Source organism: Oncorhynchus kisutch, linkage group LG27 (genome assembly GCF_002021735.2).
Source record: "Oncorhynchus kisutch isolate 150728-3 linkage group LG27, Okis_V2, whole genome shotgun sequence".
In the NCBI taxonomy this organism is placed as follows: domain Eukaryota; kingdom Metazoa; phylum Chordata; class Actinopteri; order Salmoniformes; family Salmonidae; genus Oncorhynchus; species Oncorhynchus kisutch.
This window is the reverse complement of record NC_034200.2, coordinates 40,660,832-40,786,170: the sequence shown is the minus strand read 5'-3', so window position 1 is coordinate 40,786,170 and position 125,339 is coordinate 40,660,832. Positions and strand designations below refer to the sequence as shown.

Below are 125,339 nucleotides of genomic sequence, written 5' to 3'. Positions count from 1 at the left end.
CACTGGGCACCTGGTGACCGTGTGCATTGCGCACAGAACTCGCTAGTGATGGGATGGGACAAGAACATCCCTGCCAGCCAAACTTTGTGCTCCGCATCCATGGGTCTCCCGGTCGCGGCCAGCTGCAACAGAGTCTGGACTCGAACCCAGATCTCTAGCGCCACTCAGGAGGCCCTGTGTGTAGATTGATGAGGAAAATTATTGATTTAATCCATTTTAGAATAAAACTGTAACGTAACAAAATGTGAAATGAACTGCAATTCACAAGTGATATAATATTGACACCCATCAGGCTATTCTTAATCTAATATTGTCTTTAAATATACTAAATAATATATGTGTGAAATTTGTTTTGGTTTCAGAATGGACCCATTATCATGCACCTGTCTCAGAACAGGGGCAGTGTGAAAAAATACATGTCATCTATGCCCTTAAATAGTGAATGGAGGACGTTTTTCTCTTGGTTCCTTTTCATGCCAGCCAGGTAGGCTATACTCTTGTTGTAAAGAGAAGCAATGTGTTTAATATTAGGGAAGTTGAGAAATAAATATAGCAGGCCTAGCCTATAGAAAGCTGATGGGATCCTCCTCTTTTTAATAGAGGCCATCAAAACTCTGTTTTCTCACGCAATTGCACAGCCTATAGAAATGTTGAGCAACATCTGCTCTCATCAAGTGTTTGATTAGATTTTACATTACATTTGCATTGATGTCAGAGAGATTACAGGGACTGTAGAGTGCTGAGTACCAGGCAGTTAGCCAGTTTGGTAGGCTACTAATGACCAGCAGCAGCATCAGAGCTTGGAGAAGACAAACTACCGTGACTAAACGGTCGTCATGTGGAATTTGACTGCCATCATGACTCGAGACCGCCGGTGTGGAGGTAATAAGGCCACCGTAACAGCCCTAGGTTACCCCTCTTACTACCATCATATAGGTGGGGTGCCCAAACATCCTATGGGAAACGGTGGTGAAGTGTCGGATGCTATTTGAGAAACAAGAATAAGCGCAAAACGATATGTGTGATATATCAGCACTTCAAGTGCAGTAGCTGTAAAATTAAACTCTGTCTGAACTTTGGATGGCAGCAGGAAATACATGTTGTCCTCTCAGCTCTGATTGGATAATGCAGGCCAATTGAATTGGAATTTAGGCTACAGTATATCCTGATTTGACAGTTGTTGACATGTAATTGACCCTGAACTCTGTGAGCAACTACTGTGACCTAGAGAAATATTTGACCTTTATGCACTATAATAATTTTTTTGTAAACACTTACACACACACACACACACCATTCCTCCATGTTTGACCTCTCCTTACATTTATTTAACTAGGCAAGTCCGTTAAGAACAAATTCTTATTTTACAATGGCGGCCTACCCCGGCCAAACCCTTCCCTAACCCGGACGACTCTGGGCCGATTGTGCGCCACCCTATGGGACTCCCGATCACGGCCGGTTGTGATATAGTCAGGGATCAAACCAGGGTCTCTAGCACTGAGATGCAGTGCCTTAGGCCTCCGCTGCGCCACCCGGGAAACCAAATGTTGCTTTAACAGATTTGTCAGAGAGGTTGTCCTATTTAGTGAAGGTATTGGTCTCTGGCCATTGGGAATACTGTAAATAGTTGGAAAGAGACTGAGTGGGGCATTCCTCCGACAGGCTTCAGCCTTACTCTACTCCGGATTACCCAACAGTTTACCCATGCTGCAGGCAGAGGGTTCTGCACTGCCGCTCTGTCACGAAGATGGACATAACCCTGGTAAAGTTAACTGAAATAGCTATCAACAAATTACCCATAATCCATAATTCAAGTAAAGTGAATTACTGTAACTGTATCAACAAACTACCTAGAAATATAATAACCAAAAAACAAGAAATTAAGAAATATCAGAATGAGCAATGTCAGAGTCCGGAATATACTGTAAGCGGACAGTTTATTAGGTACACCCATCTATTATCGGGTCAGATCCCCCCCCATTTGCCTCCAAAACAACCTGAATTATTCAGGGCATGGATTCTACAATGCGTCGGAAACATTTGTTTCTCAATTTGGGGATTTTCAAGGGACCTAATGTGTGAAAGGAAAACATTCCCCACACCAGTACACCACCGCCACCAGCCTGTCGACACAATGCGTCCACGCACAGGCCAAATCCTGACTCTGTCATCAGAATGACGCAACAGGAAACCCAGATTCGTCAGACATATCAATAAAACATATCAATGTTTTTCCTCTCCTCAATTGTCCAGAGTTTGTCTTCTTCTTCTTGTTATTTCGCTGATAGGAGTGGAACCCGGTGAGGTCGTCTGCTGCAAATAGCCAATCCATAACAAGGACCGACGAGTTGTGCGTTCTGTGATGCCGTTCTGCACACCACACCACACACCAATCGAGGGGAAAAAATGAACGGAGCAAAGTACAGAGAGATGCTTGATGAAAACCTGCTTCTGAGCTCTCAGGACCTCAGACTGGGGCGAAGGTTCACCTTCCAACAGGACAACAACCCTAAGCACAAAGCCAAGACAGCGCAGGAGTGGCTTCGGGACAAGTCTCTGAATGTCTTTGAGTGGCTCAGCCAGAGCCCGGACTTGAACCCGATCGAACATCTCTGGAGAGACCTGAAAATAACTGTGCAGCGACGCTCCCCATCCAACCTGACAGAGCTTGAGAAGATCTGCAGAGAGGATTGGGAGAAACTCCCCAAATATAGATGTGCCAAGCTGGTAGCGTCATACCCAAGCAGACTGTAATCACTGCCAAAGGTGCTTCAACAAAGTACTGAGTAAAGGGTCTGAATACTTCTGTAAATGTGATATGTTTTTGTCACTAAGGGGTATTGTGATGTCATTAAGGGGTATTGTGATGTCATTAAGGCATATTGTGATGTCACTAAGGGGTATTGTGATGTCATTATGGGGAATTATGTAAATGTGATACTTCATTTGATTTTTTATAAATGTTTTTGTATATTACCCCCTTTTCTCCCAAATGTCAATCTTGTCTCATCGTTGCAACTCCCCGACGGGCTCGCGTGGCGAAGGTCGAGTCATGCGTCCTCAGCGAACATGACCGGTCAAAACCTTGCTTCTTAACATCCGCCCGCCTAACCCGGAAGCCAGCCGCACAAATGCGTTCACCTCGGTCGTTTGCAGGTGCCCACAATGAGTCGCTAGAGCGCGATGAGCCAAGTAAAGCCCTCCCGGTCAAAGCCTCCCCTTACCTGGACAAAGCCTATGGCACTCCCGATCCCGAACGGTTGTGACACAGCCCGGGATCTAACTCGGGTCTGTAGTGACGCCACTAGCGCTGCGATACAGTGCCTTAGACTGCTGCGCCAATCCGGAGGCCCACGTTTTTTCATAAAAAATAAAAACATTTACAAAATAAGTCTAAAAGCCTGTTTTTGCTTTATCATCATGGGGTATTGTGATGTCATTATGGGATATTGTGATGTCATTATGGGGTATTGTGTGTAGATTGATGAGGAAAACTTTGAATCATTTTTTGAATAAGTCTGTAACTTAACAAAATGTGGAAAAGGTCAAGCAGTTTGAATACTTTCCGAATGCACTGTGTGTGTAATATATATATATATATATATATATATATATATATAGATAGATATAAAAATATGCAGTTGAAGTCTGAAGTTTACATACACCTCAGCCAAATACATTTAAACTCAGTTTTTCCCAATCCCTGACACTTAATCTGAGTAAAAATTCCCTGTTTTAGGTCAGTTAGGATCACCACTTCATTTTAAGAATGTGAAATGTCAGAATATTAGTAGAGAGAATGACTTATTTCAGTGGGTCAGAAGTTAACATACACTCAATTAGTATTTGGTAGCATTGCCTTTAAATTGTTTAACTCGGGTCAAATGTTTCGGGAAGCCTTCCACAATAAGTTGAGTGAATTTTGGCCCATTACTCCTGACAGAGCCAGTGTAACTGAGTCAGGTTTGTAGGCCTCCTTCCTCGCACACGCCTTTTCAGTTCTGCCCTCAGATTTTCTATGGGATTGAGGTCAGGGCTTTGTGATGGCCACTCCAATACCTTGATTTGTTGTCCTTAAGCCACTTTGCCACAACTTTGGAAGTATGCTTGGGGTCATTGTCCATTTGGAAGACCCATTTGCGACCTGACTGACGTCTTGAGATGTTGCTTTCATATATCCACAGAATTTTCCGTCCTCATGATGCCATCTATTTTGTGAAGTGCACCAGTCCCTCCTGCAATAAAGCACTGACACAACATGATGCTGCCACCCCCATGATTCATGGTTGGGATGGTGTTCTCCGGCTTGCAAGCTTACCCCTTTTTCCTCCAAACATAACAATAGTCATTATGACCAAACAGTTCTATTTTTGTTTCATCAGACCAGAGGACATTTCTCCAAAAAGTATGATCTTTGTCCCCATGTGCAGTTGCAAACCCTAGTCCTGCTTTTTTTATGGTGGTTTTGGAGTAGTGGCTTCTTCCTTGCTGAGCGGCCTTTCAGGTTATGTCGGTATAGGAGTCATTTTACTGTGGATATAGATGCTTTTGTACCTGTTTCCTCCAGCATCTTCACAAGGTCCTTTGCTGTTGTTCTGGGATTGATTTGCACTTTTTGAACCAAAGTACGTTCATCTCTAGGAGATAGAATGAGTCTCCTTCCTGAGCAGTATGACGGCTGCGTGGTCCCATGGTGTTTATACTTGCGTACTGTTGTTTGTTCAGATGAATGTGGTACCTTCAGGCATTTGGAAATTGCTCCCAAGGATGAACCAGACTTGTGGAGGTCTGCAATTTTTTTTCTGAGGTCTTGGCTGATTTATTTTGATTTTCCCATGATGTCAAGCAAAGAGGCACTGAGTTTGAAGGTTGGCCTTGAAGTACATCCACAGGTACACCTCCAATTTCCTCAAATGATGTCAATTAGCCTATCAGAAGCTTCTAAAACCATGACATAATTTTCTGGAATTTTCCAAGCTGTTTAAAGGCACAGTCAAATTACTGTACTTCTGACCCACTGGAAATGTGATACAGTGAATTATAAGTTAAATCATCTGTCTGTAAACAATTGTTGGAAAAATGACTTGTGTCATGCACAAAGTAGATGTCCTAACCAACTTTCCAACACTATAGTTTGTTAACAAGAAATGTGTGGAGTGATTTAAAAAAAAGTATGTTTAATGACTCCAACCAAAGTGTATGTAAACTTACGACTTCAACTGTGTATATATTACACTCAGTGGTCAGAAGTATTAGGTACACCACCCCGTTCACAAAAATATGATATATAACGGTGTGTACAGACAATATGCGCAGTAGAGTAGAAAAGATGTCTACAGCAGTATTTACGAGGAGCCATGATTAGAATACAGTATGAAATAGCTGAACAGCTGAAATAGCTCTATCAACAAAATACCCAATAGCTTAAGTGGCGTTAACTGGAATCGCTCAAATAATAAATAGCTAAGTAACTTTATCAAATCAGCTACAACAAGATTAGTTTCTAATATAGACACACCACGTGAACGCGCACTAGAATCGCGCGTTCAAATATTTGCTCCCGTGGCGTGTGCACGTTCAGTCAGCGACTGACTCGCTCAATAGTATTTCAATCTGTCAGTGACTCCCTGACAACTGTAGCTAAAATATGTCAAAGTTAGAGCAGATCCTTGTTCTCGATCCTCCGTCTGACCTCAGATTTAAAGGTAAGTGGATTTAATACCGCTTAAACAAGCCATGGATTTCTCTCGGGGATGATTTCACACACCCTGGTGTGGTTAGTTTCTAATGTTAAATGGCCAACCCGCCATTTTGATTTTTTTGGGGGAAAAAGGAGACTTAGTTACCACAGCCGTAAAGTCCAAAATTGTCTATCGTAAAAGTTCATTTAAAAACAACAAAAACAAAAATGTTCAGTTTGCTCTTAATTTTAAGGTTAGGCATAAGGTTAGGAGATGTGGTTAAGGTTATATTTTAAGAAGATACATTGGCGGTGGTTTATGACTGTGGTAACTAGTGGCGGTGGCGACGGGCCGCTGTGTGAATCACCGTACTGTAGTGACGTGGTCAACCGGTGTGGATCTTGGTTTTGCTTCTGATTTTTGTATTAAAAACTTTTTTTTTTTTTTTTACCAGTTCCCTGAGACAAAATATCCAGATAGTTAGACACCCTAGGTATTCATTAACGTTAGCGAGATGGAAACGAGTCCTGGCGGCATTGAAATGAGCTATTATTAGTTAGTTATTTTAACCAAGAACTACCATCCAAGGACAGAGGATAGCGTTAGTAAATGTGTCCTGCCTGTCAAACAGTCATTAACTAGCTAAATAACTAGCCAAGTTAACGTTAGCTAATATAACTTATCCGACAAAAAGTTGGTAAAAAAGCTGGCTACGTTTTCAGGCTCTCCTGTAACGTTAACTGTTCTAGATATTAACTGCATATAATTCGTTATTAAAATACTAGGAACTCTGGTTAGACCTGATAAACCTGATATACAGCTAACTAAAATATCATTTTTTTCAGAAAACATTATTGTGAAATGATGAACTAACACAACACTATTTCACAATAGTTAACATTAACTGGATTATTACAAATCGAAAAGCCTCAACAGTTTGCTTTTTTGGGGGGCTTATTGTATTTCACCCCCCCAAAAAATATAAATGTAATGTCATTACTATTATAATTTTGATAGTAAATCATGGGGTTAATCGCTTCCTCTTTCTCCCCTCCGACTACAACTTTCTGGCCAATGTTAGCTACCTAGCAACCGGGCTCGAGACTAACCTTTTTTTCATTACCATCCTAGAATCGTCCACTAGTGCAATTTTAAAACCTTCCCAAACTGAAGATGTACCATCCATTTATTAAAATACACTTTTCAAAAATATAAACACAACATACAAAAATGTCCAAAGATTTTACTGAGTTACAGTTCATATAAGGAAAATAGTCATTTGGAATATTTTTTTGGCTGTGGTCTATGGATTTCACATGGCAGGGAATACAGATACCGTTTTTTTTTTAAGGTAGGGACTTGCATCAGAAAACCAGTCAGTATCTGGTGTGACCACCATTTGCCTCATGCAGTGCAACATCTTCACATGCAGTTGATTGTGGCCTGCAGAGAGTTGTTAAACTCCTCTTCAATGGCGGTGTGAAGTTGCTGGATATTGGCAGGAACTGGAACACGCTGTCGATCCAGAGCATCCCAAACATGCTCAATGGGACCAGTATGAAAAATGTATGCACTCACAGACTACTGTAAGTCCCTCTGCATAAGAGCACCTGCTAAATTACTAAAATGTAAGTGTCTGGTGAGTATGCAGGTCCTGAAAGAACTGGGACATTTTCGTCTTCCAGGAATCGCATACAGATCCTTGCTACATGTGGCCGTGCATTATCATGCAGAAACGTGAGGTGACAGCGACGGATGAATGGCGTGGTTACATGTGGTCCGCGGTTGTGAGACCGATTGGACATGCTGCCAAATTCTCTAAAATGACATTGAAGGTGGCTTATGGTAGAGAAATTAACATTAAATTCTCTAGCAACAGCTCTGGTGGCCATTCCTGCAGTCAGCATGCCAATTGCACGCTCCCTCAACTTGAGACATCTGTGGCATTGTGACAACTGCACATTTTAGTGACCTTTTATTGTCCCCAGCATAAGGTGCACCTGTGTAATGATCATACTGTTTAATCATATTGATATGTCACACCTGTCAGGTGGATGGATTATCTTGGCAAAGGATAAATGCTCACTAACAGGGATGTAAAACAAATTTGTGCACAATTTCAGAGAAATGAGCTTTTTGTGCATACAGAACATTTCTGGGATATTTTATTTCAGCTCATGAAACATGGGACCAACACTTTACATGTTGCATTTTATATTGTTGTTCTGTATGTGTGTGTATATAATGAGAAATGCCATGGTGGCTGTGGTGCAATTTTAAAAGTAGCCCAAAAACCTGCATCCCATGGCCAATACATTTTCACCAGCAACATCAGTATTTTATAAAAGTGGCCCAATTGGTTGGAAATCCATGGACATGGCAATAACCTAGCTGTATATGCTGGTTTGGGTAGTAAAGAGTTGTCATGACGATGGGGCTAGCTTGCACCTGCTTCACGTTCGTTAGCCATCTTGGCTATCTAGCTACACAGCTATGTTTTGGGGGAAATTGACTGGCTTGCTAACCAAAGATAAATGATTGAATGGAAACAGTTAGTTAGTTGGAATTCCAGAGTCCACGATTATCTCACCGACTGTTGTGCAATACTCTCGAGTACTGTGCGCGGAGGACACTCCTTTATGACCTACTTAGTTAAATAGCTATTCCTTGGGGAGGAAGTTAGTCACTGCTGAGCTAAAAATGTTTCTTGTCAGGCAGGGCTGGGTGTTCCACCTGGCTACATAATTGGGTTTAGAAGTGAAACTGAATCAAGACGTGTCAACTGCTGAAATGCATTGATTGTCTTTACATTAGTTGTTGGTGCTAGCTAGCTAGCTAGCTAGCTAAAGGAGTGACTACTTGCTCTTTGGCTCCAATGCTGGTGATGTTGACAGTGTCACATCACGGTTGGTTGACAGAAGTTTCCAATGTCTACCCCCATGTCAGGTGCAGATTTTTTTTTTGTTGATGTTCTGAAAACAATATTCAGTCGCAGAAAGATAAATGGTGTTGCCAAATTAAACTCTTGTTGGTGGGTAACACATCAACAGCTGTATTGGGGGACCTGTCACAGGCACAGCTATGTAATTGTAGAGGAAATATTAGGTACATTTCATTAAAGTGGACACCTCGCTCTTTGTTATCAACCCTCAAAATAGTATCTATCTATGGGTTGTAAAGACTGATGGCTGAGGAGAGGATAGCCCGGTCGGGACATGGAAGGCTGATGGATAAGGATAGCCCGGTCGGGACATGGAAGGCTGATGGATGAGGATAGCCCGGTCGGGACATGGAAGGCTGATGGATGAGGAGAGGATGAGACTATGTGCCTCCCTAAAAGGTCTAAATAAACAGTTTTACAAGCAACGGAAAACCTTCCTGTTGGGATCCTCTAATGTATTGAGCTGTTGTAAAGTTGTGTGGCTTGCAGTAATTAGTGATTTGAAGGTGCTGAATAGACGTTTCTGGTTTTTAAAATTTATTTTTTTACATGTTTATTCAGATTTTTTTATTTTTCTAAGTACATACCGGCCTTAACTGGAGCAAAGAAAGATGGTTGGTCAGCACAACTCCATATTTGGTGTGTAAACTTATTTTGACATGAACTAAAAACAAAAATCCATATTGTGATAAGTTAGGAAACACTTTTTTTGTGGAGTTGCGTAGTTACTCTCCATTATCTTATTATTATTTATTATTTTAAACATATCAAAGAAATTGCCACACACTAATTATAATTTTAATCTGTGTAGAGCACTGACATCTACTCCTCGTAATGCATAGATACTGGGACAAGGCTAGCCATGCCCTGCCTGTGGTCCAGGGCCTTAGTACACCTTTCTGTACAACATTAATGGAGAAGAAAGGAGTACTAAGGCCCTGGACCAGAGCTAGTAGCCATGCCCTGCCTGTGGTCCAGGGCCTTAGTACGCCTTCCTGTACAACATTAATGGAGAAGGCCCTGGACAAGAGCTAGTAGCCATGCCCTGCCTGTGGTCCAGGGCCTTAGTACGCCTTCCTGTACAACATTAATGGAGAAGGCCCTGGACAAGAGCTAGTAGCCATGCCCTGCCTGTGGTCCAGGGCCTTAGTACGCCTTCCTGTACAACATTAATGGAGAAGGCCCTGGACAAGAGCTAGTAGCCATGCACTGCCTGTGGTCCAGGGCCTTAGTACACCTTCCTCTACAACATTATTGGAGAAGGCCCTGGACAAGAGCTAGTAGCCATGCCCTGCCTGTGGTCCAGGGCCTTAGTACGCCTTCCTGTGCAACATTGATGGAGAAGGCCCTGGACAAGAGCTAGTAGCCATGCCCTGCCTGTGGTCCAGGGCCTTAGTACACCTTCCTGTGCAACATTAATGGAGAAGGCCCTGGACAAGAGCTAGTAGCCATGCCCCTGGCTGATAGTGTCTTTTAGAAAATATTCACAGCCCTTGCCTTTTTCATATTTGGTTGTGTTACAGCCTGAACTCAAAATGTATTAAATTGTGATTTGTTTGGACACTGGCCTACACACAATTACTGCATCAGGTCAAAGTGGAATTATCTTTTTAGATATGTATACAAATGAATTAAAAATAAAAGCTGAGATGTCTTCAGTCAAGTGGAGCGGCAGGGTAGCCTAGTGGTTAGAGCGTTGGACTAGTAACCGGAAGGTTGCAAGTTCTAACCCCCGAGCTGACAAGGTATGAAATCTGTCGTTCTGCCCCTGAACAGGCAGTTAACCCACTGTTCCTAGGCCGTCATTGAAAATAAGAATTTGTTCTTAACTGACTTGCCTAGTTAAATAAAGGTTAAATAAAATAAAAATAGGCAAATCGGCGCCCAAAAATACTGATTTCCTATTGTTATGAAAACTTGAAATCTGCCCTATTTAATCGGGCATTCAGATTAATCGGTAAAATAATTTTAAAAAGGTATTCAACCCCCCTTTTTTTATGGCCTACATAAGTTCAGGAGTAAAAATGTGGGTGACAGAAGTTGCATGGACTCACTTTGTCTTAGTGATCGTTGAACGACTGCCTCATATGTGCGCCTCGCGCATAAAATATGCCGAGCAGTGAATTTCAAATACAGATTCGACCACAGACCAGGGAAGTTTTCCAATTCCTCGCTAATAAGGGCACCTATTGGTGGATGGGTAGAAAAAGTGAGCAGACATTGAATATCCCTTTGAGCGTGAAGTTACTAGTTGGATGGTGTATCAATACACCCAGTCACTACAAAGACACAGGCATCCTTCCTAACTCTGTTGCTGGAGAGGAAGGAAGAACTGCTCAGGGATTTCACCATGAGGCCAAAGGTGACTTTAAAACAGTTGCAGAGTTTAATGACTGTGTTAGGAGAAAATTGATGGATCAACAACATTTGTAATTTTTATAAAATACTAATGAAAACAAAGTAGCTTGCACAGAAAAATATTTCATAACATACATCCTGTTTTGCAAAGGCACTCAAGTAATTCTGCAAAAATGTGGCAATTCAGTTTTTGTCCTAAATACAAAGTATTATGTTTGGGGCAAATGAAACACATTACTGAGTACCACGCTCAATATTTTCAAGCATAGTGGTGCCTGCATCATGTTATGAGTATGCTTCTAATTGTTAAGGACTAGGGATTTTTTTTTCAGGATAAAAATGAAATGCTATAGGAAAACCTGGTTCAGTCTGCTTTCCCAACAGACACTGGGAGATGAATAACCTAAAAAAAAAGCCGCCATTGTTTTACCAAGAAGACGGTGAATGTTCCTGAGTGGCCGAGTTACAGTTTTGACTTTACATATACGATGGAAAGACCTGAAAATGTTTGTCTAGCAATGATCAACAACTAATTTGTCAGAGCTTGAAGAATTTAGAAAAGAATAATGGGCAAATGTTCTCAGCTGTTATTTCTGCCAAAGTTGCTTCTATAAATTATGGGGTGTGAATACTTATGTAAATGACATTTCTGTATTTCATTTTCAATTAATGTGCTAACATTTGTAAAAACATGTTTTCACTTTGTCATTATGAGGTGTTGTTTAATCCATTTTGAATTCTGGCACTAACACAACAAAATGAGTTGAGTGCCAATATGGCCAACCGGTGGTTTCAAAGCCTCTCAGTAGCCAATAAATGGCATCGGTAATCCAGGGTTTATATACAACATTGGTAATTGACCAGCTCCCTTTCTTCCCAGGTTCACTGAAAAGGCAAATGGGCCATGTCCAAGGAGCTGTGAGCCAGGATACAAATGTAACCTTCTCTGTAAATTCCTCAATACCAGATGAAAAAAAACAATGCAAATACCGTGTGTGTGTGTAACTAGACTGGTCGCTTCAATACCATACCGTGTGTGTGTGTAACTAGACTGGTCGCTTCAATACCATACCGTGTGTGTGTAACTAGACTGGTCGCTTCAATACCATACCGTGTGTGTGTGTAACTAGACTGGTCGCTTCAATACCATACCGTGTGTGTGTGTAACTAGACTGGTCGCTTCAATACCATACCGTGTGTGTGTGTAACTAGACTGGTCGCTTCAATACCATACCGTGTGTGTGTGTGTAACTAGACTGGTCGCTTCAATACCATACCGTGTGTGTGTGTGTGTAACTAGACTGGTCGCTTCAATACCATACCGTGTGTGTGTGTAACTAGACTGGTCGCTTCAATACCATACCGTGTGTGTGTGTGTAACTAGACTGGTCGCTTCAATACCATACCGTGTGTGTGTGTGTAACTAGACTGGTCGCTTCAATACCATACCGTGTGTGTGTGTGTAACTAGACTGGTCGCTTCAATACCATACCGTGTGTGTGTGTGTAACTAGACTGGTCGCTTCAATACCATACCGTGTGTGTGTGTGTGTGTAACTAGACTGGTCGCTTCAATACCATACCGTGTGTGTGTGTGTGTGCTGCCGCAAACTGGGATTTGAATGATCAACATTACCAAACAAAGTTTCATCACGTTGTTAAGAGTCCATGTTACCGCAGAAACTGACTCAAGCGAACGATTTCCCAGCCGTCCCGTCTCCAGTCAGCTGTTTGTTCCACACTAAACGTTACTAAACTCGGCAAAAAAAAAACGTCCTCTCACTGTCAACTGTGTTGATTTTCAGCAAACTTAACATGTGTAAATATTTGTATGAACACAAGATTCAACAACTGAGACAAACTGAACAAGTTCCACAGACATGTGACTAACAGAAATTTAATAATGTGTCCCTGAACAAAGGGGGGGTTCAAAATCAAAAGTAACAGTCAGTATCTGGTGTGGCCACCAGCTGCATTAAGTACTGCGGTGCATCTCCTCCTCACGGACTGCACCAGATTTGCCAGTTCTTGCTGTGAGATGTTACCCCACTCTTCCACCAAGGCACCTGCAAGTTCCCGGACATTTCTGGGGGGAATGGCCCTAGCCCTCACCCTCCAATCCAACGGGTCCCAGACGTGCTCGATAGGCTTGACATCCGGACTCTTCGCTGGCTGTGGAAGAACACTGACTTTCCTGTCTTGCAGGAAATCACGCACAGAACGAGCAGTATGGCTGGTGGCATTGTCATGCTGTAGGGTCATGTCAGGATGAACCTGCAGGAAGGGTACCACATGAGGGAGAAGGATGTCTTCCCTATAATGTACAGCATTGAGATTGCCTGGACTGACAACAAGCTCAGTCTGATGATGCTGTGACACACCGCTCCAGAACATGACGGACCCTCCACCTCCAAATCGATCCCGCTCCAGAGTACAGGCCTCGGTGTAACGCTCATTCCTTCGACAATAAACAGGAATCCGACCATCACCCTTGATGAGACAACCGCGACTCGTCAATGAAGAGCACTTTTTGCTAGTCCTGTCTGGTCCATCGATGGTGGGTTTGTGCCCATAGGTGACGTTGTTGCCGGTGATGTCTGGTGAGGACCTGCCTTACAACAGGCCTACAAGCCCTCAGTCCAGCCTCTCTCAGCCTATTGCGGACAGTCTGAGCACTGATGGAGGGATTGTGCGTTCCTGGTGTAACTCGGGCAGTTGTTGTTGCCATCCTGTTGCCATCCTGTACCTGTCCCGCAGGTGTGATGTTCGGATGTACCAATCCTGTGCAGGTGTTGTTACATGTGGTCTGCCACTGCGAGGACGATCAGCTGTCCGTCTTGTCTCCCTGTAGCGCTGTCTTAGGTGTCTCGCAGTATGTACATTGCAATTTATTGCCCTGGCCACATCTGCAGTCCTCATGCCTCCTTGCAGCATGCGTAAGGCACGTTCACCCCGATGAGCAGGGACCCTGGGCATCTTTCTTTTGATGTTTTTCAGAGTCAGTAGAAAGGCCTCTTTAGTGTCCTAAGTTTTCTTGAAAGACAGGATCCTGAAAAGGGGACGTTTCTTTTTTGGCTGAGTTTGTTCCTGCTCGTCGACCATCTCATTCCTAAATCAAGGGCATTAATATGGAGTTTGTCCCCTCTCCTTTGCTGCTATAAGAGCCTCCACTCTTCTGCGAAGGCTTTCCACTAGATGCAGGGACTTATTAGTGAGGTCTGGCACTGATGTTGGGTGATTAGGCCTGGCTTGCAGCTGCGTTCCACTTCATCCAAAAGGTGTTCAATGGGGTTGTGAGGTCAGGGCTCTGTGCAGGCCAGTCAAGTTCTTCCACACCGATCTCGACAAACCATTTCTGTGTGGACCTTGCTTTGTGCACAGGGGTATTGTCATGCCGAAACAGGAAAGGGCCTTCCCCAAACTGTTGCCATGCAGTTGGCAGCACAGAATCATCTAGAATGTCATTGTATGCTGTAGTGTAAACATTTCCCTTCACTGGAACTAAGGTGCCTGAAAAATGAAAAACAGCCCCAGACCGTTATTCCTACTCTATCGAACTTCAGTTGGAACTATGCATTGGGGCAAGTAGCAGTTCCCTCTCATCCTCCAATCCCAAGTGTGATTCATCCCTCCTGAGAACGCATTTCCACTGCTCCAGAGTCCAATGGTGGCGAGCTTTACACCACTCCAGCCGACGCCTGGCATTGCTCATCGTGATCCTAGGCTTGTGTGTGTTGCTCGGCCATGGAAACACCATTTCATGAAGCTCCATTCCAGACAAACCGTTCTTGTGCTGGTGTTGCTTCCAGAGGCAGTTTGGAACTTGGTAGTGAGTGTTGCAACAGATGACAGATGACTTTAACGTGCTTCAGCACTCAGCGGTCCCTTTCTGTGAGCTTGTGTGGCCTACCACTTCGCGTCTGAGCCGTTGTTCCTAGACGTTTCACAATAACAGCACTAACAGTTAACTGGGGCAGATCTAGAAGGACAGACATTTTGACTAACTGACTTTGTTGGGAAGGTTGCATCCTATAACGGTGCCACGTTGAAAGTCACTGAACTCTTCAGTAAGGCCATTCTACTGCTAATGTTTGTCTATGGAGATTGCGTGGCTGTGTGCACCTGTCAGCAACGGGTGTGGCTGAAATAGCTGAATCCACTCATTTGAACGAGTGTCCACATACTTTTGTATATAGGTTTTTATTTTTTTTACTTTGGTGACATGAATGTAACTAAATGCTGAATGTTGACAAAAAATTTCTAAAGTCAACCTGGTTAGTAACCTAGTACACAGTCTCCACACCTCTCTCTGAATTTAACCTGAAGGAGCAAGGTTTTATAACAGACATAGACCTATTATCTTGGAAGATGATGGCCCTAATGCAGCCTTGCGCCACTAAATAAAATAGGTTGAGGAAGTTCAACTCCTTTCTCTGGAATTGATTCAAGGCTGTGTTAAGCATTTCATTTAAATAAATAAAAATGTTTTTGGAGACTCTGTCTCATCGAAGTCCTGTATTCTCTTAATTCAATCTCTCTGAATTTTAACCTGAAGGAGCAAGGTTTTATAACAGACACAGACCGATTAGCTCTTGGAGGTTAGTTGAGGCTTCTCCTATGTCTGGAGGACAGCTCCTCTGACACCCAAGGCTGCTATACCAGTCTTTCTGTCAGCGTATGAAACCAGGAACACAACTTTAGTTTTAGGTGTGTGTGGGTGGGGGGGGGGGGGGTTAAATATAATTTATATAATTTTTAAAAATCTGGTCGGATAAACACTCAATGTCTTACTCGACCGCTCTGAGTTGTACGCATGGTCCTAAAGCACAACGTTGCCTCGTTTTGTTTTATCATTCCGATGATAAAACTGTGGGTGACAAAAGAAAGAAGCAATTTCAGAATGTGGGGGAGACATGTCCCCAGTGAAAGTTAGCCTTCAGTTTCCTACAGGGGCCCCGTCATGGAGAATGGCCCCTACACCTCCTGGACCTTCTAGTTTATCTGACACTATAGCTGTGTGGGGCAGAATCCCTTCAGCCTGAAAGCTGTATAGGTTAACACTGTAGGAGGCTCGTGGCCCTACCGCTCCTCTCTCTGTCCCTGGAGCCTTTAAAAAAATTAAAATAAACATTTTATTAAAATTCTTACTCCATCTCGGTGCTTTGGAAGTCTGACACATGGAATCACACAACTTAAAAAAAAATTTTTTAGCCTAAGGGATGTTAACCGTTTTTAATCTGATTTTGTGTTGCATGTAAATACAATTTAGACGCATGCTTACGGTGTGATAGTGATTATAGTGATTCACTTTTCACAAGGCGATCAGTGGCACTTGTCACTTTGGCTCAGAGGGACAAGAGCCGGTGAACTCGTGATGTTCAGGGTGCCTAAAGGCCTTTTAACTTTCCTTGCTGACTTACAGTCGGACGCTTTGTTTGTGATCATCTGCAAACTAGTGTGGCATGGTATAGCATGATGCCAACATTTTTTGAGTAATGTAGTACAGTTTTATGACACTACTGACCTTTTTCAGCCCTGCTGATCGAAAGAACCTTCTGGCTCCTGTTTTTATAAATTCAGTTGAATTGAAGCAACAGCCACTGGTATCTTTTTTTATTTTATATGACCTGGTCTAATAATATCCACTTTCATATCAGCTACAGGGTTCTGATGTATGGTATCCCAAGTGCATTTCCTCAGCTTGTCTTGGAGCGGAACATGTAATCATGGGTTGAATCACTTTCACGGTGCGATCACGTAGCCCTAGCTGCGTCTCGGACCGTGCGATCACGTAGCCCTAGCTGCGTCTCGGACCATGCGATCACGTAGCCCTAGCTGCGTCTCGGACCGCGCGATCACGTAGCCCTAGCTGCGTCTCGGACCGCGCGATCACGTAGCCCTAGCTGCGTCTCAGGCCGTGCGATCACGTAGCCCTAGCTGCGTCTCGGGCCGTGCGATCACGTAGCCCTAGCTGCGTCTCGGGCCGTGCGATCACGTAGCCCTAGCTGCGTCTCGAACCGTGCGATCACGTAGCCCTAGCTGCGTCTCGGACCGTGCGTCTGATCTAGCAGATCATAATCTGATCAAAGCTAATCACTATCAAAGCGTTATCCCAGTGTGTTTTTGGACATAAAGGACTGTAACATCCCCAGAAGCTCAGGGATTTATGAGTATTCCAACTCATAAATACAGAGGCATATGTACGTATCCCAATGTAATCAAGGTTTTTAAATTATTCTATTTGTATTTTTTTAAATTATTTTTTAAAATCTATATCTAGTATAGTTATATGCTCCCATCAACATCAATGGGGCTGCAGTGGAGCAGGTTGAGAGCTTCAAGTTCCTCGGTGTCCACGTTACTGAAGATTTGTCCAAACTAGAGGTCGACCGATTTAGATTTTTCAACACCGATACCGATTTTATTGGAGGACCAAAAAAAAGCAGATTTCTGATTGTGAATTTTTGTTTGTTTGTTTGTTTTTTATTTATTTGTAATAATTACAACAATACTGATTGGACACTTATTTTTAACTTAAATAGATTTTATTTATGTATTATATTAAGTCTCAAATAAATAATGAAACATGCTCAATTTGGTTTAAATAATGTAAAAACAGTTTTGGAGAAGAAAGTAAAAGTGCAATATGTGCCATGTAAGAAAAGCTTTTTTTAAATTCCTTGCTCAAAACTTATGAAAGCTTCTTCAATATTCCCAGTTAAGAAGTTTTAGGTTGTAGTTATTATAGGAATTATGAGGTGTCGACTATTTCTCTCTGTACCATTTGTAGTTCATATACCTTTGACTATTGGCTGTTCTAATAGGCACTATAGTATTGCCAGCCTAATCTCAGGAGTTGATAGGCTTGAAGTCATAAACAGCGCTGTGCAACAAGCATTGCGAGGAGCTGCTGACAAACGAAGTAAAGTTTGAATTAATGCTTACAAGACTGCTGCTGCCTACCACCGCTCAGTCAGACTGCTCTATCAAATCATATACTTAATTATAATATAATAAACACATGGTCATTAATATGGTCAAATCCGGAAACTATAATTTCGAAAACAAAACGTTTATTCTTTCAGTGAAATACGGATCTGTTCCTTATTTTATCAAACGGTGGCATCCATTAGTCTAAATATTGTTGTTACATTGCACAACCTTCAATGTTATGTCATAATTATGAACAATTCAGGCAAATTAGTCCTGACTCTGCGTGCAATGAACGCAAGAGAAGTGACACAATTTCCCTAGTTAATATTGCCTGCTAACATGAATTTTTTTAAACTAAGTATGCAGGTTTAAAAAATATTTCTGAAAGCTGAATTTGTCTCCCAGTGTCTGTTGGATAGCAGACTGAACCAGGTTTTCCTCTAGGATTTTGCCTGTACTTAACTCTCTTCTGTTTATTTGGCATAAAAACCTCTAGTCCTTGCCGATGACAAACATACCCATAACATGATGCAGTCACCATCATGCTTGAAAATATGAAGAAATGGTACTCTGTGATGTTGGATTTGCCCCAAACATAACGCTTTGAATTCAGGACAAAAAGTGAATTTAAAAAAATACAGTATTAGACAATTCCACAAATACAATTTTAAGAAGGCACACCTGTTAATTGAAATGCATTCCTGTTGACTACCTCATGAAGCTGGTTGAGAGAATGCCAAGAGTGTCATCAAGGTGGCTACTTTGAAGAATCTAACATCTATTTAGATTTTTTTTTTTACAACATGATTCCATATGTGTTTTTTCATAGTTTTGATGTCTTCACTGTTATTCTACAATGTAGAAAATGGTAAAAATAAAGAAAATCCCTTGAATGATTAGGTGTCCAAACTTTTGACTGGTACTGTGTGTGTGTGTGTGTGTGTGTGTGTGTGTTACCCCTTTTTCTCCCCAATTTCATGATTGGTAGTTACAGTCTTGTCTCATCGCTGCGACTCCCGTACGGACTCGGGAGAGGCGAAGGTTGAGAGCCGTGCGTCCTCTGAAACACAACCCTGCCAAGCCGCACCAATGTGTCAGAGGAAACCCCGTACACCTGGCGCCCGTGTCTGCTAGCATGCACCCGGCACACCACAAGGAGTCACTAGAGTGCGATGTGACAAGGACATCCCGGGCCGGTCAAACCCTCCCCTAACCCGGACAACGCTGGGTCAATTGTGCGCCGCCTCATGGTCTCCTGGTCGTGGCCGGCTGCGACACAGGATGGAACTCGGCTCTGTAGTGAAGGCGGATGCCCAAAACACAAAAAAGTGCTTTATTTGCCACATTGTTTTGTGATATTAGACTGAACAGAGATATTAACACAACAGGTAAAGGATCTTAGACTGAACAGAGATATTTACCTGTTGTGTTAATATCTCTGTTCAGTCTAAGATCCTTTACCTGTTGTGTTAAGGATCTTAGACTGAACAGAGATATTAACACAACTGGTAAAGTGAAGGATCCCATGTTTCAAAAAAATACAATATCCCAGAAATTGTCTGTACGCACAAAAAAAAAGCTTATTTCTCTCCAATGTTGTACATTTGTTTACACCCCTGTTAGTGAGCATTTCTCCTTTGCCAAGATAATCAGCTGTGTGGAATTTTGTTAGACTAAAACTTTTATTTTAGTTTTTTACTTAAATGTCTTGATCCCTTGGTCTGGAACAGTGTTATTTTCAAGCCAGGTCACAGCAAAAACATACCATAACACCTCTCAGCAGTGAAACCAAGTACACAACAACAACGTCCGTTCATCTCCTAATGGGCTAACTAGCTACTAATTGGTGTGATTGAGTTTTGGTTGACTTTGATGACCTTGCCTCCAGCTGTTTAGGCGACATGACAGAAAAGAACTGTACCCCATCCCTAGCCATAAAATCTGGACCATGTTAAGACTATGCTGACTGTAATTAAGGTCCTAATTTAAGACCAGCAGACCAGTTGTCACAAGATGGAGAGCAACAGTAGGCTAAGCTTCCCATATGGCACCCTATTCCCTATGTAGTGCACTACTTTAGACCAGAGCCCTATTCCCTATATAGTGCACTACTTTAGACCAGAGCCCTATTCCCTATATAGTGCACTACTTTAGACCAGAGCCCTATTCCCTATGTAGTGCACTACTTTAGAGCAGAACCCTATTCCCTATGTAGTGCACTACTATAGAGCAGGACCCATAGGGAACAGGAAGCCGTATGGGAACGTTGGCTAATAATGGTACATCTCTCCTTGGCTTTAACCTGAGTCAGTCAACCGATCTGATGTCACAAAGGCTGCGTTTTTACACAGGCAGCCCAGTTATTGGCAAAAGATCTGATCTGATTGGTCAAAAGACACAGGGGTGGTAAAAGATCTGATCTGATTGGTCAAAAGACACAGGGGTGGTAAAAGATCAGAATTGGGCTGCCTGTGTAAACATAGACCTTCCGTCTCCCTTAACCCGGAAGCACCAATGTGTCGGAGGAAACACCGTTCATTTGACGACCGAAGTCAGCAGGAGTCGCTAAAAGGAGTCGCGCAATGAGGCAAATAACCCCCCCCCCCCCCCCCCCGGGCCAATTGTGCGGCCGCCGCCCTCCCGGACACAGCCGGTAATGACACAGCCTGAGATCGAACCCCAGGCTGTAGTGATGCTTACTCTGCTACACCACTCGGGAGGACGTTACTTTTTTCCCCTCATTGTAGAATATATGTAATCCAATCTACCCACAATACCCCACAATGACAACGCTTTTTTTTTTTTTTTTTTTTCAATTGATTGGACATGATTTGGAAAGGTACACACCTGTCTATATAAGGTCCCACAGTTTACAGTGCATGTCAGAGAAAAAACCAAGCCATGGGGTTGAAGGAATTGTCCATAGAGCTCCGAGACAGGATTGTGTCGAGGCACAGATCTGGGGAAAGGTACCAAAATATTTCTGGAGCATTGAAGATCCCCAAGAACACAGTGGACTCTGTTTTTAAATAGAAGTTTGGAACCATCAAGATTCTTCCTAGAGCTGGCCACCAAACTGAACAATCAGGGGATAAGGGCCTTGGTCAGGGAGGTGACCAAGAACCTGATGGTCACTCTGACAGAGCTCCAGAGTTCCTCTCTGGAGATGGGAGAACCTTCCAGAAGGACAACCATCTCTACAGCACTTCACCAATCAGGCCTTTATGGTGGAATGGCCAGACGGAAGCCACTCCTCAGTAAAAAGGCACATGACAGCCTGCTTGGAGTTTGCCAAAAGGCACCTAAAGGACTCTGATCATGAGAAAAAAGATTCTCTGGTCTGATGAAATCAAGATTGAACTCTTTGGCCTGAATGCCAAGCGTTATATCTGGAGGATACCTGGCACCATCCCTATGGTGAAGCATGGTGGTGGCAGCATCATGCTGTGGGGATGTTTTTCAGCGACAGGGATTGGGAGACTAGTTAGGATCGAAGGGAAAGATGAACAGAGCAAAGTACAGAGGGAGATCCTTGATGCGAACCTGCTCCAGAGCGCTCAGGATCTCAGACTGGGGCGAAGGTTCACCTTCCATAAGGACACCTTCCCCAGCCAAGACAGCGCAGGAGTGTGTATATAGATAGATAGATACTGTAGATATACACATATCTACACTGTTCTAAATTGTCTGAAAAATAATACTGTTATTTTTCTTGATCTCTTTGTTTATATTAGTTATATTAGTAAGGCAGCTTTGTATCACCGCCATTGAGCTGGAGGCCTAAGAGTAACATTGTCTTAATACTGTAACTTTAATGTATTTTATAGGCTACTATATCAGTCATCAGTAAGTTAATGTCATCACACAGCATAGGAGTCATTCATGATTTGATTAATTAGCTTCAAGTGAACCATAAATAAACTATTTCGGGAAATTGCATTTGCTTTGTATCACCACCATTGAGCTGGAGGCCTAAGAGTAACATTGTCTTAATACTGTAACTTACTATATATTTTCATGTATTTTATAGGCTACTATATCAGTCATCAGTAAGTTAATGTCATCACACAGCATAGGAGTCATTCATGATTTGATTAATTAGCTTCAAGTGAACCATAAATAAACTATTTCGGGAAATTGCATTTGCTTTGTATCACCACCATTGAGCTGGAGGCCTAAGAGTAACATTGTCTTAATACTGTAACTTACTATATATTTTCATGTATTTTATAGGCTACTATATCAGTCATCAGTAAGTTAATGTCATCACACAGCATAGGAGTCATTCATGATTTGATTAATTAGCTTCAAGTGAACCATAAATGAACTATTTCGGGAAATTGCATTTGCTTTGTATCACCACCATTGAGCTGGAGGCCTAAGAGTAACATTGTCTTAATACTGTAACTTACTATATATTTTCATGTATTTTATAGGCTACTATATCAGTCATCAGTAAGTTAATGTCATCACACAGCATAGGAGTCATTCATGATTTGATTAATTAGCTTCAAGTGAACCATAAATGAACTATTTCGGGAAATTGCATTCACCAATGAATTAGACTATTTTTTTTTTTAATTTAAAAAATAATTGTTGTAATTGCTGTCATATAGGCTTACACACACACACACACACACACACACACACACACACACACAAAATATCATTACAACACTCTGCACTTATAATTTATTTTGTGATGACATTGTTCCAAACGTTCAGAAAAATGATATTGTAATCTAACAGCACCTGTTTGGCAACGTTGTGAACGCTGCTTCCTTACCTCATGGTCTCCAGTATATTCCACTACTAGTCACATGTTATTCCACACTGTTACCTCTTGATCTCCAGTATATTCCTCTACTAGTCACATGTTATTCCACACTGTTACCTCTTGATCTCCAGTATATTCCACTACTAGTCACATGTATTTACCTCTTGGTCTCCAGTATATTCCACTACTAGTCACATGTATTTTTACCTCTTGATCTCCAGTATATTCCACTACTAGTCACATGTTATTCCACACTGTTACCTCATGGTCTCCAGTATATTCCACTACTAGTCACATGTATTTTTACCTCTTGATCTCCAGTATATTCCACTACTAGTCACATGTATTTTTACCTCTTGATCTCCAGTATATTCCACTACTAGTCACATGTATTTTTACCTCTTGATCTCCAGTATATTCCACTACTAGTCACATGTATTTACCTCTTGATCTCCAGTATATTCCACTACTAGTCACATGTATTTACCTCTTGATCTCCAGTATATTCCACTACTAATCACATGTATTTACCTCTTGATCTCCAGTATATTCCACTACTAGTCACATGTATTTTTACCTCATGGTCTCCAGTATATTCCACTACTAGTCACATGTATTTTTACCTCTTGATCTCCAGTATATTCCACTACTAGTCACATGTATTTACCTCTTGATCTCCAGTATATTCCACTACTAGTCACATGTATTTACCTCATGGTCTCCAGTATATTCCACTACTAGTCACATGTATATTCCACTACTAGTCACGTGTTATTCCACACTGTTACCTCTTGATCTCCAGTATATTCCACTACTAGTCACATGTATTTTTACCTCTTGATCTCCAGTATATTCCACTACTAGTCACATGTTATTCCACACTGTTACCTCATGGTCTCCAGTATATTCCACTACTAGTCACATGTATTTTTACCTCTTGATCTCCAGTATATTCCACTACTAGTCACATGTTATTCCACACTGTTACCTCATGGTCTCCAGTATATTCCACTACTAGTCACATGTATTTTTACCTCTTGATCTCCAGTATATTCCACTACTAGTCACATGTTATTCCACACTGTTACCTCTTGATCTCCAGTATATTCCTCTACTAGTCACATGTTATTCCACACTGTTACCTCTTGATCTCCAGTATATTCCACTACTAGTCACATGTATTTACCTCTTGGTCTCCAGTATATTCCACTACTAGTCACATGTATTTTTACCTCTTGATCTCCAGTATATTCCACTACTAGTCACATGTTATTCCACACTGTTACCTCATGGTCTCCAGTATATTCCACTACTAGTCACATGTATTTTTACCTCTTGATCTCCAGTATATTCCACTACTAGTCACATGTATTTTTACCTCTTGATCTCCAGTATATTCCACTACTAGTCACATGTATTTTTACCTCTTGATCTCCAGTATATTCCACTACTAGTCACATGTATTTACCTCTTGATCTCCAGTATATTCCACTACTAGTCACATGTATTTACCTCTTGATCTCCAGTATATTCCACTACTAATCACATGTATTTACCTCTTGATCTCCAGTATATTCCACTACTAGTCACATGTATTTTTACCTCATGGTCTCCAGTATATTCCACTACTAGTCACATGTATTTTTACCTCTTGATCTCCAGTATATTCCACTACTAGTCACATGTATTTACCTCTTGATCTCCAGTATATTCCACTACTAGTCACATGTATTTACCTCATGGTCTCCAGTATATTCCACTACTAGTCACATGTATATTCCACTACTAGTCACGTGTTATTCCACACTGTTACCTCTTGATCTCCAGTATATTCCACTACTAGTCACATGTATTTTTACCTCTTGATCTCCAGTATATTCCACTACTAGTCACATGTTATTCCACACTGTTACCTCATGGTCTCCAGTATATTCCACTACTAGTCACATGTATTTTTACCTCTTGATCTCCAGTATATTCCACTACTAGTCACATGTATTTTTACCTCTTGATCTCCAGTATATTCCACTACTAGTCACATGTATTTACCTCTTGATCTCCAGTATATTCCACTACTAGTCACATGTATTTACCTCTTGATCTCCAGTATATTCCACTACTAGTCACATGTATTTACCTCTTGATCTCCAGTATATTCCACTACTAGTCACATGTATTTTTACCTCATGGTCTCCAGTATATTCCACTACTAGTCACATGTATTTTTACCTCTTGATCTCCAGTATATTCCACTACTAGTCACATGTATTTACCTCTTGATCTCCAGTATATTCCACTACTAGTCACATGTATTTACCTCATGGTCTCCAGTATATTCCACTACTAGTCACATGTATATTCCACTACTAGTCACGTGTTATTCCACACTGTTACCTCTTGATCTCCAGTATATTCCACTACTAGTCACATGTATTTTTACCTCATGGTCTCCAGTATATTCCACTACTAGTCACATGTGTTTTTACCTCATGATCTCCAGTATATTCCACTACTAGTCACATGTATTTTTACCTCATGATCTCCAGTATATTCCACTACTAGTCACATGTATTTTTACCTCATGGTCTCCAGTATATTCCACTACTAGTCACATGTATTTACCTCATGGTCTCAGTATATTCCACTACTAGTCACATACAGTGCCTTGCGAAAGTATTCGGCCCCCTTGAACTTTGCGACCTTTTGCCACATTTCAGGCTTCAAACATAAAGATATAAAACTGTATTTTTTTGTGAAGAATCAACAACAAGTGGGACACAATCATGAAATGGAATGAAATTTTTTGGATATTTCAAACTTTTTTAACAAATCAAAAACTGAAAAATTGGGCGTGCAAAATTATTCAGCCCCCTTAAGTTAATACTTTGTAGCGCCACCTTTTGCTGCGATTACAGCTGTAAGTCTCTTGGGGTATGTCTCTATCAGTTTTGCACATCGAGAGACTGACATTTTTTCCCATTCCTCCTTACAGCTCGAGCTCAGTGAGGTTGGATGGAGAGCATTTGTGAACAGCAGTTTTCAGTTCTTTCCACAGATTCACGATTGGATTCAGGTCTGGACTTTGACTTGGCCATTCTAACACCTGGATATGTTTATTTTTGAACCATTCCATTGTAGATTTTGCTTTATGTTTTGGATCATTGTCTTGTTGGAAGACAAATCTCCGTCCCAGTCTCAGGTCTTTTGCAGACTCCATCAGGTTTTCTTCCAGAATGGTCCTGTATTTGGCTCCATCCATCTTCCCATCAATTTTAGCCGTCTTCCCTGTCCCTGCTGAAGAAAAGCAGGCCCAAACCATGATGCTGCCACCACCATGTTTGACAGTGGGGATAGGGTGTTCAGGGTGATGAGCTGTGTTGCTTTTACGCCAAACATAACGTTTTGCATTGTTGCCAAAAAGTTCAATTTTGGTTTCATCTGACCAGAGCACCTTCTTCCACATGTTTGGTGTGTCTCCCAGGTGGCTTGTGGCAAACTTTAAACGACACTTTTTATGGATATCTTTAAGAAATGGCTTTCTTGCCACTCTTCCATAAAGGCCAGATTTGTGCAATATACGACTGATTGTTGTCCTATGGACAGAGTCTCCCACCTCAGCTGTAGATCTCTGCAGTTCATCCAGAGTGATCATGGGCCTCTTGGCTGCATCTCTGATCAGTCTTCTCCTTGTATGAGCTGAAAGTTTAGAGGGACGGCCAGGTCTTGGTAGATTTGCAGTGGTCTGATACTCCTTCCATTTCAATATTATCGCTTGTACAGTGCTCCTTGGGATGTTTAAAGCTTGGGAAAAAAAATTGTATCCAAATCCGGCTTTAAACTTCTTCACAACAGTATCTCGGACCTGCCTGGTGTGTTCCTTGTTCTTCATGATGCTCTCTGCGCTTTTAACGGACCTCTGAGACTATCACAGTGCAGGTGCATTTATACGGAGACTTGATTACACACAGGTGGATTGTATTTATCATCATTAGTCATTTAGGTCAACATTGGATCATTCAGAGATCCTCACTGAACTTCTGGAGAGAGTTTGCTGCACTGAAAGTAAAGGGGCTGAATAATTTTGCACGCCCAATTTTTCAGTTTTTGATTTGTTAAAAAAGTTTGAAATATCCAAAAAATGTCATTCCATTTCATGATTGTGTCCCACTTGTTGTTGATTCTTCACAAAAAAATACAGTTTTATATCTTTATGTTTGAAGCCTGAAATGTGGCAAAAGGTCGCAAAGTTCAAGGGGGCCGAATACTTTCGCAAGGCACTGTATAATTTACCTCATGGTCTCCAGTATATTCCACTACTAGTCACATGTATTTTTACCTCTTGATCTCCAGTATATTCCACTACTAGTCACATGTATTTACCTCTTGATCTCCAGTATATTCCACTACTAGTCACATGTATTTTTACCTCATGATCTCCAGTATATTCCTCTACTAGTCACATGTTATTCCACAATTTTACCACTTGATCTCCAGTATATTCCACTACTAGTCACATGTATTTACCTCTTGATCTCCAGTATATTCCACTACTAGTCACATGTATTTTTACCTCATGGTCTCAGTATATTCCACTACTAGTCACATGTATTTTTACCTCTTGATCTCCAGTATATTCCACTACTAGTCACATGTATTTACCTCATGATCTCCAGTATATTCCTCTACTAGTCACATGTATTTACCTCCTGATCAACCAGTAGCCTAAAACATTCCCCCCTTCAAGTTTATTTGCACACGTCCCCTGCATCCAATTTGCGTTTATGGTGTTTGGAGTTTATAATCGGCAATTTATTGATGTGATTATGATATGCTATAGGTCACGTGCATGAGATGCATACATGTGTTACGTAAAGAGATCAAGGGTTCAGGGCTGAGGGAATGTTTTTTTCCTAAACCCATGAGGGATTTCGGTAATGGAACTTTTAGTTCAGAAAATGACTGTAATTCTATTTGCCGCTTCAGAAACACGGGACAGTGTGATAAACACTGGTGGTGGTTGCTGCAGCAGGGAGGAGAGAGACAACCGGTGCAGGCAGACAGACTGAGCCCAGAGACAACCGGTGCAGGCAGACAGACTGAGCCCGGCCCGGCACAATCAAGTCAACTGCGGTTGGACTCCATCTAATCATTTGTCTTAAAAAAAAAATTGAATTGAATCAAACCGTGAGCTTAAAGCATCAGACAAGCTAAGTGAATATAGTTGATTCGATTTAAAACGCATTAGGATTTGTCTGAAATATGGAAAAATACATGATTTTGTGATTCATTTTCATTTCAACCAATCGATTGGGTCGACCCAAGATTATTATTTATTTTGTTGTCGGGGACAGCCCTACTGTGCATTCAAATTGCCAAGTGGGGGCCCCCCAAGTGAAAATGTTTGGGGACCTCTGCTCTAAGGTATGCAACGCCAGGACAACTGCTGATGCACTACCCTGTTTCAAAAAGGGCACCTGGTGCATTCTACTGTTACAGCTTTTAAGAGGAAGTTGAAAGCCGGACTGAGTAACTAAAATACCGTAGTTCCCACAGCTTTGTACCGCTGCTCTACACTACAGAGAATACATAACTGTAACAAATGAGGCCGAACGAATTCCAATGTTTTTGAACCTTCTCTTGCTCTCTCTCTCTTGCTCTCTCTCTCTTGCTCTCTCTCTCTCTTGCTCTCACTCGCTCTCCCTCTACCAGGTCCTTTTACAGAAGTCATCACCACCAACCTGAAGCTGAAGAACCCGTCTGATAGAAGAGTATGTTTCAAAGTGAAGACCACAGCTCCTAGGAGATACTGTGTACGGCCCAACAGTGGCATCATAGATGCAGGCGCCACCGTCACCATCTCTGGTGAGTCAAACGGGGTCACGTCCGTGGCTGGAATTACATACTATAGGAATCATTGTTAAATCATCCCATATGCAATGAACTTGTACTGTAATGGACCGTTTTCCCGAAACACAGTCCATGGTGCCAAACTGCAAAAAAAACATTATTCATTTGTTGTTATGATGTGATGGATGGAGGGTTCTGGTGAATGTTCCTGAACGGGATCTTTAACTGTGTTCTGTGCTTTTTCAAACTGTATTCTGGTGCTTTTCAAATGAAGTTATAGCATAATTCAAGCACTTGTTTTTTTGATGCTGAGATGTGTGTGTGTGTGTGTGTGTGCGACCTTTTTTCTTCAATCTATTTCAGTAATGCTCCAGCCCTTCGACTACGACCCCAACGAGAAGAGTAAACACAAATTCATGGTCCAGAGTATCTTTGCTCCTCCTAATGAGTCTGAACTCGATGCTATGGTGAGTAATCTAGTTCTTACCTCTACAGCTGCTAGAGTGGTTTCTCCCTGTTCCTGGGTCCTGTGTGGCTCAGCTGGTAGGGCACCTCTCAGCTAGTAGGGACACATCTCAGCTAGTAGGGACACATCTCAGCTGGTAGGGCACCGCTCAGCTGGTAGGGCACATCTCAGCTGGTAGGGCACCGCTCAGCTGGTAGGGCACCGCTCAGCTGGTAGGGCACCGCTCAGCTGGTAGGGCACCGCTCAGCTGGTAGGGCACCGCTCAGCTGGTAGGGGCACCGCTCAGCTGGTAGGGGCACCGCTCAGCTGGTAGGGGCACCGCTCAGCTGGTAGGGGCACCGCTCAGCTGGTAGGGGCACCGCTCAGCTGGTAGGGGCACCGCTCAGCTGGTAGGGGCACCGCTCAGCTGGTAGGGGCACCGCTCAGCTGGTAGGGGCACCGCTCAGCTGGTAGGGGCACCGCTCAGCTGGTAGGGGCACCGCTCAGCTGGTAGGGCACCGCTCAGCTGGTAGGGCACGGCTCAGCTGGTAGGGCACGGCTCAGCTGGTAGGGCACGGCTCAGCTGGTAGGGCACCGCTCAGCTGGTAGGGCACCGCTCAGCTGGTAGGGCACCGCTCAGCTGGTTGGCCATGAAGCTGGAAAACACCAGGATTGTAGGAGGCTAGTTCTCCAGGAGCAGGTTTGGAGAACCCTGTTCTAGAGGAACATACTGTGATGTTGTGCAACTTATGCCCCAGTGTATGATCTATGACATCTATGACAGCGATCCTCAACTGGTGGGTTGTTAACAACATAGTTGGCAATAGAAGTTACTTAGAAATGTGTATTATTTTCCTTTTAGATAGTGTTGATAGATTTTGAGATATGAAGACCTTTTATTATAAATGAAATGAAACCGTTCATATGGAAATCATAACCGGCACACAGATCAGTAGAAATGGTACTATAACTTGGTACTCCAAATGGAAAAGGTTGCCGACCACTGGTGAAGCCTACTGAAGGCGGCATCAGCTTCATTTGTGCCGGTGATGTCTGGTGAGGACCTGCCTTACAGCAGGCCTACAAGCCCTCAGTCCAGCCTCTCTCAGCCTATTGAGGACAGTCTGAGCACCGATGGAGGGATTGTGTGTTCCTAGTGTAACTCGGCAAGTTCTTGTTGCCATCTTGTACCTGTCCCGCAGGTGTGATGTTTGAATGTACCGATCCTGTGCAGGTGTTGTTACACGTGGTCTGCCACTGCGAGGACGATCAGCTGTCTGTCTTGTCTTCCTGTAGCGCTGTCTTAGGCGTCTCACAGTATATAATTTATTGCCAAGGCCACATCTGCAGTCCTCATGCCTCCTTGCAGCATGCCTAAGGCACGTTCACGCAGATGAACAGGGACCCTGGGCATCTTTCTTTTTGTTTTTCAGAGTCAGTAGAAAGGCCTCTTTAGTGTCGTAAGTTTTCATAACTGTGACCTTAATTGCCTACAGTCTGTAAGCTGTTAGTCTTAACGACCGTTCCACAGGTGCATGTTCACTAATTGTTTATGGTTCATTGAACAAGCATGGGGAAACTGTGTTTTAACCCTTTACAATGAAGATCTGTGAAGTTATTTGGATTTCTACTAATTATCTTTGGAAGACAGAATCCTGAAAAAGGGACGTTTCTTTTTTTGCTGAGTTGATTTCAGGCTCAGTAGTCGACACACATAGTTGATTTATTAACACACAGGATGTGTCTATATATGGAGAAATGCATGTTTTAACATTTGGACCGTCCGATTGGTCGAAAGAACAGACGACCAATCGTTATTATTATTATTTTTTTGTGGGAGAGCTCTAGAACAGAGTGGCCCGTGGTGGCGGTTGGGTTATGGTATGGGCAGGCACAAGCTACGGACAACGAACACGATTGCATTTTTATCTATGGCAATTTTAAATGTACAGAGATGCCGTGACGAGATCCTTAGGCTCGTTGTCGTGCCGTTCATCCGCTGCCAACACATGTTTCAGCATGATAATGCACTGCCCCATGTCGGAAGGATCTGTACACAATTCCTGGAAGCTGAAAATGTCCCAGTTCTTCCATGGCCTGCATACTCCACAGACATGTCACCCATTGAGCTTGTTTGGGATGCTCTGGATTGAGGTGTACGACAGCGTGTTCCAGTTCCCCGCCCCAACATCCAACAACTTCACACAGCCAATGAAGAGGAGTGGAACAACATTCCTTAGGCCACAATCAACAGCCTGATCAACTCTATGTGAAAGAGAGTTGATCAGGCTGTTGAGACAAGATACTGACTGGTTTTCTGATCCATGCCCCTACTTTTATTTGTATGTGACCAACAGATGCACATCTGTATTCCCAGTCATGTGAAATCTATAGATTAGGGCCTAATGAAGGTAGAACGTGTAGACATAATGAACCTGTATCTTTAAATAATTTAACCTCTAAACTATTTTACTGATCACATTATTTTTAATAGTTAGTAGCTGTTCTATTTAGTCGATGTGGTTGATTTTTGTGGTCTCAAACCAGTGAGCTTCACATTCTTCAAGAATATGGGCACATTTGTATTAGTTACAGTGGAAAAGGTTCAACTGTTGTTCCCTTATCATATAATCTGTACATTTACTATCAATATAGCATTAAACAGTTATCCAGATTTGCATTTTGGCAACAACCCAGCCCCAACAAAACCATATGAGATCAACAGGTGGTAGTTTCCCCTCTAGTCCAGTAGAGGGCAGCAACAGGTGTGGTAGTTTCCCCTCTAGTCCAGTAGAGGGCAGCAACAGGTGTGGTAGTTTCCCCTGTAGTCCAGTAGAGGGCAGCACAGGTGTGGCAGTTTCCCCTGTAGTCCAGTAGAGGGCAGCACAGGTGTGGCAGTTTCTCCTTTAGTCCAGTAGAGGGCAGCAACAGGTGTGGTAGTTTCCCCTCTAGTCCAGTAGAGGGCAGCAACAGGTGTGGTAGTTTCCCCTCTAGTCCACTAGAGGGCAGCAACAGGTGTGGTGGTTTCCCCTCTAGTCCACTAGAGGGCAGCAACAGGTGTGGTGGTTTCTCCTCTAGTCCACTAGAGGGCAGCAACAGGTGTGGTGGTTTCTCCTCTAGTCCACTAGAGGGCAGCAACAGGTGTGGTGGTTTCTCCTCTAGTCCACTAGAGGGCAGCAACAGGTGTGGTGGTTTCTCCTCTAGTCCACTAGAGGGCAGCAACAGGTGTGGTGGTTTCTCCTCTAGTCCACTAGAGGGCAGCAACAGGTGTGGTGGTTTCTCCTCTAGTCCACTAGAGGGCAGCAACAGGTGTGGTGGTTTCTCCTCTAGTCCAGTAGAGGGCAGCAAAGCTAACAGTTTTTAGGCTGTGAGCCCCTTGCATCTGACAAATGTAGACTATTTTCTGACTGGACATTTTGTGCTGCTTTGGTGGATTTCTCTGCATTCCTCTCTTGCGATCTGTAGGCTATATAAACATATTTGTTGAAGTAAGCTATAACAATATGGCCGTAAATCATCGTCGATAGACGATACTATCATAATATCGCCCAACCTGTGTGTGTGTGTGTGTGTGTGTGTGTGTGTGTGCGGGCACAAGTGCAGCTAATAGTAGTTTAGTCTGATGAATAACATGCATATGTATTTCTCCTCTCCTCCAGTGGAAAGATGCGAAACCCGACGACCTCATGGATTCCAAGCTGAGATGTGTATTCGACCTGCCTCCTGAAAACGGTAGAGTGGTAAGTCCTGCTGCTGGACAGAGGGAGAGAAACAGAGAGATTATCCTACGTTTCCAGACCAGACTCGACCACGTGTGTTTCTGAGCTTGTTGACCGTTTGTTGAAAGTGTTCAAACGGTCCTGGTAGATATGTAGCTAATGTTACAAGATCACATAAAGGGGGAGGCGGCCAGGTTGTAGTTAACTGCAACCAGGTTTTCATCCCATTTCACCTGATGCATTAAAAAAGGCCTTATGGAAACAGCAAACTGTCGGTTAAAAACTTCCCAATGTCAACAAAACAAAACACGCTAGACGAGGTGGGATATTTATTTATTTATATATATATTCATTTGGTGAAATAGATTATGTAACATTGGAGGTGGAAATGCACTAGTATTGGTAGAAAAACACACTTGGGATTCCTGCGACGATGTTATAGCCCACTACCACCACGACATGATGAAGCATACAGAGTTTATATTGAATGATGTGATCTTGATGCATTTTACCACTAAATATCCAGGAAGCTGTAGAACAGCAAGAACTGGCTAATCTGGCACAGTCCACGAGGAGGAGATGCACCGCAGTACTTAATGCAGCTGGTGGCCACACCAGATACTGACTGTTACTTTTGATTTTGACCCCCCCCCCCCCCCTTTGTTCAGGGACACATTATTCCATTTCTGTTAGTCACATGTCTGTGGAACTTGTTCAGTTCATGTCTCAGGTGTTGAATCTTATGTTCAGACAAATATTTACACGTTAAGTTTGCTGAAAACAAACACAGTTGACAGTAAGAGGTTGTTTTTTGCTGTTGTTGCTGAGTTTAGAAGCTGTCCTCTATCGTCAGACTGTTGTCTATAGATCATCCACCACAACCAGATCAGGCTAGTATTTAAACCACAACAGGTTCTTAGTTTTATTTATGACACAAAAACAAACACATTGTAGAGTTGAAACTGGTTTATATTTGATTCTCAAAAAAAAACTCAGGCGCACAAGGGCTGTTATGTGCACTACGGCATCACACACAGTAATTTATCTGCTAAATAGTCCGTTTTGATGGAAAAGACACGTCTGGTTGAAAGAAATATGCACTTTTCCCCCCCGTGTTGACTTTAGAATATTTGCGTGAAAACTCTCGTGGCTTTGGAAGGAAACCCAACTACATCCTCATGAGGAGTGACATTCCTTGGTAGGCAGATGTTGCTGTCAGAACTGGGTGTGTATAGCTATAGTACTGGATATCTAACAACAAAATATAATTTAAGATATAGTAACAAAAGTACTGGAGGAAGTAGTAATGGCAACATTTCATTTTTTTTTTTAAATCTAACCTTTTTTATACAAACCTTTTATTTAATTTGGCAAGTCGGTTAAGAACAAATTAATATTTACAATGATGACGCCGGCGGGCCAAATGTGTGCCGTCCAATGGGACTACCAATCACAGCTGGATGTGCTACAGCCTGGATTCGAACCAGGGACTAGTGACGCCGCTGTGCCACTCGGGAGCCCCACATTGCTGCGTGTACATTTAACATGTCCTCTGTGCTGTCTGATCAGTTTTCCCTGGAGAGAATCCCCTTCGCTTGTGTTTTCTACAGATACACATTCCATTCTGCTTAGTCATTTGTAGGTTAAAGGATTGTCATATCCATGTGTTCCAAATGGTAGCATTTCCCCCTGTGTAGGGCACTACTGTTAGCCACCTTTACCCCCTGTGTAGGGCACTACTGTTAGCCACCTTTACCCCTGTGTAGGGCACTACTGTTAGCCACCTTTACCCCCTGTGTAGGGCACTACTGTTAGCCACCTTTACCCCCTGTGTAGGGCACTACTGTTAGCCACCTTTACCCCCTGTGTAGGGCACTACTGTTCGCCACCTTTACCCCTGTGTAGGGCACTACTGTTAGCCACCTTTACCCCTGTGTAGGGCACTACTGTTAGCCACCTTTACCCCCTGTGTAGGGCACTACTGTTAGCCACCTTTACCCCCTGTGTAGGGCACTACTGTTAGCCACCTTTACCCCCTGTGTAGGGCACTACTGTTCGCCACCTTTACCCCTGTGTAGGGCACTACTGTTAGCCACCTTTACCCCTGTGTAGGGCACTACTGTTAGCCACCTTTACCCCCTGTGTAGGGCACTACTGTTAGCCACCTTTACCCCCTGTGTAGGGCACTACTGTTAGCCACCTTTACCCCCTGTGTAGGGCACTACTGTTAGCCACCTTTACCCCCTGTGTAGGGCACTACTGTTAGCCACCTTTACCCCCTGTGTAGGGCACTACTGTTAGCCACCTTTACCCCTGTGTAGGGCACTACTGTTAGCCACCTTTACCCCCTGTGTAGGGCACTACTGTTAGCCACCTTTACCCCCTGTGTAGGGCACTACTGTTAGCCACCTTTACCCCCTGTGTAGGGGCACTACTGTTAGCCACCTTTACCCCCTGTGTAGGGCACTACTGTTCGCCACCTTTACCCCTGTGTAGGGCACTACTGTTAGCCACCTTTACCCCTGTGTAGGGCACTACTGTTAGCCACCTTTACCCCCCTGTGTAGGGCACTACTGTTAGCCACCTTTACCCCCTGTGTAGGGCACTACTGTTAGCCACCTTTTTACCCCTGTGTAGCGCACTACTGTTAGCCACCTTTACCCCTGTGTAGGGCACTACTGTTAGCCACCTTTACCCCTGTGTAGGGCACTACTGTTAGCCACCTTTACCCCTGTGTAGGGCACTACTGTTAGCCACCTTTACCCCTGTGTAGGGCACTACTGTTAGCCACCTTTACCCCTGTGTAGGGCACTACTGTTAGCCACCTTTACCCCTGTGTAGGGCACTACTGTTAGCCACCTTTACCCCTGTGTAGGGCACTACTGTTAGCCACCTTTACCCCTGTGTAGGGCACTACTGTTAGCCACCTTTACCCCTGTGTAGGGCACTACTGTTAGCCACCTTTACCCCTGTGTAGGGCACTACTGTTAGCCACCTTTACCCCTGTGTAGGGCACTACTGTTAGCCACCTTTACCCCTGTGTAGGGCACTACTGTTATCTAGGGCCCATAGGGTCACGTTGAAGATGTGGCTCGTAAGAGGTCAACGCACTTCATGTATGTTGTCCTCACCCCATAGTCCTCCCTCCCTCCACCAGGTCATCAGCTCAGGGACAGGAGAAAAGGAGACCGGTCAGGAGAATAGGTCCTTCACTAGAGGAACAACGGGGTTAACCAGCCCAGTGCAGTCGGGCAGACACTCCATGTTCTCAGGAGAGCCAGGCTATGAGAGGGGGTCTCGTCCGCCTCCCCGGGCCACCCCTACCCGGGGTGGTGGGGAGTTCTGTACCCCCTTCAGCAGCAGACTGGGTCTAGGTCTACCCCCCACCCCGCCAGGCAGTGTTTGCAACAGGAGTGATCTACAGAGGTTCAGGACAGCCCACAGCTCTGAGGTTAAAGTCAGAAAGATGCCGCAGGTTTGTGAGGATGCAAACAGACAGATTTTAGCAGCACTGTCAGCAGTAGCTTTAAAAACCTACGGGCTCAATTACATCTGTTCCTGTGTACTCAGCGTGCCAGTGTGTCTCATCCCCTTCCTGTGAACTCAGCGTGCCAGAGTGTCTCATCCCCTACCTGTGTACTCAGTGTTCCAGAGTGTGTCTCATCCCCTTCCTGTGAACTCAGCGTGCTAGAGTGTCTCATCCCCTACCTGTGTACTCAGCGTTCCAGAGTGTGTCTCATCCCCTTCCTGTGTACTCAGCGTGCCAGTGTGTCTCTCATCCCCTTCCTGTGTACTCAGCGTGCCAGTGCGTCTCTCATCCCCTTCCTGTGTACTCAGCGTGCCAGAGTGTGTCTCATCCCCTTCCTGTGTACTCAGTGTTCCAGTGTGTCTCTCATCCCCTTCCTGTGTACTCAGCGTGCCAGTGTGTCTCTCATCCCCTTCCGGTGTACTCAGTGTTCGAGTGTTTGACTGATCAGGGACTAAAGCACTAATCCACTGCAGCTCAATCAAACATCCTCTACAGTGTTTAAACAGAAAACAAATAGCATTTGAACCCAGTCTAGTATGGACAATCTAACCTAACCTCCAGTCCCAGGCCAGGATATAGTAGCCTGGTCCTAACCTCCAGCCCCAGGCCAGGATATAGTAGCCTGGTCCTAACCTCCAGCCCCAGGCCAGGATATAGTAGCCTGGTCCTAACCTCCAGTCCCAGGCCAGGATATAGTAGCCTGGTCCTAACCTCCAGTCCCAGGCCAGGGTATAGTAGCCTGGTCCTAACCTCCAGTCCTCAGTCCCAGATATAGTAGCCTGGTCCTAACCTCCAGTCCCAGGCCAGGATATAGTAGCCTGGTCCTAACCTCCAGTCCTCAGTCCCAGATATAGTAGCCTGGTCCTAACCTCCAGTCCCAGGCCAGGATATAGTAGCCTGGTCCTAACCTCCAGCCCCAGGCCAGGATATAGTAGCCTGGTCCTAACCTCCAGTCCCAGGCCAGGATATAGTAGCCTGGTCCTAACCTCCAGCCCCAGGCCAGGATATAGTAGCCTGGTCCTAACCTCCAGTCCCAGGCCAGGATATAGTAGCCTGGTCCTAACCTCCAGTCCCAGGCCAGGGTATAGTAGCCTGGTCCTAACCTCCAGTCCTCAGTCCCAGATATAGTAGCCTGGTCCTAACCTCCAGTCCCAGTCCCAGATATAGTAGCCTGGTCCTAACCTCCAGTCCTCAGTCCCAGATATAGTAGCCTGGTCCTAACCTCCAGTCCCAGGCCAGGATATAGTAGCCTGGTCCTAACCTCCAGTCCCAGGCCAGGATATAGTAGCCTGGTCCTAACCTCCAGTCCCAGGCCAGGATATAGTAGCCTGGTCCTAACCTCCAGTCCCAGGCCAGGATATAGTAGCCTGGTCCTAACCTCCAATCCCAGGCCAGGATATAGTAGCCTGGTCCTAACCTCCAGTCCCAGGCCAGGATATAGTAGCCTGGTCCTAACCTCCAGTCCCAGGCCAGGATATAGTAGCCTGGTCCTAACCTCCAGTCCCAGGCCAGGATATAGTAGCCTGGTCCTAACCTCCAGCCCCAGGCCAGGATATAGTAGCCTGGTCCTAACCTCCAGTCCTCAGTCCCAGGCCAGGATATAGTAGCCTGGTCCTAACCTCCAGTCCTCAGCCCCAGGCCAGGATATAGTAGCCTGGTCCTAACCTCCAGTCCTCAGTCCCAGGCCAGGATATAGTAGCCTGGTCCTAACCTCCAGTCCCAGGCCAGGATATAGTAGCCTGGTCCTAACCTCCAGTCCCAGGCCAGGATATAGTAGCCTGGTCCTAACCTCCAGTCCCAGGCCAGGATATAGTAGCCTGGTCCTAACCTCCAGTCCCAGGCCAGGATATAGTAGCCTGGTCCTAACCTCCAGTCCCAGGCCAGGATATAGTAGCCTGGTCCTAACCTCCAGTCCTCAGTCCCAGATATAGTAGCCTGGTCCTAACCTCCAGTCCCAGGCCAGGATATAGTAGCCTGGTCCTAACCTCCAGTCCCAGGCCAGGATATAGTAGCCTGGTCCTAACCTCCAGTCCCAGGCCAGGATATAGTAGCCTGGTCCTAACCTCCAGTCCCAGGCCAGGATATAGTAGCCTGGTCCTAACCTCCAGTCCCAGGCCAGGATATAGTAGCCTGGTCCTAACCTCCAGTCCCAGGCCAGGATATAGTAGCCTGGTCCTAACCTCCAGTCCCAGGCCAGGATATAGTAGCCTGGTCCTAACCTCCAGTCCCAGGCCAGGATATAGTAGCCTGGTCCTAACCTCCAGTCCCAGGCCAGGATATAGTAGCCTGGTCCTAACCTCCAGTCCTCAGTCCCAGATATAGTAGCCTGGTCCTAACCTCCAGTCCTCAGTCCCAGGCCAGGATATAGTAGCCTGGTCCTAACCTCCAGTCCTCAGTCCCAGGCCAGGATATAGTAGCCTGGTCCTAACCTCCAGTCCTCAGTCCCAGATATAGTAGCCTGGTCCTAACCTCCAGTCCCAGGCCAGGATATAGTAGCCTGGTCCTAACCGCCAGTCCTCAGCCCCAGGCCAGGATATAGTAGCCTGGTCCTAACCTCCAGTCCCAGGCCAGGATATAGTAGCCTGGTCCTAACCTCCAGTCCTCAGTCCCAGGCCAGGATATAGTAGCCTGGTCCTAACCTCCAGTCCCAGGCCAGGATATAGTAGCCTGGTCCTAACCTCCAGTCCCAGGCCAGGATATAGTAGCCTGGTCCTAACCTCCAGTCCCAGGCCAGGATATAGTAGCCTGGTCCTAACCTCCAGTCCCAGGCCAGGATATAGTAGCCTGGTCCTAACCTCCAGTCCCAGGCCAGGATATAGTAGCCTGGTCCTAACCTCCAGCCCCAGGCCAGGATATAGTAGCCTGGTCCTAACCTCCAGTCCTCAGCCCCAGGCCAGGATATAGTAGCCTGGTCCTAACCTCCAGTCCCAGGCCAGGATATAGTAGCCTGGTCCTAACCTCCAGTCCTCAGCCCCAGATATAGTAGCCTGGTCCTAACCTCCAGTCCTCAGTCCCAGGCCAGGATATAGTAGCCTGGTCCTAACCTCCAGTCCCAGGCCAGGATATAGTAGCCTGGTCCTAACCTCCAGTCCCAGGCCAGGATATAGTAGCCTGGTCCTAACCTCCAGTCCCAGGCCAGGATATAGTAGCCTGGTCCTAACCTCCAGTCCCAGGCCAGGATATAGTAGCCTGGTCCTAACCTCCAGTCCCAGGCCAGGATATAGTAGCCTGGTCCTAACCTCCAGTCCCAGGCCAGGATATAGTAGCCTGGTCCTAACCTCCAGTCCCAGGCCAGGATATAGTAGCCTGGTCCTAACCTCCAGTCCTCAGTCCCAGGCCAGGATATAGTAGCCTGGTCCTAACCTCCAGTCCTCAGTCCCAGGCCAGGATATAGTAGCCTGGTCCTAACCTCCAGTCCCAGGCCAGGATATAGTAGCCTGGTCCTAACCTCCAGTCCCAGGCCAGGATATAGTAGCCTGGTCCTAACCTCCAGTCCCAGGCCAGGATATAGTAGCCTGGTCCTAACCTCCAGTCCCAGGCCAGGATATAGTAGCCTGGTCCTAACCTCCAGTCCCAGGCCAGGATATAGTAGCCTGGTCCTAACCTCCAGTCCCAGGCCAGGATATAGTAGCCTGGTCCTAACCTCCAGTCCCAGGCCAGGATATAGTAGCCTGGTCCTAACCTCCAGTCCCAGGCCAGGATATAGTAGCCTGGTCCTAACCTCCAGTCCCAGGCCAGGATATAGTAGCCTGGTCCTAACCTCCAGTCCCAGGCCAGGATATAGTAGCCTGGTCCTAACCGCCAGTCCTCAGCCCCAGGCCAGGATATAGTAGCCTGGTCCTAACCTCCAGTCCTCAGTCCCAGATATAGTAGCCTGGTCCTAACCTCCAGTCCTCAGTCCCAGGCCAGGATATAGTAGCCTGGTCCTAACCTCCAGTCCTCAGTCCCAGATATAGTAGCCTGGTCCTAACCTCCAGTCCTCAGTCCCAGGCCAGGATATAGTAGCCTGGTCCTAACCGCCAGTCCTCAGCCCCAGGCCAGGATATAGTAGCCTGGTCCTAACCTCCAGTCCTCAGTCCCAGGCCAGGATATAGTAGCCTGGTCCTAACCGCCAGTCCTCAGCCCCAGGCCAGGATATAGTAGCCTGGTCCTAACCTCCAGTCCTCAGTCCCAGGCCAGGATATAGTAGCCTGGTCCTAACCTCCAGTCCTCAGTCCCAGGCCAGGATATAGTAGCCTGGTCCTAACCTCCAGTCCTCAGCCCCAGGCCAGGATATAGTAGCCTGGTCCTAACCTCCAGTCCTCAGCCCCAGGCCAGGATATAGTAGCCTGGTCCTAACCTCCAGTCCTCAGCCCCAGGCCAGGATATAGTAGCCTGGTCCTAACCTCCAGTCCTCAGTCCCAGGCCAGTATATAGTAGCCTGGTCCTAATCCCAAATGAACCCCTGTCCCCTGTATGGTGTGAGTTTGACCCTATGGGCACCGACCAGATGGTAATGCGGCACCCTAAGTGGTTTCTCTCTCCGTTCTCTTCCAGAATGACGCGGAAGGGAGCACCGACGTTGCGGCGCCCGTGCAGAACTCGTCCAAGGCAGCGCCCGTGCAGAACTCTTCCAAGGACGTTCCCGTGGCGAAGACGGCGGCGAAGACGGTCAGCGCCTCGATGGACGACTCAGAGATGAAGAAACTATCAGAGGAGTGCAGGAGACTGCAGGCTGACATGGGCAAACTGACCGAGGAGAACAGACAACTCAAGGTTAGACTGTAGGTTAGGGGTTGTAGAGGAACAACAGACTGTAGGTTAGGGGTTGTAGATGAACAACAGACTGTAGGTTAGGGGTTGTAGATGAACAACAGACTGTAGGTTAGGGGTTGTAGATGAACAACAGACTGTAGGTATCTGTAGGTTAGGGGTTGTAGGTGAACAACAGACTGTAGGTATCTGTAGGTTAGGGGTTGTAGGTGACAACAGACAACTAGTTCTGTACGGAAACCTCAATGTTAGAAAAGACCTTGGTCTCTGTGTAAACAAGCAACTACAGTTGAGGGTCATAGATGAACAATCGGTACCGACCAATTTAACGGTGAGGTCTTTTGTAAAGGAGAACCAGACACAAGGTTTGGCTGTGACATTTCGTTTGTAAAAGGGACCTATTTTATTTATCTCTAGTTCTATAATGTAGTATTTGATGTGTCCTTGCCCCCCCCCCCCTTCTCTTTTGCGTTTCCAGGACGACGGTGTTAGAATGAGAAGGGCTGCCCAGCATTCCGATCACATGACATCAAATCAGACAGGCTCCTCCTCCTCCATGATGCAACACACCACCGCAGCGTCCCTGCCCTCCCTCCTCGTCGTCATAGCAGCCATCTTCATCGGCTTCTTCATGGGGAAGTTTATCTTGTAGACTGGGGTTGGCTCTGAAATGGCACCCCATTCCCTTGACCAGGGCCCTCATGCGGATGAGTCCCATAGGGCTCTGGTCAAACGGTAGTGCACTACACGGGGAATAGGGTGCCATTTGGGATGTTACGTTCTGAGAGACGCACAACGCCTGCCGTATCCCACGACAATCCCACTGCTCCGGAATCAAAAGGCCTGGATGGAACTGACTAACGAAGATGTATTTCTGTTGACTTAAACATATCAGAAGTAGTGCTGCGAGCCTCCATTTGTCTGCAGTGACCACGTCTGTCTCTCTGGTCTCTCTGTCTCTCTGGTCTCTCTGGTCTGTCTGGTCTCTCTGGTCTGTCTGGTCTCTCTGGTCTGTCTGTACAGCATCAGTACCAGGGCCCCGCTGCCTTTTTACAAAGGCTCACACATGGCTAGTACACTCACACACACACACACACCACACACCACACACCACACACACACACACACACACACACACACACACAGAGGGAAGGGAGAAAGATTGCTCCTTGTTTTTGTTCTTTGATGGCTGGACAGACAGGATTGTGGAGGGGTATGATGGTTATATCCTAAATTACACCCTATTCCCTATATAGTGCACTACTTTAGACCAGAGCCCTATGGAACCCTATTCCCTATATAGTGCACTACTTTAGACCAGAGCCCTATGGAACCCTATTCCCTATATAGTGCACTACTTTAGACCAATGCCCTAGGTACCCTGGTAAAAAGTTAGCGCACTAAAAATGGAATAGGCTGCTATTTAGGACATACAGGAAGAAGTACACTACCAATCAACATGGAGGACAGTTTACTGTGCATCCCAAACGGCACACTATCCCCTATGTAGTGCACTACTTTTGATAAGAGACGATACTAATTGAGCCCAGGTCTACAGTAGTCAGGTCCTAACCTCCAGTCCTCAGTCCCAGGACATAGTAGCCTGGTTCTAACCTCCAGTCCTCAGTCCCAGGACATAGTAGCCTGGTTCTAACCTCCAGTCCTCAGCCCCAGGATATAGTAGCCTGGTCCTAACCTCCAGTCCTCAGCCCCAGTCCAGGATATAGTAGCCTGGTCCTAACCTCCAGTCCTCAGCCCCAGGCCAGGATATAGTAGCCTGGTCCTAACCTCCAGTCCTCAGTCCCGGATATAGTAGCCTGGTCCTAACCTCCAGTCCTCAGTCCCAGGCCAGGACATAGTAGCCTGGTCCTAACCTTCAGTCCTCAGTCCCAGATATAGTAGCCTGGTCCTAACCTCCAGTCCTCAGTCCCAGGATATAGTAGCCTGGTCCTAACCTCCAGTCCTCAGCCCCAGTCCAGGATATAGTAGCCTGGTCCTAACCTCCAGTCCTCAGCCCCAGGCCAGGATATAGTAGCCTGGTCCTAACCTCCAGTCCTCAGTCCCGGATATAGTAGCCTGGTCCTAACCTCCAGTCCTCAGTCCCAGGCCAGGATATAGTAGCCTGGTCCTAACCTTCAGTCCTCAGTCCCAGATATAGTAGCCTGGTCCTAACCTCCAGTCCTCAGTCCCAGGATATAGTAGCCTGGTCCTAACCTCCAGTCCTCAATCCCAGGCCAGGATATAGTAGCCTGGTCCTAACCTCCAGACCTCAGTCCCAGGCCAGGACATAGTAGCCTGGTTCTAACCTCCAGTCCCAGGATATAGTAGCCTGGTCCTAACCTCCAGTCCTCAATCACAGGCCAGGATATAGTAGCCTGGTCCTAACCTCCAGTCCTCAGCCCCAGGCCAGGATATAGTAGCCTGGTCCTAACCTCCAGTCCTCAGCCCCAGGCCAGGATATAGTAGCCTGGTCCTAACCTCCAGTCCTCAGTCCCGGATATAGTAGCCTGGTCCTAACCTCCAGTCCTCAGTCCCAGGCCAGGACATAGTAGCCTGGTCCTAACCTTCAGTCCTCAGTCCCAGATATAGTAGCCTGGTCCTAACCTCCAGTCCTCAGTCCCAGGATATAGTAGCCTGGTCCTAACCTCCAGTCCTCAGCCCCAGGCCAGGATATAGTAGCCTGGTCCTAACCTCCAGTCCTCAGTCCCGGATATAGTAGCCTGGTCCTAACCTCCAGTCCTCAGTCCCAGGCCAGGATATAGTAGCCTGGTCCTAACCTTCAGTCCTCAGTCCCAGATATAGTAGCCTGGTCCTAACCTCCAGTCCTCAGTCCCAGGATATAGTAGCCTGGTCCTAACCTCCAGTCCTCAATCCCAGGCCAGGATATAGTAGCCTGGTCCTAACCTCCAGACCTCAGTCCCAGGCCAGGACATAGTAGCCTGGTTCTAACCTCCAGTCCCAGGATATAGTAGCCTGGTCCTAACCTCCAGTCCTCAATCACAGGCCAGGATATAGTAGCCTGGTCCTAACCTCCAGTCCTCAGCCCCAGGCCAGGATATAGTAGCCTGGTCCTAACCTCCAGTCCTCAGCCCCAGGCCAGGATATAGTAGCCTGGTCCTAACCTCCAGTCCTCAGTCCCAGGCCAGGACATAGTAGCCTGGTCCTAACCTCCAGTCCTCAGTCCCAGATATAGTAGCCTGGTCCTAACCTCCAGTCCTCAGCCCCAGGCCAGGATATAGTAGCCTGATCCTAACCTCCAGTCCTCAGCCCCAGGCCAGGATATAGTAGCCTGGTCCTAACCTCCAGTCCTCAGCCCCAGGCCAGGATATAGTAGCCTGGTCCTAACCTCCAGTCCTCAGCCCCAGGCCAGGATATAGTAGCCTGGTCCTAACCTCCAGTCCTCAGCCCCAGGCCAGGATATAGTAGCCTGGTCCTAACCTCCAGTCCTCAGCCCCAGGCCAGGATATAGTAGCCTGGTCCTAACCTCCAGTCCTCAGCCCCAGGCCAGGATATAGTAGCCTGGTCCCAGATCTGTTTGCGCTGTCTGGTTCTGATCAAACGTAGTGCCCTAGGGAGTAGGGTATAATTTGACTCCTAGAGTCGCCGTGGGCCTAAAGCAGTGGAATAAACCAAGTGTTCTCTGTCTGTGTTTAATAGTAGTTAAATGGAACGTTAAGTGTCTTTTGTAAATGTTATTTTAATCATTTTTAAGATGAAAAGGGGAGCACTACTTCTTCAATCGTCAAATACCAACCACCTTTACTACCTGTTGCATGGCATCCCGTTTCGTTTTATAGTGTGCTACTCGTGACCAGAGCACTATGGACCCTAGTCAAAAGTAGTGCACTACACAGGGACGCAGCCATAGACCATAGACTACTGCATTTGTTCTGTTTGTAATTTCTCTACTTTCTATTCCATCTGGGAAATAATAGGTGCCTCCTTCCTTCCTGTCCTACCTGTCCTTTCATACCTGTCCTTTCCTTCCTCCCTTTTCTACCTGTCCTTTCATACCTGTCCTTTCATTCCTCCCTTTCCTACCTGTCCTTTCCTTTCTCCCTTTCCTACCTGTCCTTTCCTTCCTCCCTTTCCTACCTGTCCTTTCATACCTGTCCTTTCCTTCCTCCCTTTTCTACCTGTCCTTTCATACCTGTCCTTTCATTCCTCCCTTTCCTACCTGTCCTTTCCTTTCACCCTTTCCTACCTGTCCTTTCTACCTGTCCTTTCATACCTGTCCTTTCATTCCTCCCTTTCCTACCTGTCCTTTCATTCCTCCCTTTCCTACCTGTCCTTTCATACCTGTCCTTTCATTCCTCCCTTTCCTACCTGTCCTTTCCTTCCTCCCTTTCCTACCTGTCCTTTCATACCTGTCCTTTAATTCCTCCCTTTCCTACCTGTCCTTTCCTTCCTCCCTTTCCTACCTGTCCTTTTCTACCTGTCCTTTCCTACCTGTCCTTTCCTACCTGTCCTTTCCTACCTGTCCTTTCCTACCTGTCCTTTCTACCTGTCCTTTCCTACTCCTGACAATACCAATGTAGACTTTATATTATTATTATATTCTTTTTCTCAAATCATTATAATCCTTTTTTTTTGAGTCGAATGACTTTTGAGTCGACCCTCCCATGGTTTTAAACCGAAGAAATACAACTGAAAACAATGTGGGTTTTGATAGTGTTTCGTCTTCTGTCGTAGTCTCTTAGAATATACTGTACACTCCTCATACAACACATCACCATGTAGCCAACATGTTTGTTTTGTAACGTGGAATTAACATTGTAGCGACCTTAACCCCAACACCTAGCGACTTTTATCAAGAGGTTCGGACCTCTTGACGTAACGGTTAAGGTCTTTGCTTGATAGTCGCTGGACCAGGGTTCAAGTCCCGGTCGAGGCTATGCCCTGAATTCGCTACGTTGGTGTCAGTAGTGGGACGGTGCCCGTGAGGCCACATCGGGAGAGGAGTGTACACATGAGGGACACACTCAGATATAATGTCGAGATGCGTATGTCTCCGCCCCTAACAATGGGAATAGTTGTCTGCGGAACGGCACCCTGTCAAGCTCGGGTCTATTCCTCTCTTTGGATTGGTGGATATATCTCGTTATTTGATGAGGGGTGTTGACGTCATCACTCTCTCAATGGAGAGTTAGATGCTATGCTAGCCACGTGAACATGCATAGACGCTATGCTAGCCGCATGAATATGCATAGGCACTATGCTGGCCTCGTGAACATGCATAGGCGCTATGCTGGCCTCGTGAACATGCATAGACGCTATGCTGGCCTCGTGAACATGCATAGACGCTATGCTGGCCTCGTGAACATGCATAGACGCTATGCTGGCCTCGTGAACATGCATAGACGCTATGCTGGCCTCGTGAGCATGCATAGACGCTATGCTGGCCTCGTGAGCATGCATAGACGCTATGCTGGCCTCGTGAACATGCATAGACGCTATGCTGGCCTCGTGAACATGCATAGAAAGTGTCGAATTTCAATAAAATAAAATTCTACTCAAAGTTGCCAAGATGTCACGTGTCCTACTTCTATCAGTACACTCATGAAACTTAAATTCCATCAAATAAGCCACACGTAGCAAATAAGCCATAACATTTTTGTTGACCAAATTTGACCCTCGTTGACCTCCATACAAAACTCCTAGCTTGGTGGGTGAAAAAACGCCACCTGCTGGAGGAGACAGATTTTGGGACTAGTTACCCCTCTTGCTTCACCTCTTCCTCTTAGACTCTCCAGTAGGAAGGGGATAATGTAGCAACCGTAACCCAATACCAAATCCAATTTTATGTCACATACACATGGTTAGCAGATGTTAATGCGAGTGTAGCGAAATGCTTGTGCTTCTAGTTCCGACAATGCAGTAATAACGAACAAGTAATCTAACTAACAATTCCAGAAAACTACTGTCTTATACACAGTGTAAGGGGATAAAGAATATGTACATAAGGATATATGAGTGATGGTACAGAGCAGCATAGGCAAGATACAGTAGATGATATCGAGTACAGTATAACATATGAGATGAGTATGTAAACCAAGTGGCATAGATAAAGTGGCTAGTGATACATGTATTACATAAGGATGCAGTCGATGATATAGAGTACAGTATATACGTATGCATATGAGATGAATAATGTAGGGTAAGTAACATTATATAATGTTATATACTAGCGATTATATACCTAGCGAACTCGCGTCTAGAGGTTCGGACCTCTTAGCATAGCAGGTCTATTTGTTGGCTTGATAGTGTGATGGTCCGGCTGGTAGATTAGACTGTGGGGTGATGGTCAGGCTGGTAGATTAGACTGTGGGGTGATGGTCAGGCTGATAGATTAGACTGTGGGGTGATGGTCAGGCTGGTGGATTAGACTGTGGGGTGATGGTTAGGCTGGTGGATTAGACTGTGGGGTGATGGTTAGGCTGGTGGATTAGACTGTAGGGTGATGGTCAGGCTGGTGGATTAGACTGTGGGGTGATGGTCAGGCTGGTGGATTAGACTGTAGGGTGATGGTCAGGCTGGTGGATTAGACTGTGGGGTGATGGTCAGGCTGGTGGATTAGACTGTGGGGTGATGGTTAGGCTGGTGGATTAGACTGTGGGGTGATGGTTAGGCTGGTGGATTAGACTGTAGGGTGATGGTCAGGCTGGTGGATTAGACTGTGGGGTGATGGTCAGGCTGGTGGATTAGACTGTAGGGTGATGGTCAGGCTGGTGGATTAGACTGTGGGGTGATGGTCAGGCTGGTGGATTAGACTGTGGGGTGATGGTCAGGCTGGTGGATTAGACTGTGGGGTGATGGTCAGGCTGGTGGATTAGACTGTGGGGTGATGGTCAGGCTGGTGGATTAGACTGTAGGGTGATGGTCAGGCTGGTGGATTAGACTGTGGGGTGATGGTCAGGCTGGTGGATTAGACTGTGGGGTGATGGTCAGGCTGGTGGATTAGACTGTGGGGTGATGGTCAGGCTGGTGGATTAGACTGTAGGGTGATGGTCAGGCTGGTGGATTAGACTGTAGGGTGATGGTCAGGCTGGTGGATTAGACTGTAGGGTGATGGTCAGGCTGGTGGATTAGACTGTGGGGTGATGGTCAGGCTGGTAGATTAGTGCCCCTAGTTCCATGTATCAACACGTTGTATTAAAACCAGGAACATGTGGAAAGTCCCCTACTGAGTACAGACCCATAATATTTAATACACTGTGATAAAATAGTAACAAAGCTCATGAGCAATAGAATGACAACAGTCTTAACCGACGTTGATACAGATCAAATCAAACAGGGTTTATTCAAATTAGACAAACTAATACATGTTTCAGTTTAAAACAATATATCAATAATGGCTGAATGACCATTTCTATTCAAAACATCAGAAGCGGTGAACTTTCCAGCTAAAATAATACATTTGATAAAAAATATGATATAAATGATATATATTTTTAAGATCTTCATGAATAAGAAAAAGATTACATGGACAGGGGGGGGACCTGATCCTAGATCAGCACTCATTTTATGAGGCTCAGTCAATAACTCTCACAATCAGACTATCACGTTTCAGGTAAGACTCAAATGCAGACTGTGTTGAAGTAACAATGTGTATTACAGCAGCAAGGGGAAGGAAAACAACAGGTCAGGTCAGGCAGGGGTCGGTAATCAAGAGTAGAGGCCAAGGTACAGGACTGCAGTCAGGGTCAGGTCAGGCAGGGGTCGATAATCAAGAGTAGGGGCCAAGGTACAGGACTGCAGGGTCAGGTCAGGCAGGGGTCGGTAATCAAGAGTAGTGTCAAAGGTACAGGACTGCAGGCAGGGTCAGGACAGGCAAAGGTCAAAACCAGGAGAGCGAGAAATAGAGACTGGGGAAAAGCAGTAGCTGATACAGGTTGACTTGACAAACTGGCAACCGACAGAGAACAAGTACCCAGGGGAGAATGGGTAGAGGTACCCAGGGGAGAATGGGTAGAGGTACCCAGGGGAGAATGGGTAGAGGTACCCAGGGGAGAATGGGTAGAGGTACCCAGGGGAGAATGGGTAGAGGTACCCAGGGGAGAATGGGTAGAGGTACCCAGGGGAGAATGGGTAGAGGTACCCAGGGGAGAATGGGTAGAGGTACCCAGGGGAGAATGGGTAGAGGTACCCAGGGGAGAATGGGTAGAGGTACCCAGGGGAGAATGGGTAGAGGTACCCAGGGGAGAATGGGTAGAGGTACCCAGGGGAGAATGGGTAGAGGTACCCAGGGGAGAATGGGTAGAGGTACCCAGGGGAGAATGGGTAGAGGTACCCAGGGGAGAATGGGGAGAGGTACCCAGGGGAGAATGGGGAGAGGTACCCAGGGGAGAATGGGGAGAGGTACCCAGGGGAGAATGGGGAGAGGTACCCAGGGGAGAATGGGGAGAGGTACCCAGGGGAGAATGGGCGACACCTAGAGGAGGGTTCGAGACAAGCACAAGGACAGGTGAAACAGATCAGGGCGTGACACAGACAAGATAACTTTAAATAGTAAGGTAAGTGTTCTGGGTTGTCGTGGTGATAACATGGTGTAAAGGTAGAAACCTCTCCAGCTGTAGAGGGCTTGAACTGTCCCTAGCTACCCTCTAGGCTGTAGAGGGCTTGAACTGGGCCAACTGTCCCTAGCTACCTACCCTCTAGGCTGTAGAGGGCTTGAAATGTCCCTAGCTACCTACCCTCTAGGCTGCAGAGGGCTTGAACTGGTCCAACTGTCCCTAGCTACCTACCCTCTAGGCTGTAGAGGGCTTGAACTGTCCCTAGCTACCCTCTAGGCTATAGAGGGCTTGAACTGTCCCTAGCTACCCTCTAGGCTGTAGAGGGCTTGAACTGGGCCAACTGTCCCTAGCTACCTACCCTCTAGGCTGTAGAGGGCTTGAACTGTCCCTAGCTACCCTCTAGGCTGTAGAGGGCTTCAACTGTCCCTAGCTACCCTCTAGGCTGTAGAGGGCTTGAACTGTCCCTAGCTACCCTCTAGGCTGTAGAGGGCTTGAACTGTCCCTAGCTACCCTCTAGGCTGTAGAGGGCTTGAACTGGGCCAACTGTCCCTAGCTACCTACCCTCTAGGCTGTAGAGGGCTTGAACTGTCCCTAGCTACCCTCTAGGCTGTAGAGGGCTTCAAATGTCCCTAGCTACCCTCTAGGCTGTAGAGGGCTTGAACTGTCCCTAGCTACCCTCTAGGCTGTAGAGGGCTTCAACTGTCCCTAGCTACCCTCTAGGCTGTAGAGGGCTTCAACTGGGCCAACTGTCCCTAGCTACCTACCCTCTAGGCTGTAGAGGGCTTCAACTGTCCCTAGCTACTCTCTAGGCTGTCATTGTAAATAATAATTTGTTGTTAATTAACTTGCCTAGTTAAATAAAAGGTTCAAATTAAACTTGTGCTCATAAATATAATGATATATTGCTTGTACAGGGTTGGGGAAACATATGCCAGGGCTAGTGTGTGGGTGCAGGCTTTGGCTAGAACCAATCAGTTGATTAGTACAATCAGGCTGTAACAAAATCCTGCAGGCACAGAAACACTGGCCACACCCCTGTTTGAACTTGGCCACACCCCTGTTTGAACTTGGCCACACCCCTGTTTGAACTTGGCCACACCCCTGTTTGAACTTGGTGCTGTTTACGCTTCTGACGACAAAACTCTGAAACAAAATGAGGCCATTATTACCAGTGTACACTATCAAATCTCAATGAGGCCATTATTACCAGTGTACACTATCAAATCTCAATGAGGCCATTATAAACTGTTTACAGTATCAATTCTTTAATTGTTATACATACTGTACACCCTGTGATGAAGAGGTTGTTTAAGGAGTACCCTACTTTACTTAAATAAATCAAAACCCCACCATCATTTCTAAATGTGGCATAACTGCTGACCTGTACATGAAATGTTTCTTTATGGGGTTAGAGCAACAAGTGGTGTTTAATTTGACATTTGTTCTTTTTTTGGTATCGGGTTGAGGAGTCGAAACAGTAGCATATTGGTTACGTTATATTAGTCAAGGAAGTCTCTGATAATGTAGGTGATGTCATTATCCCTAGTCCTATTGTATGGATAATGTATTTCCCTTTAACCCCTGAACCCTTTCAACTCTGAACCCTTTCACCTCTGAACCCTTTCACCTCTGAACCCTTTCACCTCTGAACCCTTTAACCTCTGAACCCTTTAACCTCTGAACCCTTTAACCTCTGAACCCTTTAACCTCTGAACCCTTTCACCTCTGAACCCTTTCAACTCTGAACCCATACATGGGAGCTCACGTTCATCTTCATTATTTTCTAACAATGAAATATAGTATATTATTGCTTTTTACATATACATGTATCTTATTTCATCTACTTGTCGTACCAATAAGAATGTGATATTTGTAATATTGCTGTAGAAAACATCTTCTGTCCGACAGATACAAGGTGGGTCTGAAATGAACACAACCAGATACACTGCTCAAAAAAAATAAAGGGAACACTTAAACACAATGTAACTCCAAGTCAATCACAGTGTGGTTTTCCACTTTTAATTTTGAGTGTGACTCCAAATCCAGAACCTCCGTGGGTTGATAAATTTGATTTCCATTGATAATTTTTGCGTGCTTTTTGTTGTCAGCACATTCAACTATGTAAAGAAAAAAGTATTTAATAAGCATATTTCATTCATTCAGATCTAGGATGTGTTATTTTAGTGTTCCCTTTATTTTTTTGAGCAGTGTGCTTCTACAGTTAAGCAATAAGGCCTGAAAGGTGTGGTGTGTGTGTGTGTGTATATATATATATATATATATATATATACACAAGGTCATATACCACAAACCTCCACTCGCCCTCCTCTCTCCCCTCGCCCCCTCACCCTCCCTCTCTCCACTCGCCCTCCACGTTGTCAACCCCCAGCTTCCACAACGTTCAAGGAGCCAAAAAGAGCTCCTTGAAAAAGTTCAAGTGCGTTTAAGTCACAGAAGCAGTCTCCTTTCCCACAGGGTAGAAGCTACAGTAGTTCGTTATCTCAGGGGTAGAATAGAATCCTCTCTCATGTTCCACAGTACACAGTACACATTCACACTAACGTCTCTCGTCAGTGTCTCTATGTAAAAAAATAGAGACTTTAGTCAGTCAGTCTGTTCCTTAACTATGGCAAAGGAACAACAGAAGTGAAACCAACGATGTGAGAACCACAGCAAAGTTCCTGCTGTTCTGGTTCCACGGTGTTCCACCATTACTCAGCCTAAGGTGTCGGTCCTCATCCTCCTCTCCCATGCCCTCTGACCTCTGACTGCTAGCGGAACACTCGACCAGGGGCATCTGGTACGAGGTCGCTCGTTTATCCGGACGGTTGGGGCTGGACCCGTCCGAGGGTCTCTGTCCGTTGTATAGGAGGTATCGTCCATGGGCATCCTGTTCCATGCGGAACAGCTCGTACTCTGTGTGTGGGAGGCGGATCCCCAACGCCACGCAGCCATTGGTCAGGGTGACGTCCTGTTCAACTCCGACCTCCCAGGAGCCCTGGGCGCCACACTCGTTACCGTTGAACACGTTGAGGAGAGAAGTGGTGGCCAGGTCCATGGGCAACACACGCATGTGGTTCACTGGAGGGGGGAGGGAGGGAGGGAGAGTTGGAGGGGGGGGTTGGAGGGGAGGGAGTTGGAGGGGGGGTTGGAGGGGAGGGAGTTGGAGGGGGGTAGGAGGGAGGGAGTTGGAGGGGGGGTGAGGAAGAGTTGGAGGGGGGGTGAGAGGAAGAGTTGGAGGGGGGGTAGGAGGGAGGGAGGAAGAGTTGGAGGGGGGGTAGGAGGGAGGGAGGAAGAGTTGGAGGGGGGGTAGGAGGGAGGGAGGAAGAGTTGGAGGGGGGGTAGGAGGGAGGGAGGAAGAGTTGGAGGGAGGGAGGAAGAGTTGGAGGGAGGGAGGAAGAGTTGGAGGGGGGGTAGGAGGGAGAGAATGCAAGAGACGAGTTCAGTGATCAATTTTTTTCTGAAATACACAGATCAACATCTCAACCACACACTTCAAAATGAACCGCAACAGGGTTTAACCTCAACCTTTGACCCTTTACCTTTGAAGACGAACTCCGTGCCTCCCATAACTCTAGTAGAGTGCGTCCCTTGGCTGTACCTCCCTCTAGCGTAGATACTGAAGGAGGGGTGTTTGCAGATGGGGTCAGAGTAGTGGTAGTAGTGGCCCTCCCAGGTCTGGTTGTTGTCATGGAAGAGGAAGTGACGGGTCAGGAAGAGGACCTCAGGACGGACCTCACAGCGCTGGCTCACCCACTGGCCAGTCAGCCCCACTGTCATGTCCACCCGCGGCGCCAGGATGGGAGGGTGGAACTCATCCGACCGGTAGATGATAAGACAGGCGACGCAGCCGGGGTCATGGTTCTGGAGGAGGAGAGAAGATTCAGAGAGGTAAAGAGACAGAGCAGCTTCTCCCTCAGGGAGACTAAAAATATTTGATATGGGTCCTCAGATCCTCCAAAAGTCCTACAGCTGCACCATTGAGAGCATCTTGACTGGCTGTATCACCGCTTGGTATGGCAACTGCAAGGCACCCGACCGCAAGGCGCTACAGAGGGTGGTGAGTACGGCCCAGTACATCACTGAGGCCGATCTCCCTGCCATCCAGGACCTCAAAACCAGGCGGTGTCGGAGGAAAGCACCAAAACATTGTCAAAGACTCCAGCCACCCAAGTCAAAGACAGTTCTCTCTGCTACCGCACGGCAAGCTACCGCACGGCAAGCTACCGCACGGCAAGCTACCGCACGGCAAGCTACCGCACGGCAAGCTACCGCACGGCAAGCGGCAAGTCTGGAACCAACGGAACCCTGAACAGCTTCTTCCCCCAAGCCATAAGCTATATAGCAAATCTAATGGCTACCTGCATTGACCCTTTACATTTTTTTTAAATATATATATTTTTTTACTCTCTTGCACTGGACTCTACCCACTGGACTCTACCCACCCACACACTGGACTCTACCCACACCCACACACTGGACTCTACCCACTGGACTCTACCCACTGGACTCTACCCACACCCACACACTGGACTCTACCCACTGGACTCTACCCACACCCACACACTGGACTCTACCCACACCCACACACTGGACTCTACCCACACCCACACACTGGACTCTACCCACACCCACACACTGGACTCTACCCACACCCACACACTGGACTCTACCCACACCCACACACTGGACTCTACCCACACCCACACACTGGACTCTACCCACACCCACACACTGGACTCTACCCACACCCACACACTGGACTCTACCCACACACTGGACTCTACCCACACCCACACACTGGACTCTACCCACACCCACACACTGGACTCTACCCACACCCACACACTGGACTCTACCCACCCACACACTGGACTCTACCCACCCACACACTGGACTCTACCCACCCACACACTGGACTCTACCCACCCACCCACACACACTGGACTCTACCCACCCACCCACACACACTGGACTCTACCCACCCACCCACACACACTGGACTCTACCCACCCACCCACACACACTGGACTCTACCCACCCACCCACACACACACTGGACTCTACCCACCCACCCACACACACACTGGACTCTACCCACCCACCCACACACACACTGGACTCTACCCACCCACCCACACACACTGGACTCTACCCACCCACCCACACACACTGGACTCTACCCACCCACCCACACACACTGGACTCTACCCACCCACCCACACACACTGGACTCCACCCACCCACACACACTGGACTCTACCCACCCACCCACACACACTGGACTCTACCCACACCCACACACTGGACTCTACCCACACCCACACACTGGACTCTACCCACACCCACACACTGGACTCTACCCACCCACACACACTGGACTCTACCCACCCACCCACACACACTGGACTCTACCCACCCACCCACACACACTGGACTCTACCCACCCACACACACTGGACTCTACCCACCCATACACACTGGACTCTACCCACCCATACACACTGGACTCTACCCACCCATACACACTGGACTCTACCCACCCACAGACACTGGACTCTACCCACCCACAGACACTGGACTCTACCCACCCACAGACACTGGACTCTACCCACCCACACACACTGGACTCTACCCACCCACACACACTGGACTCTACCCACCCACACACACTGGACTCTACCCACACAAACACACACACTGGACTCTACCCCCCACACACTGGGCTCTACCCAACACCTTCAGGCGGTTTGGAAATTGCTCCCAAGGATGAACCAGACTTGTGGAAGTCTACCATTTTTTTTCTGAGGTCTTGGCTGATTTCTTTTGATTTTCCCATGATGTCAAGCAAAGAGGCACTGAGTTTGAAGGTAGGCCTTGAAATACATCCACAGGTACACCTCCAATTGACTCAAATGATGTCAATTAGCCTATCAGAAGCTTCTAAAGCCATGATATAATTTTCTGGAATTTTCCAAGCTGTTTAAAGGCAAAGTCAACTTAGTGTTTGTAAACTTCTGACCCACTGGAATTGTGATACAGTGATAAGTGAAATAATCTGTCTGTAAACAATCGTTGGAAAAATGACTTGTGTCATGCACAAAGTAGATGTCCTAACAGACTTGCCAAAACTATAGTTTGTTAACAAGAAATTTGTGTAGTTGTTGAAAAACAAGTTTTAATGACTCCAACCTAAGTGCATGTAAACTCCCGACTTCAACTGTATACAAAGGAACAAACAGGCCCTAGAACTGAACTGGCCACCCAATACAATTGTCAACTGAAGCCAAAGTCTGTTAAGAGGTGGACAACAGACAGAGCAATACTCACCTTGGAGGTCTGGAAGAATTCCTGGTAGCTAGAAGGTCTGTAGCACATCCTCTGGGCACGCTCAGTGTGGAAGTACCACACTACAGTGTCCACACTACCACACACACACACACACACACAACGATATACAGTAAAGTACTAACCTTAGCATGTTGTAACGCAGCCTGATAGCTAGACGGCCTATAATAAATCCTCTGGGATTTCTCAGTGTGGATGTCTCCTAGAAACAGCTCCTCAACCAGGTGATCCACGTTATGATGGAGGTACTGTTTCTCCACACGCTGCAGCTGCAGGGGGAGAAGAAGAAGGAGGTGGGGGGGTTTGGGGGGGAGAAGGAGGCGGAGGGGTTGGGGGGGGTAAGAAGGAGGGGTTGGGGGGGAAGAAAGAGGAGTTGGGGGAGAAGGAGGTGGGGGGTTTGGGGGGGAGAAGGAGGTGGGGGGTTTGGGGGGGAGAAGGAGGTGGAGGGGTTGGGGGGGAAGAAGGAGAAGTTGGGGGAGAAGGAGGCAGGGGGGTTGGGGGAGAAGGAGGCGGGGGGGTTGTGGGAGAAGGAGGCGGGGGGGTTGTGGGAGAAGGAGGCGGGGGGGTTGTGGGGGAGAAGGAGGCGGGGGGGTTGTGGGGAGAAGGAGGCGGGGGGGTTGTGGGGGAGAAGGAGGCGGGGGGGTTGGGGGAGAAGGAGGCGGGGGGGTTGTGGGGGAGAAGGAGGCGGGGGGGGGTTGGGGGAGAAGGAGGCGGGGGGGTTGTGGGGGAGAAGGAGGCGGGGGGTTGGGGGGAAGAAGGAGGAGTTGGGGGAGAAGGAGGAGTTGGGGGAGAAGGAGGCGGGGGGGTTGGGGGAGAAGGAGGCGGGGGGTTGTGGGGGAGAAGGAGGCGGGGGGGGTTGGGGGGAAGAAGGAGGCGGGGGGTTGGGGGAGAAGGAGGCGGAGGAGTTGGGGGAGAAGGAGGCGGAGGAGTTGGGGGAGAAGGAGGCGGAGGGGTTGGTGGGGGAGAAGGAGGCGGAGGGGTTGGTGGGGGAGAAGGAGGCGGAGGGGTTGGTGGGGAGGGGTTGGTGGGGGAGAAGGAGGTGGTGGGGTTGGGGGGAGAAGGAGGCGGAGGGGTTGGGGGGAAGAAGGAGGAGTTGGGGAGAAGGAGGCGGAGGGGTTGGTGGGGGAGAAGGAGGCAGAGGGGTTGGTGGGGAGGGGTTGGTGGGGGAGAAGGAGGTGGTGGGGTTGGGGGGAGAAGGAGGCGGAGGGGTTGGGGGGGAGAAGGAGGCGGAGGGGTTGGGGGGGAGAAGGAGGAGTTGGGGGAGAAGGAGGCGGAGGAGTTGGGGGAGAAGGAGGCGGAGGGGTTGGTGGGGGAGAAGGAGGCGGAGGGGTTGGTGGGGAGGGGTTGGTGGGGGAGAAGGAGGTGGTGGGGTTGGGGGGGAGAAGGAGGCGGAGGGGTTGGGGGGAAGAAGGAGGAGAAGGAGGCGGAGGGGTTGGTGGGGGAGAAGGAGGCGGAGGGGTTGGTGGGGAGGGGTTGGTGGGGGAGAAGGAGGTGGTGGGGTTGGGGGGGAGAAGGAGGCGGAGGGGTTGGGGGGGGAGAAGGAGGCAGAGGGGTTGGGGGGGAGAAGGAGGGTTTAGGGGGGGAGACGGAGGGGTTGGGGGGGGAGATACTTTAGTGTCCAATTTAGAAGAATGTCCAACAGAAATGTATTATCTTCTACTTTCTCCCTTGGAAAGACATAAACAGACAGGTTGGTGTGGTCTGAGCAGAGGTGCAATGCCCCCTGGGCAGTTTCTAAGGGTCAAGTGCCTTGCTCAAGAACACAACAACTGGATATGGCATCTAGCTGCCAACCCGCTCCCAACCAGATTTAGTCTAGAGTGGGATTTGAACAGGCCACCTTCCAGTTCGGAGCCCTCCTCACTAACCTGCAACTCGTGCATGGAGAAGTTGAGCTCCCTGGAACAGTCACAGCCACCCTCCTCACTCCACAGCTCATAGTTTACATTGGGTTCCCATGGTGCTTTGCTCCTCATGGCGCCCCGACAGCTCCAGTTCAACCGCTGGCTCAGGTCCTTGGCCACCTCTGCACTGTGACACACCACCTGAGTAGTGGGATAGATACACATGTACTGTATAAACACACACACACACACACACACACACACACATGGTCATGCTGGAAGACACACCCCCCTACCTGTGTGCGGTGGATCTGGTAGTCAGCCTCTGTTCCTCCTCTGATGATCCAGGAGGCCTGTCTGAGCCTCAGCCGTCCCCGGACCACCAGGGTGTAGGTGGGGGTGGTGCAGTGGTTGTCCCTGTAGTAGAACTGGTTGGCCTGGAACGTGTTGTTGGGGAAGAACCGGTACGACCGCGTCAGGAACTCTGGGCCAGGACGTACCTCACAGCTGGCCGACGGAGAGAGAGGTGGATGGGCACAGGACTTAGAGAGAGGTGGATGGGCACAGGACTTAGAGAGAGGTGGATGGGGACAGGATTTAGAGAGAGGTGGATGGGGACAGGATTGAGAGAGAGGTGGTTGGGGACAGGATTTAGAGAGAGGTGGATGGGCACAGGATTTAGAGAGAGGTGGATGGGCACAGGATTTAGAGAGAGGTGGATGGGCACAGGATTTAGAGAGAGGTGGATGGGCACAGGATTTAGAGAGAGGTGGATGGGCACAGGATTTAGAGAGAGGTGGATGGGGACAGGATTTAGAGAGAGGTGGATGGGGACAGGATTTAGAGAGAGGTGGATGGGCACAGGATTTAGAGAGAGGTGGATGGGGACAGGATTTAGAGAGGTGGATGGGCACAGGATTTAGAGAGAGGTGGATGGGCACAGGATTTAGAGAGAGGTGGATGGGCACAGGATTTAGAGAGAGGTGGATGGGGACAGGATTTAGAGAGAGGTGGATGGGCACAGGATTTAGAGAGAGGTGGATGGGCACAGGATTTAGAGAGAGGTGGATGGGCACAGGATTTAGAGAGAGGTGGATGGGGACAGGATTTAGAGAGAGGTGGATGGGAAGAGGATTTAGAGAGAGGTGGATGGGGAGAGGACTTAAGAGTTGTGTGTCTTCCAAAGTAAACATCATACTGATTATTTCCCACGTCTGAGTTTTTCCCCCCCAGACAGAAAATGTATCTGTTGGAGACGGGAATTCAGTCAAAAGCACTCTGCACTACAGATTTCGGTTCAACTGTAAATTACCTTAAAAGTCAAAAGAAATGTGCTTGTCTACAACGCATCTTTGATTGCGTTAAGGTTGGGGGTCAGGATAAGAGTTAGGGTTAGAGTTAGGACCTATTTTTCTCTCCATATCCCTGGATTTCTACCGCAAGCTCTGGACATTTACACCTGGACCTTGCAACTAGCTAGCTGCTATCCGAGTGACTATTGGCTTACGTCGGTCCCGGAGCAAACATCAATTATCCCGGAGCTAGCCAGCTGAAGAGTTCCATCAGCCACTGCTGGGCTACAATCACCTATCCGGACACGTTTTACTGCCGACGCCGAGCCCACCGGGCCTTCACGACTGGACTGCCGACGGCCCAGCTAGCTGTCTGAATCGCCGTTACCCCAACCAACCTCACTACTCACTGGACCCTTATGATCACTCGGCTAAGCATGCCTCTCCTTAATGTCAATATGCCTTGTCCATTGCTGTTCTGGTTAGTGTTTGTCTTATTTCACTGTAGAGCCTCTAGCCCTGCTCATTATACCTTATCCAACCTTTCAGTTACACCTCACACACATGCGATGACATCACCTGGTTTCAATTATGTTTCTAGAGACAATATCTCTCTCATCATCACTCAATGCCTAGGTCTACCTCCACTGTATTCACATCCTACCATACCTTTGTCTGTACATTATACCTTGAAGCTATTTCATCGCCCCCAGAAAATCTTCTTTTATTCTCTGTTCCGGACGTCCTAGATGACCAATTCTCATAGCCTTTAGCTGTACCCTTATCCTACTCCTCCTCTGTTCCTCTGGTGATGTAGAGGTGAATCCAGGCCCTGCAGTGCCTAGCTCCACTCCTATTCCCGAGGCGCTCTCTTTTGATGACTTCTGTAACCGTAGCCTTGGTTTCATGAATGTTAACATTAGAAGCCTCCTCCCTAAGTTTGTTTTATTCACTGCTTTAGCACACTCTGCCAACCCGGATGTTCTAGCTGTGTCTGAATCCTGGCTTAGGAAGACCACCAAAAACTCTGAAATCTCCATCCCTAACTACAACATTTTCAGACACGATAGAATGGCCAAAGGCAATCTACTGTAGAGATAGCCTGCAGAGTTCTGTCCTACTATCCAGGTCTGTACCCAAACAATTTGAACTTATACTATTAAAAATCCACCTCTCTAAAAACAAATCTCTCACTGTTGCCGCCTGCTATAGACCACCCTCTGCCCCCAGCTGTGCTCTGGACACCATATGTGAACTGATTGCCCCCCATCTATCTTCAGAGCTCGTGCTGCTAGATGACCTAAACTGGAACATGCTTAACACCCCGGCCATCCTACAATCTAAGCTTGATGCCCTCAATCTCACACAAATTATCAATGAACCTACCAGGTACCACCCCAAAGCCGTAAACACGGGCACCCTCATAGATATCATCCTAACCAAGTTACCCTCTAAATACACCTCTGCTGTTTTCAACCAAGATCTCAGGGATCACTGCCTCATTGCCTGCATCCGTAATGGGCCAGCGGTCAAGCGACCTCCACTGTCAAATGCTCCCTGAAACACTTCAGCGAGCAGGGCTTTCTAATCGACCTGGCCCGGGTATCCTGGAAGGATATTGACCTCATCCCGTCAGTAGAGGATACCTTCCTCACCATCTTAAATAAGCATGCCCCATTCAAGAAATGTAGAACCAGGAACAGATATAGCCCTTGGTTCTCTCCAGACCTGACTGCCATTAACCAACACAAAAACATCCTATGGCGTTCTGCATTAGCATTGAACAGCCCCCGTGAAATGCAACTTTTCAGGGATGTTAGAAACCAATATACACAGGCAGTTAGAAAAGCCAAGGCTAGCTTTTTCAAGTAGAAATTTGCTTCCTGCAACACAAACTTAAAAAAGTTCTGGGACACTGTAAAGTCCATGGAGAATAAGAGCACCTCCTCCCAGCTGCCCACTGCACTGAGGATAGGAAACTGTCACCACCGATAAATCCACTATAATTGAGAATTTCAATAAGCATTTTTCTACGGCTGGCCATGCTTTCCACCTGGCTACCCCTACCTCGGTCAACAGCCCTGCACCCCCCACAGCAACTCGCCCAAGCCTTCCCCATTTCTCCTTCTCCCAAATCCAGTCAGCTGATGTTCTGAAAGAGCTGCACAATCTGGACCCCTAGAAATCAGACGGGCTAGACAATCTGGACCCTTTCTTTCTAAAATGATCTGACAAAATTGTTGCAACCCCTATTACTAGCCTGTTCAACCTCTCTTTCGTATCGTCTGATCGTCTGAGATTCCCAAAGATTGGAAAGCAGCTGCGGTCATCCCCCTCTTCAAAGGGGACACTCTTGACCCAAACTGCTACAGACCTATCTTGCCTTTCTAAGGTCTTCGAAAGCCAAGTCAACAGATTACCGACCATTTCGAATCCCACCGCACCTTCTCCGCTATGTAATCTGGTTTCAGAGCTGGTCATGGGTGCACCTCAGCCACGCTCAAGGTCCTAAACGATATCTTAACCGCCAATGATAAGAAACAATACTGTGCAGCCGTATTCATTGACCTGGCCAAGGCTTTTGACTCTGTCAATCACCACATCTTCATCGGCAGACTCGATAGCCTTGGTTTCTCAAATGATTGCCTCGCCTGGTTCACCAACTACTTCTCTGATAAGAGTTCAGTGTGTCAAATCAGAGGGCCTGTTGTCCGGGCCTCTGGCAGTCTCAATGGTGGTGCCACAGGGTTCAATTCTTGGGCCGACTCTCTTCTCTATATACATCAATGATGTCGCTCTTGCTGCTGGTGAGTCTCTGATCCACCTCTTGGCTGGCCCTCGCTTCATACTCGTCGCCAAACCCACTGACTACAGGTCATCTACAAGACCCTGCTAGGTAAAGTCCCCCCTTATCTCAGCTCGCTGGTCACCATAGCAGCACCCACCTGTAGCACACGCTCCAGCAGGTATATCTCTCTGGTCACCCCCAAAGCCAATTCTTCCTTTGGCCACCTCTCCTTTCAGTTCTCTGCTGCCAATGACTGGAACGAACTACAAAAATCTCTGAAACTGGAAACACTTATCTCCCTCACTAGCTGTAAGCACCAGCCGTCAGAGCAGCTCACATATTACTGCACCTGTACATAGCCCACCTATAATTTAGCCCAAACAACTACCTCTTCCCCTACTGTATTTATTTATTTATTTTGCACCCCATTATTTCTATTTCTACTTTGCACATTCTTCCACTTGTTCTCAACTTGCCTATCTGGTTAAATAAAGGTGAAAATAAAAAGTACAAATTAGGGTAAGATTTAGAATTAGATTTAGGTTTAGAATTAGGGTTGAGGCTAGGATTAGGGTTGAGGCTAGGGTTAGGTTTGGAGTTAGGATTAGAGTTAAGGCTAGGATTAGAGTTAGGGTTAGGATTAGAGTTAGGGTTGAGGCTAGGGTTGGGGTTGAGGGTTGGGGTTAGGATTAGAGTAAGGGTTAGGGTTGAGGCTAGGGTTAGAGTAAGGGTTAGGGTTGAGGCTAGGGTTAGGGTTGGAGTTAGGATTAGAGTTAGGGTTGGGGTTGAGGCTAGGGTTAGGGTTGGAGTTAGGGTTAGGGTTGGAGTTAGGGTTAGGGTTGAGCCTAGGGTTGAGGCTAGGGTTAGGGTTGAGGCTAGGGTTAGAGTTGGGGTTGGATTTAGTGTTAGGATTAGAGTTAGGGTTGAGGGTTGACGCTAGGGTTATGGTTGGAGTTAGGATTAGGATTTGAGTTAGGGTTGAGGGTTAGGGTTGGGGCTAGGTTTGGAGCCTGGTTTAGTCGTACCTGGTGGAGACCCAGTGTCCCTCTATGTTGGGGGGAATCTGGACGGTGATCCGGGCCCCGTGGTGGAGATGCTTCAACATGTGGTGACACTGAGAGTGTTTAGCAGGACGACCAAACGTCTTATCCAGGGACAGCAGGCGGTTGGAGCGGCCCTCTGAGTAGTGGAGGGACGAACCTTCAGCCCAACCTAATGGGAGTCAACAGAGACAATAGGTTACAAACCCTCAGCCAGACCTAATGGGAGGCAACAGAGACAATAGGTTACAAACCCTCAGTCCAACCTAATGGGAGGCAACAGAGACAATAGGTTACAAACCCTCAGCCCAACCTAATGGGAGTCAACAGAGACACTAAGTTACAAACCCTCAGCCCAACCTAATGGGAGACAATAGGTTACAAACCCTCAGTCCAACCTAATGGGAGACAACGTAGACAATCGGTTACAAACCCTCAGTCCAAACTAATGGGAGACAATAGGTTACAAACCCTCAGTCCAACCTAATGGGAGACAACAGAGACAATAGGTTACAAACCCTCAGTCCAACCTAATGGGAGTCAACAGAGACAGAAATCCAATGCGGTCTCCCCGTTTTCGAACCCTGCTCACAGCACTTTGACAAACCAGTCTTTATTTGTAACATGTCATTGGTGACTTCATATGGATAATGTGCTTAATACTCAGTAATTTTAAGTCCTCAGAAAATATCTTCCTTGACAACCAGTTCGAATAGGCTCTTCTTCTCCAATACAAATGATCAAGGAACCTACCAGGTACAACCCTAAATCCGTTAACATTGTCACCCTCATAGATATCATCCTGACCAACTTGCCCTGTAAATACACCTCTGCTGTCTTCAACCAGGATCTCAGCGATCACTGCCTCATTGCCTGCGTCCGAAATGGGTCAGCGGTCAAACGACCACCCCTTATAACTGTCAAACGACCTCCCCTCATCACTGTCAAACGACCTCCCCTCATCACTGTCAAACGACCTCCCCTCATCACTGTCAAACGACCACCGCTCATCACTGTCAAACGACCTCCCCTCATCACTGTCAAACGACCTCCCCTCATCACTGTCAAACGACCTCCCCTCATCACTGTCAAACAACCTCCCCTCATCACTGTCAAACGACCACCCCTCATCACTGTCAAACGACCTCCACTCATCACTGTCATACGACCTCCACTCATCACTGTCAAACGACCTCCACTCATCACGGTCAAACGACCACCCCTCATCACTGTCAAACGACCACCCCTCATCACTGTCAAACGACCACCCCTCATCACTGTCAAACGACCTCCCCTCATCACTGTCAAACGACCTCCCCTCATCACTGTCAAACGACCTCCCCTCATCACTGGCAAACGACCTCCACTCATCACTGTCAAACGACCACCCCTCATCACGGTCAAACGACCTCCACTCATCACGGTCAAACGACCTCCACTCATCACTGTCAAACGACCTCCGCTTATCACTGTCAAACGCTCCCTGAAACTCTTCAGCAAGCAGGCCTTTCTAATCGACCTGGCCCGGTGTATCCTGGAAGGATATTGATCTCATCCCGTCAGTAGAGGATACCTGGTTGTTTTTTAAAAGTGCTTTCCTCACCATCTTAAATAAGCATGCCCCATTCAAAAAATGTAGAACTAAGAACAAATATAGCCCCTGGTTCTCTCCAGACCTGACTGCCGTCGACCAGCACAAAAACATCCTGTGGCGGACTGCACTAGCATCGAATAGTCCCCGCGATATACAACTTTTCAGGGAAGTCAGGAAAGCAAAGGCTAGCTTTTTCAAACAGAAATTTGCATAATGTTTTGGGACACTGTAAAGTCCATGGAGAATAAGAGTACCTCCTCCCAGCTGCCCACTGCACTGAGGCTAGGAAATACTGTTGCCACAGATAAATCTACCATAATCAAGAAATTTCAAAAAGCATTTTTCTACGTCTGGCCATGCTTTCCACCTGGCTACCCCTACCCCGATCAACAGCTCAGCACCCCTCACAGCAACTTTCCCAAGCCCCCCCCCCCCGCTTCTCCTTCTCCCAAATCCAGATAGCTGATGTTCTGGAAGAGCTGCGAAATCTGGACCCCTACAAATCAGCAGGGCTAGACAATCTGGACCCCTACAAATCAGCTAGGCTAGACAATCTGGACCCCTACAAATCAGCTGGGCTAGACAATCTGGACCCCTACAAATCAGCTGGGCTAGACAGTCTGGACCCTCTCTTTCTTAAATTATCTGCCACAATTGTTGCGACCCCTATTACTAGCCTGTTCAACTTCTCTTTCGTATCGTCTGAGATCCCTAACGATTGGAAAGCTGCCGCGGTCATCCCCCACTTCAAAGTGGGAGACACTCTAGACCCAAACTGTTACAGTGACATTTGGTGAAGGGCACATTGACTTGTTTAGGACTCAAAACTCAAAGTTTAGTACTTGAGACTTGTCTTGATACTTGATGGTCTTGACTTGAGACTTGACTCGGACTTGCCTCCAGCCGATAGAAACTTTCAACTTGTTCTCCCCACTAAGCAACGAGTCGGAATCAGAGGCCGAGCCTTCTCTGGTCGCTCCTCCACCCGTTACGGGGTCTGAGATGCCGAAGCCTCCCACCATTAGCTCTGACAAATTGAAAACTCTAGTCACTGGCGACTCCATTACCCGCAGTATTAGACCTTAAACAGAATCCTCCAGCGATGGAATGATCTGCAGATTCAGTCTCAACCTTTAACTCTTTACATTTAGCCTATAACCATATAATTTAGCCTATAACCACCATAAACATTACATTTAGCCATAGACATTATGAAATACTTCTCTGTACTGTTTATGAATGTGGTTTGTATGGGTTATGTGGTTTGTATGGGTTATGTGGTTTGTATGGGTTATGTGGTTGTATGGGTTATGTGGTTTGTATGGGTTATGTGGTTTGTATGGGTTATGTGGTTTGTATGGGTTATGTGGTTTGTATGGGTTATGTGGTTTGTATGGGTTATGTGGTTTGTATGGGTTATGTGGTTTGTATGGGTTATGTGGTTTGTATGGGTTATGTGGTTTGTATGGGTTATGTGGTTTGTATGGGTTATGTGGTTTGTATGGGTTATGTGGTTTGTATGGGTTATGTGGTTTGTATGGGTTATGTGGTTTGTATGGGTTATGTGGTTTGTATGGGTTATGTGGTTTGTATGGGTTATGTGGTTTGTATGGGTTATGTGGTTTGTATGGGTTATGTGGTTTGTACGGGTTATGAATGGGGTTTGTACGGGTTATGAATGGGGTTTGTACGGGTTATGAATGTGGTTTGTACGGGTTATGAATGTGTTATGGAGTCCTTATATACAGCAGGTACTCTTTCAAGTGGACAACGTCTTTCGACTATAGTCTCCTAGGCATAAATGACATCAGGGCATGTGTTGTCGAGTATTTCCTTGACGAGTTTCCTCGATATGTTTCCCTGAATAGCTTCCTTGAAATGTGACCAACAGCTCGTTGTTATCTGATCCTGTACTGTTGCACCTGATACCCAGCCCTTACATACTAGTCACAGACTGTGTGCCAATAACTTCACATGTAACTATATAAAACAACTGTAAATATAACTACATTATTTTCAGAACACGCATACCAGCAGGAAATACCACTTTTAAAAGATAAAATACATACCCTGAGTACTAGACTAGACTACAGGTCGGGAACATTGTCACAACATTGCCATTTGTCTTGGAGATGGACTCATTCACTCACTGGTGGTTCTGTGTCAACTGGAAAGGTTCTCTGTGATCTAGAGCTCTGCTGGGAGCTCGGTGGTTCTCTTTTATTTATGGTCAATCCATGTCATTTCAGCCATGACACCCACCACCCACAATCGTTTCTGTAGTTAGAAACAGATAAGATCAGCATTCCTGCGACATTAAGTTGATGAAATATAATTATAATCTGAGAAATTAAGCTAATTGATTAAATCCAAATTGGCCATCTTAATTGATAGAATTCATATACACTGAACAAATATATAAATGCCCCATGCAACAATTTCAAAGATTTTACTGATTTACAGTTCATATAAGGAAATCAGTCAATTTAAATAAAGTAATTAGGCCCTAATTTAAATAAATATAGTACCTAGCATCCGATTTGGACCAGACATTTTTCTAACAATGAGTAAGAAATGCTGTGTGAAGCATAAACACAAGCAGAGGTTCAAGCACCCCCCCCCCCCCCCCCTGTAATCAGCAGGTTAGGAAGAGCACCCCCCCCCCCTCCCCGTAATCAGCAGGTTAGGAAGAGCACCCCCCCCCCCCCGTAATCAGCAGGTTAGGAAGAGCACCCCCCCCCCCCCCCGTAATCAGCAGGTTAGGAAGAGCACCCCCCCCCCCCCGTAATCAGCAGGTTAGGAAGAGCACCCCCCCGTAATCAGCAGGTTAGGAAGAGCACCCCCCCGTAATCAGCAGGTTAGGAAGAGTACACAACCAATCTAGGAGGCACTCTGCCACAAATGTGCTCATTTGATCTTTTGATCATTTGATCTTTTCCAGCTTCAAACAGCGTGGTGGCGAGTCAATCTGCAAGTCTAATCTAGTCAAGCAGTGAGGAGGGCACATAACAATACAGGCTCCAGACATCACAAGCCAGGCAAAAAGAAACCCAGGAAACAAGTTACTCACACTCATAAACACACAACCTCGTGTGATGGATAGCTGTCGACTATATTAGCCATGATTTACTGGGCAGGTGGAGTCATAAGGCTCTCGTCCAAGTCAAGTCATGAGTCATTGGTGTTAAAGTCAAAGTCGAGTTGCAAGTCATCATATTAATAAACCCCAGGAACAGTAGCTGCTGCAGGTACTAATGGGGATCCATAATAAACCCCAGGAAGAGTAGCTGCTGCAGGAACTAATGGGGATCCATAATAAACCCCAGGAAGAGTAGCTGCTGCCTTGGCCAGAACTAATGGGGATCCATAATAAACCCCAGGAAGAGTAGCTGCTGCCTTGGCCAGAACAAATGGGGATCCATAATAAACCCCAGGAAGAGTAGCTGCTGCCTTGGCAGGAACTAAAGGGGATCCATAATAAACCCCAGGAAGAGTAGCTGCTGCCTTGGCAGGAACTAATGGGGATCCATAATAATCCCCAGGAAGAGTAGCTGCTGCCTTGGCAAGAACTAACGGGGATCCATAATAAACCCCAGGAAGAGTAGCTGCTGCCTTGGCAGGAACTAATGAGGATCCATAATAAACCCCAGAAAGAGTAGCTGCTGCCTTGACAGGAACTAATGAGGATCCATAATAAACCCCAGGAAGAGTAGCTGCTGCCTTGGCAGGAACTAATGGGGATCCATAATAAACCCCGGGAAGAGTAGCTGCTGCCTTGGCAGGAACTAATGAGGATCCATAATAAACCCCAGAAAGAGTAGCTGCTGCCTTGACAGGAACTAATGAGGATCCATAATAAACCCCAGGAAGAGTAGCTGCTGCCTTGGCAGGAACTAATGGGGATCCATAATAAACCCCGGGAAGAGTAGCTGCTGCCTTGGCAGGAACTAATGAGGATCCATAATAAACCCCAGAAAGAGTAGCTGCTGCCTTGACAGGAACTAATGAGGATCCATAATAAACCCCAGGAAGAGTAGCTGCTGCCTTGGCAGGAACTAATGGGGATCCATAATAAACCATAGGAACAGTAGCTGCTGCCTTGGCAGGAACTAATGGTGATAAATACAAATACAGTCTGTCCGTCCATTACTTAACTCTGTTCTGGGTTGTGTCCCAAATGACACCCTATTCCCTATGCAGTGCATTACTTTTGACCATGGCCCACTGATCCAGTCTGACAGCCTTCTTTTACAGCCTACACTGATCCAGTCTGACAGCCTGGTTTTACAGCCTACACTGATCCAGTCTGACAGCCTGGTTTTACAGCCTACACTGATCCAGTCTGACAGCCTGGTTTTACAGCCTACACTGATCCAGTCTGACAGCCTGGTTTTACAGCCTACACTGATCCAGTCTGACAGCCTGGTTTTACAGCCTACACTGATCCAGTCTGACAGCCTGGTTTTACAGCCTACACTGATCCAGCCTGACAGCCTGGTTTTACAGCCTACACTGATCCAGTCTGACAGCCTGGTTTTACAGCCTACACTGATCCAGTCTGACAGCCTGGTTTTACAGCCTACACTGATCCAGTCTGACAGCCTGGTTTTACAGTCTCCAGCCCGGTGTCACTACTGTAGGGATAGGCTGCAATAAAGTCCCACTTAATTGAATGTTAGATTCACTTAAACACACTTATGGGTAAGTGGATTCTAAAAGGTATTTTTATCTCGTAGCTCATTTGAAGTGGTGGCCAAGTGATTTGAACAGGTCAGTTTAAGTCGAGAGAGAGATGTTTTGAGGAGTCGGCCCTGTCTCCCATTGTGTTCATCTACGCTGTTGCCATGGCTACACTTTTATTACTTTCTTTGCCTCAAATATGTCCAGCAATTTGGCCAAACACATTAGTCATTACCAAATACTCTGTTCAATTCTGGTGACAACTTTTCGACTCATGGATATTTTACCATATTATACAATTATCAGGCCAAATAGAGAAAAAATATTTAGAAAATTAGTTACAGTCTAAATATATGTACATGAAGCACAAACCAGGCTGTATCACAACCGAACTGATTGGGAATCGCATAGGGCGGCGCCCAGTGTCGTCCGGGTTTGTAGGCGGTAATAAACCCCAATAAGAATGTGTTCTTAATTGACTTGCCTAGTTAAATAAAGGTTAAACAAAGGTTACACAAGACTATGGCCTAATGAGGTATAGTTTGGCCCTATATGGAGGGTCTATAACATCTAGTAATATACGGAGGGTCTATAACATCTAGTAATAGTAATTGCGGAAACCAAATTGATGAACTAACATCATAATTATGTGTGCGTGCGCTTGTGCACACTATTGTTAAGGAGTGGATTTCATATTGACTCCAATTAAAAGTAATATTACATTTAAAAAGGAACATTTCTATTTTACAGTTACGTGAAAAGTTAGAATTAGACAGCGAACACCATTATTATAAATTCAGTAAAACACATATTGTAATGTCTCTTACCGCAAACCGCAACGACGAGTAATACTACGGAAGGCCCCATTCCTGTAAACTTTGGGAACAGTGATGAGCCTGTTTCTATTGAGTGTTAATGTTCCTCAACCGCGCGTCCTCAGTCAATACTTGATGGAATCCAACATTCCGTGTCCATAATGTGTCTCAATGATATCCAGCAAACATCAGAGGATGTTGGAATAATGAGTTTAATTGTTATTCAACTGAATTTTCGGCAACGCAAGGAATCATTTCATTACGTGTTTGTACGGCTTCGAAGAACGAAGAAACGAACGTCCCATACTCCGATCCATCTAAAGTTTAAGTGCGCCTCGTCTTCTATTACAAAACAAGAAATGTTCGACTACAGAAGTTGGCGACATGTTTTTCTTTGTCTCCCCAAACTAAATAGAACAACGTGCTGCAACGGAATATAGACTTGTGGAGAGACGCTCATGTTCCTGCAACACCACGGAGAATCCCACTTTATTCCAGGAGATTTGTTTCATTATGGTAATCTCTGTTTCGGAGTCGGACCCCCGTGCGTCGTCGTGTGTGTAGAGAGGAGAGAGCTAGCAGAGAACCCCCCCCCCCCGTCTCCATCCGATGGAGTTTGTAGGGGCGGGCGGGTGGAGTGGATCCATGTGTATTCTAGGCTTGCCACATGATTCTAATCAACACTTTGATTTTTTTGAAGAATAGGCTTATCAATTTATGCATATTTATTTATTTATTTTTATTTACCTTTATTTAACCAGGTAGGCAAGTTGAGAACAAGTTCTCATTTACAATTGCGACCTGGCCAAGATAAAGCAAAGCAGTTCGACAGATAAAACGACACAGAGTTACACATGGAGTAAAAACAAACATACAGTCAATAATGCAGTATAAACAAGTCTATATACAATGTGAGCAAATGAGGTGAGAAGGGAGGTAAAGGCAAAAAAGGCCATGATGGCAAAGTAAATACAATATAGCAAGTAAAATACTGGAATGGTAGTTTTGCAATGGAAGAAAGTGCAAAGTAGAAATAAAAATAATGGGCTGCAAAGGAGCAAAATAAATAAATAAATAAAAATTAAATACAGTTGGGAAAGAGGTAGTTGTTTGGGCTAAATTATAGGTGGGCTATGTACAGGTGCAGTAATCTGTGAGCTGCTCTGACAGTTGGTGCTTAAAGCTAGTGAGGGAGATAAGTGTTTCCAGTTTCAGAGATTTTTGTAGTTCGTTCCAGTCATTGGCAGCAGAGAACTGGAAGGAGAGGCGGCCAAAGAAAGAATTGGTTTTGGGGGTGACTAGAGAGATATACCGGTGGGAGATGCTATGGTGACCAGCGAGCTGAGATAAGGGGGGACTTTACCTAGCAGGGTCTTGTAGATGACATGGAGCCAGTGGGTTTGGCGACGAGTATGAAGCGAGGGCCAGCCAACGAGAGAATATGCCTAACATACAAATGAATAGTGTCGTTTTTTCTCCACGTTTTTCACATTTTTGTATGCATTTTTCATGTTTATATTTAATTTTTTACAAAAGTGTAAAGTCAACACAAATGCGTAATATATTATATGATTATATAATACAAATATTAAACACTTTTTGGAATTGATCAAAACTTTCCATAATATCCAACATAATATTTGAAACATATTTTTCTCCATTGTAAATGCAATTGATAGGTTCTTCCCGCTGTCTGTATTTCATACATCCTCTCCGTGGTGAGATTGTGTGTGTGTGTGTGTGTGTGTCCATGTAAGGTAGTTGACATTCTGTCAGCTGCAACAATTTGATTATTGGAAAAAAATACATTGTAGGTTTTACATAAGAAATAAATAGCCTTATACCAGTTTATAGTTTTTTAACAAAGATAATTTCCCGAAGGGTGTAGTCTAACACATAGGGCCTAAGGACTGAACGTTACCTCAGCCTACTATCCACTATAATTACAATTCTACTGAACAAAAATATAAACGCAACATGGAAAGTGTTGGTCCCATGTTTCAGGAGCTGAAATAAAAGATCCCAGAAATGTTTAATTACGCACAAAAAGGCTTATTTTTCTGAAATGTTGTACACAAATGTGGTTACATCCCTGTTAGTGATAATTTCTCACTTGACAGGTGTGGCGTATCAAGAAGCTGATTGAACAGCATGATCATTAGTTGCATCATTAGTTCCGACAATGCAGTAATAACCAACAAGTAATCTAGCTAACAATTCCAAAACTACTACCTTATAGACACAAGTGTAAGGGGATAAAGAATATGTACATAAAGATATATGAGTGAGTACAGAGCGGCATAGGCAAGATACAGTAGATGGTATTGAGTGCAGTATATACATATGAGATCAGTATGTAAACAAAGTGGCATAGTTAAAGTGGCTAGTGATACATGTATTACATAAAGATGCAGTAGATGATATAGAGTACAGTATATGCATATGAGATGAATAATGTAGGGTATGTAAACATTATATTAGGTAGCATTGTTTAAAGTGGCTAGTGATATATTTTACATAATTTCCCATCAATTCCCATTATTAAAGTGGCTGGAGTTGAGTCAGTGTGTTGGCAGCAGCCACTCAATGTTAGTGGTGGCTGTTTAACAGTCTGATGGCCTTGAGATAGAAGCTGTTTTTCAGTCTCTCAGTCCCAGCTTTGATGCACCTGTACTGACCTCGCCTTCTGGATGATAGCGGGGTGAACAGGCAGTGGCTCGGGTGGTTGTTGTCCTTGATGATCTTTATGGCCTTCCTGTAACATCGGGTGGTGTAGGTGTCCTGGAGGGCAGGTAGTTTGCCCCCGGTGATGCGTTGTGCAGACCTCACTACCCTCTGGAGAGCCTTACGGTTGTGGGCGGAGCAGTCGCCGTACCAGGCGGTGATACAGCCCGACAGGATGCTCTCGATTGTGCATCTGTAGAAGTTTGTGAGTGCTTTTGGTGACCAGCCGAATTTCTTCAGCCTCCTGAGGTTGAAGAGGCGCTGCTGCGCCTTCTTCACGATGCTGTCTGTGTGGGTGGACCAATTCAGTTTGTCTGTGATGTGTACACCGAGGAACTTAAAACTTACTACCCTCTCCACTACTGTTCCATCAATGTGGATAGGGGGGTGTTCCCTCTGCTGTTTCCTGAAGTCCACAATCTCCTTAGTTTTGTTGATGTTGAGTGTGAGGTTATTTTCCTGACACCACACTCCGAGGGCCCTCACCTCCTCCCTGTAGGCCGTCTCGTCGTTGTTGGTACACAGCACAATGCCACAGATGTCTCAAGTTTTGACGGAGATTGCAATTGGCATGCTGACTGAATGTTCACCAGAGCTGTTGCCAGAGAATGTAATGTTCATCTTTCTACCATAAGCCGCCTCCAACGCCATTTTAGAGAATTTGGCAGTAAGTCCGACTGGCCTCACAACCACAGACCACGTGTAACCACGCCAGCCCAGGACCTCCACAACCACAGACCACGTGTAACCACACCAGCCCAGGACCTCCACAACCGCAGACCACGTGTAACCACGCCAGCCCAGGACCTCCACAACCACAGACCACGTGTAACCACGCCAGCCCAGGACCTCCACATCCAGCTTCTTCACCTGTGGGTTCGTCTGAGACCAGCCACCATCTAGGCTCTAGGCTCCAGGCTCTAGGCTCCATGCTCTAGGAACCAGGCTCTAGTCTCCAGGCTCTAGGCTCTAGTCTCCAGGCTCTAGGTTCTAGGCTCCAGGCTCCAGGCTCTAGGCTCTAGGCTCTAGGCTCCAGGCTAGGCTCTAGGCACCAGGCTCCAGGCTAGGCTCCAGGCTCCAGGCTAGGCTCCAGGCTAGGCTCCAGGCTAGGCTCCAGGCACCAGGCTCCAGGCACCAGGCTCCAGGCTCCAGGCTCTAGGCTCCAGGCTCTAGGCTCCAGGCTCCAGGCTAGGCTCCAGGCTCCAGGCTCCAGGCTAGGCTCCAGGCTCTAGGCTAGGCTCCAGGCTCCAGGCTAGGCTCCAGGCTCTAGGCTCCAGGCTCTAGGCTAGGCTCTAGGCTAGGCTCCAGGCTAGGCTCCAGGCTCCAGGCTCTAGGCTAGGCTCTAGGCTAGGCTCCAGGCTCTAGGCTCCAGGCTAGGCTCCAGGCTCTAGGCTCCAGGCTCTAGGCTCCAGGCTCCAGGCTCTAGGCTAGGCTCTAGGCTCTAGGCTCCGTTAGAAGGGAGTTTTCTCTATCCCTTATTTTCTTTTCCTTCTTCTCCATCGTTCCGAAAAGCAGTTCAGTTGGATCCGGACAAACACTCTACGTAGGGAGAGAAGAGAAAGGGGGAAGAGAGAGGGGTATTAACCAAAGGGTTCTGTAGAGGAGGGAAGGAGATGAGAGGAGGGGAAAGAGGTGTGTTATGGTGTGTTGACCCCTTGTGTTACTCCTGTATGGGGAGACTCCCATTGGGTAATTAGTCCCATGTGGAATAAGAAGGGACTCCCATTGGGTAAATAGTCCCATGTGGAATAAGAAGGGACTCCCATTGGGTAAATAGTCCCATGTGGAATAAGAAGGGACTCCCATTGGGTAAATAGTCCCATGTGGAATAGGAAGAGACTCCCATTGGGTCCTATGTGGAATAAGAAGAGACTCCCATTGGGTAAACAGTCCTATGTGGAATAAGAAGAGACTCCCATTGGGTCCCATGTGGAATAAGAAGGGACTCCCATTGGGTAAATAGTCCCATGTAGAATAAGAAGGGACTCTCATTGGGTAAATAGTCCCATGTGGAATAAGAAGGGACTCCCATTGGGTAAATAGTCCCATGTGGAATAAGAAGAGACTCCCATTGGGTAAATAGTCCCATGTGGAATAGGAAGAGACTCCCATTGGGTCCTATGTGGAATAAGAAGAGACTCCCATTGGGTAAACAGTCCTATGTGGAATAAGAAGAGACTCCCATTGGGTAAATAGTCCCATGTGGAATAAGAAGAGACTCCCAGTTGTGGAATCCTTCTCAAGTTCCATGCTGGCTCTAAATAAGCCATTTTGGATCTGTAATTGCTTGAGGGTATGTCCCAAATGTCACCCTATTCCATATATAGTGCACTACTTTAGATCATATCCCTAGGGCTAGCTGTAGTATAGTGCACTACTTTAGATCACATCCCTAGGGCTAGCCATAGTATAGTGCACTACTGTAGATCATATCCCTAGGGCTAGCCATAGTATAGTGCACTACTTTAGATCACATCCCTAGGGCTAGCCGTAGTATAGTGCACTACTTTAGATCACATCCCTAGGGCTAGCCATAGTATAGTGCACTACTTTAGATCACATCCCTAGGGCTAGCCGTAGTATAGTGCACTACTTTAGATCCCTAGGGCTAGCCGTAGTATAGTGCACTACTTTAGATCATATCCCTAGGGCTAGCCATAGTATAGTGCACTACTTTAGATCCCTAGGGCTAGCCGTAGTATAGTGCACTACTTTAGATCACATCCCTAGGGCTAGCCATAGTATAGTGCACTACTTTAGATCATATCCCTAGGGCTAGCTGTAGTATAGTGCACTACTTTAGATCACATCCCTAGGGCTAGCCATAGTATAGTGCACTACTGTAGATCATATCCCTAGGGCTAGCCATAGTATAGTGCACTACTTTAGATCACATCCCTAGGGCTAGCCGTAGTATAGTGCACTACTTTAGATGACATTTCTAGGGCTAGCCATAGTATAGTGCACTACTTTAGATCACATCCCTAGGGCTAGCCATAGTATAGTGCACTACTTTAGATCACATCCCTAGGGCTAGCCGTAGTATAGTGCACTACTTTAGATCCCTAGGGCTAGCCGTAGTATAGTGCACTACTTTAGATCCTATCCCTAGGGCTAGCCATAGTATAGTGCACTACTTTAGATCCCTAGGGCTAGCCGTAGTATAGTGCACTACTTTAGATCATATCCCTAGGGCTAGCCGTAGTATAGTGCACTACTTTAGATCCCTAGGGCTAGCCGTAGTATAGTGCACTACTTTAGATCATATCCCTAGGGCTAGCCATAGTATAGTGCACTACTTTAGATCACATCCCTAGGGCTAGCCGTAGTATAGTGCACTACTTTAGATCCCTAGGGCTAGCCGTAGTATAGTGCACTACTTTAGATCACATCCCTAGGGCTAGCCATAGTATAGTGCACTACTTTAGATCACATCCCTAGGGCTAGCCATAGTATAGTGCACTACTTTAGATCACATCCCTAGGGCTAGCCATAGTATTGTGCACTACTTTAGATCCCTAGGGCTAGCCATAGTATAGTGCACTACTTTAGATCCCTAGGGCTAGCCGTAGTATAGTGCACTACTTTAGATCCCTAGGGATAGCCGTAGTATAGTGCACTACTTTAGATCCCTAGGGCTAGCCATAGTATAGTGCACTACTTTAGATCACATCCCTAGGGCTAGCCATAGTATTGTGCACTACTTTAGATCCCTAGGGCTAGCCATAGTATAGTGCACTACTTTAGATCCCTAGGGCTAGCCGTAGTATAGTGCACTACTTTAGATCCCTAGGGCTAGCCGTAGTATAGTGCACTACTTTAGATCCCTAGGGCTAGCCATAGTATAGTGCACTACTTTAGATCACATCCCTAGGGCTAGCCATAGTATAGTGCACTACTTTAGATCACATCCCTAGGGCTAGCCATAGTATTGTGCACTACTTTAGATCCCTAGGGCTAGCCGTAGTATAGTGCACTACTTTAGATCCCTAGGGCTAGCCGTAGTATAGTGCACTACTTTAAATCACATCCCTAGGGCTAGCCATAGTATAGTGCACTACTTTAGATCACATCCCTAGGGCTAGCCATAGTATAGTGCACTACTTTAGATCACATCCCTAGGGCTAGCCGTAGTATAGTGCACTACTTTAGATCACATCCCTAGGGCTAGCCATAGTATAGTGCACTACTTTAGATCACATCCCTAGGGCTAGCCGTAGTATAGTGCACTACTTTAGATCACATCCCTAGGGCTAGCCATAGTATAGTGCACTACTTTAGATCACATCCCTAGGGCTAGCCATAGTATAGTGCACTACTTTAGATCACATCCCTAGGGCTAGCCATAGTATAGTGTACTACTTTAGATCCCTAGGGCTAGCCGTAGTATAGTGCACTACTTTAGATCCCTAGGGCTAGCCGTAGTATAGTGCACTACTTTAGATCCCTAGGGCTAGCCGTAGTATAGTGCACTACTTTAGATCCCTAGGGCTAGGCGTAGTATAGTGCACTACTTTAGATCCCTAGGGCTAGCCGTAGTATAGTGTACTATATGAAGGGAACTGGGTTCCATTTGGAAGGCAGTTTAAACTGCCCCCCTCCACTCCCTTCCTGTGAGCCACTGCAACCCCTCATGATGAGTTTGGATGTTTTGTGCCTCCCTCCTATCCCCATCCCTGATCTAGGGGATAGTGGCTTGGGTCCATGAGGTAGAGGCCATGGATTATCTCTGGACAATATAGTACTGCCCAACAGTAGAGTTTCCTTCCTTTGTCTTAGGCCTTGAATCAATCCGTAGCGCCGAAGATCCCCTGCTGTATCAAGATTGAAATAGAAATGCATTTGTTCCCGCATTCGAGGGGAAAAGGCTGCGTATGTTGGCTCAATCGGGAAATTACCCTCTGCTATAACGCAGAACTTCAACGTTACAGATTGAATATATCCCTAAATTTGGTTCTAGGGTCTGACATGTCTGTCTCAGGTCCAGACAGCACACGTACGTACGTCAAGATCAACGCCTCTAACGTTAGAGCGTTGAGAGAGAGAGACAGTTCGCTGTGAAACGCTACAGAATGCTCCTGAATATTTTACACACAGGTGCCAAGAGTTTGAGATTGGAACCCTGCCCAACCAATCAGAATCGTCTTGGTCAGAACAACGACACAGAGTTCTGATGACACTAGAGATGAAATTCTATTGCCAACTCCAACTTGGGCCTGAATTCAATCTGTATTGCAGAAGTATGGTGGAAGATCCCGCGTTATAGCGCCATTGATATGTAAAGTCAACGTTCAAGGTAAATGCTGCATATGATGGACGGCACAATCGGAAAGTACTGTACCTTAACATTTTAACACGGACTGAATCCAGGCTCTTTCAAACCCAAGTCATCTTGTTTCAAGTGACTCTACTCCTATTCGTCCTGTCAGAAAGACAAAACTATCCACCTGATAACAAACGCTTGGTAAATCTTGTTCCCTATATGGGGCGAACCTGAAAAATACCAATATCCTGAGCCTAAGATCTTATCCTGTTCTCTCTTCAATCCCACAGGTTTAGGTTGAGCAGACGTGTTCTCTCCTGTGTGTGTGTGTGTGTGTGTGTGTGTGTTGTGGTTGACCTGATTGACGCGAAAATGGCTACTGGATCACGTTACACAACACTGCAGCCCACCACACAACCTGTTTGATCTATATTGTGTGTGTGTGTGTGTGTGTGTGTGTGTGTGTGTGTGTGTGTGTGTGTGTGTGTGTGTGTGTGTGTGTGTGTGTGTGTGTGTGTGTGTGTTCAGACAGCTGGAACAGCCGTTGAGAGGGGTTAAAACAATTTTAAAAAATATGGTTTCATACCGTGGCAATTTTTTTTTTGTAGTTGTTGTTTGATGTGAGACTTTCAAGCAGACACATAAGACAGTGTCAGAGGTAATTGAGTTGTTTATTATTTTATACACTATTTTTTATGTTTCTTATCTCCCTCTTTTATACACAGATGAACAATAATAGGAAATATTTTATTTATTTCTACATTTAGCATTATTTATTTTTTTAACAAATCTTGGATCGTAAGACTACGCAAGTATGTCCTAAATGTCACCACCATTTTGAATTTTACGGTGATTATAAAAGAGAAATTGGCACAGCTGTCCGATATCAACATCGTCTGCAGATCCAGAAACTATCTGGGTGGTTGTCACTGTATTGTGTCGTTGCCCCAGAAACAAACATTACGCCAATCTGCAACATGTGTAACAAAACTCCACCCAAAGCGTTAAGCCTCAGAGCCTCTGGAAGCAGATCTGGGTCCAAACAGTATTCGGAAGCATTTTTTAAAAATGATTTAGCTTGATTCAGCTTGCCTGGTGGAATGGAATCAACAGAATAATCACAAAAAATAGTAAATGTGTCCACCCCAGGCAGGCTAAAGGAAACTCAAGGCAGGATAAATATTTCAAATAGTATTTGAACCCAGGTCTGCTCTAGAGCAGAAAGAGATGACTCTAAAAAGACTGATCTGTACTCGTCAAGTAGTCAGGGCTGTGTAGATTTATTGAATATCAATGTCCATGCAACCCAAATGATGTATAGAGCTGGAAGTGTTTTTCCATGACTGAACTGAAGTCAGATTGTGGTTTGTGTGTGAAATAGAATTTGTCCCAGACTTTTATTTAATCTTCTCCTTCATCATCTCTCTCTCTCTCTCTCTCCACCTCCCCCCCCCTCTCTCCACCTCCCCCCCCCTCTCTCTCTCTCCACCCCCTCTCTTTCTCTCTCAATCTCTCCACCTCCCCTCCCCTCCCTCTCTCTCTCTCTACCCCCCTCTCTCTCTCTCCACCCCCCCCCCCCTCTCTCTCTCTCCACCTCCCCCCCTCTCTCTTTCTCTCTCAATCTCTCCACCTCCCCTCCCCTCCCCCCTCTCCCTCTCTCCACCCACCTCTCAATCTCTCCCCCCCTCTCCCCCTCTCTCTCCACCCTCCCTCTCTTTCTCTCTCAATCTCTCCACCTCCCCTCCCCCCCCTCTCTCTCTCTCAATCTCTCCACCTCCCCCCTCTCTCTCTCCACCCCCCCCCTCTCTCTCTCCACCCCCCCCCCTCTCTCTCTCTCGCAATCTCTCCACCCCCCCTCTCTCTCTCTACCCCCTCTCTCTCCACCTCCCCCTCTCTCTCTCTCTCCACCTCCCCCCCCCTCTCTCTCTCTCTCCACCTCCCCCCCTCTCTTTCTCTCTCAATCTCTCCACCTCCCCTCCCCCCCCCCTCTCTCTCTCTCTCTCTCTACCCCCCCCCTCTCCTTCTCTCTCTCTCTCTCTCTCCACCCCCCCCTCTCTCTCTCTCGCAATCTCTCCACCTCCCCCCTCTCTCTCTCTCTCTCTCACCCCCCCCCCACCCCCCCTCTCTCTCTGTCTCTTGGCCACAGGCCAGAGCAGAACCAGATGGGACTAGGAAGACTGGCTTGTGGTGAAGGGAGGGAGCAACTTACAGTACCAGTCAAAAGTTTGGACACACCTACTCATTACAGGGTTTTTCTTTATTTCTTTTTTTACTATTTTCTACATTGCAGAATAATAGTGAAGACATAAAAACTATAAAATAACACATATGGAATCACGTAGCAACCAAAAAAGTGTTAAACAAATCCAAATGTATTTAATATTTGAGATTCTTCAAAGAAGCCATCCTTTGCCTTGATGACAGCTTTGCACACTCTTGGCATTCTCTCAACCAGCTTCATGAGGTCGTCACCTGGAATGCATTTCAATTAACAGCTGTGCCTTGTTAAAAGTACATTTCTGGAATTTCTTGCCTGCGTTTGAGACAATCAGTTGTGTTGTGACAATGTAGGGGTGGTATACAGAAGATAGCCCTATTTGGTAAAAGACCGAGTCCATATTATGGCAAGAACAGCTCAAATAAGCAAAGAAAAATGACAATCCATCATTACTTTTCAAAGTTTCTTCAAGTGCAGTCGCAAAAACCATCAAGCGCAATGATGAAACTGGCTCTCATGAGGACCGCCAGAGAATAGGAAGACACAGAGTTACCTCTGCTGCAGAGGATAAGTTCATTAGAGTTAACTGTACAGCCAAATAAATGTCCAAATGTGAGATTTTTGGTTCCAACCGCTGGGTCTTTGTGAGACCCAGAGTAGGTGAACAGATGATGTCCGCATGTGTGGTTCCCACCGTGAAGCATGGAGGAGGAGGTGTGATGGTGTGTGGTTCCCACCGTGAAGAATGGAGGAGGTGGTGTGATGGTGTGTGGTTCCCACAGTGAAGCATGGAGGAGGAGGTGTGATGGTGTGTGGTTCACACCGTGAAGCATGGAGGAGGTGGTGTGATGGTGCTTTGCTGGTTACAGTCAGTGATTTATTTAGAATTCAAGGCACACGTAACCAGCATGGCTACCACAGCATTCTGCAGCTATCCCTTCTGGTTTGCGCTTAGTGGGACCATCATTTGTTTTTCAACAGGACAATGACTGTGGAGGACAGGACACCTCCAGGCTGTTTAAGGGCTATTTCACCAAGAAGGAGAGTGATGGAGTGCTGCATCAGATGACCTGGCCTCCACAATCACCCGACCTCAACCCAATTGAGATGGTTTGGGAAGAGTTGGACCACAGATTGAAGGAAAAGCAGCCAACAAGTGCTCAGCATATTTGGGAACTCCTTCAAGACTGCTGGAAAAGCATTCCTCATGAAGCTGGTTAAGAGAATGCCAAGAGTGTGCAAAGCTGTCATGATTCCATGTGTTATTTCATAGTTTTGATGTCTTCACTTTATTTTTTTATTTAACAAGGCAAGTCAGTTAAGAACAAATTCTTATTTTCAATGACGGCCTAGAAACAGTGGGTTAACTGCCTGTTCAGGGGCAGAATGACAGATTTGTACCTTGTCAGCTCGGGGATTTGAACTTGCAACCTTTCGGTTACTAGTCCAACGCTCTAACCACTTGGCTACCCTGCCGCACTACTTCACTACAATGTAGAAAATACTACAAATAGGTGAGTCCAAACTTTTGACTGATACTGTGTATGTAAAAAAAATCTACATCTAAATTATAGCCAGAGGGAAACTGCCTCAATGCTATGAAGTAACCCCCACGAACGCAGACAGATAGACACTCAGACAGACAGACACTCAGGACAGACAGACACTCAGGACAGACAGACACTCAGACAGAGAGACAGACAGACAGACAGACAAAGAACCGACACAGCCATCTTCTATTTGAGAAGGCGAAGAATCAAGCTAATCTTGTGTTTGTATCTACCTGCTCCACCTTCAAGCTCTGTCTTACAGCAGCAACATATTCTTATTGTTTAGTGTGAGATCATCTAGCAAAATTGTGTTTTGTTGTTCTTTAAAGGGACTGTTCTGGAACACGTAAAACAAATATTGTTACAAAGAATTGCTTCAAGCTAGATTACTGTGGATCTGCTTTGAAATACTACAATAGCTTCTCACATGGAAGAGAAACACTAACAGGGTTTAACAATCACCCTACTAACCACTAACCCAGCCATAACCTAGGAGAGAGAGACACTAACGGGGTTTAACAATCACCCTACTAACCACTATGGCTGGGTTAGAAGAGAGAGAGAGACACTAACAGGGTTTAACAATCACCCTACTAACCACTATGGCTGGGTTAGAAGAGAGAGAGACACTAACAGGGTTTAACAATCACCCTACTAACCACTATGGCTGGGTTAGAAGAGAGAGAGACACTAACAGGGTTTAACAATCACCCTACTAACCACTATGGCTGGGTTAGAAGAGAGAGAGACACTAACAGGGTTTAACAATCACCCTACTAACCACTATGGCTGGGTTAGAAGAGAGAGAGAAACCCTAACAGGGTTTAACAATCACCCTACTAACCACTATGGCTGGGTTAGAAGAGAGAGAGAAACCCTAACAGGGTTTAACAATCACCCTACTAACCACTATGGCTGGGTTAGAAGAGAGAGAGACACTAACAGGGTTTAACAATCACCCTACTAACCCAGCCATAACCTAGAAGAGAGAGAGACACTAACAGGGTTTAACAATCACCCTACTAACCCAGCCATAACCTAGAAGAGAGAGAGACACTAACAGGGTTTAACAATCACCCTACTAACCACTATGGCTGGGTTAGAAGAGAGAGAGACACTAACAGGGTTTAACAATCACCCTACTAACCACTATGGCTGGGTTAGAAGAGAGAGAGACACTAACAGGGTTTAACAATCACCCTACTAACCACTACTAACCACTATGGCTGGGTTAGAAGAGAGAGAGACACTAACAGGGTTTAACAATCACCCTACTAACCACTATGGCTGGGTTAGAAGAGAGAGAGACACTAACAGGGTTTAACAATCACCCTACTAACCACTATGGCTGGGTTAGAAGAGAGAGAGACACTAACAGGGTTTAACAATCACCCTACTAACCACTATGGCTGGGTTAGAAGAGAGAGAGACACTAACAGGGTTTAACAATCACCCTACTAACCACTAACCCAGCCATAACCTAGAAGAGAGAGAGACACTAACAGGGTTTAACAATCACCCTACTAACCCAGCCATAACCTAGAAGAGAGAGAGACACTAACAGGGTTTAACAATCACCCTACTAACCACTATGGCTGGGTTAGAAGAGAGAGAGACACTAACAGGGTTTAACAATCACCCTACTAACCACTATGGCTGGGTTAGAAGAGAGAGAGACACTAACAGGGTTTAACAATCACCCTACTAACCACTAACCCAGCCATAACCTAGAAGAGAGAGAGACACTAACAGGGTTTAACAATCACCCTACTAACCCAGCCATAACCTAGAAGAGAGAGAGACACTAACAGGGTTTAACAATCACCCTACTAACCACTATGGCTGGGTTAGAAGAGAGAGAGACACTAACAGGTTTTAACAATCACCCTACTAACCACTATGGCTGGGTTAGAAGAGAGAGAGACACTAACAGGGTTTAACAATCACCCTACTAACCACTATGGCTGGGTTAGAAGAGAGAGAGACACTAACAGGGTTTAACAATCACCCTACTAACCACTATGGCTGGGTTAGAAGAGAGAGAGACACTAACAGGGTTTAACAATCACCCTACTAACCACTACTAACCACTATGGCTGGGTTAGAAGAGAGAGAGACACTAACAGGGTTTAACAATCACCCTACTAACCACTAACCCAGCCATAACCTAGAAGAGAGAGAGACACTAACAGGGTTTAACAATCACCCTACTAACCACTATGGCTGGGTTAGAAGAGAGAGAGACACTAACAGGGTTTAACAATCACCCTACTAACCACTAACCCAGCCATAACCTAGAAGAGAGAGAGACACTAACAGGGTTTAACAATCACCCTACTAACCACTATGGCTGGGTTAGAAGAGAGAGAGACACTAACAGGGTTTAACAATCACCCTACTAACCACTATGGCTGGGTTAGAAGAGAGAGAGACACTAACAGGGTTTAACAATCACCCTACTAACCACTATGGCTGGGTTAGAAGAGAGAGAGAGACACTAACAGGGTTTAACAATCACCCTACTAACCACTATGGCTGGGTTAGAAGAGAGAGAGAGACACTAACAGGGTTTAACAATCACCCTACTAACCCAGCCATAACCTAGAAGAGAGAGAGACACTAACAGGGTTTAACAATCACCCTACTAACCACTATGGCTGGGTTAGAAGAGAGAGAGACACTAACAGGGTTTAACAATCACCCTACTAACCACTATGGCTGGGTTAGAAGAGAGAGAGAGACACTAACAGGGTTTAACAATCACCCTACTAACCCAGCCATAACCTAGAAGAGAGAGAGACACTAACAGGGTTTAACAATCACCCTACTAACCACTATGGCTGGGTTAGAAGAGAGAGAGAGACACTAACAGGGTTTAACAATCACCCTACTAACCACTATGGCTGGGTTAGAAGAGAGAGAGACACTAACAGGGTTTAACAATCACCCTACTAACCACTATGGCTGGGTTAGAAGAGAGAGAGACACTAACAGGGTTTAACAATCACCCTACTAACCACTATGGCTGGGTTAGAAGAGAGAGAGACACTAACAGGGTTTAACAATCACCCTACTAACCACTATGGCTGGGTTAGAAGAGAGAGAGACACTAACAGGGTTTAACAATCACCCTACTAACCACTATGGCTGGGTTAGAAGAGAGAGAGACACTAACAGGGTTTAACAATCACCCTACTAACCACTATGGCTGGGTTAGAAGAGAGAGAGACACTAACAGGGTTTTAACAATCACCCTACTAACCACTATGGCTGGGTTAGAAGAGAGAGAGACACTAACAGGGTTTAACAATCACCCTACTAACCACTACTAACCACTATGGCTGGGTTAGAAGAGAGAGAGAGACACTAACAGGGTTTAACAATCACCCTACTAACCACTAACCCAGCCATAACCTAGAAGAGAGAGAGACACTAACAGGGTTTAACAATCACCCTACTAACCACTATGGCTGGGTTAGAAGAGAGAGAGTCACTAACAGGGTTTAACAATCACCCTACTAACCACTATGGCTGGGTTAGAAGAGAGAGAGACACTAACAGGGTTTTAACAATCACCCTACTAACCACTATGGCTGGGTTAGAAGAGAGAGAGACACTAACAGGGTTTAACAATCACCCTACTAACCACTATGGCTGGGTTAGAAGAGAGAGAGACACTAACAGGGTTTAACAATCACCCTACTAACCACTATGGCTGGGTTAGAAGAGAGAGAGACACTAACAGGGTTTAACAATCACCCTACTAACCACTATGGCTGGGTTAGAAGAGAGAGAGACACTAACAGGGTTTAACAATCACCCTACTAACCACTATGGCTGGGTTAGAAGAGAGAGAGAAACCCTAACAGGGTTTAACAATCACCCTACTAACCACTATGGCTGGGTTAGAAGAGAGAGAGACACTAACAGGGTTTAACAATCACCCTACTAACCACTATGGCTGGGTTAGAAGAGAGAGAGACACTAACAGGGTTTAACAATCACCCTACTAACCACTATGGCTGGGTTAGAAGAGAGAGAGACACTAACAGGGTTTAACAATCACCCTACTAACCACTATGGCTGGGTTAGAAGAGAGAGAGACACTAACAGGGTTTAACAATCACCCTACTAACCACTATGGCTGGGTTAGAAGAGAGAGAGACACTAACAGGGTTTAACAATCACCCTACTAACCACTATGGCTGGGTTAGAAGAGAGAGAGACACTAACAGGGTTTTAACAATCACCCTACTAACCACTATGGCTGGGTTAGAAGAGAGAGAGACACTAACAGGGTTTAACAATCACCCTACTAACCACTATGGCTGGGTTAGAAGAGAGAGAGACACTAACAGGGTTTTAACAATCACCCTACTAACCACTATGGCTGGGTTAGAAGAGAGAGAGAGACACTAACAGGGTTTAACAATCACCCTACTAACCACTATGGCTGGGTTAGAAGAGAGAGAGAGACACTAACAGGGTTTAACAATCACCCTACTAACCACTATGGCTGGGTTAGAAGAGAGAGAGACACTAACAGGGTTTAACAATCACCCTACTAACCACTATGGCTGGGTTAGAAGAGAGAGAGACACTAACAGGGTTTAACAATCACCCTACTAACCACTATGGCTGGGTTAGAAGAGAGAGAGACACTAACAGGGTTTAACAATCACCCTACTAACCACTATGGCTGGGTTAGAAGAGAGAGAGAGACTAACAGGGTTTAACAATCACCCTACTAACCACTACTAACCACTATGGCTGGGTTAGAAGAGAGAGAGAGACACTAACAGGGTTTAACAATCACCCTACTAACCACTAACCCAGCCATAACCTAGAAGAGAGAGAGACACTAACAGGGTTTAACAATCACCCTACTAACCACTAACCCAGCCATAACCTAGAAGAGAGAGAGACACTAACAGGGTTTAACAATCACCCTACTAACCACTATGGCTGGGTTAGAAGAGAGAGAGACACTAACAGGGTTTAACAATCACCCTACTAACCACTATGGCTGGGTTAGAAGAGAGAGAGACACTAACAGGGTTTAACAATCACCCTACTAACCACTATGGCTGGGTTAGAAGAGAGAGAGACACTAACAGGGTTTAACAATCACCCTACTAACCACTATGGCTGGGTTAGAAGAGAGAGAGACACTAACAGGGTTTAACAATCACCCTACTAACCACTATGGCTGGGTTAGAAGAGAGAGAGACACTAACAGGGTTTAACAATCACCCTACTAACCACTATGGCTGGGTTAGAAGAGAGAGAGAGACACTAACAGGGTTTAACAATCACCCTACTAACCCAGCCATAACCTAGAAGAGAGAGAGACACTAACAGGGTTTAACAATCACCCTACTAACCACTATGGCTGGGTTAGAAGAGAGAGAGACACTAACAGGGTTTAACAATCACCCTACTAACCACTATGGCTGGGTTAGAAGAGAGAGAGACACTAACAGGGTTTAACAATCACCCTACTAACCCAGCCATAACCTAGAAGAGAGAGAGACACTAACAGGGTTTAACAATCACCCTACTAACCACTAACCCAGCCATAACCTAGAAGAGAGAGAGACACTAACAGGGTTTAACAATCACCCTACTAACTACTAACCCAGCCATAACCTAGAAGAGAGAGAGACACTAACAGGGTTTAACAATCACCCTACTAACCACTAACCCAGCCATAACCTAGAAGAGAGAGAGACACTAACAGGGTTTAACAATCACCCTACTAACCACTAACCCAGCCATAACCTAGAAGAGAGAGAGACACTAACAGGGTTTAACAATCACCCTACTAACCACTATGGCTGGGTTAGAAGAGAGAGAGACACTAACAGGGTTTAACAATCACCCTACTAACCCAGCCATAACCTAGAAGAGAGAGAGACACTAACAGGGTTTAACAATCACCCTACTAACCACTAACCCAGCCATAACCTAGAAGAGAGAGAGACACTAACAGGGTTTAACAATCACCCTACTAACCCAGCCATAACCTAGAAGAGAGAGAGACACTAACAGGGTTTAACAATCACCCTACTAACCACTAACCCAGCCATAACCTAGAAGAGAGAGAGACACTAACAGGGTTTAACAATCACCCTACTAACCACTAACCCAGCCATAACCTAGAAGAGAGAGAGACACTAACAGGGTTTAACAATCACCCTACTAACCCAGCCATAACCTAGAAGAGAGAGAGACACTAACAGGGTTTAACAATCACCCTACTAACCACTAACCCAGCCATAACCTAGAAGAGAGAGAGACACTAACAGGGTTTAACAATCACCCTACTAACCCAGCCATAACCTAGAAGAGAGAGAAACACTAACAGGGTTTAACAATCACCCTACTAACCACTAACCCAGCCATAACCTAGAAGAGAGAGAGACACTAACAGGGTTTAACAATCACCCTACTAACCCAGCCATAACCTAGAAGAGAGAGAGACACTAACAGGGTTTAACAATCACCCTACTAACCCAGCCATAACCTAGAAGAGAGAGAAACACTAACAGGGTTTAACAATCACCCTACTAACCACTATGGCTGGGTTAGAAGAGAGAGAGACACTAACAGGGTTTAACAATCACCCTACTAACCACTATGGCTGGGTTAGAAGAGAGAGAGAGACACTAACAGGGTTTAACAATCACCCTACTAACCCAGCCATAACCTAGAAGAGAGAGAGACACTAACAGGGTTTAACAATCACCCTACTAACCACTATGGCTGGGTTAGAAGAGAGAGAGACACTAACAGGGTTTAACAATCACCCTACTAACCACTATGGCTGGGTTAGAAGAGAGAGAGAGACACTAACAGGGTTTAACAATCACCCTACTAACCCAGCCATAACCTAGAAGAGAGAGAGACACTAACAGGGTTTAACAATCACCCTACTAACCACTAACCCAGCCATAACCTAGAAGAGAGAGAGAGACTAACAGGGTTTAACAATCACCCTACTAACCCAGCCATAACCTAGAAGAGAGAGAGACACTAACAGGGTTTAACAATCACCCTACTAACCACTAACCCAGCCATAACCTAGAAGAGAGAGAGACACTAACAGGGTTTAACAATCACCCTACTAACCACTAACCCAGCCATAACCTAGAAGAGAGAGAGACACTAACAGGGTTTAACAATCACCCTACTAACCACTAACCCAGCCATAACCTAGAAGAGAGAGAGACACTAACAGGGTTTAACAATCACCCTACTAACCACTAACCCAGCCATAACCTAGAAGAGAGAGAGACACTAACAGGGTTTAACAATCACCCTACTAACTACTAACCCAGCCATAACCTAGAAGAGAGAGAGACACTAACAGGGTTTAACAATCACCCTACTAACCCAGCCATAACCTAGAAGAGAGAGAGACACTAACAGGGTTTAACAATCACCCTACTAACCCAGCCATAACCTAGAAGAGAGAGAGACACTAACAGGGTTTAACAATCACCCTACTAACCACTAACCCAGCCATAACCTAGAAGAGAGAGAGACACTAACAGGGTTTAACAATCACCCTACTAACTACTAACCCAGCCATAACCTAGAAGAGAGAGAGACACTAACAGGGTTTAACAATCACCCTACTAACTACTAACCCAGCCATAACCTAGAAGAGAGAGAGACACTAACAGGGTTTAACAATCACCCTACTAACTACTAACCCAGCCATAACCTAGAAGAGAGAGAGACACTAACAGGGTTTAACAATCACCCTACTAACCACTAACCCAGCCATAACCTAGAAGAGAGAGAGACACTAACAGGGTTTAACAATCACCCTACTAACCACTAACCCAGCCATAACCTAGAAGAGAGAGAGACACTAACAGGGTTTAACAATCACCCTACTAACCACTATGGCTGGGTTAGAAGAGAGAGAGAGACACTAACAGGGTTTAACAATCACCCTACTAACCACTAACCCAGCCATAACCTAGAAGAGAGAGAGACACTAACAGGGTTTAACAATCACCCTACTAACCACTAACCCAGCCATAACCTAGAAGAGAGAGAGACACTAACAGGGTTTAACAATCACCCTACTAACCACTAACCCAGCCATAACCTAGAAGAGAGAGAGACACTAACAGGGTTTAACAATCACCCTACTAACCACTAACCCAGCCATAACCTAGAAGAGAGAGAGACACTAACAGGGTTTAACAATCACCCTACTAACCACTAACCCAGCCATAACCTAGAAGAGAGAGAGACACTAACAGGGTTTAACAATCACCCTACTAACTACTAACCCAGCCATAACCTAGAAGAGAGAGAGACACTAACAGGGTTTAACAATCACCCTACTAACCACTAACCCAGCCATAACCTAGAAGAGAGAGAGACACTAACAGGGTTTAACAATCACCCTACTAACCACTAACCCAGCCATAACCTAGAAGAGAGAGAGACACTAACAGGGTTTAACAATCACCCTACTAACTACTAACCCAGCCATAACCTAGAAGAGAGAGAGACACTAACAGGGTTTAACAATCACCCTACTAACCACTATGGCTGGGTTAGAAGAGAGAGAGAGACACTAACAGGGTTTAACAATCACCCTACTAACCACTAACCCAGCCATAACCTAGAAGAGAGAGAGACACTAACAGGGTTTAACAATCACCCTACTAACCACTAACCCAGCCATAACCTAGAAGAGAGAGAGACACTAACAGGGTTTAACAATCACCCTACTAACTACTAACCCAGCCATAACCTAGAAGAGAGAGAGACACTAACAGGGTTTAACAATCACCCTACTAACCACTAACCCAGCCATAACCTAGAAGAGAGAGAGACACTAACAGGGTTTAACAATCACCCTACTAACCACTAACCCAGCCATAACCTAGAAGAGAGAGAGACACTAACAGGGTTTAACAATCACCCTACTAACCCAGCCATAACCTAGAAGAGAGAGAGACACTAACAGGGTTTAACAATCACCCTACTAACCACTAACCCAGCCATAACCTAGAAGAGAGAGAGACACTAACAGGGTTTAACAATCACCCTACTAACCCAGCCATAACCTAGAAGAGAGAGAGACACTAACAGGGTTTAACAATCACCCTACTAACCACTAACCCAGCCATAACCTAGAAGAGAGAGAGACACTAACAGGGTTTAACAATCACCCTACTAACCCAGCCATAACCTAGAAGAGAGAGAGACACTAACAGGGTTTAACAATCACCCTACTAACCCAGCCATAACCTAGAAGAGAGAGAGACACTAACAGGGTTTAACAATCACCCTACTAACCACTAACCCAGCCATAACCTAGAAGAGAGAGAGACACTAACAGGGTTTAACAATCACCCTACTAACCCAGCCATAACCTAGAAGAGAGAGAGACACTAACAGGGTTTAACAATCACCCTACTAACCACTAACCCAGCCATAACCTAGAAGAGAGAGAGACACTAACAGGGTTTAACAATCACCCTACTAACCACTAACCCAGCCATAACCTAGAAGAGAGAGAGACACTAACAGGGTTTAACAATCACCCTACTAACCACTAACCCAGCCATAACCTAGAAGAGAGAGAGACACTAACAGGGTTTAACAATCACCCTACTAACCACTATGGCTGGGTTAGAAGAGAGAGAGACACTAACAGGGTTTAACAATCACCCTACTAACCACTATGGCTGGGTTAGAAGAGAGAGAGACACTAACAGGTTTTAACAATCACCCTACTAACCACTATGGCTGGGTTAGAAGAGAGAGAGACACTAACAGGGTTTAACAATCACCCTACTAACTACTAACCCAGCCATAACCTAGAAGAGAGAGAGACACTAACAGGGTTTAACAATCACCCTACTAACCACTAACCCAGCCATAACCTAGAAGAGAGAGAGACACTAACAGGGTTTAACAATCACCCTACTAACCACTAACCCAGCCATAACCTAGAAGAGAGAGAGACACTAACAGGGTTTAACAATCACCCTACTAACCCAGCCATAACCTAGAAGAGAGAGAGACACTAACAGGGTTTAACAATCACCCTACTAACCACTAACCCAGCCATAACCTAGAAGAGAGAGAGACACTAACAGGGTTTAACAATCACCCTACTAACCACTAACCCAGCCATAACCTAGAAGAGAGAGAGACACTAACAGGGTTTAACAATCACCCTACTAACCACTAACCCAGCCATAACCTAGAAGAGAGAGAGACACTAACAGGGTTTAACAATCACCCTACTAACCACTAACCCAGCCATAACCTAGAAGAGAGAGAGACACTAACAGGGTTTAACAATCACCCTACTAACCACTAACCCAGCCATAACCTAGAAGAGAGAGAGACACTAACAGGGTTTAACAATCACCCTACTAACCACTAACCCAGCCATAACCTAGAAGAGAGAGAGACACTAACAGGGTTTAACAATCACCCTACTAACCACTAACCCAGCCATAACCTAGAAGAGAGAGAGACACTAACAGGGTTTAACAATCACCCTACTAACCACTAACCCAGCCATAACCTAGAAGAGAGAGAGACACTAACAGGGTTTAACAATCACCCTACTAACCACTAACCCAGCCATAACCTAGAAGAGAGAGAGACACTAACAGGGTTTAACAATCACCCTACTAACCCAGCCATAACCTAGAAGAGAGAGAGACACTAACAGGGTTTAACAATCACCCTACTAACCACTAACCCAGCCATAACCTAGAAGAGAGAGAGACACTAACAGGGTTTAACAATCACCCTACTAACCACTATGGCTGGGTTAGAAGAGAGAGAGAGACACTAACAGGGTTTAACAATCACCCTACTAACCACTATGGCTGGGTTAGAAGAGAGAGAGACACTAACAGGGTTTAACAATCACCCTACTAACCACTATGGCTGGGTTAGAAGAGAGAGAGAGACTAACAGGGTTTAACAATCACCCTACTAACCACTATGGCTGGGTTAGAAGAGAGAGAGAGACACTAACAGGGTTTAACAATCACCCTACTAACCACTATGGCTGGGTTAGAAGAGAGAGAGAGACACTAACAGGGTTTAACAATCACCCTACTAACCACTATGGCTGGGTTAGAAGAGAGAGAGACACTAACAGGGTTTAACAATCACCCTACTAACCACTATGGCTGGGTTAGAAGAGAGAGAGACACTAACAGGGTTTAACAATCACCCTACTAACCACTATGGCTGGGTTAGAAGAGAGAGAGACACTAACAGGGTTTAACAATCACCCTACTAACCACTATGGCTGGGTTAGAAGAGAGAGAGACACTAACAGGGTTTAACAATCACCCTACTAACCACTATGGCTGGGTTAGAAGAGAGAGAGACACTAACAGGGTTTAACAATCACCCTACTAACCACTATGGCTGGGTTAGAAGAGAGAGAGACACTAACAGGGTTTTAACAATCACCCTACTAACCACTATGGCTGGGTTAGAAGAGAGAGAGACACTAACAGGGTTTAACAATCACCCTACTAACCACTATGGCTGGGTTAGAAGAGAGAGAGACACTAACAGGGTTTAACAATCACCCTACTAACCCAGCCATAACCTAGAAGAGAGAGAGACACTAACAGGGTTTAACAATCACCCTACTAACCACTAACCCAGCCATAACCTAGAAGAGAGAGAGACACTAACAGGGTTTAACAATCACCCTACTAACCACTATGGCTGGGTTAGAAGAGAGAGAGACACTAACAGGGTTTAACAATCACCCTACTAACCACTATGGCTGGGTTAGAAGAGAGAGAGACACTAACAGGGTGCCATAACCTAGAAGAATATATATATATATAATTGATTTTTTTATTATTATTTTCTCTCTACTGTCCATTACCCTGATACTGCTCCTACAGAGGTCAAATCTCATTAGTAGTTTGATTTATGTCCCTCACGTGACACCGTAAGACTTGGCTCGGGGCAGGAAGCCCCAGATTTCCATCCTGGTTTGACCACATAAACATCAAGCTACACATTATGAATGTTTCCCTCTGGTCAGGAAGGACCGTACGGAACCACAACCTGCTTGCTGGGCCAACTGGGGTTTATAAGGGCAGGGAGGTCTATGTACGAATCCAGAAACAACCCCTAGCCCTTTACCCAGAAATGAACCTCAAGTCCCTAAACCTTCCTACACATTAAGAATGTTCTCTCTGGTCACACACAGGACCGTACTGCACTGCTGCTTGGCTTAAACATATGGATCTTAGGGAGGTTTAAGGTCCTATACAGAAAATACCCATAATCCCTAACCTCTAACTAGGGATGCATGATATATTGGTGAACATATCGGAATTGGCCGATATTAGTTAAAAATGCCAACATCGGTATCGGCCCGATGTTAAAAACCATTGTCAAAGCTGACGTATATAACGTAGGTACAGGACGCCACGTAAAATGTTGCACTACATGTGCAACACAGCATTCCTAACCTAGCCCACAATGTCTGCTGTGTGGATCGACCAGTCCAGCAGTTAATTGAAAGAGTAAGAACATTTCAGCGAGACAACTCAAAAGGCGAAATCTATTAACGCCATGCCCTTGACAATCAACCGTTCTCTGTCGAGGGTGATGTTGGCTTTCTCCGACTGGTCGAGCACCTCTACACACTACCAAGTGCGCTATTTTTTCAGATGTTGCCCTACCGGAGTTACACAGTAATAGCGTCACTGCTATTAGATTCACGACATACAATGGAACGCCGTTTGGGTCTTTGCGTGTCAAAAAATACTATTTGATGTGTTAAATAAGCTTTCAATTTGACACATCAAATAACACAATTCTATTCTAGAACATTGTGTGTTCTGAATTTGCACATGCAAACCAAGCACCACCACTATCAGAAGCACTGTCAGAGCTGCACAAAATAGTCTGCAAACAAGCAAACACCTGCCACGAACGATGTGTTTACAATACCGCGTTGGTAATAGAGCATTATTTGTTCGACCACAACTTCTTGGGTAGCTAGCTTTAGCTTGGTACCTAGCTAGCACCAATACAACCAGCCTGAAAACAATGACCAGTAGAAACTGCTGTCATTTTCATTATTCTTAGCAATGATTTAGAAAACCTTGTAAGTATTAGCTAGGTAGCCACTTGCTGTTCGCCTATTGAAATTGAACTTCAGCTAATGAAAATAAATAGCTAGCCAGCTACTTAACCCTGTTGCCCAAAGCTAATGTTATAAGCAGGCAGCTAGCTTCATCTGGCTAGTGAGGCTCGACGGGACCGGGTTATTGTTGCGAAGCTAGCCACAATAAGAATTAGGCACAATAGTGGAATTTGCGGTTTGCCTTCAAAATAAAAAGTACATCTCTGAAGGTGGATGCAGAAGGTTACAATTGGTGGAATCATGCCATATTTAGATGTTAAACAAGGTCGGAATGTGAAGCAATGAAATGGGGTATGAGTCTACTCGGTGACACCCACAAAACACAACTGTTTAGAGTTTACACAAATATTAGCGTTGTAGCTCTTATTGCGGGACTGTGGCTGTGTGAAATCACCTCTCCAGTCAGCCTACTCCAGTCAGCCTACATTCATATTGCACTGTACAGCTTTACCTAAGGATTGGGGATCAATGAAAATGGGCTGTCAGTCTACTCAATACCCAAGGTATTTTTTTTCCAACATCCTCCTCAAAGTTATCAGACTCCAAAACATCCACACAGTATTGTTTTTCCTCTGGAATAGTGTTCAATACACATAGGTTGACAATAAATGTGGCTCAATTCACAGTTGTTTCAGAGTCCCGCAATAAGAGCTACGATGCTAATGTTTTCTGGGTGTCACTGAGTCGACTGATACCCCACGTCACTGATCAACAGTCCATAGATTAGGCTGTACGGTGAAATAAGGATGCCCCAATGCAATTCTAAAGTATAATACATCCAGTGTGATTTCAAAAGATTTGTAAAATTAATTAATTATTGTCTTTTGTTTATTTGATATAACATTCCAACCTCTTTTAGCATGATCTATTCAATTATGGCATAATTCTACTGTTTGTATGCATTTGCGTCTCTGTCAATGACATACTTTTATTTTGAAGGCTAACCGCAAAGTCCACTATTGTGGCTCATCTTTGTGGCTAGCTTCACATAGATGGTCCGACCACCATTAATCAAATAAGAACTGCGTTATAAATGAGGGTTATTTTAGATGATGACACCTAGCTATATAGTTAGCTAATTATAGCTACTGAAATAGTTTTAATGACTCCAACCTAAGTGTATGTAAACTTATGACTTCAACTGTAACTGTACTAGAATCATTAAAAGGCCGCAAATTTTGCTTATCGGTATAGTTTGTTTGGGGCAAGGAAAATATTGGAAATCGGTATCGGACGAAAATGTAATATCAGTGCATCACTACCCCTAACCCATAACCTCTAATCACTAACCCAGCAATAACCTCTAACCCAGCCATAACCTCTAACCCCTAACCACTAACCACCTACCCAGCCATAACCTCTAAATCCATAACCGCTAACCCAGCAATAACCTCTAACCACTAACCCAGCCATATCCTCTAACCACTAACCGCTAACCACTAACCCAGCCATAACCTCTAACCACTAACCACTAACCCAGCCATAACCTCTAACCACTAACCCAGCCATAACCCCTAACCGCTAACCCAGCCATAACCACTAACCACTAACCCAGCCATAACCTCTAACCACTAACCCAGCCATAACCTCTAACCACTAACCCAGCCATAACCACTAACCACTAACCCAGCCATAACCCCTAACCGCTAACTGCTAACCCAGCCATAACCCCTAACCACTAACCCCTAACCACTAACCCAGCCATAACCTTTAACCCCTAACCACTAACCCAGCCATAACCCCTAACCCCTAACCACTAACCGGGGTGGCAGGGTAGTGGTTAGAGCGTTAGACTAGTAACTGAAAGGTTGCACGTTCAAACCCCCGAGCTGACAAGGTACAAATCTGTCGTTCTGCCCCTGAACAGGCAGTTAACCCACTGTTCCTAGGCTGTCATTGAAAATAAGAATTTGTTCTTAATTAACTGACTTGCCTGGTTAAATAAAGGTAAAATAAAAAACCCAGCCATAACCTCTAACCACTAACTCAGCCAAAGTAGCCACCCTTTGCCTTGATGACAGCTTTGCACACTCTTGGCATTCTCTCAACTAGCTTCATGAGGTAGTCACCTGGAATGCATTTCAATTAACATGTGTGCCTTGTTAATTTGTGAAATTTACTTCCTAATGTTTGATCCAATCAGTTGTGTTGTGACAAGGTAGGGTTGGTATACAGAAGATAGCCCTATTTGGTAAAATACCAAATCCATATTAGGGCAAGAACAGCTCGAATAAGCAAAGAGAAACGAAGGTCAGTCAATCCTGAACATTTCAAGAACTTTGAAAGTTTCTTCAAAGGCAAGTCGCAAAAACCATCAAGCGCAATGATGAAACTGGCTCTCATGAGGACCGCCACAGGAAAGGAAGACACAGAGTTACCTCTGCTGCAGAGGATATGTTCACTAGAGTTACCAGCTTCAGAAATCGGCAATTAACTGCACCTCAAATTGCAGCTAAAATAAATGCTTCTCAGAGTTCAAGTAACAGACATCTCAACATCAACTGTTCAGAGGAGACTGTGTGAATCAGGCCTTCATGGTCAAATTGCTGCAAATAAATCACTACTAAAGGACGCCAAGAAACACAAGCAATGGACATTAGACTGGTGGAAATCTGTCCTATAGGCTGATGAGTCCAAATTGAGGTTTTGGTTCCAACTGCTATGTCTTTGTGAAATGCAGGTGAATGGACGATCTCCGTATGTGTGGTTCCCACCGTGAAGCATGGAGGAGGAGGAGTGACAGTGTGGGGGTGCTTTGCTGGTGACACTGTCAGTGATTTATTTAGACTTCAAGGCACACTTAACCAGCATGGCTACCACAGCAATCTGCAGCGATACGCCATCCCCTCTGTCTATCATTTGTTTTTCAACAGGACAATGGCCCAACACACCTCCAGGCTGTGTAAGGGCTATTTGACCAAAAAGGAGAGTGATGGAGTGTTGCATCAGATGACCTGGCCTCCACAATCACCCAACCTCAAACCAATTGAGATGGTTTGGGATGAGATGGACCACACTGTGAAGGAAAAGCAGCCAACAAGTGCTCAGTATATGCGGGAGCTCCTTCAAGACTGTTAGAAAAGCATTTCAGGTGAAGCTGGTTGACAGAATGGGGCAGCAGGTAGTCTAGTAGTTAAAGCGTTGGACTAGTAACCGAAAGGTTTCAAGATCGAATCCCGGAGCTGACAAGGTACAAATCTGTCGTTCTGCCCCTGAAAAAGGCAGTAACCCACTGTTCCCTGGTAGGTCATTGAAAAGAAGACTTTGTTATTAACTGACTTGCCTAAGCTAAGAGAAATGTTGCAGTCTTAAAGCTCATTTCAGCAATGTCTTTTGCCTAAATAAACGTAAAATAAAACAATTAAATAAAAGGTTAAAAAAAAGAGACTTCAAGAATGTACAACAGCTGTCATCAAGGGAAGGGAGAATCCCACAGTGTTTGGCCTTCGTCAGAAGACCCCACAGTGTTTGGCCTTCGTCAGAAGACCCCACAGTGTTTGGCCTTCGTCAGAAGACCCCACAGTGTTTGGCCTTCGTCAGAAGACCCCACAGTGTTTGGCCTTCGTCAGAAGACCCCACAGTGTTTGGCCTTCGTCAGAAGACCCCACAGTGTTTGGCCTTCGTCAGAAGACCCCACAGTGTTTGGCCTTCGTCAGAAGACCCCACAGTGTTTGGCCTTCGTCAGAAGACCCCACAGTGTTTGGCCTTCGTCAGAAGACCTACAGGCAGGTAGTTTGCCCCCAGTGATGCGTTGTCTAGACCTCACTACCCTCTGGAACAATCTAAAACCTATTTAAATATGTTTAACCCTTTTTTTGGTTACTACATGATTCCTCATGTGTTATTTCATCGTTTTGATGTCGTCACTATTATTCTACAATGTAGAAAATAGTAAAAATAAAGACACCTCCTAGAATGAGTAGGTGTCCACATTTTTGACTGGTACTGTATATATATATATATATATATATATTAAAATTTATTAAATTCCACTTATTAAATTCCACAAATTAAATTCCACTTATTTAAGTTGATCTAAGTCTTAAAGAACTATATTGAGTCATCACTTCCTGTTTCACTAGGGTATAAAAATGAGGTAACAGACATGCAATATCCCACTGTCATCCAACACCACGAAGAAAACAACAGAACTGGCAGTTCAAAAGAAACAGATGGTCGTAGACCTTCATAAATCTGGTCATGGCTATAAGAAGATCCACAAACAATTGAATATACCACTGAGCACTGCCAGGGCAATTATTAGAAAATTAGAAAATTCTAAAGATATGGAACAGTTGAAAACCTCATGGGTAGAGGACGCAAATGCATTTTGCCCCCCAGGAATGGGAGGAGGATGGTGAGAGAAGCAACAAAATCCCCAAGAATCACTGTGAAAGAATTGCAGGCCTTGGTGGCGTCTTGGGGTCACCAGGTTTCAAAAAGCATCTTCAGACTCCACCTCCACAACCACAGGCTCTTTGGAAGGGTTGCCAGAAGAAAGCCCTTAATGACCCCAAGACACAGACACAGACACAAGCGCTTGGAGCCAAACGTCATTTAAATTATGACTGGAAGAAGGTGCTCTGGTCCGATGAGACCAAAATGGAACGGCAGATACAGCATCGCCATGTTTGGCGTCGAAACAGAGATACAAGGAGAGGAACCTCATACCCACGGTGAAACAGAGATGCAAGGAGAGGCACCTCATACCCACGGTGAAACAGAGATACAAGGAGAGACACCTCATACCCACGGTGAAACAGAGATGCAAGGAGAGGCACCTCATACCCACGGTGAAACAGAGATGCAAGGAGAGGCACCTCATACCCACTGTGAAACAGAGATACAAGGAGAGGTACCTCATACCCACGGTGAAACAGAGATACAAGGAGAGGTACCTCATACCCACGGTGAAACAGAGATACAAGGAGAGGCACCTCATACCCACGGTGAAACAGAGATACAAGGAGAGGCACCTCATACCCACGGTGAAACAGAGATACAAGGAGAGGTACCTCATACCCACGGTGAAACAGAGATACAAGGAGAGGAACCTCATACCCACGGTGAAACAGAGATACAAGGAGAGGAACCTCATACCCACGGTGAAACAGAGATACAAGGAGAGGAACCTCATACCCACGGTGAAACAGAGATACAAGGAGAGGAACCTCATACCCACGGTGAAACAGAGATACAAGGAGAGGAACCTCATACCCACGGTGAAACAGAGATACAAGGAGAGGAACCTCATACCCACGGTGAAATATGGAGAGGTACCTCATACCCACGGTGAAATATGGAGAGGAACCTCATACCCATGGTGAAACAGAGATACAAGGAGAGGAACCTCATACCCACGGTGAAACAGAGATGGAGAGGCACCTCATACCCACGGTGAAACAGAGATACCAGGAGAGGTACCTCATACCCACGGTGAAACAGAGATACAAGGAGAGGTACCTCATACCCACGGGGAAACAGAGATACAAGGAGAGGTACCTCATACCCACGGTGAAACAGAGATACAAGGAGAGGCACCTCATACCCACGGTGAAACAGAGATACAAGGAGAGGTACCTCATACCCACGGTGAAACAGAGATACAAGGAGAGGTACCTCATACCCACGTGAAACAGAGATGCATACAAGGAGAGGTACCTCATACCCACGGTGAAACAGAGATACATACAAGGAGAGGAACCTCATACCCATGGTGAAACAGAGATGCAAGGAGAGGTACCTCATACCCACGGTAAAACAGAGATACAAGGAGGGGCACCTCATACCCACGGTGAAACAGAGATGCATACAAGGAGAGGAACCTCATACCCACGGTGAAACAGAGATGCATACAAGGAGAGGCACCTCATACCTACGGTGAAACAGAGATGCATACAAGGAGAGGCACCTCATACCCACGGTGAAACAGAGATGCATACAAGGAGAGGCACCTCATACCCACGGTGAAACAGAGATGCAAGGAGAGGCACCTCATACCCACGGTGACATATGGAGGTGGGTCAGTGATGTTTTGGGGCTGTTTTAATTCCAGAGGTCCAGGGGCACTGGTTAAGATTGATGGCATATTGAATTCTACCAAGTATCAGGCAATTCTGGCTGACAATCTGGTTGACTCTGCCAGAAGGCTGGGACTTGGCCGTAGGTGGACTTTCCAACAAGACAATGACCCGAAACATACCTCAAGATCCACACAGAAATGGTTCTGTGACAACAAAATCACTGTTCTGCCATGGCCATCTCAGTCACCAGACCTCAATCTAATAGAAAACCTGTGGGCTGAGTGGAAGAGGGCAGTTGATAAGCGTAAACCCCAGAATGTGAAGGATCTTGAAAGGATCTGCATAGAGGAATGGTCCAAAATCCCTCCAAATGTGTTCCTTAACCTTGTCAAACATTACAGGAAAAGACTCCATGCTGTTATCCTTGCCAGAGGTGGTTGCCCTAAGTACTAAATGAGGAGTGCCAATAATTATGAAACCTTGATTTTGGTTAAATGTATTTTGTATTAAATAGTTGTATGATTGAATTATGTTTCCACCTCCATGCTTCACTGTTGGGATGGTGTTCTTGGGGTTGTACTCATCCTTCTTCTTCCTCCAAACACGGCAAGTGGAGTTTGAGAAAAAAAGCTCTATTTTTGTCTCATCAGACCACATGACCTTCTCCCTTCCTTCTCTGGATCATCCAGATGGTCATTGGCAAACTTCAGACGGGCCTGGACATGCGCTGGCTTGAGCAGGGGGACCTTGCGTGCGCTGCAGGATTTTAATCCATGACGGCGTAGTGTGTTACTAATGGGTTTCTTTGAGACTGTGGTCCCAGCTCTCTTCAGGTCATTGACCAGGTCCTGCCGTGTAGTTCTGGGCTGATCCCTCACCTTCCTCATGATCATTGATGCCCCACGAGGTGAGAACTTGCATGGAGTCCCAGACCGAGGGTGATTGACCATCATCTTGAACTTCTTCCATTTTCTAATAATTGCGCCAACAGTTGTTGCCTTCTCACCAAGCTGCTTGCCTATTGTCCTGTAGCCCATCCCAGCCTTGTGCAGGTCTACAATTTTATCCCTGATGTCCTTACACAGCTCTCTGTTCTTGGCCATTGTGGAGAGGTTGGAGTCTGTTTGATTGAGTGTGTGGACAGGTGTCTTTTATACAGGTAACGAGTTCAAACAAGTGCAGTTAATACAGGTAATGAGTGGAGAACTGGAGGGCTTCTTAAAGAAAAACTAACAGGTCTGTGAGAGCCGGAATTCTTACAGTGTTTGGCCTTCGTCAGAAGACTCCACAGTGTTTGGCATTCATCAGAAGACCTACAGGCAGGTAGTTTGCCCCCAGTGATGCGTTGTCTAGACCTCACTACCCTCTGGAAAACCTTACGGTTGTGGTCGGAGCAGTTGTCGTACCAGGCGGTGATACAGCCCAACATGATGCTCTCGATTGGACATCTGTAAAAGTTTGTGAGTGTTTTCGGTAACAAGCCGAATTTCTTCAGCCTCTTGAGGTTGAAGAGGCGCTGTTGCCCCTTCTTCACCACGCTGTCTGTGTGGGTGGACCATTTCAGTTTGTCCGTGATGTGTACACCGAGGAACTTAAAACTTTTCACCTTCTCCACTACTGTCCCGTCGTTGTGGATAAGGGGGGTGCTCCCTCTGCTGTTTCGACTGGACATTTCTTACAGGTTATATATAAATAGCTCTCTAAGGTTTGGGCTACAAACTAATGTGATCCCCCCCCCCTTGGAAACGGGGGATTCTCACGAACACTATGGAGCAACAACGGCTCAGCAGCAAAGTGGTAGGCCACACAAGCTCACAGAACGGGACCACCGAGTACTGAAGCTCACTACTGAGTTCCAAACTGCCTCTGGAAGCAACGTCAGCACAATAACTGTTTGTCGGGAGATTCATGAAATGGGTTTCCATGGCCGAGCAGCCGCACACAAGCCTAAGATCACCCATGCGCAATTTCATGAGTTGGCTGGAATGGTGTAAAGCTCACTGCCATTGGACTCTGGAGCAGTGGAAACTCATTCTCTGGAGTGATGAATCACGCTTCACCATCTGGCAGTCTGACGGACGAATCTGGGTTTGGCCAGGAGAACACTACCTGCCCCAATGCAATAGTGCCAACTGTAAAGTTTGGTGGAAGAGTGAAGTGGCCCTGTTTGGAGGGGTATCAGAGACATTGAAGAGGCCCTGTTTGGAGGGGCATCAGAGACATTGAAGAGGCCCTGTTTGGAGGGGCATCAGAGACATTGAAGAGGCCCTGTTTGGAGGGGCATCAGAGACAGTGAAGAGGCCCTGTTTGGGGGGGCATCTGAGACATTGAAGAGGCCCTGTTTGGTGGGGCATCAGAGACATTGAAGAGGCCCTGTTTGGGGGGGCATCAGAGACAGTGAAGAGGCCCTGTTTGGAGGGGTATCAGAGACAGTGAAGAGGCCCTGTTTGGGGGGCTATCAGAGACAGTGAAGTGGCCCTGTTTGGAGGGGCATCAGAGACAGTGAAGAGGCCCTGTTTGGGGGGCTATCAGAGACAGTGAAGTGGCCCTGTTTGGAGGGGCATCAGAGACAGTGAAGAGGCCCTGTTTGGGGGGCTATCAGAGACCGTGAAGAGGCCCTGTTTGGAGGGGCATCAGAGACAGTGAAGAGGCCCTGTTTGGAGGGGCATCAGAGAGAGAGAGGCAATCTGTAGGAGTTTATAGAGGCAAACCTCAAACAATCCTCTTCTAGGGCCCCACCCATAAAGACCCCGCTCCCTCTCCACCCTTTCTCCCCCTCTCCCCACCCAACCCTCCATCTCTCCCCCACCCCACCCCTCCCTCCATCTCTCCTCCTCTCCCCACCCCTCCCTCCATCTCTCCCCCACCCCACCCCTCCCTCCATCTCTCCCCCACCCCACCCCCCATCTCTCAGGTTACATGTTGCTGGGCTCCAAAGAGAATTCTTTTTTAAAAAGCACTTGAACTTCAGAAGGCAACTCCTCTGAAGTAGCCTGAGTTAACCACCTGCATCTGTTGACCAGGCACACACACTAGGGGTTGTGTCTATTATACTACCTACCAAACACACACCAGGGGTTGTGTCTATTATACTACCTACCACCACACACACTAGGGGTTGTGTCTATTATACTACCTACCACACACTAGGGGTTGTGTCTATTATACTACCTACCTACTTACCTACCACACACACCAGGGGTTGGAACCGGTTCAGGGAACAAATCCCAAAACCAAGAAATGTAAACAGAACCGCGAATGAAAATGATCTCTAGTTTTTCGGGAACAAAACAATTATTTTCTTGCAAAGATAATATATTAAGGGTTAGGGTTAATTCTGTAATTCGTTATAATGCTAGTCATAGCCTGATCACATTCCAATTCACTTCATTCAGGCATTCTCTCTCTCTCTCTCTCTCTCTCTCTCTCTCTCTCTTTCTCTCTCTCTCTCTCTCTCTCTCTCTCTCATACAGAAGTTTCAGAACAATAAAGACATTACAAATGTCATATTATATACAGTGTTTTCAAATTCTTTGTGGATCTGTGTAATCTGAGTGTGCACATAGCCTGTCTTCTCTTGAGAGCCATGTCTGCCTATGGCGGACTTTCTCAATAGCAAGGCTATGCTCACTGAGTCTGTACATAGTCAAAGCTTTCCTTAAGTTTGGGTCAGTCACAGTGGTCAGGTATTCTGCCACTGTGTACTCTCTGTTTAGGGCCAAATACTGCCCTTCTACTGTTGCTAGCGTACACCCTTGCCCATCTACTGTTGCTAGTGTACACCCTGACCAGTCTACTGTTGCTAGCGTACACCCTAGTCCTTCTACCATTGCTAACGTACACCCTGACCAGTCTACTGTTGCTAGAGTACGCCCTAGACCTTCTACAGTTGCTAACGTACACCCTGACCAGTCTACTGTTGCTAGCGTACACCCTGACCAGTCTACTGTTGCTAGCGTACACCCTGACCAGTCTACTGGGTGTAACAGTATAACTTTAGACCGTCCCCTCGCCGTCCCCCTTTAGACCGTCCCCTCGCCCATACCCGGGCGCGAAACAGGGACCCTCTGCACACACTACTACTTCAAGATCTCAGAGCAAGTGACGTCACCGATTGAAACGCTATTTAGCGCGCACCACCGCTAACTAAGCTAGCCGTTTCACATCCGTTACATGGGCACCAAAAAATGTATTTGCTGGTTTTAAGCATTAAGCTTGTTGTTGGGTGTTATCGTGTTATACATGGGCACAACATTTTTTGATTTGCTGGTTTTAAGCATTAAGCTTCCAAATAGCTCTTTGTTGAGTGTTGTTGGGTGTTATCGTTCTCCATCAGCACCGGCCTGTACCCCACCTGCCCTAAGCTCTCTCCTGGCCCCTTACACTATAAGTCTGAGTTTGTCCTGCTAGGTGACCTAAACAGGGACATGCATATTTATAAATGACCTAGAGGCCTCATGGGTGGAATGTTGTTATTAATATTTTTAATATTATATGAAATATTAACAAAACATTATCTAAAACCCTGCCGAAAATCCTGTGTTTCTATGTCAAGCGGTTTAGTCATATTTCAGTCTTCTGTGATGTATATAAAGTGTAATACTGGGATGCAAACTCAAAATGTAACATATTTCAACTCTATATCTGACATGGTACAGGTGTCTTCTTTTTTTTAAGCCCGTAACCATGTGTGTGAGGTGTATACTTTTGTTTCAAAGTAGATTTGTTTAAGACTACCCAGAATCCCTCTGAAAGGTTAAACCACCTGGCTTAGTCTTAAAACAACTTGACTCCCTAAATCTCTCTCAGGTTATTACAAATCCCACAAGGTATGACTCCAAACACCCAGAAACGGCTACCCTCCTCGATGTTATCCTCACAAATAATCCTGATAGGTATCAGGTCTGGTGTTTTCTCTAATGACCTTAGTGTTCAATGTTATACAGCCTGTGTTCGTAACGGCTGCTCAGTGAAACGACCTGTCCTGATTTGTCATAGACGCTTGCTGAAAAACTTGAAGGAGCAAGCCTTCCTTCATGACCTGACCTCTGTAAATTGGTATAGAATCAGCTCGATCCCCTCTGTCGAAGATATTTGAACCTTCATTTTTGATATTTTCAGAGGTATTGTTAACAAGCACGCCTCATAAAGAAAATTAGAATTTAAAACAGATTCAGCCCCTGGTTCCACCGTGATCTGGCAGAGTTACTCCACCTCAAGAACACCATTTGGCAAAAGGCTTGGCACACACATACTCAGGCTGACTGGCCAAGGTTAGTTACTTTAAGAAGCAGTTCTCTCTCTGTGGGTCTAACCCCAAGAAGTTCTGGAAAACGGTTAAAGACCTGGAGAATAAAGCCTCCTCCTCACAGCTGCCCATGTCCCTTAATGTTGATGATGTGGTTGTTACTGACAAGGAGCCCATGTCCCTTAATGTTGATGATGTGGTTGCTACTGACAAGGAGCCCATGTCCCTTAATGTTGATGATGTGGTTGCTACTGACAAGGAGCACATGGCGGAGCTATTTGACTCAGCCACACCTCCTTAACCATCCAACACTTCCAAACAAGTAGAGAATATATTCTAGATTCAAATACATCTGACCTATAACTCTAGAACCCAAGGGTTTGCTTTGCTGACCTATAACTCTAGAACCCAACGGTTTGCTTTGCTGACCTATAACTCTAGAACCCAACGGTTTGCTTTGCTGACCTATAACTCTAGAACCCAACAGTTCACATTGCTTTTAAAATCATCACCCCTTTTAGTTCAACAGGTTCCTTAACTACTTCTGTCTTGTCTGTATTCCTACTGCAGGGCAGAGGAGGTAGGAAAACATTGACTATCCCGTTTCGGCCCCTCCAGAACCAGCTTGACTATCCCGTTTCGTCCCCTCCAGAACCAGCTTGACTATCACATTACGGCCCCTCCAGAACCAGCTTGCCAGGCAAATAGTACTTCTGAAACATGTGGCTTCCCTTGAACACCCAAAACCACATGTGTGAATCACCCAGCCCCCCTCTCTGACACACACACACACACACACACACACACACACACACACACACACACACACACACACACACACACACACACACACACACACACACACACACACACACACACACACACAGAGAGAGAGACTCAGTGTCGCTGGAGAGAGAGGGGGTGATTAGGGTGGAGCCAAAATCAAAGGCACAAATTAAAGGACTGAGGAGCAGAAATCTATTCCCCTCAGACAGGAGGAGCAGCCATCTCTCAGACAGGAGGAATGCTACTCATTAAAGACCAGGCTCTGTGTGTGTGTGTGTGTGTGTGTGTGTGTGTGTGTGTGTGTGTGTGTGTGTGTGTGTGTGTATTTTAAGTTTCAAGTCTTATTATTCGTATGAACAGGATACACATGGTGTACACCGTCCAACTACATGCTAAACTTGCAGGTTCCTAGTGTTAGGACATAGTGTTATGATATGGGGTTAGGACAGTGTTAGGACATAGTGTTATGATATGGGGTTAGGACTGGGTTAGGACATAGTGTTATGATATGGGGTTAGGACAGTGTTAGGACATAGTGTTATGACATAGTGTTATGATATGGGGTTAGGACAGTGTTAGGACATAGTGTTATGATATGGGGTTAGGACAGTGTTAGGACATAGTGTTATGATATGGGGTTAGGACAGTGTTAGGAAATAGTGTTATGATATGGGGTTAGGACAGTGTTAGGAAATAGTGTTAGGACAGTGTTAGGACATAGTGTTATGATATGGGGTTAGGACAGTGTTAGGACATAGTGTTATGATATGGGGTTAGGACAGTGTTAGGACATAGTGTTATGATATGGGGTTAGGACAGTGTTAGGACAGAGTGTTATGATATGGGGTTAGGACAGTGTTAGGACATAGTGTTATGATATGGGGTTAGGACTGGGTTAGGACATAGTGTTATGATATGGGGTTAGGACAGTGTTAGGAAATAGTGTTAGGACATAGTGTTATGATATGGGGTTAGGACAGTGTTAGGACATAGTGTTATGATATGGGGTTAGGACAGTGTTAGGGCATAGTGTTATGATATGGGGTTAGGACAGTGTTAGGACATAGTGTTATGATATGGGGTTAGGACAGTGTTAGGAAATAGTGTTAGGACATAGTGTTATGATATGGGGTTAGGACATAGTGTTAGGACATAGTGTTATGATATGGGGTTAGGACAGTGTTAGGAAATAGTGTTATGATATGGGGTTAGGACAGTGTTAGGACATAGTGTTAGGACATAGTGTTATGATATGGGGTTAGGACAGTGTTAGGACATAGTGTTAGGACATAGTGTTATGATATGGGTTTAGGACAGTGTTAGGACATAGTGTTATGATATGGGGTTAGGACATAGTGTTATGATATGGGGTTAGGACAGTGTTAGGACATAGTTTTAGGACATAGTGTTATGATATGGGGTTAGGACAGTGTTAGGACATAGTTTTCGGACATAGTGTTATGATATGGGGTTAGGACAGGGTTAGGACATAGTGTTATGATATGGGGTTAGGACAGGGTTAGGACAGAGTGTTATGATATGGGGTTAGGACTGGGTTAGGACATAGTGTTATGATATGGGGTTAGGACAGGGTTAGGACAGTGTTAGGACATAGTGTTATGACAAACGAAAAGACAATTAAAACAACGCATAGCTGAACACCGCAGCTCAATCAGGTGTAAGAACATTGACTATCCAGTAGCAGCTCACTTTGTTGAAGCTAACCATCCCATCTCCTCCCTCAAATACACAGGCATTGAGCATGTTGCTCTACCGAGGAGAGGAGGTAACATGGAGATCCTACGACTACAAAGAGAGGCTTACTGGATATCCTCTCTAAAAACATTGACCCCTAGTGGTCTGAATATTGACTTTGATCTCAGGCCCTTCTTATGAACAAATCTTAAGTCTTATAAATTGATATATTCTTTCTACAGTTTATTAGCGTACACCTAATATGTTGCCCCCGTTGATGATGCTCATTATACATTAAGGTTGAACCAAAACATTACCTGTAAACAAATGATTTGAAATTGAGTTAATTAAACAATAATGCATGTTGACGCTAATATGATGTACAATATTCAATTATGTTTCAAAATTATAACTATTGCGCAATATATTTAATGTGCCATAAACTATTGTTGTTTAACAGTTTCACTAATTCATTTTAATTACCTTAATTTATATGACACACCCCTCACTATTGTCATTGGTTGCACTAATTGCACTAATTGTTTGTCGACATAACCTGGTTCAAGTATTTTATGACGTTATCCTGAAGAAGGCACAGTGATGCCGAAACGTTGGTAAATGCCCATTAAATTGTTGTGAGTTTAAACATGGAGTGTGAGACATTCTTTCTTTTGATGGTTTATAGTTTATTCGCCGTTAGTCAGCACCTCCACACAAACACATTTTTCTGGGTATATGCCATGTTTTTTTAAAGGACATACTGTTATGACAGTGTTAGGACATAGTGTTAGGACATAGTGTTAGGACAGTGTTAGGACATAGTGTTAGGACATAGTGTTAGGACATAGTGTTAGGACAGTGTTAGGACAGTGTTAGGACATAGTGTTAGGACATAGTGTTAGGACAGAGTTAGGACAGTGTTAGGACAGTGTTAGGACATAGTGTTAGGACATATTTATGATATGGTTTGAAAGTTAGTGTTAGACATAATGAGTCAGGTTACAGACCATGTAGCGAGGAACCCTAGACATAATGAGTCAGGTTACAGACCATGTAGCTAAGACCCCTAGACACTAGTCAGGTTACAGACCATGTAGCTAGGACCTCTAGAAATAATGAGTCAGTTTACATAAATTGTAGCTAGGGCCCCTAGACATAATGAGTCAGTTTACAGACCATGTAGCTAAGACCCCTAGATATAATGAGTCAGATTACAGACCATGTAGCTAGGACCCCTAGACATAATGAGTCAGTTTACAGACCATGTAACTAGGACCCCTAGACATAATGAGTCAGGTTACAGACCATGTAGCTAAGACCCCTAGACACTAGTCAGGTTACAGACCATGTAGCTAGGACCTCTAGAAATAATGAGTCAGTTTACAGAAATTGTAGCTAGGACCCCTAGACATAATGAGTCCGTTTACAGACCATGTAGCTAAGACCCATAGACATAATGAGTCAGGTTACAGACCATGTAGCTAAGACCCCTAGATATAATGAGTCAGATTACAGACCATGTAGCTAGGACCCCTAGACATAATGAGTCAGTTTACAGACCATGTAACTAGGACCCCTAGACATAATGAGTCAGTTTACAGACCATGTAGCTAGGACCCCTAGACTGTCAGGTTACAGACCATGTAGCTAGGACCCCTAGACAGTCAGGTTACAGACCATGTAGCTAGGACCCCTAGACAGTCAGGTTACAGACCATGTAGCTAGGATCCCTAGACATAATGAGTCAGGTTTTAGACCATGTAGCTAGGACCCCTAGACAGTCAGGTTACAGACCATGTAACTAGGACCCCTAGACATTAGTCAGGTTACAGACCATGTAGCTAGGACCCCTAGACATAATGAGTCAGGTTACAGACCATGTAGCTAGGACCCCTAGACATAATGAGTCAGGTTACAGACCATGTAGCTAAGACCCCTAGACACTAGTCAGGGTACAGACCATGTAGCTAAGACCCCTAGACAGTCAGGTTACAGACCATGTAGCTAGGACCCCAAGACATAATGAGTCAGGTTACAGACCATGTAGCTATGACCCCTAGACACTAGTCAGGGTACAGACCATGTAGCTAGGACCCCTAGACAGTCAGGTTACAGACCATGTAGCTAGGACCCCTAGACATAATGAGTCAGGTTTTAGACCATGTAACTAGGACCCCTAGACATAATGAGTCAGGTTACAGACCATGTAGCTAGGACCCCTAGACAGTCAGGTTACAGACCATGTAGCTAGGACCCCTAGACAGTCAGGTTACAGACCATGTAGCTAGGATCCCTAGACAGTCAGGTTTTAGACCATGTAGCTAGGACCCCTAGACAGTCAGGTTACAGACCATGTAGCTAAGACCCCTAGACATTAGTCAGGTTACAGACCATGTAGCTAGGACCCTAGACATAATGAGTCAGGTTACAGAACATGTAGCTAGGACCCCTAGATAGTCAGGTTACAGACCATGTAGCTATGAACACTAGACACTAGTCAGGGTACAGACCATGTAGCTAAGACCCCTAGACAGTCAGGTTACAGACCATGTAGCTAGGACCCCAAGACATAATGAGTCAGGTTACAGACCATGTAGCTATGACCCCTAGACACTAGTCAGGGTACAGACCATGTAGCTAGGACCCCTAGACATAATGAGTCAGGTTACAGACCATGTAGCTAGGACCCCTAGACATAATGAGTCAGGTTACAGACCATGTAGCTAGGACCCCTAGACAGTCAGGTTACAGACCATGTAGCTAGGACCCCTAGACATAATGAGTCAGGTTACAGACCATGTAGCTAGGACCCCTAGACAGTCAGGTTACAGACCATGTAGCTATGACCCCTAGACACTAGTCAGGGTACAGACCATGTAGCTAAGACCCCTAGACAGTCAGGTTACAGACCATGTAGCTAGGACCCCAAGACATAATGAGTCAGGTTACAGACCATGTAGCTAGGACCCCTAGACACTAGTCAGGGTACAGACCATGTAACTAGGACCCCTAGACATAATGAGTCAGGTTACAGACCATGTAGCTAGGACCCCTAGACAGTCAGGTTACAGACCATGTAGCTAGGACCCCTAGACAGTCAGGTTACAGACCATGTAGCTAGGAGCCCTAGACATAATGAGTCAGGTTACAGACCATGTAGCTATGACCCCTAGACATAATGAGTCAGGTTACAGACCATGTAGCTAGGACCCCTAGACAGTCAGGTTACAGACCATGTAGCTATGACCCCTAGACACTAGTCAGGGTACAGACCATGTAACTAGGACCCCTAGACATAATGAGTCAGGTTTTAGACCATGTAACTAGGACCCCTAGACATAATGAGTCAGGTTACAGACCATGTAGCTAGGACCCCTAGACAGTCAGGTTACAGACCATGTAGCTAGGACCCCTAGACAGTCAGGTTACAGACCATGTAGCTAGGACCCCTAGACAGTCAGGTTACAGACCATGTAGCTAGGACCCCTAGACATAATGAGTCAGGTTTTAGACCATGTAGCTAGGACCCCTAGACAGTCAGGTTACAGACCATGTAACTAGGACCCCTAGACAGTCAGGTTACAGACCATGTAGCTAAGACCCCTAGACATTAGTCAGGTTACAGACCATGTAGCTAGGACCCCTAGACAGTCAGGTTACAGACCATGTAGCTATGAACCCTAGACACTAGTCAGGGTACAGACCATGTAGCTAAGACCCCTAGACAGTCAGGTTACAGACCATGTAGCTAGGACCCCAAGACATAATGAGTCAGGTTACAGACCATGTAGCTATGACCCCTAGACACTAGTCAGGGTACAGAGCATGTAGCTAGGACCCCTAGACATAATGAGTCAGGTTACAGACCATGTAGCTAGGACCCCTAGACAGTCAGGTTACAGACCATGTAGCTAGGACCCCTAGACATAATGAGTCAGGTTACAGACCATGTAGCTAGGACCCCTAGACATAATGAGTCAGGTTACAGACCATGTAGCTAGGACCCCTAGACAGTCAGGTTACAGACCATGTAGCTATGACCCCTAGACACTAGTCAAGGTACAGACCATGTAGCTAGGACCCCTAGACAGTCAGGTTACAGACCATGTAGCTAGGACCCCAAGACATAATGAGTCAGGTTACAGACCATGTAGCTAAGACCCCTAGACAGTCAGGTTACAGACCATGTAGCTAGGACCCCAAGACATAATGAGTCAGGTTACAGACCATGTAGCTATGACCCCTAGACACTAGTCAGGGTACAGACCATGTAACTAGGACCCCTAGACAGTCAGGTTACAGACCATGTAGCTAGGACCCTAGACATAATGAGTCAGGTTTTAGACCATGTAGCTAGGACCCCTAGACAGTCAGGTTACAGACCATGTAACTAGGACCCCTAGACATAATGAGTCAGGTTTTAGACCATGTAGCTAGGACCCCTAGACAGTCAGGTTACAGACCATGTAACTAGGACCCCTAGACAGTCAGGTTACAGACCATGTAGCTAGGACCCCTAGACATAATGAGTCAGGTTACAGACCATGTAGCTAGGACCCCTAGACAGTCAGGTTACAGACCATGTAGCTAGGACCCCAAGACATAATGAGTCAGGTTACAGACCATGTAGCTATGACCCCTAGACACTAGTCAGGGTACAGACCATGTAGCTAGGACCCCTAGACAGTCATGTTACAGACCATGTAGCTAGGACCCCTAGACCTAATGAGTCAGGTTTTAGACCATGTAGCTAGGACCCCTAGACATAATGAGTCAGGTTACAGACCATGGAGACCATAATGTCAAGGTTAGGTCACCCCTAGGTTCAAGGTTAGGTCACCCATAGGGTCAGGGTTAGGTCACCCATAGGGTCAGGGTTAGGTCACCCCTAGGGTCAAGGTTAGGTCACCCATAGGGTCAGGTCACCCCTAGGGTTAGGTCACCCATAAGGTCAAGGTTAGGTCACCGCTAGGGTCAAGGTTAGGTCACCCATAGGGTCAGGGTTAGGTCACCCCTAGGGTCAAGGTTAGGTCACCCATAGGGTCAGGGTTAGGTCACCCATAGGGTCAGGTCACCCCTAGGGTCAAGGTTAGGTCACCCATAGGGTCAGGGTTAGGTCACCCCTAGGGTTAGGTCACCCATAAGGTCAAGGTTAGGTCACAACTAGGGTCAAGGTTAGGTCACCCATAGGGTCAGGATTAGGTCACCCCTAGGGTTAGGTCACCCCTGGGGTCAGGGTTAGGTCACCCTTAGGGTTAGGTCACCCATAAGGTCAAGGTTAGGTCACCCCTAGGGTCAATGTTAGGTCACCCCTAGGGTCAAGGTTAGGTCACCCATAGGGTCAGGGTTAGGTCACCCATAGGGTCAGGGTTAGGTCACCCCTAGGGTTAGGTCACCCATAAGGTCAAGGTTAGGTCACCCATAGGGTCAGGGTTAGGTCACCCCTAGGGTTAGGTCACCCATAAGGTCAATGTTAGGTCACCCCTAGGGTTAGGTCACCCATAAGGTCAAGGTTAGGTCACCCCTAGTGTTAGGTCACCCATAAGGTCAGGGTTAGGTCACCCCTTGGGTTAGGTCACCCATAAGGTCAAGGTTAGGTCACCCCTAGGGTTAGGTCACCCATAAGGTCAGGGTTAGGTCACCCCTTGGGTTAGGTCACCCATAAGGTCAGGGTTAGGTCACCCCTAGGGTTAGGTCACCCCTCAGTCTTTAGGCTATTCAGATCTACTTATCAGTGGCCACTTATTAACAGAGAAAAACAAATCCTTTCAGTTTATTTACCTTTCAGAAACCCCACCAGTCATCCCTTTGTGTGCATTAGAAGAGAAGGTATGCACTGAGCGTAAGTCAATACACCCTTTCCTGTTTAGTTTTGACAGAATATGTTAGTTAAGGTTTTTGTATTCACGTACAGGCTTTAAGTCAGATTTAAGTCAGGCTAACGTTTCCTGCTTGGCTCTGTGATGGTGTCACCACCTGAAATGTTTAAAGTGGAACGGACAGCGTTTGAACTACTTTGCAGGCTATGAATCAAACATACATGATATCAGTCTAAAAAAACAAGGAGCCTAAACGTTAGCTAGCTAGCTGCTAGGAGGATGTCATGTCATTGGAGGAGTGGGTGAATGACTGACCTTCTTCACCTTCCCTCATATCGTTTTCCGTATGGCTGTACACAGCTAGAGATGCAGGTGTCATTTGGTTAGCTAGAAAGAACTTGAACGACTGTTATCCAGTTAGCATATCTCTTGTGTTTCGCAAATTCACTCTGGCTATCTACTCCGATTTCCGAGCACTCTCGACAGAGTGTACCAGAGCGCAGAACAACGGATTAATTTACAAACACGCAACACCTGCAGAATATGACCTGATGTCAGTAAACGTAGACAAAATAACTAATAGTTAGTCAAGAACGTTCTAGATAACACGAACCTGACGAAAACAGCCTAACCAGCTCTGCTACGGCAAGTAAAAATGGTCAGTGTGAGGAGTTCTCTCATTTGTGTCTGGAAGTAGCTAGCCAGCTTTAGCCAGTTAGCTTGGGTGCAAGCATGCATTGACAGGATGTAGAAGGACGAGGAGAATACAATTCTCCATCAACAGTGCAATTTTGACGGCGAACTAGCTGAAAACGTTTGAGAGGGTTATCTAATGTTCCTTCGTTATATTTTAGCTCATTAGCTCATTAGATCATTAGCATTAGTTGTTCATATTGTTGTTGTTGATGTGCATAACTGAGGGAGAGAGAGACTATGTTTTCATGGTTGTTTGATAAATAGGACTGTAAAGTTCCCAAATGTAAGAGGACTCCAGTGGTATTTACATATTTGTAGAAGTATTTTTGGGCGAATGCTTTCTAATGATCTAATGTCGTGCTGTTGCTACTTCCTGTAAACACACAGTCCAGTTCATAGTGAATGATGGCAGGCCCTACTGCCTGTAAACACACAGTCCAGTTCATAGTGAATGATGGCAGGCCCTACTGCCTATAAACACACAGTCAAGTTCATAGTGAATGATGGCAGGCCCTACTGCCTGTAAACACACAGTCCAGTTCATAGTGAATGATGGCAGGCCCTACTGCCTATAAACACACAGTCAAGTTCATAGTGAATGATGGCAGGCCCTACTGCCTGGAAACACACAGTCCAGTTCATAGTGAATGATGGCAGGCCCTACTGCCTGGAAACACACAGTCCAGTTCATAGTGAATGATGACAGGACCTACTGCCTGTAAACACACAGTCCAGTTCAGAGTGAATGATGACAGGCCCTACTGCCTGTAAACACACAGTCCAGTTCATAGTGAATGATGGCAGGCCCTACTGTCTGTAAACACACAGTCCAGTTCATAGTGAATGATAACAGGCCCTACTGCTGTAAACACACAGTCCAGTTCATAGTGAATGATGACAGGCCTACTGCTGTAAACACACAGTCCAGTTCATAGTGAATGATGACAGGCCCTACTGTCTGGGAACAGTCCAGTTCATAGTGAATGATGACAGGCCCTACTGTCTGGGAACAGTCCAGTTCATAGTGAATGATGACAGGCCCTACTGTCTGGGAACAGTCCAGTTCAAAGTGAATGATGACAGGCCCAACTGCCTGTAAACACACAGTCCAGTTCATAGTGAATGATGACAGGCCCTACTGCCTGTAAACACACAGTCCAGTTCATAGTGAATGATGACAGGCCCTACTGTCTGGGAACAGTCCAGTTCATAGTGAATGATGACAGGCCCTACTGCCTGTAAACACACAGTCCAGTTCATAGTGAATGATGACAGGCCCTACTGTCTGGGAACAGTCCAGTTCATAGTGAATGATGACAGGCCCTACTGTCTGGGAACAGTCCAGTTCAAAGTGAATGATGGCAGGCCCTACTGCCTGTAAACACACAGTCCAGTTCAAAGTGAATGATGGCAGGCCCTACTGCCTATAAACACACAGTCCAGTTCATAGTGAATGATGACAGGCCCTACTGTCTGGGAACAGTCCAGTTCATAGTGAATGATGACAGGCCCAACTGTCTGGGAACAGTCCAGTTCATAGTGAATGATGACAGGCCCTACTGCCTGTAAACACACAGTCCAGTTCATAGTGAATGATGACAGGCCCTACTGTCTGGGAACAGTCAAGTTCATAGTGAATGATGGCAGGCCCTACTGCCTGGAAACACACAGTCCAGTTCATAGTGAATGATGGCAGGCCCTACTGCCTGGAAACACACAGTCCAGTTCATAGTGAATGATGACAGGACCTACTGCCTGTAAACACACAGTCCAGTTCAGAGTGAATGATGACAGGCCCTACTGCCTGTAAACACACAGTCCAGTTCATAGTGAATGATGGCAGGCCCTACTGTCTGTAAACACACAGTCCAGTTCATAGTGAATGATAACAGGCCCTACTGCTGTAAACACACAGTCCAGTTCATAGTGAATGATGACAGGCCTACTGCTGTAAACACACAGTCCAGTTCATAGTGAATGATGACAGGCCCTACTGTCTGGGAACAGTCCAGTTCATAGTGAATGATGACAGGCCCTACTGTCTGGGAACAGTCCAGTTCATAGTGAATGATGACAGGCCCTACTGTCTGGGAACAGTCCAGTTCAAAGTGAATGATGACAGGCCCAACTGCCTGTAAACACACAGTCCAGTTCATAGTGAATGATGACAGGCCCTACTGCCTGTAAACACACAGTCCAGTTCATAGTGAATGATGACAGGCCCTACTGTCTGGGAACAGTCCAGTTCATAGTGAATGATGACAGGCCCTACTGCCTGTAAACACACAGTCCAGTTCATAGTGAATGATGACAGGCCCTACTGTCTGGGAACAGTCCAGTTCATAGTGAATGATGACAGGCCCTACTGTCTGGGAACAGTCCAGTTCATAGTGAATGATGACAGGCCCTACTGTCTGGGAACAGTCCAGTTCAAAGTGAATGATGGCAGGCCCTACTGCCTGTAAACACACAGTCCAGTTCAAAGTGAATGATGGCAGGCCCTACTGCCTATAAACACACAGTCCAGTTCATAGTGAATGATGACAGGCCCTACTGTCTGGGAACAGTCCAGTTCATAGTGAATGATGACAGGCCCAACTGTCTGGGAACAGTCCAGTTCATAGTGAATGATGACAGGCCCTACTGCCTGTAAACACACAGTCCAGTTCATAGTGAATGATGACAGGCCCTACTGTCTGGGAACAGTCAAGTTCATAGTGAATGATGGCAGGCCCTACTGCCTGGAAACACACAGTCCAGTTCATAGTGAATGATGGCAGGCCCTACTGCCTGGAAACACACAGTCCAGTTCATAGTGAATGATGACAGGACCTACTGCCTGTAAACACACAGTCCAGTTCAGAGTGAATGATGACAGGCCCTACTGCCTGTAAACACACAGTCCAGTTCATAGTGAATGATGGCAGGCCCTACTGTCTGTAAACACACAGTCCAGTTCATAGTGAATGATAACAGGCCCTACTGCTGTAAACACACAGTCCAGTTCATAGTGAATGATGACAGGCCCTACTGTCTGGGAACAGTCCAGTTCATAGTGAATGATGACAGGCCCTACTGTCTGGGAACAGTCCAGTTCATAGTGAATGATGACAGGCCCTACTGTCTGGGAACAGTCCAGTTCAAAGTGAATGATGACAGGCCCAACTGCCTGTAAACACACAGTCCAGTTCATAGTGAATGATGACAGGCCCTACTGCCTGTAAACACACAGTCCAGTTCATAGTGAATGATGACAGGCCCTACTGTCTGGGAACAGTCCAGTTCATAGTGAATGATGACAGGCCCTACTGCCTGTAAACACACAGTCCAGTTCATAGTGAATGATGACAGGCCCTACTGTCTGGGAACAGTCCAGTTCATAGTGAATGATGACAGGCCCTACTGTCTGGGAACAGTCCAGTTCAAAGTGAATGATGGCAGGCCCTACTGCCTGTAAACACACAGTCCAGTTCAAAGTGAATGATGGCAGGCCCTACTGCCTATAAACACACAGTCCAGTTCATAGTGAATGATGACAGGCCCTACTGTCTGGGAACAGTCCAGTTCATAGTGAATGATGACAGGCCCAACTGTCTGGGAACAGTCCAGTTCATAGTGAATGATGACAGGCCCTACTGCCTGTAAACACACAGTCCAGTTCATAGTGAATGATGACAGGCCCTACTGTCTGGGAACAGTCCAGTTCATAGTGAATGATGACAGGCCCTACTGTCTGGGAACAGTCCAGTTCATAGTGAATGATGACAGGCCCTACTGTCTGGGAACAGTCCAGTTCATAGTGAATGATGACAGGCCCTACTGTCTGGGAACAGTCCAGTTCAAAGTGAATGATGACAGGCCCTACTGTCTGGGAACAGTCCAGTTCATAGTGAATGATGACAGGCCCTACTGTCTGGGAACAGTCCAGTTCATAGTGAATGATGACAGGCCCTACTGTCTGGGAACAGTCCAGTTCAAAGTGAATGATGACAAGCCCGTGTAGCAAATGGCTTGTTTGCATAAAGGCCTACTGTACCTCTGATTGGCTATGGTGCACCAGTTAGTGTAGCGTCCTGTCCTGGACGAGATAAATGTTCTTATCCAATCTTATTTAGTGTCTATCAGTTGTCCAAATGGACAGCCGTTTTCCCCGTTCTTTATTGCTATAGAATTTTCATAAATACTAATTAATTAGTAATTACCAAACATTATAAAAATGTATGAAAATGTGAAAATTACCATATCGAAGTGCTTGCTTGTCAGAAAATGTTTTAAAAAGTGTCATATTCTCGCTGGGGGGTGTATATGAACAGATTTTTTTTTAAATCAGATTTAGTGTTGCTAAAATACTCTCAGTTCCTTTTTAACTTTTGTATTATTGTATTATAACAAATGCCTCTCTCAATTAAATTCAAGGGGCTTTATTGACATGGGAAACATATGTTAAGTAGATAATATAGAAAAGTGAAATAAACAATAATTAACAGTAAACATTACACTCACAGAAGTTCCAAAATAATAAAGACATTACTAATGTCATATTATGTCTATAGACAGTAACGTTGTACAAATGGTTAAAGTACAAAATAAAATAAATAAGCATAAATATGGGTTGTATTTACAATGATGCTTGTTCTTCACTGGTTGCCCTTTTCTTGAAGCAAACAGGTCACAGATCTTGCTGCTGTGATGGCACACTGTAGAATTTCACCCAGTAGATATGGGAGTTTATCAAAATCAGGTTTGTTTTCAAATTCTTTGTGTATCTGTGTAATCTGAGGGAAATATGTGTCTCTAATATGGTCATACATTGGGCAGCAGGTTAGGAAGTGCAGCTCAGTTTCCACCTCATTTTGTGGTCAGTGTGCACACAGCCTGTGCCAGGTCTGCCTACGGCGGCCTTTCTCAATAGCAAGGCTATTCTCACTGAGTCTGTACATAGTCAAAGCTTTCCTTAAGTTTGGGTCAGTCACAGTGGTCAGTTATTCTATTTTAACCGCACACTTGTTGATTGTGTGGAATGGAAATGGATGGAAAGAATAATAATGCAGAGGATATTCCCAAGGTTGCTGTTGACGCATATCCCGCGGTAGTTATTGTGGTCAAATTTGTCTCTTTCTCTTTCTTTCGTGTTAAAATCCCTCATGTGGCTGTATGGAGTATTTACACACCTATTTACTTTGAAGACTCTCTCTCCTCTACATGGAGAAACAGCAGCTGCTGGGTTGGAGGGATGGAGGGAGGGACAGAGGGAGAGAAAGATGGAGTGAGAGAGAGGAGGGAGGGATGGACAGAAAGAAGGAGGGAGGGAGGGAGGGAGAGAGAGAGAGGAGGTAGGGAGGGAGAGAGGGACAGAGGGAGAGAAAGATGGAGTGAGAGAGAGGAGGGAGGGATGGACAGAAAGAAGGAGGGAGGGAGGGAGGGAGAGAGAGAGGAGGTAGGGAGGGAGAGAGGGACAGAGGGAGAGAAAGATGGAGTGAGAGAGAGGAGGGAGGGATGGACAGAAAGAAGGAGGGAGGGAGGGAGGGAGGGAGAGAGAGGAGGTAGGGAGGGAGAGAGAGGGACGAAGGGAGAGAGAGGAGGGAGGGAGGGATGGATGGACGGAGAGAGAGACAGAGGGAGGGAGGGAAGGAGGAGAGAGAGACGGCGGGAGGGATGGAGGGAGAAAGAGAAGGAGGGAGGGAGGGACGTGGAGAGAGAGACGGAGGGAGGGAGAGACAGAGGGAGGGAGAGACGGAGGGAGGGACAAAGGGAGAGAGAGGAGGGAGGGAGGGAGGGAGGGATGGATGGAGAGAGAGAGAGGGAGGAAGGCAAGGGGAGAGAGAAAAAACAGTCCCCTTGTTCCTCGCCTTAAACCCTCTGGTTTGCTAAACCCCCATTTGTAATCCCAGATTGTGAGAATAAACCCCCGTTTGTAATCCTAGATTGTGAGAATAAACCCCCGTATGTAATCCTAGATTGTGAGAATAAACCTCTGTTTGTAATCCCAGATTGTGAGAATAAACCTCAGTTTGTAATCCCAGATTGTGAGAATAAACCTCCGTTTGTAAACCCAGATTGTGAGAATACAATAAAGAAATGCACAATGCTCATCCCAGCGACCCTCTAAATCCCAGAGTCTTCGAGGTCTAGTTCAAATTGTGAATGAGGGGGGGGGGGGGGTGTATGTGTGTGTGTGTGCGCTAAGGTGTGGAGATTCAGAGCAGGTGGTCAGTCCAGTTCAAGTGTTCAGCAGTCTGATGGCTTGTAGATAGAAACTGTCTCTGAGCCTGTCGGTATCAGACCTCATGCTCTGATACAGTCTGATGGTTTGTAGATAGAAACTGTCTCTGAGCCTGTTGGTATCAGACCTCATGCTCTGATACAGTCTGATGGTTTGTAGATAGAAACTGTCTCTGAGCCTGTTGGTATCAGACCTCATGCTCTGATACAGTCTGATGGTTTTTAGATAGAAACTGTCTCTGAGCCTGTTGGTATCAGACCTCGTGCTCTGATACAGTCTGATGGTTTGTAGATAGAAACTGTCTCTGAGCCTGTTGGTATCAGACCTCATGCTCTGATACCGTCTGCCCGATGGTAAGGGAGTGAACAACTCATGGCTGGGGTGTGTGTAGGGTCCTTGGTGCTGCTGCAAGCCTTCCTCAGGCACGGGAGGCTAATTGGAGTGGGTTCAGTGTGCCTGGCAAGCTGGCCTTGATGTGGGCCATGACCAGTCTCTCGAAGCACTTTCATGATAACCGGGGTGAGAGAGAGAGAGAGATTAAATATAGGGATGACTGTAAGTCTAGTGGGCTGGATTCCCTGACCATACATTAAATATAGGGATGACTGTAAGTCTAGTGGGTTGGATTCCCAGACCACACATACAGTCATCCCTATATTTAACGTAAGTCTAGTGGGTTGGATTCCCAGACCACCCAGACATTAAATATAGGGATGACTGTAAGTCTAGTGAGTTGGATTCCCAGACCACCCAGACATTAAATATAGGGATGACTGTAAGTCTAGTGGGTTGGATTCCCAGACCACCCAGACATTAAATATAGGGATGACTGTAAGTCTAGTGGGTTGAATTCCCAGACCACCCACACATTAAATATAGGGATGACTAAGTAGTTTTGAATAAAAGTGTCTGCTAAATGGCATACACAGTACCAGTCAAAAGTTTGGACACACCTATTCAGGGTTTTCACTCTTGGAATGCCAAGAGTGTGCAAAGCTGTCATCAAGGCAAAGGGTGGCTACTTTGAAGAATCTCAAATAAACATTTCGATTTATTTAACACCTTTTTGGTTACTACATGATTCCATATGTGTTATTTCATAGTGTTGATGTCTTCACTATTATTCTACAATGTAGAAAACAGTACAAATAAAGAGAAACCCTGGAATGAGTAGGTGTGTCAAAATGTTTGACTGGTACTGTATGTAAGAGCAGAGCAGAGGAGAGATGTTGTACCCACTGGCTCTAGGCCTTTCCCCACTACCCCAGGTCTGGAGTTGATAAGAGCAGAGAAGAGATGTCGTACCCACTGCCTCTAGGCCTTTCCCCACTACCCCAGGTCTGGAGTTGATAAGAGAAGAGGAGAGATGTCGTACCCACTGGCTCTAGGCCTTTCCCCACTACCCCAGGTCTGGAGTTGATAAGAGCAGAGAAGAGATGTCGTACCCACTGCCTCTAGGCCTTTCCCCACTACCCCAGGTCTAGAGTTGATTAGAGCAGAGAAGAGGAGAGATGTCGTACCCACTGGCTCTAGGCCTTTCCCCACTACCCCAGGTCTGGAGTTGATAAGAGCAGAGAAGAGATGTCGTACCCACTGCCTCTAGGCCTTTCCCCACTACCCCAGGTCTGGAGTTGATAAGAGCAGAGAAGAGATGTCGTACCCACTGCCTCTAGGCCTTTCCCCACTACCCCAGGTCTGGAGTTGATAAGAGAAGAGGAGAGATGTCGTACCCACTGCCTCTAGGCCTTTCCCCACTACCCCAGGTCTAGAGTTGATTAGAGCAGAGAAGAGGAGAGATGTCGTACCCACTGGCTCTAGGCCTTTCCCCACTACCCCAGGTCTAGAGTTGATTAGAGCAGAGAAGAGGAGAGATGTCGTACCCACTGGCTCTAGGCCTTTCCCCACTACCCCAGGTCTGGAGTTGATTAGAGCAGAGAAGAGGAGAGATGTCGTACCCACTGCCTCTAGGCCTTTCCCCACTACCCCAGGTCTGGAGTTGATAAGAGCAGAGAAGAGAAGAGGAGAGATGTCGTACCCACTGCCTCTAGGCCTTTCCCCACTACCCCAGGTCTGGAGTTGATAAGAGCAGAGAAGAGATGTCGTACCCACTGGCTCTAGGCCTTTCCCCACTACCCCAGGTCTGGAGTTGATTAGAGCAGAGAAGAGGAGAGATGTCGTACCCACTGCCTCTAGGCCTTTCCCCACTACCCCAGGTCTGGAGTTGATAAGAGCAGAGAAGAGAAGAGGAGAGATGTCGTACCCACTGCCTCTAGGCCTTTCCCCACTACCCCAGGTCTGGAGTTGATAAGAGAAGAGGAGAGATGTCGTACCCACTGCCTCTAGGCCTTTCCCCACTACCCCAGGTCTAGAGTTGATTAGAGCAGAGAAGAGGAGAGATGTCGTACCCACTGGCTCTAGGCCTTTCCCCACTACCCCAGGTCTAGAGTTGATTAGAGCAGAGAAGAGGAGAGATGTCGTACCCACTGGCTCTAGGCCTTTCCCCACTACCCCAGGTCTGGAGTTGATAAGAGCAGAGAAGAGATGTCGTACCCACTGCCTCTAGGCCTTTCCCCACTACCCCAGGTCTGGAGTTGATAAGAGCAGAGAAGAGATGTCGTACCCACTGCCTCTAGGCCTTTCCCCACTACCCCAGGTCTGGAGTTGATAAGAGAAGAGGAGAGATGTCGTACCCACTGCCTCTAGGCCTTTCCCCACTACCCCAGGTCTAGAGTTGATTAGAGCAGAGAAGAGGAGAGATGTCGTACCCACTGGCTCTAGGCCTTTCCCCACTACCCCAGGTCTAGAGTTGATTAGAGCAGAGAAGAGGAGAGATGTCGTACCCACTGGCTCTAGGCCTTTCCCCACTACCCCAGGTCTGGAGTTGATTAGAGCAGAGAAGAGGAGAGATGTCGTACCCACTGCCTCTAGGCCTTTCCCCACTACCCCAGGTCTGGAGTTGATAAGAGCAGAGAAGAGAAGAGGAGAGATGTCGTACCCACTGCCTCTAGGCCTTTCCCCACTACCCCAGGTCTGGAGTTGATAAGAGAAGAGGAGAGATGTCGTACCCACTGCCTCTAGGCCTTTCCCCACTACCCCAGGTCTAGAGTTGATTAGAGCAGAGAAGAGGAGAGATGTCGTACCCACTGGCTCTAGGCCTTTCCCCACTACCCCAGGTCTAGAGTTGATTAGAGCAGAGAAGAGGAGAGATGTCGTACCCACTGCCTCTAGGCCTTTCCCCACTACCCCAGGTCTGGAGTTGATAAGAGCAGAGAAGAGAAGAGGAGAGATGTCGTACCCACTGCCTCTAGGCCTTTCCCCACTACCCCAGGTCTGGAGTTGATAAGAGCAGAGAAGAGATGTCGTACCCACTGCCTCTAGGCCTTTCCCCACTACCCCAGGTCTGGAGTTGATAAGAGAAGAGGAGAGATGTCGTACCCACTGGCTCTAGGCCTTTCCCCACTACCCCAGGTCTGGAGTTGATAAGAGCAGAGAAGAGATGTCGTACCCACTGCCTCTAGGCCTTTCCCCACTACCCCAGGTCTAGAGTTGATTAGAGCAGAGAAGAGGAGAGATGTCGTACCCACTGGCTCTAGGCCTTTCCCCACTACCCCAGGTCTGGAGTTGATAAGAGCAGAGAAGAGATGTCGTACCCACTGCCTCTAGGCCTTTCCCCACTACCCCAGGTCTGGAGTTGATAAGAGCAGAGAAGAGATGTCGTACCCACTGCCTCTAGGCCTTTCCCCACTACCCCAGGTCTGGAGTTGATAAGAGAAGAGGAGAGATGTCGTACCCACTGCCTCTAGGCCTTTCCCCACTACCCCAGGTCTAGAGTTGATTAGAGCAGAGAAGAGGAGAGATGTCGTACCCACTGGCTCTAGGCCTTTCCCCACTACCCCAGGTCTAGAGTTGATTAGAGCAGAGAAGAGGAGAGATGTCGTACCCACTGGCTCTAGGCCTTTCCCCACTACCCCAGGTCTGGAGTTGATTAGAGCAGAGAAGAGGAGAGATGTCGTACC

At 46.0% G+C, this 125,339-nt stretch overlaps 2 protein-coding genes and 1 long non-coding RNA gene across 4 annotated transcripts; 1 reads left to right on the top strand and 2 right to left on the bottom strand.

The window, feature by feature from the left end:
* Nucleotides 1–5,556: 5,556 nt before the first annotated feature.
* Nucleotides 5,557–46,503, top strand: LOC109881754 (vesicle-associated membrane protein-associated protein A-like). Its single transcript, XM_020473865.2, has 6 exons — nt 5,557–5,705; nt 28,399–28,551; nt 28,900–29,003; nt 32,641–32,721; nt 40,766–40,984; nt 41,460–46,503. Exons 1-6 carry the CDS (start codon nt 5,648–5,650, stop codon nt 41,631–41,633), a joined length of 789 nt encoding a protein of 262 aa, XP_020329454.1. The 5' UTR covers nt 5,557–5,647; the 3' UTR covers nt 41,634–46,503.
* LOC116357764 (uncharacterized) lies at nt 38,699–40,087 on the bottom strand. The gene is made up of 3 exons (XR_004205703.1): nt 40,029–40,087; nt 39,103–39,148; nt 38,699–38,783 (listed from the first exon to the last, which is right to left on the bottom strand). It is a non-coding gene; the product is annotated as an uncharacterized LOC116357764 (long non-coding RNA).
* Nucleotides 46,504–48,248: 1,745 nt separating the features above from the next.
* On the bottom strand, nt 48,249–70,475 carry LOC109881752 (protein APCDD1). 2 transcript variants are annotated; one of them, XR_004205857.1, is made up of 8 exons: nt 69,908–70,475; nt 62,792–62,978; nt 57,983–58,193; nt 57,711–57,887; nt 55,968–56,111; nt 53,037–53,358; nt 49,849–52,575; nt 48,249–49,759 (listed from the first exon to the last, which is right to left on the bottom strand). XR_004205857.1 is itself a non-coding variant. In XM_031807212.1 (7 exons), the coding sequence occupies exons 1-7, from the start codon at nt 69,945–69,947 to the stop codon at nt 52,115–52,117; spliced, it is 1,542 nt and encodes a 513-aa protein (XP_031663072.1). In that variant the 5' UTR covers nt 69,948–70,475; the 3' UTR covers nt 48,249–52,114. The 2 variants fall into 2 exon arrangements, 1 of the variants encoding a protein (XP_031663072.1); XM_031807212.1 differs by having other exon boundaries at nt 48,249–52,575.
* Nucleotides 70,476–125,339: the final 54,864 nt, after the last annotated feature.

What these genes read in the sequence shown, in the direction of transcription:
- LOC109881754 (XM_020473865.2), top strand. Translation starts at nt 5,648, where the DNA reads ATGTCAAAGTTAGAGCAGATCCTTGTTCTCGATCCTCCGTCTGACCTC. An exon ending in CGCCACCGTCACCATCTCTG is followed by an intron (nt 28,552 to 28,899) that starts GTGAGTCAAACG and finishes AATCTATTTCAG; the next exon opens with TAATGCTCCAGCCCTTCGAC. An exon ending in CTCCTGAAAACGGTAGAGTG is followed by an intron (nt 32,722 to 40,765) that starts GTAAGTCCTGCT and finishes GTTCTCTTCCAG; the next exon opens with AATGACGCGGAAGGGAGCAC.
- LOC109881752 (XM_031807212.1), bottom strand. Translation starts at nt 69,947, where the DNA reads ATGGGGCCTTCCGTAGTATTACTCGTCGTTGCGGTTTGCG. An exon ending in ACTCGTCGTTGCGGTTTGCG is followed by an intron (nt 62,979 to 69,907) that starts GTAAGAGACATT and finishes GACTCCCATTAG; the next exon opens with GTTGGGCTGAAGGTTCGTCC. An exon ending in CTGCGTTACAACATGCTAAG is followed by an intron (nt 53,359 to 55,967) that starts GTTAGTACTTTA and finishes CTCCTCCTCCAG; the next exon opens with AACCATGACCCCGGCTGCGT.